At 44.4% G+C, this 144,179-nt stretch overlaps 2 protein-coding genes across 2 annotated transcripts; both read right to left on the minus strand.

The window, feature by feature from the left end:
• Positions 1-31,272: 31,272 nt before the first annotated feature.
• On the minus strand, positions 31,273-89,410 carry LOC121349668 (potassium voltage-gated channel subfamily A member 6-like). Its single transcript, XM_041460345.1, has 8 exons — positions 88,528-89,410; positions 82,940-88,175; positions 82,545-82,631; positions 80,841-81,010; positions 45,777-45,852; positions 33,673-33,771; positions 32,958-32,999; positions 31,273-31,400 (listed from the first exon to the last, which is right to left on the minus strand). The coding sequence occupies exons 1-2, from the start codon at positions 89,407-89,409 to the stop codon at positions 87,510-87,512; spliced, it is 1,548 nt and encodes a 515-aa protein (XP_041316279.1). The 5' UTR covers position 89,410; the 3' UTR covers positions 31,273-31,400; positions 32,958-32,999; positions 33,673-33,771; positions 45,777-45,852; positions 80,841-81,010; positions 82,545-82,631; positions 82,940-87,509.
• A 30,950-nt stretch (positions 89,411-120,360) lies between these two features.
• On the minus strand, positions 120,361-132,648 carry NDUFA9 (NADH:ubiquinone oxidoreductase subunit A9). The gene is made up of 11 exons (XM_041460332.1): positions 132,474-132,648; positions 130,170-130,340; positions 129,331-129,428; positions 129,056-129,147; positions 126,554-126,695; positions 126,113-126,215; positions 125,579-125,646; positions 125,368-125,444; positions 123,836-123,931; positions 121,997-122,063; positions 120,361-120,632 (listed from the first exon to the last, which is right to left on the minus strand). Exons 1-11 carry the CDS (start codon positions 132,631-132,633, stop codon positions 120,465-120,467), a joined length of 1,242 nt encoding a protein of 413 aa, XP_041316266.1. The 5' UTR covers positions 132,634-132,648; the 3' UTR covers positions 120,361-120,464.
• Positions 132,649-144,179: the final 11,531 nt, after the last annotated feature.

Below are 144,179 nucleotides of genomic sequence, written 5' to 3' on the forward strand. Positions count from 1 at the left end.
AGGGGAGGCACGGGCAGCCCGGACAGGTGCGCCAAGCAGCCGCTTCCCGACGCGGCGAGGGACGGCGGGACAGCGCTCGGTCCCCCCGCAGCAGCTGCGGCGGAGCGGGGCCGCACATCCCGCACGGACTCCGGCCGCGGCCCCGGAGGGCGGCGGCTGCGCCCCCAGTGCCCGGAGCCCCCTGGCCCCGACCCCCGGCCCGCCTCGGCACCGACGGGGGCTGCGCAACCGGAGCCTCCTGGACATACTGGTGGAGGCTAAATCCTGAGCGGTGTGGATGGAATTGGGAGGGTTAATCGTCAGGCAGGGACAGTGCCCTTTCATGCTGCTTTATCCCACCGAATTCGTTTAATTGATGAATCACACAACTTCGAGATGGAAAAGACCCATTATGTCATCAGCTGGCCTCCCCTGCCAGCATAGGATTGTTCCCCACAGTATATGATCACTTACGTTATATAAAAGCCTGCTGCTCACTTTGTCAGGGCGGGAGCAGTGATCAAATACAACCCGTGCCTGTGTAATTTGAAGCACTCCAGAGCTAAATAACACCAAGTCTGTGTTTAACAGACCTGGTCTCATTAGCTTTCCACTGCATAATACATTATCTTCACTTAAGATCACCACCTTGGCAGTCCAAAAATACTTAACCACCTGACCTTCCTGGTGGTTTCTGTCTCTTCTTCCCTTCGCCTTATTTATGCCCATGTTTTGTTGTTTGGGGTGAGGTTTTTTGATGATGTTGTGGTTTATTTTAAATTTTTTTACTAGAGCAAAAACCATTCTAAAGTCCTCTACCCCTGGCAGTGCTGCAGTCACAGCTAGTTAGCATGCTGCATTCACCAGCCCTGTGGAAACACATATGCAAAGAAACAGATTTCCTGTCCAGCCTGGTACAACGGTGGGTTTGCTGTTGTTTGGTTTGTTTTGGCTTTTTTTCCAGTATCACATCTGCTGAAAGTTTTGTGAGAAACTTCTGGTGAAGTTGTGAGCAAGAGAAACATCTGTTTCTGCCACTCCTGGGTAAATAAATAAAACTAAATAAAAAGAGTCTTCTTCCATGAAAAATAAAGCACAATTCTGTCTGAAGTTCAGCAGCTCAGCATCAACACCCAGCCCTGGACCCTGCAGGCCTGGACCCTGTAAAAACTAAACCCTCCCAAAAAAAAGAAAGGCTGTCCCATCACCTAAACTAAGCAGCTTTTTCAACCCCTCGAGAAACTCAGTGGCAGCCTTTGAGTCAACATCATCTTATGGCAGTGAATTCCATACCTCGGTGGCACGGCTGGCTGCAGAGAACTCTGGGAGCTCTGCATTCAGTGCACTTGGAGCTGCTGAGCAGAAGGAGCTCTATGAGTGAGCGCTCCCCCACCTCTGGTGCAGTGCTTTGTTCCCCTGTCCCAGCCCAAAGGATGCTCAGGAGTGGGCTGAAAATTCAGCTTTAACAAGCAGAGGCCCAAGCTCTTTGTGCTGCTCTGCCCTTGGCTTTCTGTGGGATTGCAGACAAGGCTATACATTCTACTTTTGCATCTGGAAAACAGGACTTAAAAGTGCTTCCTTGGCCTGTCACAGCTCCTTAGGCTGCTGGTTTCTGAGAGCTGTCTTAGCACAACAGAACCCAAATCCTCATTGGGAGCTATGTGCACACCAGGCACAGAAATAAAAAAAGAGGGGTGATAGCAGCCTTAGTTTTTCCATTACAGCTAAAGAACAAACTGGGATATTGCTCTCCCCCATCCTTATTTTGAATAGCTTTGAACTGTGGGATTTCTCTTTGCAATCTAACTACCATTACTAACAAGCAGTCATGCTGGAAGGGAGGGATCTTTCTAAGTGGGCTATTAGCCACAGGGTCAATAAAATCTTGTTAAAGTACACAGACTAATGAGCAGTGTAACTAGGGTTTGCAAGAAGGTTGCATGTTACACATTATAGTGCTAAGTAGCTTCAATTAAATGTTGAGGAATGGAAGAAGAATCCAACTTGCTGCCAGATTCAAAGTCAGGCTGCTGCTATTTCCTACCTTACATTACAGAAAATGGCCAGCAGCAGCTGAACTGGTCATCCCCCCAAAGAGCCACACTAAGAAGTTCTCATCAGGAACAAAATTTTTTTGAAGGGAAACTAAAAATTGCAAAAAAACTTTGCAGCTTTTTCTGGTGGGAAGTCTGGTGGTACTGTTGTAATGAGAAAGAAGAGCATTTTCCTCTTTTTTTTTTTTATTTTTTTAAAGAAAGAGTTTTAGAAAGAAAGAGTTGAGATGTTGATTAAAAGTCCTTGTGTATTGTGAGGATTACAATAATAATTGTATTGAATGAATGTGAATCTGAAACAGGATTAAAAAATGAACATTGGCTTTACACAGTGAAACAGGCTTTAAACACTGTCACCAGGGAACCTGGAAAATCCTGATTGAAATCAATGGATACAGAAGCACAGTGGATTTCTGAGCATGGCCTCATTCCTATGAGTTTCTTGAGTGGCCCACACAATTTCTTCACCTGAAAGTGACATTTTGTGTGATAAAAACCATTGTGAAATCTAATGGCAAAGGATGTCCTGGTTGCTTGAACACTATGAATCCTCACAGGCACTGTAATCCCAATCTATCTAAACCTGGAAACCAATCTGGAAACATTATAGCTCCATTTTGAGCTGCCTAAAGCCACCAATGAGTTGTGCAGGTGTCACCACACACCTCATTTAATGGCCTTGGGAGGCAGAGGATAAAGTGAGATGTTCTGGCCCCAGTTTGCTGTGCAGAGGGTCTGTCAATTGTTCTGGTTCATGACATGGAAAGAGTCAACAGATTGAACCAAAGGTGAGCTTGTGGTGTTGACAGTTGGGTTTTCTTCCTTGAGGGCAACAAAGAATCCTTTAAAAGCTTTTAATCTTTTAACACTGATTTATGAGCCTTGCTAATATCCTTCAGTATTGTTATGCATTTTTTGTGACCAGCATAATCAAATCTCATGCTTCAAAGAATATTGATAGCTGATGGGAGATGACAATTACTTTGGTTCCCTCTTGTTATATAATTTCATTTTTTGTCCTGTTCCCTTTTAAAGCCTTAAATATGGGCCCTCTGGGATCAAAAAAACCAAGGAGTGGAACCAGTCCTGTTGCTACACAGAGGGAAGAGGAGAACTTGGGAATTATTCCCATGAAGAAGGAAGCAGAAACTGCCCTTACTCATATGATAGTTGTGCCATTAGGACCAGCCCGGAGAGAAAGGAAGTCCCTGCCTTGCCTTTACATCCCACATCACTGGCTTGGAAAGGTGCAAAGTGTGGCAATAGGAGAATGGCTGGGCAGGGAAGAACAGAAAATGTTCTGTATTAGGTTGGTGTTGAGCTTTCTTCTGTCCTCCTCTAAAGCAGTTATATAATCAGAAATGGAAACAAAGTGCCAATCCACCCCTGAACATATTCAGGTTTTTAACACACATTTTTTCTCAATGGAAGCCACTTTTGGCTCCACTCTTGGCTTCCCATAATTGGATGACTTAGTACAAGATTTTATAAAAGAACCACAGCAAGAATATGTTTATCAAGAGTGTTGCTGGCCACCAAGTGCAGAGAGCAGAAAGTGACCTTGCCCCGTGTCATGAGGGGTGAGCACCACAAAAAGCACCACTGTCAGAGAAGGGAACACCTGAGGAGGACAGAGCACCACCAGAGCAAGCACGTTCATGTAAAATCCCAGAACCAGTCCTTGCAGTGGGTCCTTGTAATACACGATCAAGAAGTCAGTTTTGGGAAGTCTGAGTTTGCTCCTGTGTGAGTTCATTTGCAGGATGATTCTACCCTATAAAAAATATTCTGACACATATTTAAACAAAGCCTCACCTCATATGGCATTGAGCTGACCAGGAGTGAATCAGAAAGCGGTGGTGTTTTTGAAACTAAAAGCTTTGTTAGGAAGTCCGAAGTTGAGGCTGAGTGGTGATGAGTGATAGAATCCCATAATCATAGAATGGTTTGGGTTGGAAGGGACCTTGAAGATCATCTCATTCCAGTGTCCCTGCCATGGGCAGGGACAACTTCCACTAGCCCAGGTTGCTCAGAGCCCCATCCAGCCTGGCCTTGGACACTTCCAGGCTGGGGCAGCCACAGTTGCTCTGGCCAACCTGTGCCAAGGCCTCACCATCCTCACAGAGAAGAATTTCTTCCCAATATCCAATCTAAACCTGCTCTCTGTCAGTGTGAAGCCATTCTCCCTTGCCCTGTCACCCCAGACCCTTGTCAAGAGTCTCTCTCCATCTTTTTTGGAGGCTCCCTTCAGGCACTGGAAGGCCCCAAGGAGGTCACCCCAAAGCCTTCTCTTCTCCAGGCTGAACAAACACACCAAAGTGTGCCTTAGGAACTCAAGGCATAACAGGATTCTCCCAGTGCTCAATTAATCTACCAGTCTTGCCATAGCAATAATCACAGCTACCCTATAAAATCAGAGCTGGGTTTAGCCCTAGCTGGGCTGCAAGGTCACCTGCAGCAGAACTCTGGGAACGCTCATTGACAGCAACCTTAGACTGCAGCAATGGGGACTTAGTGTTTATAGCAAGGATATTTTAAGGCCATTGGACAGTTGCAATCTCTTGATGAGCTGCCATGAAATATGGCACATTATCACTTGGTCTTGTGATAAAGGACACTGAGAATCCACTCACATCCATCACTGAGCAAGCCATGTGGAGGGAGAAGTCCTCATGGGCTTCATTTAACCTTCCCAAAAAGTGTTGCCTTATTGCTTAAGCAGGCTGGTGCCTGTTTCAAAAGCTGACTGCAGACCTGAAATTCAGGTTACAAAAACATGGCAGTCTGTTGGCACTCTCAGTGTTACTGAGGGAAAATTCCTGAAAAGGAAAGATGTAAAGGAGAGAGGTGAAGAGACCTACAGAGAAAGGAGCAGACTATACATCAGTGGCAGTAAGAAAGAAAAACAAGAGGTAGCTGCATAAAATGGGAATCTACGCTAATGCCAAACCAGGGTTTACAGGATTGAAGTCACCAGTCTTCAGCAGTAATAGAAGTGAGGCTCAATTAGGTGTATCAAATTCAAAACTGTTCAGTGTTTCTTAGGAGTCAGGGCAGCATCTTACGCTGGGTTCATGATTGTCTTTATTATAATTGACAGAATGTAATGCTGGAATCATGATCATGTGTGCTCCAGCAGAAACTAAGACATGCAGTGGAGGGATTCCCAGGTACCAAGGCAGTGGCTGAGGGCAGCTTCCACTGGAACTGGACGTGTTGAAGAAGAAGGAGCCCCAGCCATAATTCCAGACCCTCAGAACAGTATATTAGACGGAATGCAGATAAGCTGAAGCTTTCAGAGAGCAGTGACATCTATGAACTCTTCAGTGTTTCCAATTGTATCTCAAAAACCTTAGAGCCATGAAGGAAATGTCCAGAGCAAAAGCGGTGAAGGATTTCTAGTGGTTCGTAGAGAAGATAAACTACTAGATTCTTCTTTTTGTCCTCCTGCCTCTCAGGACACAAGTATTATTGAGAAATTATCGCACAGAGACAAGATTTGGCAGCAGTCAGGGCCCCATGTGATAGGGTAAAGGCAATCCAGTGCAGGGCATCACTCCCAAATCGCTATAAACCCCTGGAACAGACAGAGCCACAGAAAGCTTGGACCTTGCTGCAAAGTCAGCACCTGAAGAACTTCCTGGTGGAATGAGGTGCTGCTGCTCCTGCACAGGCGGTGGGATAATCCCAGTGTGTCACTTTGGGGCACATCAGAAAGATGCAGCATGAGCTCCAGCACAAGGAGAGCATGCTGAGGAAGTGCTGAGTGCTCCTGGAAGCTGTCTGGGTGCGATGATAAAGGCATGGAAACACTTTGTGAATGGAGTGTGAAGCTCTGCTGGGAGGAAGACGGAGCACAGGCACCGCCCCTCTCGTTACTAGGCAAAGAATTGAGTGTTTGTGTCTGTGTGTGTGTGTGCACATGTGCAAGATGGGGTTTTATTTAAAGCAGGACAAGCAGTAATCCCTGAGGATATAAGAGCTGCCATCAGGAAATGAATAACTTCATACCTAGGGATAGAGGGTGCTTTATTGGAGCTACTCCACTGGCCAGGCACCAATGTGCACTGCAGAGCTTGGTCAGGGTAAACACTGATCAGCTGAGATCTTCCTGCCATTCCAAGTCACCTTTGCAGATGATCATTTTATATGGCAGGAGATGGATGGTTGGCTTTCTGGGAGCTGGCTCTGGAGGAAGCTCTGACAAGAGCTGATTAGGAGAGGAGCAGTGCCTTCCCACTGTCTGACAGGCCTGGCATGCCCTGTTCTGACACGGCCTGTAGCACTCTGCAGCAGAATTTGTGCCATTCAGCACTTCACAGGCCAGATTTGAGCACCAGATGTCTTGCTATGGGTATCAAAAATGAAGAGGAGTGAGAGCAAAGCAAGTTAGCAGCATAAACAGTGCAGGGAGTGATAGTCAAAACAAGGCAGTCAGGAAAGTGATCCTTACCTGAGTAAGTTGGGATCCAGCAAAGCTTTTTCCCTAAGACTAAACAGGGAATGTCCAATGCATCTACTGAAGGACATGTGTAGAGGAGGGTGGATTGCAGTCCAGAAGCCAGGCTTTAGAAGCAGTTACACTAAACAAGAAACTCATAATGAAATGGAGAAAACAGAAGGTCATTTGCATCTGCTGTTCAGAGTGGAGAAGATATAAAGACAGAGAGCAGCAATACAGGTAAGGCCAAAGGAAAGCAGCTGCAGCCTGGCAGGGATCATAGGCAGCAGCTACAGTGGCAGGAGAGTGCAAAAGGAAGGCCAGAGGTAGCTGTAGAGCTGGGAGAAATGTCACGATGCAGCCTGAGCAAAGACCAAACCAGAAAACATCAGCACCAAGGTGTTTGCACAGCAGAGCTGCACTAGTAGGAAATGGGGTAATGTAAAAGATGTGAGGGCAACAAAAGCCTGCCATAAGGGGGTCCTTATCTCTTGGAGGGAGTCAGGATCTTCAGCCCCAGCTCTAAGCCTGTAGAAAGCCTGAAAGAATCACACAAGGAAAGGAAATGCTAAGCAGATAGTTCAAGTGTCTATGGCAGAGGGTTGGAAATGCTCCCTGCTACATTTGTCCTTCCCTGATGAGAATTCCCAGTGCAGGCTGCTCTGCATAGCTGCTTTGGCAGCAGAGCTTCCTCTTGCTTTATTTTCAGCATGCAGGGGAGGCAAAAATGCTTAACAGGGTGTGTTTCAAACATATACTTGCCTTAGAGCCCAAATTTAGATTTACAATTGCATGTCCTCTTTCAGGATCAGGGTTCTTGCTGACCTGCCTGCCTAGAATTCTTCTTGCCTGCTGGAGAGACAGCTCAAGTGAAGCAGAAGCAATTATTTACAGTAAAAGAAAGAACTTGAGTAAACAAAAACACTAGCGGCTACTGTATATTAAAGTGAAAGATCCAGATGCTTTGAAGCCTTGTCCCCAGGTGATTTTATGTGCTCCAGAATAATTCTAAGTCTTACCTAAAATGAAGGCAGCGAGGCACCCCTCAGACACTACCAGGTCATCAATGTCTCATCTTTCCTGTGCCTTGGGCATTGCTGTTGTTCCAGCTTCTCAGTCTTGTTTTTTTGTGTCTTGTTCTACTTTGTATCTGGCCAGGGTCTGTTCTGGACTCAAGAAGTTGATGACCTATTCCCTTTCTGGAGCTTCTTCTGTGCTGGCTGTGGCAGGAGTGTATGGTCCGCTTCCTGTTGTTTGCATTCCTTAAGCACTTTGTTAGATCATAGCTCTTGAGTTTTGAGCACCTTTTTTGATGATTTATTTTCACTTGAAGTCTCAAAATCAAGTCTCATGGTGTTTAAAATGCCGCTGAGTGCTTTGTGAGAACATCGCAGTAGGGCCATTACACTTCAGACAAATCTCTCCCTCCCTATGTGGCACCTTGCTGAGTTATTTACAAATCACTTGCCTTTAGAATTTCTAAAGCTTTTGTCCTGTTATGTCCCACTTTTCAAATCTTTGTGCATTATGTAGGAAAAGAGAAAGGACATCCATCACACACCTCCTGTCTGTGTCCAATTGCCTCAAGGCAGCAGTCAGCAAGTTAATATTCAATAGTTACAGCAGTATTTTCTGACTTCAGTGTCTGAGGACCGATCCCAGGATAATGATCCTATTGTACTGTGTAGCAGAGAAATACATTGATAGTGTGAGGCATGCCAGGAAGAGCCTTTCAACAAGGGACAGGCAGCAGTGAGCAAGGCAAGATGGATTTGCAGGGCAAAAATAACAGCACAGGGCAAAAGGCCTTGCCAGCAGCTACTTCCAAATGTTCTGCTAATAACAGTGCATGTGAGAGGTGAAGACATGCACTGGGATGCTCCAATTCTGAGCCAGAATATCAGACCACTGTTCTCACTCCATCTTACCAAATATCTGTTTTTCCTACATCCTGATATGCGCTTTGGAACAGGTAATCACTGCCAAAACCACATCCCCAAAGCAACAGAACCCTTGGCAGAGATCTCTGGGATGTGTGGCAGGAGCCAGCAAAACCCTCTCGTGGAAGGAACTTTGCTGTCTGCCTGAAACCTCAAGGTGATCCATGTTTGATCATTTGGATTCAGAGCCTGTCCTAATCATAATCTGTGATTTCCCTCATGCTTACTGATACAGTTTAAAAACCTAAACTGGTTGTTGTTCTTAAAAATATAAACTCTTTTACAGTTTAAAAACAAGAGGTGCTTGCCTCTGTCCTCACAAGCCAACATTTTACCTATGGAAATTGCCATGGCCTGGGTGAAGTGAAAGGAATCCTCACCTAGCTGCAAGGACAGGTAATACCCAACCATCCAGGCCTCCAGTGTCCTAGCATGTTTTACATATTGCAAGTCCATCCCTTTTCTCCTGTGAATGAATATGGATTTATTTAGAGTTGCCAAACTATGGATGGATTTCAGGCTCCCTTTGGAAAATTTTACCTAGACCTGCCTGAGGTCACTGTGTTCAATGAAGCCAACTTCCTGCAACAGCAAAGCAGTAGAAAAGTAATTATGACATTTTGTTTGATTGATAAAAAGAGATAGAAATATAATCATTAAGAAGTAATATCAAATGACATCTTCATCTGTAACACTATTTCTGTGTTTGAGTGTCTTGTATTGTGGGGAAAAGGCAGAGATTGAAAATGCATTAAATATAGCCGCTAAAGATGGTGAATGGCATAGGAAAAAAAAAAGAAAATGTGTGGAAATAATGTATTTCAACATAAACCAAATCCTTCTTTAATTGGTCTCTGAAATTTATTAAATTTATCACAAATCATGAGTAGTTTCAGGTTATCCCCAGCTGTGGACTTTTAGAGTTCATCTTGTAAAAAGATTCGATCACCCTTCTAACTCACAGGCATCTGTGACTGTGCAAATCTCATTGGATTGCTACCAGCTGGAAAATCAGAGAGTGGAGCAGAACTCTGACCTTTGTGCTGCAAAATCCAAGGAAACAATCAACTGAAGGAGATAAAGGAGAATCCTCCCCATTAAGGAGGAAATGGTACAGAAATCAAATTCACTTGTGCAAAGATTCACTTTGCCAGCCTGCCCACCGAGGCAAAGAGCTCCACCTACTCAGCCAGCCGCAGGGAGGATCTGGGAATTTTAACTTGGAGCATTAAATTAATCAGAGCACTGTTAGGAGTTAGAACAGGGGTTGCAGGGTCCATTTGCTGTGGAACCCTGTTTGTGGAAGAGCTGTAGGAGCAGACCAGGCTGCTCTTTCATTCTAGCCAGGGAAACAACAAAGACATCCAGGGACATTAGCTCTGAATAACCACAGAACAATCAAAGGACTTATTTCCTCACATAATATGAAAGTCACCACTGTATTGAGGACAAGCACAAGTCATATGTTCCCCTTAAGTCCTACTTAATCCCTGCTTTGAGGATTTAAAGAACGTTCAAGTGATTCATAAACCCTGTGTGTGTTGTCTGCACAAGAATGATTTTTACCCACCACAGAGACAGCTGAGCCATGGGAAATTCTGTTGTGGGTCTCATCAATGGAATAGTGCTGTTGTATTCAGGAAGGTGTGGCTGAGGCTCTATCTCACTTGCAGCTGTAGCTTTAACATCTGACATTCTGATAATCCGAATTTATGGTTTATGGTGGGCTTTGATTCCCCACAGGATCCTGAAAGTAATGTATGTGTCTTACTGGCATCATTACATATCTGGCTGGGAAAGTAAGTCAAGGAGAAGCTTTGCATCAAGAACAAGCCAGGAATAAAGGCAGGAGGTCTCTTCTGACTGACAGTTTATTGTTCTGAGCCAGCATGACCAACTTCCTGTTTTCTTAAAAAAAAAAAAAAAAAAAAGGATAGAAAAATATCTGCTTGTTTTCAGAGGATATGTCCAGCTGGAAAATGGGCTAAAATCAGGAAGATGGTGCCTAAATGTTGCTGCTTTTGAAGGTAATAATCAAACTGTGAAAGATGGTTTCAGATACCTTTTGCACAGTGTGTGGGAATTTATTTTTGCTTGCGTTTTTGGTTTATGCCTTGTTGTGGTGATCTGTTCTTGTTCCTCTTGCATATTTTTTCTGCAGGTTCCTTGGCAGTGGCTCCTGCATCTATCACAGCTCTGTTCTGCAGCACACAGCAGAAAGGAGATTATTCAGATCTATAGTTCAGTCAAATGACACTCCTTAAGATATTGTGTAAGCTTAAAAAGGTGAATTTATGCTCTGGCTTTCATACCTCTTTGTGCCCGAGACACTTTGATGTATAAAAATCTTTCAATAAAAGCAAATAAACACATACACCCACCACTAGCTGGGGCCATGAGCTCTGAGAGTTATTTTGTAGGGGGATTGATACCTTCATACCTCCTTTCTTAAAAGGAAAAAGAAAATTTAGAGACACTATTTACAAGGGCCTGAAGTGACAGGATGAAAGGGGATGGCTTCGCACTGACACAGAGTAGAGTTAGACTGGATATGAGGAAAAAATTCTGTGAGGGTGGTGAGGCCCTGGCACAGGTTGGCCAGAGGAGCTGAGGTTGCCCCATCACTAGAAGTGTTCCAGGCCAGGTTGGATGGGGTTGTGAGCAACCTGGGATAGTGGAGGGTGTCCCTGCCTATGACAGGGTTTGGAACTGGATGATCTTTAAGATCCCTTCCAAGCCCAGTCATTCTATGAGTCCCTGAAATTCAACCATGTTGCAAAAAGCAGAGAAAAACTGGTACTGAAAAGATACTGGAGACAAACTCTGGTTAAAGGGTAATCTTTTTTTCATCCACAGAATAAATCTTAAAACCTAGATAAAGTTGTAGATGCTGGATTCTAGTCCCAGAACCCTGGTTCTCATTTGTGACGTGTAGGAATGCGCCCCCTAATGACAGAGTGGCAAAACTAATCTTTGTCCCCCCAAAAAAGGAAAGAATACCAGAAGCTTCTTTCAACTCTCAGGTGAAAAGCCACCTTATAGGGCCTCAGGGACTTCACCAAACACTAGAGAACATCTAATTGGATAGAAGCCAAAAAAGTCCCGCCTGATCAATCAAGTAGAAAAGAACAGAACAAAAGAGAAGAGGGGCTTTTGTGTGAAGTGTTTCTACCAGGGGCAGACCTCTGTACCTGGCTCGAGTTTTTCTATTTGTTATTTTACCTTTTATTAAACCTTTTTTGTTTCTAACACAAGAAGCCATCCTGCTTATTTTATGCCCCCAAAGTAGTAGCTGAGCTATCCTTGGGTGTATTAAGTGTTTTTCTAGGGCTTATGATAACTGGTCTGGGACAAACAACTTAATAGTAACCCTCAGCAGCAGCAGCGTTAGTTTGGTCCACACATTTTTCTTCCCCTTCCCATCTTTGATCTTGCCTTTCCTATGCAGACTGTAGTCTCTGAGGAGCAAGAGTTTGCATGTCCATGTGATATGTAATTCAGGTGGCCCTGATCCTGTGCTAGTAGAAAAATATAAAAATCTCCAGTTTGACGCTCAGCAACACAGCTGGGAAGTTGGAGAGGGAGCAACAGTACTGTTTGTTCCCAATGGAGCATGACCTCTGGCTCTGTCCAGCTTTGATCACTAAAGAAAAGAAAGCTTTCCTGGGTCCTTTCATACTGCTTCTCCTGCTGTGCTGCTCTTTTTTGCTCCTAGAGAGTTCCCCAGCTGCAGCAGGAACTCCCAGCTCTCTGTCTCTGCTGGGGGGAAATGGTGCTCCCTGCCAGCAGGGTGCCTTGGAAACAATTATAAACCAGAGGGATCTCCTGTGGCATGAGGAATATTGCATTTACTCTGGATATTTAGCAAGAACTGGTGATCCAAAAAATTCTGCTTCCACTGCAGCCCTCCTTTCCTTCAAAAGCTCTCACAAGCTCTCCCCTAGAGCTCCATCTTCCATGCTGGAACACCTTTGGCTTTGCAGCAGATGGCAATGCAGCACTGCCCGCTGCCAAGATGAGCCAGTTCATTTTTCCATCGTCTGCATCTTACTCTGAAGCAGCAGAAAAAGAGGGAAAAAAACCCCACTTGGCAGCTGATCTGTGGCAGGTTATCTCCTGTTGTGGGGCTCTCAGCAATATGAGCACAGTGATTCAAATAACTCAGGAATAAGCAAATGGAGAAGTCCAGAGACAGCTGGCCCTTACTGACATGGTGGACCTGAAGAAAATCTACAGAGCCAGATACAATTCCAACCTCAGATTCCTAAACAGCTCAGATTTTCCTGGTGCTTTTCCCACCCCTTGCTGCAGCATTGAAATGGAACATTTTCTTGGCATTGTCCTTTCCTATCTGCTCTCTCCACCCACTTTCATCACGATGTGCCTCAGCATTAGCCTGGCTTTTGGGCACATGATGCTGTGGAATTAAAAGCTTGAGTTTATAGCAAATTAGTCCAATCAACTTTCAGTTGTGACAAAAACAAAAGCAACCTTCAAATGGGGAGCCAGGTATCACAGCAAGGAATGCACAAGATATCCGTAGGTAGATTTAGTTCAATTAAAAATATCCATTTTATTTCTCATTCCCTCTATGTGCTTTTAATAATTTCAGTAAAGGCAAATCAAGAGCTTTCAACTTGCTCAGGCCCACAGTGAGTTAAAACATGCCTTTTATGAAGGAAGAAGTTTCCAATTTTCTATTTTTTGGAGCTAAGTAGCATTTTCCATGGGTCACTGAATATCTTCAAAATAACACCCTAAGCTTTGTAAATACAAGCACAACCTTCCTTTCCCTCTGAAACTCTGAATCTCTCTTAGAAAATAAACAGGTATGGACACTTCAAGATGATGGTTCCTGTTCCAAGACCTGAAGAATTTTACAGAAATCCCTCTTCCTGCTCTTCTGCCTTGGGGCTGTGGCAGAAGGGAGCTGTGGAGCCAGATTCAAGCTCTTGGTGCACTGCAAAGCCACAGCTTCTGATGAATTTGCTCCTCACTGAGGATGCCAGAACAGTGAAGAAAAGGGTCAGGAAGTTCAGATACAGCCTCAAGGAGCAGCCTCCAGCAGCAGGTAAGTGAGTAGTACTAAAAGATAGAGAGCATCATCATTTTCCAGGGAGCTTAACAAAGTTTTCGAATAAAACAGCATTTCTGATACCACGTAGAGTAAATGCAATGCTCTGTTTTAAATCAAATTAGGCAAGGGATGCCAACATTTCAACATCCCCCCTGCAAAAAAATGTTTATACATTCAAAACAAATGAACAACAGGAAAAAAGAAAGGGATATGAAAACATCATATCTAAAATGTGCCTTTCATCTTCTTGTGTCAGGTTCTGAATTATTACAGATCAGCAGTGTGCTATCCTGCTGCATACTTGTGAAACATCCATAAGAAATTTTTGGTTTTATTTCAAAACAAAACAAAACAAAAAACTCCCTGCAAACTATTTCAGCTAAGTCCAAGGGATCATTTTGTATTTCTAAATGCACAGAAAACTCAAGTCACTTGCAGTTAAAATTACGTTTCCCAACCCAGTGTCATTCATTTAGGCTCTGCAGTGTTTTTGCTGAGCTGTGCTGGAGTTTTAACTCCTGTAAATCAGGAATTTCATGCCCATGCTTATCTGTGCAACAGAAATAACAGGCAGTAGTGTGTACCTAGAAAAAACTGATCTAGTTGAGAAGTTTAAGTTGATTATCTTGGAGCACAAACCTGAGAAGTTAAGGAAAGAGAGGGTTTTCCTGTGCTGCTTTTACTATGGGTGAAGCAAGAGCAGAAATTCAGGTGGACAGATGGAGGTGCATTTCAAAGCACAGCAGTTAAACTCTCCAAAGCTTCCAGAGTTCAACAGTATTTTATTTTCCTGAGCTGCAAGAACCTGCTGGACACAGAAGTCCCTGGATGAGTGAACACAAGCATTGGCCATCTGAATATAGTTAAAAAGACAGTGCAAATTACAGGAAGATATGCTTCAGTAACGGTGTCTTAGATAAGACTCAGTGAAACAGCAAAGTGTGGACAGAAATCTGATGGTTAATCCTAAAGATTTATTTACTTAGTGCATCAAGGATTGACACAGTTCAGACACCTCCTAGATCCTTAGAGACAGGTATTTTCCTAAATATTTATTGGTTTTCAGACACTGAACTTCTGTCTTCAGCTACCATTGTGCAGTTGTGGGGTTTTTCCCCTTAATCTTAAATCTGTTATCCCAGAGGTGCTACCACTATCCCTGATGGGCTCAGCCATGGCCAGTGGCAGGTCCATCCTTCAGCCATCTGGAACTGGCTCTGTTGGACATTGGGGGAGCTTGTCACCCCTGCTACCAAAACTGTGCCCTGCGAACACAATGCACCCCAAAATGAAAATAACCACAGTGAAAAGTTGGATATTTTTCTCAAACCTCCTCTGTGTATTTTCCAAGCTTAAATGAAGCTGATTTTAGAATATTACCTGTTCAAGGTAAAGCTAGGAATAGCTTCCCTGCCAGAAGCAATTCGTGCTAAGTGCGTTCTTTCAATGCAGGGCTGGCCTTTAGGGAACTTCTTGTGTAACGCAAATGTGCAAAGATGGATGTGGAAATAAGAAAAATCCTTTCACACAGGCTCTTCATTTGAGCTTTCTCATCCATAGAGAGCAAGGGTGCAAAGTTCAGTGGCCTAAACTTAAATTGTAGCTTGGAGTATTTTGCTGTGTTAATATTTTCTTTCTGTGACTTTCCCAAGTAGATGTTATATGTCAAAATATGATCCCAAACAGGCTTATTTGCTTCAAAGTGTTACATTTTGCTAGCCAGGATTTCTTCATAATTTTCAATCTAAACCTACTCTTGGTCAATGAGAAGGCAATGAAAGTTGTGCCAGGGCATCCTACTGTAGAGAAGATTACAAAATATGTAATGTAATGTTTATCCAGCCACAGCCAAAATAACACACTTTAATTCACAGGGCAACTCACAGCACCACTGTGGGATGACACAAAAGTGGTGAAGATGGTAACTGTAGAAAATTCAATTCCTACTGGTTTACTAGGAGAGGGAACATGAAGAGGGATTATTTACCAGGACCTGGAGTGACAGGACAAGGGGGAATGGCTTCACACTGGCAGAGAGCAGGTTTAGGTAGGATATTGGAAAGAAATTCTTCCCTGTGAGGGTGCTGAGGCACTGGCACAGGTTGCCCAGAGCAGCTGTGGCTGCCCCATCCCTGGCAGTGTCCAAGGCCAGGTTGGTTGGGGCTCTGAGCAAGGGGTTGGAACTGGATGATATTTAAAGTTAATTCCAACCAGTCTGTGATTCTGAGAAAGTGGTTCCAGGTGGTAGAACTACATCTGCCCACCACCCCCTCAGGCCATAATTTGAATGAAACAACACAGGTCAAACATTGCTTTAGCCTTTTGCTCTTTGGATAATACTACCAGCTCTCCCAGACTTGAGTGTAAGGAGCTTAGCTCTGCAGCATTATTGTGACTAATCTCATCAGAGACTGCTGTGGCAGCCAGGCTCCCCTGAGACAGAAGATGGGGAGGATCTCAGAATAAGGGAAAGGCAGATGGGGAAGCCCCGCATAAATAATAAAGAATATGAAATAAACATTCAAGAGCTCAATGAAAATCCCAGATTAAAAATAAAACAAAAAACCCATGTCTAGTCTCAGGCCGCTTTGCACCTAAAAATATCAAAATCTTCATAGACTGAGGGAATGTAGATCTGTATCAGAAGAATCTAATGTGGGCATGAACCTATATGGCACAATTCCTGCTATACTTTCCATGAGTTTAAAATCTTTTTTACACTTCAGAAATGCTATATTAGTAGTGGCAAATTCACCAAATAATGTGACTCCATCATCCTGAAAATTAGTTTATCCTCAACCTCAAGGCAGCAAAGTACCTTAAGAAAAGATTAATTAGAACAAGGCTTTCTTTTTATTTTCTATCTCTCAGGGAAAAAAAAAAAAAAATCACCTGGCTGGAAATAATAGAATGATTAGAGATGATGTCTGGCTTAGACTGTGAGGAAGACCCATAAAGCTAGGACATTTCAGGTTTTCCTGTGGCTTTCAACAGAGACCAAGAAAGAAACTTGTACCCTGGAAAGGGCCAAAAGGATAGATCTGGCCCAGTGGAATAGATGGGAAGAGACCCTGGGCAAGGTTATGAACTTCCAACAGAGAAAAGTGTATTGCTGGGAATCTGCTGTATGTGTTCTGTGGCTACAAGCTTCCAGAGTCATGTAAAATGTGCTTTCTTCAGTGACTTTGATTTGTATGCTAGGAACTCTCCTGTTAAGGCAGCATTTTCTTAGCAAAAAAAAAAAAAAAAAAAAAAAAAAAAAAAAAAAAAAAAAAAAAAAGAAAAGACAATCTCATGGAAAACTTGGGTTTCTGGAAGTATGTAAGCACTGAAAAATGATAGTCATGAAGCCTGGACAAAATTACATCATGATCTCAATCCAGAGATTAGCCTGTGTCAGATCTGTTGCAAGGCATGTCAGAAGAACAGGGAGAGCTGGCTGGGAAAACATAAAGTTGCCTGAAAGAATACATATTTTCCACTCATATCTCCCCACCCGTCCATTCATTGATCTTGTGCACACCCTAACAAGATGTGCTTCCAGCTTCCTTTCTTTCCCCCTCACACATCAATCCAGGCAGTTACTGGACATGATAATTGTAGTAAGCTCTTAAATCCCAATAAATACTACCAAGCTGGCTACTCAGAGGCTTCCGTGCCATCGACTTTTTAATACAGTAATGATGATTAGACTGTATTGCATCTGAGTACTTTTAGAGGTCTACCTCTTGATTAGACTTAGGGAGAGGGAGGAAATACTGTCAGAAATGGGAAGGAGACATTTCAGCCTGGAAAGAGGTTATGTTTTCAAATTCTGACTTTCAGTACAGTGGCAGACTAATAAACATGTAGAGGCTCCTGGTTTTAGGCTCTGGTGTTCTTTCAGTGACAGAGAAGTGATGCCTCTGCTGCTGTGAGGTCTCTGGAACATCCAGTGCTGTGGAAACTTGGTTTGTCACTGACTAACCCATGTCCTGCAACACAAGCTCAATTTCTTAGGCTGTACTTGCAAAAGGGCCAAAAGCTTGGCTTGCTGCTCAGGTTGCGCCCAAATTCCATCGCCCAGCATTGCCAGTGGAAATGCCAAAGGTTTTCATTACCACGAACAAAATCAGAACGAGGGTGGGCGGCAGTGGAAACAAAACCAGGGATGTAGCACCTCTACCCGCTTGTTGGCCAGGCATTGCCTTAGTTATATGCCCCCTCTCTCCATCCCACCTGGGCTAGAAAAATCATGCAGCTCCCTGCACAGGTCACCATAAAGTTTAGGAAACACAAACTAGTTCCTCTTCTGGCCTAAACTCACAGAGCTCAAACAGCTCTGGGAAATGCCTTCCGAATCTCAAATTTCTCATGATTGAGAACGTACTCAGAGCCCTTCTTTCCAGCACATCTCACAAAAGGCACCATTTAGTTTTGCTGCCTCAAGAACTTTCTATTCTACAGCAGCAGCAGCAGAATGGGACCAGGATGAGGAGGTAAACACACAAGAAAAGTGAACATTTGGCAGTCCAAATGGCTGAAAGGTGAGGAAGGGATCCTGGCACATGGTGAGTCAAGAAAAAAGAAAGTCAATAGCCAAGAAAAAAATCCGGGAAGGGTTGATACAACTGCACATGAGAGGAGTATGCTCTGGGTGGAGAAGGGTTGCAGGGGACCAGCAGCATTGCAGAGGCTATGAAATCTCTAGAGGACTATGGGTGAGTGGAGTGAAACAAGGCTCATCAGATCCTTCTCCTGAATCCAGTAAGTGACTCTTACAGAATCTGGATATCAACAAATACATCACAACCAGGTGATTTACTCCATTTTGGTTGCTGTAAGTGCTGTGAAGTTCTGTATACAGCAAACAATGATTCACAAAGGATGAGTAAGGCCCAACAGTCTGTGGCAAGAGCAGTGGAAACCTGCCAAGGCCATGGCAGTCCATGTGTTCTGTGTGTCACAGGATGGAGTGACATGCCAATCCCTTTTCCTGCTTATTTTCCATTGAAGTTTGTCCAGACTCCTGGCCAGAATCAAGGCCCATTGGATGCCCAGGTCATTTTGTACCAAGACACAGCTTCTGGTTCTGGGCAGAATTGCTTCTGAAGGGCAAAAATAAAAAATATCGTCAGTACTGTAGCTCTTGGTACGAACTGAGGCTCTGTTCTGTATGACACTGAGGAGGGCACAATAAGACTTTAGACAACAACCAATGTTCCTGACTAGGAACAGCAAATGTATATGAGAGGGGACAAATGAAAGAGGCCAAAGATATGTCAGCTGAAGAGGAAATCAGTTGAAGGGAGCAGTCTTAGTGTCCTCTGCAAACTGCAATTCAAAGGCTTTATCAGTGAGGATATAAAAAGGTAGATTTTGATACTGAGGCTATTCCATATGCCTGCTGACTCATTTATAAAAAGAATGTTTATGTTTCTAGTGCTTTGAAATGTTTTATACCTTCCAGGCCATGTTTATTTGTTGCTTGGTATCCCTACTCACTTCCACTGACACTAAATACACACAGAAAAATAGCTATCTTTATAAATTCCAGCTTCTCCCTCTGTGGAAAACTCCCAGAGCAGGATATGGCAGCTGTTTAGCAGCCCACAACACCCCTGTGCACCACTTCAGGGTGCATATCCCCATATCCCATTGCCATTGCAAGATGAAAGCATAGATGCTTAGGCTATAATTTACCACACTGAAGTTGAGCAGTAAGCTAAGATTAATTGCCCTACAACACTTGAGAAAAGTGTAATTGATCTCTTAGAGAGCATGAGTGATTAGGAGACGGGTTTGTGTCACCAGGAAGGTAGTGCTGTCAACACCACAGTGTCCTCTAACAATGCTCACAGGGCACCCCTTCACCCAGCCTAGTGAAATGGATCTGCTTCCCACATTTGCTAGCACCTTATAAAAATGGACCTAGGCTGATTCCATTGCCTTTTGTGTTGGTCACAACCAGAGGAACTGCTCAAATAGGGATTCATACATCTCAAAATAATCCATTTCCTGCTCCTCCCAAAGTCAGGTAATGCCGCTGTCCCCATTTCATTACACCCGAGTCAGAGCTGCAGTAAATTGCCTCAAACACCAGGAACTGCCATGGTGCTGCATCCAAGGTGATGAAGCCTGAACCACTAAGGATATGGCAAACTGAGATCAAAGAGTCACAGAATCATAGAATGGTTTGGGTTGGAAAGGGATCTTAAAGATCATCCAGTTCCATGCCCCTGCCATGAGGAGGGACAACTTCCACTAGCCCAGGTTGCTCACAGACCCATCCAACCTGGCCTTGAACACTGCCATGGATGGGGCAGTCACAGCTGCTCTGCCCAACCTGTGCCAGGGCATCACCATCCTCACAGGGAAGAATTTCTTCCCAATATCCAATCTAAACCTGCTCTCTGTCAGTGCGAAGCCATTCTCCCTTGTCCTGTCACTCCAGACCCTTGTCAAGAGTCTCTCTCCATCTTTTTTGGAGGCTCCCTTCAGGCACTGGAAGGCCACAAGGAGGTCACCCCAAAGCCTTCTCTTCTCCAGGCTGAGCACTCCCACTTCCCTCAGCTTTACCTCCCAGCAGAGCTGCTCCATCCCTCTGATCCCCTTGGTGTCTCTGCTCTGGCCTGGCTCCAGCTGCTCCCTGTCCTTCCTGTGCTGGCCCCAGGGCTGGATGCAGCTCTGCAGGTGGGGTCTCTGTTAATGTGAACTTACAGACTTGCTCTAGTTCCACGATGGGAATCCAGCATGGGAGAATTCCCCTCTGGAAGTGAGAGGGAACGAACAATAAAAATTTTTTGTCTTATTAGATTCACCAGATTTGTCTTCCAAAAAAATTTCTGGGTAAGAACTTTTCAACTGCAAACTTTTCCTTCCCAGCAAAACCAAACATAACAAAATAAAGTCAATAAAACAAACCAAAAAGTATTTGATTTTTATTCATTACCTTGTCTTCCGCATCATACAAACTGACTAAAACAGCGAATGATCTTTCTAATTGCATGCCCTTTGTTAATGCAGATGTGAACCTAAACTGCTTTCTCAACAATTGGTTGTCTTTCTACTTGAGCTTTTCACAGTAGAACAGAAATAGATCTTATCTGACTCCAAAGGGATTGTTAGCAATGAGCAGATTAGAAGGAAGACAGATGATGGGGCAAACGAGATGTATTTCCGCTCATATTTTTAATCAGATCTAGATGTTGTCCCCAAGTTAAGAAACACTGCAGCCAGGGTGGACCTACCCAGGGCTGAGTATGAGTCTAAACTGCTTCTGAAGAGAGGTGTCACATCCAACAGGCAGAAGCTTTGAGCCATTCAAGTGCACAGAAGATATAACCCTGTTAAGGACAGTCTTTCCTCAACATCTTTCATCCTGCTGCCCTTGGATTTTGAGAAACTTTTGAAAAGGATGTAACTTTCAGCAGGCAAACCCCTTTTTTCTCTGGTGTCGCATGCACACCTGAATATCTTTATTAGAAAGGTGAATAATTGACATTCCTAAGTTTTTCTAAGAACAGAAATTAAATTTTGTGGCCAAAATGAAGGCAGCTGCATCACAGCCTCCATCTGCCCATGCTGTCAGAAATTCCTCTGAAGTCCCCAGTGTAATACCCCAGAGTGGTTCACAATGTGAAGAATGCACACTCAGAGCCCAGTGAGCTGCAGTTGGGAAGGATTTTGGCCCCCTCGTATCTGTCTCCTCCTTCCCACTGCTGAGCTAAAGCACCAGGCATTAAGGTGCTGAGCCAAAATGTAGCATTTCCTGCAGAGCTCTGGTTTAGAGGCATTTGACATATGACAGTGCAGACTAAAACTCACGTTTTCTTGATGACAAAGAGAGGAGGAGGAAAAAAATTATTATCAAGGACACAGTATTTCTTGGGTCATCCAGTCAGCAGCAGAAAATTATTAACAGAACAATGAACACAAAATATACCAATATTTGGGTATCCCTGGATATTTGTGCGTGGTGTTTTCACTTTTAAGCCTTAAAGAAAGCTCATGACCTTGCAGTGGCACATCCCTATGGCAGAGAATACTGCCCACTAAGTCTTGCAATAAGCCTGCATCTTGCCTCAAGAACAACTCACATTAAATGGCAGGACAGGGACTAGAAAGGTGCAGGTTAGTGTTTTGCCAATTTAGCAATAGTTGAACCTAAGTTTAATCCTGGGTATGCCAACCCATATAATTCTGGGCTGGGAAATGTTCAGTTTAATACGTTTTTCCATTGTTTTCCCACCAGCACTTGAAACTTTACTAATCCAGCATTTGCTTTTTTTACAGTTCATTTCTCTGCTACAAATATCTTTAAAAACAGGCAGTTAAGCAGTGTAAGACCACAGACAGACCCCACTAATCTTCATAAAAATGAGACGAAGCCCCTTGTTTTCCATCAGTGCTGCATCCATATCAAATGTGTGTCTGAACAGGCCAGCACAAGGGTATACACTGCCCATGTTCCCAGCATTAGTGCTCAAATTTCCTTCACCAGCCCACTGGAAAGAGGAGAGGGGAATTTGCCATCTTCTCTGGATGACAACTGCAATTCTGAACTTTCACATCTAGAGCTGAGAGCTTGATTTTGAGGAGAACCACAATAATGAACGAGGCAAACACTGCAATGGTGAAAAGGGAAGTTCTGGCCAGCACAAAACACTCTGTCTAATCTGGTGTGACGTGAAACACCTTTTGTCCTTATGGCACTTTAATTATTTACTGATTTAATTTCAGTTTGAAAAAAGCTTTTTGAGATGACACCTCAGGGCAGGGTAGCTTCAGGATAGTTAACTTTGCTATTATGTCAGTTAACATTAAGATAGGAAAAAAAATAGCTTTTTAAATGAAAATATAAGTCTTATCCAGCAAAGCAAGCAGCTGTTCAGGCTTGGCTTCTTTCTTGACATATATTTAGTCAAATGCACTGAGCCTGCAAGGGACCAAAAATGAAATAACTGTAGTATGGCTTTCTGTACCTCCCCATCCCCAAAATCCCAGCAGCTCACAGATATACAAAACCAGCCTAAAATCTGAGCAGCAGGGTCTCCACTAGAATATACTTGCCTAGCTCAGCAGCTGGACTTTTATTTAACAAAAGCCAATAACCAAAACCTGGAGAAAGCTGCCACAATGCACTCTGTGCTCTGCTATCCCCACCAGTGTTCTCAGATGGCCACAATTCTTAGTATTTAATCATGCCAAAACTCACTTATCCCTTGAAATCAGACAAGATGAAGCTTATGAAGTGTGGGAAGCTCCTCCAGCATTCACTCAGTGGCAATTTACTGTAACTCCAGTAATGAGTTCCTCCCATGAGGCACTTGCATATCTGAAGCACTATTTCGTGAGGCTGTCATGTCATTAATTTCCAGTGTTTATAGGCCAGTGTAGCTCCTGGATTTGCTGTGTGTGAAGGCTGGGAGATTCTAATGCATCTGCTGCAGTGCAGAGCATGGGTACCAAGCCCCCAGCACAACTTCTTCAGAGGGAGGAGTTCAAAATAGAGGAAACCCCTAGAATTGGAAATACAAGTATGGTGAAGACATTTGCTTTCAAATTATCCTTTAAGCCCAAAACTAAACACTTGCTCATCAAAATTAGGTTTTTAACTTGGATTTTCAAACCCCCTCTAAGACAAATCAGATGGAGGAAATTTTCTTATATTCTCCCTACCTGAGTTCAAAATTTTCATTGTGAACCATTTCAGTCGGAGTAACTCCGAAAGAAACACTGCTATTGTTGCTGTAATGAAACATTTTCTTCCAGATTGGAGCAATCTCTCTCTTTTTTTTCTCTCTTCCTTTTTTATTTTTTTTTTTCATTTAAAGTAACTTTTTCAGACTGAGTAGATTCTTTTATTTTACCTACCAAATTTTTTTAATCAACTAAGTAAACAAAGAATGTAGTACTCCATCACCTCTTCTACGAGGAACTACAAAGGGATTTTAAGTCATCAGCAATGTGCCTGTAAAACTATGGGTTTTGACCAGAGAAGGGAAGATGCTGAAGGCAAGGCAGAAGGTTAAACAGTAGAGTAAGCAGCATATCAGGAAATGCAGAGAAAAGCGTCATTTATATTTATCCAGAAGCTTTTTCGCTTGACAGAACTGAAGAACCCCATTTTATAGGAGGTACCCATAGGACTTGCAGACTTAAAGTAATTCCTCTAAATTTGAAGTCAGAAAAACCAGTATTTTCATTTAGGTGTGTGTGTCTGGTGGAGGTAGGGCACCCGTGGGGGTGGTCCTTCCTTGGCAGAAGGGTTGGACTGGATGATCTCCACAGGCCCCTGCCAGTCCAAACAGTTCTGTGATTCTGTGACCATAAATCATGCTATAGGATTTGGATCACAGCAGGAATTTATAACCAGAAAATTACTCAAGAAGTCTAAGAAGTCCTCAGGGAGCATGTGATGATGTAATTGCTGTTTGATAGCTTTCTTATTGTTCTTCCCTGTATTCCCGCCTTTGTGAATCACTTTTTTAGTTCATGAAAGTAATATTTTTTATTTTAGAGTTCTCTTTGAAATAATTACCTTTTTTCCTCTCACAAAAAGTAAAAAATTATGATTTATAGCTACATCTCCTCTAAGGCAGTTTTGACTTTACAAGCTTTGAATATTTGTGCCTTTCCACAAAGTTAAGGAAGCAGATCATTTATCTGTTGATTCCTAACAATGCTGTAAGGTAGTGAACTTTTAATATATTGGTTTGTGGTAGCAACCAGGCAGTCCACATGAGTCCCTGCCTAAACATCCTACAGTCCAAGAATGTAGAGTGGATGTTTTATGGGAAAAAGAGATATGGATTGATCACACATAACATGGGATACACACCTGAATGCTGGACACATCAGCTTGTCTCTGCCTTGAGAGCAACACAACAGCTGTGGTAAAAGTGAAATTTGACCCTGTCTTCCTTACACACATGCAAAAAGAAGTTCCAATGCTAGGATCCTGCAACTCTTTTAAAATAACTGTCCAAATTAAAAAATAAAAAATAGAAAATAGGCAGTGGTGTCTGGAAAAAAACTGGAAAAACACAGAATGTTTGTGGAATAGAATTTTAAACAAAATATGACTTCCCTTATACCTGCAGCTCTCCTCTCAGCCTCTTCAGTCCTCTGGGTCTTAGTCTGCTTTTCAGGGAGATTGGACAATGCACAGCTTCTAGGTGTACCTTTTGCTATCTTCCCCAGGCACTGTGCCAGACAAATTAAAGTCATTAGCCTCCTTTCCAGTCGAGCTCACTTGGAGGCTGAGCTCAACCACTCACCTACTCCCCAGTCCTTGTCAGCTGGTGATTTTTCACCTCTTCTCTCATCATCCTGCCATTCCCAACATGCCATTAAACCCTGCATGTGTGTCTGCTGCCTTGCCTTCACCCAAGAAAGTTCATCACTGCAAGCCCTGACAAGTGAATTTAACCTTCAGCATGAATATCAAGTCTCACATGACTCAGGCACACAATTAAGCTTTGCAAGATAAGGGGCTAATTAATTTAATTGCCAAACAGAAAGAGGGAACTCCTACTCAGGTTTGCCTGAAATCATGTTGTTAATTAATAATTTATTTATTTGCCATTTTACTTTGAAACCAGAAGGTAATGGAAATGTGAACAATAGTTCCCTGTTCCTCCTTTTAAATTTTGATTTTCCAGGTCAAATGGAAGCTCTCTTTTAGTATATGTGGGAGGGGAAAAAAAAAAAAAACAACAACAAAAAAAAAAAAAAAAAAGACTTTCTGATGTTTCAGATAGAATTTTAAAGGCTCTACTTTTACTTTAATGAAGAAGTAGTGAGATTAAACAACAATTAATACATTATTCTCGATCATGAGACCTTTGCACTAAATGTGATAGTGATAACAAATAGTTCTGTGGAAAAATGTTCTGAAATCAGGGGGAGTTGGCTAACCCCACTGGAGACATGTTTATTAGTGACTGACTCAGGATTCTGATAGTCAGGAGGATTTAGAACATACCTGATTTTAAGTAGAGCAGTTCAATGAATATATGTAATATCTGCTCAAACAGTGAAGGTTAAAAAATTGCGTAATGTGCATTTGAATAAACCACAAATCTAAATCTGGTTCTCAGAAGAAATGTTTCTATTTTTTTTCTCCATTTTTCCCGAGGAATTTATTCAGGCTTTTTGCAAAATTTCTGTGTTGGAATAAATAGTATTTTTCCCTGTGAAATGGCCTGAGTTGACCAGAAGTTCTCCAAAAGTAAGTGGAAGAAAAAATTTAATTATTTCTCCAGAATACATTTTTCCCAGCTTTACTTTAAATCCATTCTCTTGACACTGAAGATAATCTTTAATGTACAAATACCTTTTTTATCATGAAACTCAGTGTAGAAATGGTCCAGCACTAATTCACTACTTCTGTCCTGGAGCAGTGAAAAACCATACTTAATAACATATTTGCTGTCTATCTAGTAACAGTTTCTGCAGCATCTTCTGGGATGCTAACACCCAGAGCAGCAGGAAAACAATCAGCTGAGCCAATCATTCCAACTCTGTAGATTCACTGCAGTCTCACCAGCTGTTATGCAACATGAAATGCATGAGCAAATGTGCCTGTCCTCGAAACTCCTCTGAGGAATTTTAAAGCTTTCCAGCAATGATCACAGAATCACAAATGGTTAAAGATCAGCCAGTTCCAAACCCCTGCTATGGGCAAGGACACCTTCCACTGGACCAGGTTGTTTGGAGCTTCAGCTATCCTGGAACTTTTCCAGGGCCAACCACAGCTTCTCTGGGCAACCTGTGCCAAGGCCTCACCATCCTCACAGGGAAGAATTTCTTCCCAATATCCAATCTAAACCTGCTCTCTGACACTGTGAAGCCATTCCCCCTTGTCCTGTCACTCCAGACCCTTGTCAAGAGTCTCTCTCCATCTTTTTTGGGCTCCCTTCAGGCACTGGAAGGCCACAAGGAGGTCACCCCAAAGCCTTCTCTTCTCCAGGCTGAACAATCCCAATTCCCTCAGCCTTTCCTCCCAGCAGAGCTGCTCCATCCCTCTGATCCCCTTGGTGTCCCTGCTCTGGCCTGGCTCCAGCAGCTCCCTGTGCTTCCTGTGCTGGGATCCCAGGGCTGGAGGCAGCCCTGCAGGGGAGGCTGAGCAGAGAGGGGCAGAATCCCCTCCCTCACAGGGTAGAGAATGGTGGAGAAGAGCAGGCCAGCAGGCAGTGCTCCTCCTCAGCTGGATTTCCCCAGTAAGGGAATCTGTGGTCTCCCCTTCTCTGGGAAATGCCCAAACGCTGTCCCAGGATGAGAAAGGAGAGATTGGACACACTCCTGGGCACTTTGTTTCTGTGGAAGATAGAGCAGCAGTCAAGGTTCTGAGGGGCAATTTGGAACAAGGCTCTGCAGCAGGATACAGGACAGGGATAAGTTAGTCATGAGCACAGATGAAGAGTAATCCTGCATTAGTCACACCACAGATAATAAGAGCTGGAAAATGATGACATGTGAGCCTCATGTTAAACCCACTTATGCTTAATTCTCTGTGCTGAATATAAATTGTTCTAAAGAACAACGCATTCCTCTACAGAACAATTCTTCACATCATGCCACTAACATCTCTGTCATCTTGATTTAGGCCATTTAAATGTCAGTAAGACAAGTTAACACTGCCTAAGGCAGCTCCGTCCCATGCACCAGAAATCTTTTTCTGTCATATTCCACTTTCCTGCAGTGCCTCATGAAAAGATGTAACCTTTACACGCAGGGGTAGATTTGTAGTGGGGTTACAGGGGAGAGGGATAATGAATTCCCTTTCTCCCCCCATATTCCTCTCCAGTGCAGTATGAAATATGAAGAATTAAGATCTAATATGACTTGGTGTATCTCTGCCACTACCCTGGCCATGCTGTAGCCAGCCTGCTACAAATGTTTCCCTTCCACTCATTCCAGCCCTGAGTGCCTCGATTCTCCAAAGGTGTGTTGTTATGTCCCAAAAAAAAAACCCAAATGAAAAGCCATGGATGATGAGGGAGCCCAAGTCAAGTTTTCCATATGAATACAAGGAGCCCATCTGCCTTGCAACCTCTTTGAATGCCAAAAGATCCACAATTTCTACCATCAGACAGGATTATTAGGCATTAAAAACACAGAAAATATCATAAGCCACAGAATCACAGAATCAATTAGGTGGAAAAGACTTACAAGGTCATTGAGTCCAACCTTTATCTAGTGCAACCTTTGACCATGCTGGTCAGAGAGAAACTGGATTGTGAAGGGCAGAATATTCCACAGGGAAAGGGGAGCTACTGTGTTGCTTTCTGAGGATGCAAGTTCAACATAAAAAGCCATAATTAATTTTTCTTTTGGCAAAAGTGGGTGTAGAGCCTGACAGCATTAAAACCTCCGAGGTGAAATTGAATTTTTGTTAGCAGATTATTAGCAGTGTATAAAAAAAAATGTGCAGAAAACTGCAGTGCTGAATTAATGAAGTGCTGCCCTCTCAACCCTTACAGCCTGTTTGAAGAGAGTCTCTGAAGCTCCTGCCACAAGGTCCCCCCACCTGAAGCCATGGGGGTTTTATGGTGCAGACCACACCCAATCAGGTGCCTCCTACCTGCTGAGCTTCCAGGTTTGTCCCATCTGCAGGAGAATTTCAGAGCAGGGGCTCAAAGGCACCTTTGAGTTAAAACTAATTTTATAAACAAAAAACCTCTGGGTCCTGGGAGAGCTGTACCTACTCCTGCAGCTTTCTCTAAAGGTAACATGTAGCCTGAGACTCACAGGAAATGTATTTTACCCACCCTTCTGGAGACTGAACTTCTGAAACACTGTCACAGCATTTTTTCCCAATGACTTTGTGTATTTGTTCTTGAAGAAAAACAACGACTTTGGGGGTGGGGAGGAGAAGAGAAAAAATGTTCTCTGAAAATGCTGTTTGTGGAGGTTACTTTTAGTAAGCCTGGAGTCTGCTGCCACTAAAATCAGCAAGAATGTTATCACTGGCACCAGTGGGAGCAAGAGCACGTGCAGCAGTTTTACATTAAGAGGCTGGGTTAGGAAGACTTTTGTTCTTGCTTCTGGTTTACATGTCTTGTTTACACAGAGCAGTTAATGCCAATAAAAGAACTAACCACCACTAACAAGCAGCTGTAACAGATAACCCAGTGAGTACGAGATGGATTGTGTTACAGCAGGGAAGGGGGGCTTTGTAGTTCTGTGTTATACTAGGATGCTGCTTCCCCACACAGGGAGCATATTCTCCAGTGGTTAAATTGAACCAGGGATCTAATTTATTTGTGCTGAATCACTCCTCCTGTACCCACCCCTGAATACCCTCTCCCTGGGAACAAGGCAGCCTGAAGGTATTCATCTCCTAGCACCAATGCCTACCTGGTGAATATGCCAAGCACCTTAGCAGGAGGTTTCAACGGCATTTCCCTACAGCAGGGAAATGATGGATCTCCTATCTCTTAGGATTTTTACACTCTCATGGAAATAAAAGTGCTGTGACTGACACAGTAGTATCCACCCCATCCCTGCAACCCCCCCTGCCCCACATTCTTCAACATTGCCATCTTTCCTTTGCACACCCTGGATTTATCTTTGTGGTCTTTCTCTGGGTCCCAGGCTCTTCATTTAACCATACAAAGAGAGGCTCTGCATGCTCCCTCTCTTATCTGCTCCCTTCTCTCTCAATCTGTTTTCAACCTCAGCCCTTCCCTTCCACTTCATAGTGTTTTTATTTACCCAAATTCACTTTCCTCCATACCCCATCCTGCTGCAGACCCTCCTCCACTGTCTTCTGGCTCCCCCTTTGTGTTTCCATCAGCTTGGTTTGCACTCTCAGCATCCCTTCCTTCCTCCTTCTCAGAGTTATATCACGTATCCAACAGGTGCCCTCTCCTGCCATCTCCAGGCATGTCAAATATCAGGCTGTGCAAAGCATTACTTTGAGGGCTTTGAATCTCCAAGCAGGAAACCCAAGGCAGTGTTGTATGAACTGAGTTGTCTCCAAGGGCATGTCTGGTGCCTGCTCCTATAAAGAGTGGAGACTCCAGCCTGGAGTAGAGGGCAATCTTGCCCTCAGAGAAGCACCCTCAAGCTTTGCAATCAACCCATAACAAGGGTAATCCTGCATTTTTCTTGCAGTGTCTGCTTGGTGCCAACAGGGTCTCCACGATTCGCAGTGAGGAGTCCAGGTGTGGGATCCATCTGAGACATGGCCAAAATATTGGAACACGCTCTGTGCTGCTGCCGAAGTGGGTTTAACTTTCACTGTCTTCTATGGGAAAAGCTATAAAAGAGTTACTCTCTTTGCTAAAAGGTTTCTTTCTTTTCTGTCATCCCTCTGTGTTAGTAGTGTGTATTTCACTAATATCTTCTTTCACTAATACATCCTTTTAATTTCCTCACTTCCCTTTCTTCCTCCCAGACAATTTACAATGGCAATGGCAGAGCTGTATGGGAATAGCTTCACACTGACAGAGAGCACGTTTACATTGGATATGAGGAAGAAATTCTTCCCTGTGAGGGTGGTGAAGCCCTCGCACAGGTTGCCCAGAGAAGCTATGGCTGCCCAGCTTGGATGGGGCTCTGAGAAAGCTGGGATAGTGGAAGGGATCCCTGCTCTGGCAGGGGGGTTGAAGCAGGCTGATCTTTAAGGTTCCTTCCAACCCAAACCATTCCATGACTCTCTGAAGGGGTCAGAGAAGCAGCATCCAGCTTTGCAAATGAGGTCATTACAAGCAAAGGTGGAAATTTAACCCAGTCCCTGATAGAATTGGGCTGACTCCCAGTGGGTTTGTTTTTCAGGAGACACCCAGTCTGGGTTTGGTAACTCTGTCTGCAAACACAGCTTTAGCTCTTAAGCCCTGATCTTCTTCCCAGCACAGATATGAAATCCAGCAGATAAAAACTGGGATCCTCTCCCTGCACCTTCCCCGATAAAGGAAGTATTTCTATTCCCTGCAGAAGGTTTGTGCAGAAGGTGGTTGTCTGTGTGTGCTGCTTGCTGTTTAGTTAACCAGTGTGCCAGGCTACAGTAAGCCCCAGTTTGTGTTGTTTGTTAAGGAATTTTCAGCAAAATTTCTGCTATAAAATATCACCATGGCAAAAAGAAACCTTTCTTGGCAATGTTTTCATTCAGTGAAAACTCTGGGGATGCAGAATCCTGGGTCCAGGAGGAAAAAACCTTGATAAAAAGCAGCGTGAAAGAGTCTATTTTCCTTGTGTATAACACGTAGGTTTACCTCTAAACACCTGGATTAGGCAGGGAACTTCATCCTGAGTCTCCTGTCCCTCCTTTGCTCCAGCAAAGGCACATCCAAAGGGATCTTTCTAGCCCAGGGCAAGTGTTTCACAGTTTTCCCTGCTGGAGTGTATCTAACCTGCATAAATACTTAAACACTTGCTGAGAGAGGAGAGCGTTTTGCAAGAGATTGATTTGACAGTGCCGTTGTTCAGGCGTTCACACAGGATGTGGGAAACTGAGGTTCAGGTCCCTGCCTCAATGAATATTGAATTATTTATGGAAAGAGGAGCAGCTGCAGTAGGGAGGAGTAATGCCTCTGGAGTTGGGGCACTTATGGGCATGTTGGAGAGGGCAGAGCAAGATCCCATCCCCAACTATCCCACATTCCTGGTGATTGTCCCAGCCATGGCTGGCTTACTTGCTCTGTTACTTCAGAGGAAACCTTCAGAACTTGCCCCTGTCCCACTGCAAAAGTTGTAAAACCTCTGTGTAGTACAAATTACTCCAGTTCTGGCATTTTTCAGCCTTTCAGACCTCTGTTTTTCAGTGTAAATATTCTTTTACTCTGTACAAATATTTAAAATGCAAATTAAAAGATTTCTATCTTCTCTGTGACCTCTCAAGGAAGCAGTCTGAATGGTCTGCTGTATTTTCAGCCTGGATTCCAGGGCCTACTGGTCTGGGCTTCTGAGTACTCCTGTGGCTGAGGAAAAAAAAATTTAAAAAAATAAAATTAATGGGGTTTATATTTGGTTTGGACAGTCATAAGGCTTGAGGTCAGGCTTACAGGAGCAATTTCCATAGACTAACAATCCCAAGCTCTGTCTTATAAAGTTCTTAAGGATCGGGAAAGGATTTTGTAAAAATAAAACACCCACTGTAAAGAAACATGAATATTATGTTCTCAGGCCTCACAACAGAGGTCTTGGCTTATCAACTACAGGCACTCTTCAAGGAGTCCAGGAGCTTGGGCTCACTGTTCCACAAGAAGTCCACATGCAGAGGTAGGAGTGGACATTATGTGGCAGATGGGGTGAACTTTTGAGTTTCATGGTGTCTCTGGACTTTCTTCCCAATCCTTTACTCTCCTTCAGTTTGTCACCCCCTTTTTATGCTTGCTGTTTGCTCCAGGTCAGAGAATTTATGATGTGAAATCTCAAAGCTTCATTCTTGCTTATGTTCACATAGCCATCCCAGGTAGTTTTTGCTTGGCCACTGTAGTCCTCAGTGTGACTTCAAGCCTGTCAGATCTCACTTTTCTGCTCGTTCCCACAAATACAGGTGTCCCTGGCTGCTGGCTTCAGTAAACACTGGTTCTCTTCAAAGCTTCCACCAGCTAAATGCCTTCAAAACCACAAAATTCTTAGAGCAAACGGGTTGTGCATATTCCTATCACTGCTTCCTCATCTGCCAGCTTGCTGAAATCATCTTTAACTTAGCAAGGAATGTAAAACTGAAGTGTTGCTATCCATCAGGCAGGGATGGATCTCTTGGCAGAAAGGGATAGCTCTGCTTCAAGGCAGGGAAGGGACATGGGTGACATGAGCACCCAAACTTCCCACCTGATCAGTGTCTGGGGCTCTGTGCTCAAAGGAGCTAAAGAAGGGCCCAGATCTGATAGACTGCTCCTAAACAGGAGATGACTGCCTGCAGACTGGAGTTAGGACTAGTTAGGAAAGGTCAGTTCCATGCCAGTTCTTTCCTAGCACAGGCAGTGACATTCCAGCTCCCAGGGATGCTCCCAGACACACACAAGTTTAACGTAACAGACACAGCCTGGTTGCCAAAACTGGCAGGATGGAGGGCCTCGCTTTTATCTTACTGAATTGAGAAAACCTCCAGCTTGTGGGGAAGGGTAAGATATGTCCTATTTTGTTGCTTTGTGAAAGACCATTTAGCAATAAACATGTAGCAGAGGAGGTAAAATTTGTTGCACAGTCCATCACCCTGACCTTTGCAGGAAATAAAGCTCTGCTTTGGAGCTCATCAACAACAACTCATGGCATGATTTACTGCTGGGGCTCCCTAATTTTATGCTAATGCAACTCTATTGATTTCTGCAGATTTGCAGTGGTATTACATGGGAGGAACATGAAAATAAACTGAGCACTCAGTGTGATGAAGGGACTTGTGTGTGACAGAGAGCTTGCCTGTGTTTTACAATTTTATCATCTGGCCTAATGAAAGCCACTACTTCTCCATGCATTCCTCAATGTCATCAGTCCAAGCATGGTGTTAGTTTAAAACAGTGATAAATTACCTTATCTTACTGCTGCCTGGATCTAAAGCTATTTGTGAATTACTGCCAGTAGGTAAAGAGAAAAAAGAAAAAGAAGTTAAAATCAATTCAGCAAATGCCCCTAAGTTGTACAAACAAAGGAAAATTTGTAAATGACCTGTGCTCAGCATATCTGTCACCAACAGGGATGACAATGTTTGGCAGTATTTTTCCAGCTGATTTGTAACCACTCTGGAGAGTAGTGAAAGTTGGCTGAAATTCTTGAGCTGCCACTTATTTTTCTATTTGTTTGTTGAGGTATTTTGTCTCTGCACTGAGCACAACTGTTCTCCTTTGGGCTGCTTCTCTGACTTTTGGTTTGTGCTGCAGAAGGAAAAACACAAATCCCTTCACAGCTGCTATTCTGGCTTATCAAAGACTTGCTTAAAACACATTAAAGTCAAAGAAAGGCTGCTGTGCAGCAGACACAGGATAACAGGGTGAAAAGATGATGTAAAAACAACTCCTTTGCAAAGCGAAGTTTAGAAAGAACAGTTTAATGTAAAGCAGAAAAAGACATACACATTAATTTAACTATATGACTGGGAATAAAGAGCACGAAGATTCTTCTTACTAGGGAAAAGTAAATCCATGGGACCTCCTCAGGTGGAAGAGTATATTCATTACATTTCTGGTAGTGGATTCTCAGTAGGATAGAGAAAGGGTGTCTAATTTTTTAAGAGAACAAACTTTGTACCTCACACTTTGTTCAGAATCTTTCTTTGGTCTCAGTGTCTGGCTGCTTGGATTCTTTTCCACCACAAGCTCCTGTGTACACTTTCTTTCAGGATGATGCCTGTCAAAACAAAATCATGAATTCAACCACTGGCACTTCCCTCTCTCCATCGTCTTACCCCTAATGCAAACTAGAAATTAAAAAAAGAAATTAAAGCTGTGCTTTTTTTTTTTAATAGGAAGTTTCTGGATTTTGGCAGAATATGGAATAGGGAATATGGCTAGGGCAAAATGATTACCCAAAGAGCAGAAAGAGGAGTTAGTTTAATGCTATAGGGAGAGAATAAAAGTACTACTAAATTTCTAGGAAATAATAGGAAAACAGTAAAACCATTTCCATGCAAGCTCAGAAGACCAAACAGGAAAATGAACTCGAGTTACTGAATTTCATTGACCAAGGCCAACATCTGAGATTCCAACAGGAGGAAGTTCATTCAGGGTGGCAAGGAATTGACCCACAGTTCCAGAAGCTGTTTGGATTCAGCTGACAGCAGCTCATTCATTCATTATCGGGTACAAAAAGGAATATTTTCCTTTCCCTGCATCCCTCAGCTCAGCCTCAAACAGCTGCCAAAGACTGATGAGGTACAGGCATGACTACCTAAAATCAGGGAAGAATTCAGGACACAAGGGAGAAGAGCTTTACTTAGGTTCCCATCCTAGCTCCCAGTTAGCCTTAGAACCTGCTGCAAAGGACCTTGTCTCTTGCCTTTCACCCAAGGTGCTGCCTGTGGAATATTTAGTCCCACAGCTGGGTTGGTCCTCTAGTACACGCACACGCTCTTGGTGCACTTCCAAAGGTTTTCTGGTCTGCTAGAGCATGAGGGGGAAGTAAATAGCACACACAAACTGCCTTCTCATTGCAAGAAGAGAAGATCAGACTCTCAGACCACAACAGCAGAGTGTGGCCAGTCCCCTGAAACCAAACATCGCCTCAGTCAATCTGGGCTCATTGCTTGCTGCTCTCCAGCATTATCAGGGAATATTATCACTCATATCAGCCCCAAATCCTTCAAATTCCACTGCAAGATGTGGCAGATTTGGCACCCAACAAAGTAAAATGAACCCCAAATCTCTGCTGCTGGGGGCTGTAACAGGAGTAGGGGTGTGGAACTGCCCTTTTTCTCTGGCTGGAAGGGAAGGAGTGATGAGCACAGGGGAGCAGCTGCAGGAATCCCAAGCTGTGCTTCCCATTTCTTATTCTGCTTGGGAAACTGGGAGATGCTCAGGAGTGAGTCTGAGGGGTGGGGGAGCAAAAGGATTAGGAACAGGAGACCTCTGGTGTAGGTGTGGGAAGCCCAGGCACTGTGCAGCTGTGAATCCAGGGCTGACATCAGGCACAGGACTGTCACGTTTCCACTCTGCCTGGAATTACCTCACTACCAGCAACTCTTCCACAAAACCTCTTTCACACCTTCTACCAATGTGTAAAAGTAAACAAACTCCCACTATGGGTAAAAAAGCTCTGCCAGTGTAAGAAACCTCTAGCAGGTTTTTTTTTTAAGCTGAGGAAAAAATCCACAAAGATTGTGCTGGCTTGTTAAGCTGTATGGGCATGAGGATTTTGTGACCAGCTCTCACTTTTCACAGGATTTATCCTGACTTCCCATAGGTTTGCACAGGTATATTGCAAAATATCCCTTTATTCCCTTCAAAGAGAAACATTTTTTCGTCACCAGTATTTGCTCTACAGTGGGTTGAGCTCATCTTTTGTGTCCCTGCAAAACTGAATGGAGAATTACATGGGATCACATTTGGGTATCTGTGAGATTTGGTGGGTACAGAGGCATATCCATAGGGTGAACCAAATTCCATTGTTTCTTTGATTCATTTCCAACCACCAAGGGTAAGGCAGTTAAACATGTAAACTCGACTGGGATTTTAATCCAAGTTTTCCACAGAAAATTTCCATGGCTTAAAATCATGTATTTCTTCAAACAGTAACATAATAATAAAGTACAATACATGCCCCCACCACAAAGGAAAACCAAAATCTACAAAACCCTAAGTGTTTTCAACAATTCAAATGCTGGGAGCCCTTGGATCCAAAGCAAGCAGGATGTACTTTGATTTGCCTCCTGTTCTTCAGGGCATTTCTGTCTAGTGTAAGAGCTCAGTGGGAATAAGAACATGAAATGACCTGAGAGAAAGCTGAGTGCATCAAGGTCTACATATATTTCAAAAAGTGGTAGAGAAACTGTTGCCATAAAAAAGTTAATCAGCCTTGCAGCTGGAGAAGAAAACAAGGGATAAAGATTTTCTCATAACTCCAAGGTCCTTCGCTACACAGACAGCTCAGGCTGATGCTGAACAGGGCTAAAGGGCTTGGCGAAGGCATGCACAGGGACACCACCTGCACCACATGATTGTTGTATCACTGCTACTCTGCACTTCAGAAAATCATAAAATCACAGAATTATTTGGACTGGAAGCGATCTTAAAGTTCATCCAGTTCCATGCCCCTGCCATGGGACAACTTCCACTAGCCCAGGTTGCTCAGAACCTCATTCAACCTGGTCTTGGACACTGCCAGGGATGGGGCAGCCACAGCTGCTCTGGCCAACCTGTGCCAGGGCCTCAGCACCCTCACAGGGAAGAATTTCTTCCCAACATCCAATCTAAACCTGCTCTCTGTCACTGTGAAGCCATTGCCCCTTATCCTGTCACTCCAGACCCTTGTCAAGAGAGAGCTCCATCTTTTTTGGAGGTTCCCTTCAGGCACTGGAAGGCCACAAGGAAACTGTTTAAGAAAATACCTTTCTTGCATTTCAGGACACTGGAGAACACTGGAGCTGTGACAGTGTTTCAGGTCTTGAAGCGCGGGTGTAAGGAAAAGAAAGAAAAGTTTGCTTCATCTAGATGTGGAGTGGAGAATGATTACTTGTCCCCTCTGCCTTCCTATGTCACACAGATGCAGGCAGTGGGAAGAGTTTTGCTGAGGGAACTCTCAGTGCCGCCGTGTTTGCCTCAGAGAAGATGTGTGCAGGTGTTTTAGAACTGTGCCTGTCTGAAGGGGATAAACAACTGAGCTGTTTCAACTGGTTTAAGAGCAGGCAAATTTCATAACTTGCACCCTGCAAACAAAGATATGAGACCAAATGGAAGAAGTTCCAGTTCCGTTAACAGAGGATGCACCACGCATTCACGCTTTACAGTTCCCTCTGTCTCTGCTGACTTGGAAAAAACAGTAGCTAGGCAAAGTGTGGCTTCACCTGGAGACACTGCTCCATGGTCCTTTCCATCCTGTGGATTAAATTTCCTTGTGAAGCCATCAGAGGATTGCACAGGCCTTTGCTAGGACTGCAGCATTCGCGTGTGAACTGAGGAAGATATCATCACTGAAACAATTATAATGGTCATTTTTGTATCCTCAGGGAGAGACAAGGCATGTTTAATATGGCACCTGGCTGTGCCTTGGCAGCCTGCAGGTACATCCCTGTCCAGGGGGCACCAGGCCCAGCATGGCCAGCCCGGCCCGGAGTGGGAATTGTCCCACTCTGCTCTGGGCTGGGGCAGCTTTGGGTGCCACAATAGTAGGAAGATCTAAAGCAATTACAGAGCTAGGTCGGGGGAGGTTTAGGCTGGATTTCAGAAAGAGATTCTTCCCCCAGAGGGTGGCTGGGCACTGAACAGGCTCCCCCAGGCAGTGGTCACAGCACAAAGCCAGACAGAGCTCAAGAAGTGTTTGGACAGCACTCTCAGGGCACATGGTAATTCTTGGGCTGTCCTGTGCAGAGCCAGGAGTTGGACTGGATGATCCTTGTGGTTCCTTTTCAGTTCAGGACATTCTATGATTCTATGAAACTTCTCACAGTAAATCTTCAGCAAGTTACAACACATAATCAGTCCTCCATTTCCATTTATAGCCTAATTCCCTTGATCTTTCTAGCACTAAGTGGTTACCACTGTGTCATGCAGGCCCAGGTGACAGCAGTTCTTCCAGGCAAGAGAAAGGTGTTGTCAGAAGAGGAAGAAGACTTTGGTTTCTCCAAAGGCTACAATGAGTTAAGCAGGTGCAGCATTCCCATTTCCACACACAGATGGGAAGATGGAGCCAATTCCATGCAGATGGTAAGTTGTGTAAACAAGAAATTCCTGTTCTGCATCAGCCTGCTGATGTGCCTCCTGCCAGAGGGCATCTGCAGCCTGAGTGCTGCCAGTTTCCATCCCGGGCACTTCCCCGCTTCCACCAGCACTGCTTGTACAAACAGGGAGAAGGCACCGCATCCCACCATCCCTCCTCTGCTCCTTCAGGCCCAGGAAAGCAGGAAATCTACACATTTATCACGCAGAAAAGAACTTTGGTGACAGTGGAAAATATTACACACAGCCATAAAAATAGTCGTGTCTCCTACCCAACAACAGCATTATTTCAATGTGATGGATGGCTTAAACCAAATAAAGTCAGTTTCAGAGGCAAGCCTTGACCTTCAGGACTCTGTATTAGATATGTAAAGCTTCATCCACCAGGGCTCTCAAGCAGTTGTTTAAACATGCAGAATCTTAATGAAGTCAGCAATGCTCCTGATGTGTTTCAAGCACTCTTTGCTGGATCCATGCCCATAAAACAGCTCTGCTGCCCTTAACTGTGGAGATGTTTAATGGTGCAGGTGCCACACAGTGGAAGTGGTCACCATTCCTGTCAGCCAGAGGGAGATGAGGGCATGTTTTAGGCCAGGTTCAAATAGTACTGGTTTTTCATCAGTTTCAGCAGGGCTACTTCCATTCCAAATAAGACCAGCATCAAAGTTGTGCCTCCTCCCAAAAGCTGAGTTATTGTTGGTGTATTATTTACATATTTAGCCAAGAGAAATTCACAGTGCAGAGTCTATTTTAGCACTAGTCTTGGAAGGGGTCTGCTATAGCTGGCATTATTATATATGTGAAATTCCAGGTGGACATCTGACCAAAGTACCAACAAGTATTTTCAATCTCCATGGAATGTCTACTAGTGGTCTTCCAAAACATCTTCCTCAGACTGCCTGTGTAGCTCATTCTTCCTTCTATTCATTCTTCCAATCTCTGACCAGTGAAAACATGGACACCATTATATTTACCCAAGCTCATTTGCCATCTCAGCTGGGGAGAGGCTGAGATGCCAATCAGGCCTGTGACAGTGCCTATATTGCAGGCAGGCTGTATGGGTTGGGTCTGCAGAACAGGAAATCCAGGCAGTGCTGGCTCCTGCAGCCCAGTGACACAGCTGATCGCCAGCCAATGCTGCTTCAGACAAGGAGATCTCTCTTGCCTCCGTTGGCGATCATTGGGATCTCCATGATTCAGAGCAGTTGCTTAATCATGGACATCTGATGCCATGTGAGGCTGACAAGGATGTTCCTGCTCTGACTTTCAGTTCCTACTGCAGAAGAGTGCCACACTCCATGCTGTAATTCCCCAAGTACCTCTGGGATACCCTAGGAAGCTGACTGCTTATTTATTTCAGACCTTGTTGCTCTAGAAGAGCTGGTGGTATCAAGGACCAGAGGTTTTTGCTCTGTCCTCTCAAGAGAGAGGGACCCAGTGGGACACATTTACCACTGACATTGACACATGTAAGAGTTGTGTTTGTTTTGAAACCAAAAATCCTGTACAAAGAGCCCCATTGCTTATGAGAGTTATTAGTCAAGGTAGTTTTAAACCTTGTGAATTAAATACTCTGTTATAAAAAATAAAGCCTAGTGGTCAGAGAGTTGAAAGAAGCAGAATATTCAGTTATTCAAAACAACCAAAGGAAGTCCATTTTAAAGGTATTGATGAGACTATTTCTCCCAGACCACCAAGCATCTGAGACATTCAGATATCCAGAATAGAATACACTGCAATTGATTTACCTGATCTATGCAGGCTAACATAACTGGAGTTTTAAGTAATAATTTATTGATAGACACCTATTTGTGTGCACTATATAATCCTGTGAGATTGTGGCATATTTCTTCAGACACAAGGGGTCAGACAGTTAAGAAAATCTGAGAGCAGAGAGGATGCAAACACAACGATTTTTTCATGTGATTTTTGCAAAGCAATATAGAAAACACCAAAATAACAAGATCATTGCTTTTGTACAACAGAACAGTGCAGTCACTATTCCTGGGTGTAGGACTGACCTCTGCAAAGAATTTTCGATTTGCTGTTTCTCTAGTGGAAAATGGCTACTCTGCTGCCATAAGCAAGAAGTGCTGTGTGAATTCAGCTGCTGATGTGTTGTCTCTGAATCTGTTCACAGCTAGTGAGGGTTGGCAGAGCAGACTTCTGTGGGTCAGGCAGGCATTCTCTTTTCCACACAGCGCTGGAATGCTGCTGTGCAGAGGTGGCTGCGTGGGTTGACAATTGTGGTGCTGTTGACTCTGATCTGTCCACGATGGCATCTTTGTACACAGCTGTGAAGAGAGCCCTTGTCAGGCTCATTACCATCTGGGCAGAGTCATTCGCAGAGCAGAGCCAGCCTGGCTGAATGGACAGACTGCAGGAGGAGATGATGGGGAGCAGTTCTGTGGAAAGAGACCTGGGGGTCCTGGTTGATGGCCAGTTGGACATGGGCCAGCAGTGCCCTGGAGCCAGGAGGGACAGCCCTGTCCTGGGGCACCAGGCCCAGCATCACCGGCCAGGCCAGGGAGGGGATTGTCCCACTCTGCTCTGGGCTGGGGCAGCCTCACCTCCAGTCCTGGGGGCAGTTTTGGGTGCCAAAACATAAGAAAGATCTAGAACTGATAGAGAGTGTCCAAAGGAGGACCACCAGGATGGGGAAGGACCTGGAGGGGAAGTCACATGAAAAGCAGCTGAGGGCATTTGTTCTGTTCAGCTGGAGAAGAGCAGACTGAGGTCAGAGCTCGCAGCAGTTCTGCAGCTTCCTCATGAGGGCAAGGGGAGGGGCAGGCCGTGATCTCTGCTCTCTGTGACCAGGGACTGGACCCGAGGGAATGGCTGGAGCTGTGTCAGGGGAGGGTTAGGTTGGATATCAGGGAAAGGTTCTTTCCCAGAGGGTGGTGGGGCACTGAACAGGCTCCCCAGGAATGGTCATGGTCTCAAGGCTGCCAGAGCTCCAGGAGCATTTGGACAATGCTCTCAGGCACAGGGTGGGATTGTTGAGGTGTCTGTGCAGGGTCAGGAGTTGGACTCAATGATCCTTGTGGGTCCTTTCCAACTCAGGATATCCTGTGATTCCGTGGCCATGTCAACTGCAGGGAACACTAACTGAGAACAAGCTGATTTTATGACAATGTAGCACAAATGGGTGGGTGACAAATTGCAGGAGAAGGGGGCTGATCATATATCCCAAAAAGCTAATGATACGCAAGGAGATAGCCAGCCATCCCACAGCCTGGTCAAGGTGAAGACAGGTAGGAAGGTGGGTGCCTTCTTACTTGAAACTAAAACCCAGGCAAAACTGATCTCTGCTTAGGTTTGATTACCAGCACGAATCTCAGGTTGGGTTCATCAAAGTTCCAGGATGGGATCTGAGTATTGAGTGAAATCAGCACTCAGATTTCCAGCAGGTCCAAGTCATGCTTAGACTCAAGCTCACCTCTCAGGCTGGGGATCTACAGTTGCAGAAAGGAAGGTGATGAACCTAAGTGGTTTTAGCTGGAAACCACTCCAAACTAAGATCTGGAAAAGTGCTGTTTTCTATTATCTGGTTATATGAAGAATAAAATGGTGTAAAAAAAAAAAAAAATGTAATAGACCAGCTTAAAAGTGGGGTCCTGCACAATTTTCCTCTGCCTCTCCTCAGATTTTGGATCCTTGTTCAAGCTGGAAACTGGAGGGAAATTTGATTTGATTTGTTTTGTGGGTATTGTCATGTTGGCATTTTTTTGGCTTGTGTCTGCTTTCCAAATTGGGACATTACATCAACATTTGCATTTTTATTCTTATTTTAACGCATTCTCAGGCTCACTTTCAAGACAAGGACTTGAAACCCCATGTGTATTTCAAACTTTTTTTTTCTTCACTAGAGTTGATTTCAGTTTTTATTTTCTCTGACTGAAAGAGGACAAATAGAACAGGTATCATTTTGTCAAACTCTTCTGAACCACATGTACTTAGACAGATAAGGGCACAGAAAGGACCACGTAGGTCTGGTTTTATCAGGATTAAAGCCTCCAGGAGGGCAAACATAGAAGGCAGTGTGCCAGGGGTGACCTCAATCTCCTCTTCTCCAGCTGAACAGACCAAGTGCCATCAGCTGCTTGTCATTGCTCATTACCCTGTTTATAGGTGTGCGTCAGATCTGATGTTGATATCTGTGTCTCTAGGAACTGAAATCATAAATTGAGTCAAGAGTACTCCCCTAGAGAGATCAGCATGCATCCCACCTCTTCCCCGTGTCCTGCTGCATGACATGGTATTATCAACATAACAGGGATGTTTATTTGTGTCCAGGTACTGCTGCTCCCTTTTCCTCTTTCCCCTGGGGTCAATTTCTACAGCCAGCCTCACCAGGACTTTAAGGGCTTTAAAATATCCTACAAACTCTGCAGGACTGCGCTTGGTGTGAACAATAGAGAATGTTTCTGCTCTGGACCTCATCTGGACCTCCACCAACAAGCCAATGCTCAGGTTGCTGTTGCTGTGCTTCCCATCTCATGTAGTTTAAAAACACTTTCCTGTTCTCCCAGAGCTCCCAGGCACCTTCCTGCTCCCTTCCTGTCTGCTTGGTGGGCCTGCTGCTTTGCCAGCACTGTGTTCTCTGTGCCTGCAAGCCTACTTCTGTACACACCAGACCAAGAAAGTTCTCTAGTGCCACACCTGGATGGACAGAGCCTCCCATCTGCCCCACTCTAACCCACTCTGCAGATTTGGGCTGGTGCTTCCCACCAGCAGAAGGCAAACTGCGGCACAGGAGAACACCTGAATCACAGAATCATTCTAGTTGGAAAAGACCTCTGAGATCATGAAGTCCAACCTGTGACCAAACATCAGACCATGATACCCAGTGCCACGTCCAGTCTTTCCTTAAACACTTCTGAGGATGGGGACTCCATTATGACCCTGGACAGCCCCTTGCAATATTTAATCACCCTTTCAGTAAAGAAATTCTTCCTAATGTCCAATCTGAACCTCCCCTGGTGCAGCCTGAGGCTGTTTCCTCTCATCCTTTCCCTTGTTCCCTGGGAACACCTGGCTGTCCCCTCCTGTCAGGGAGGTGTGCAGAGCCAGAACATCCCCCCTGAGCCTCCTTTTTTCCAGGCTGACACCCTTTCCCAGCTCCTTCATCTGCTCCTCATAGGACTTGTGTTCCAGACCCTTCCCCAGTTCCGTTCCCTTCTCTGGACACACTCCAGCCCCTCAATGTCCATCTTACAGTGACAGGTGCAGAACTGGGCACAAGATTTGAGGTGTGGCCTCACCAGTGCCCAGTACAGGGGGACAATCACTGCTCTGATCCTGCTGGCCACATCACTGCTGATCCCAGCTGGGTGCCATTGGCCTTCTTGCCCACATGTTGCTTCACATTCAGCCACTGTCGCCAGCACCTCCAGGCCCTTTCCCTTTCCAACCATTCTTCCCCAGACTGGAGGACTGCAGGAAGCTGTTGGGGCAAAGTGTAGGATCCAGAACTTGGCCTGGTTGAACCTCAAGTTCTCCCCAGTGACCACAGCAGTCTAATTGTCTCCTATCTTTGAGACCTTTGCCTCCTGAAAACAGTTGATAAGAAAAATCCCTTGCTAAGGCAACACCTCTGGCAGTACAGGGAACTATGTCTGAGTGTCCATCATCTGTGAGGACAGCCAGCACTGCTCTGGAAGGCACTGCAAAAGGCTGTGTCCTCTGGGAACAGAGTGCCCCCACTGAGACCATCCCCAGCCAGTCAGTTTTGTGTTATCCTCATCTGGCATCCCTTGCCATGCAAGCTAGGGGCTTTCCCTCCCTGCCCCCAAATCCAGGGCTGTTTTAGGTTACAGTGTAAGATGTAACCAAAAGTATGTATTCTGACACCATCTTCAGAAGCTATTAAAGGAGGTGGGGCAATGTTCCTTATCTCCTTCATGACTCATCCCTGATAACTCCAGGGGTTTTCTTCTGTTAATGGGCCATCGAGTCTCACTGCATGACTGATAAAACTACATCATCCCATTGTGAGATACTCTGCCCAGGGGGAGGAGCCAAGCATTCCTACCTGGATGTAATCTGAGGCTTGGAATGGCACAGGCAGACTGATCCACTGCATTCCCAGAGGACAAGAGCTATATAACCTCCACCGGACCTTCAGAGGAAGACCCAACCCTTCTACAGGATCACTGCTTCAGCAGAACCACATCTATCACTTCAAGAGGACTGCAGACACCATTAAATGGGACTGCTACTGCCACCCTGACCAACAGGCTTTCAGTTCTGACTTGGGATCTCTCATTGGTTTGTTTTCAAGCTAGCACAAGGTCTGGCTGTAATTCATGCAATGCTGTTTCAATTTCTTTCCCTAATTCCAGTTTTCCCTAGGGGTTGCTCCCTGTAAATAGGCTTCCTTCAGCAATAATAGCACAAGGTGTACATTTCTCACCTTCTTTACGAGCCCCTTCTGCCTTCCCATATTTTTATGGTGTTCTGATCTTTCTGTACTTAATTAGGTAATACCTTTTCAGAACCCATCCCCCTCCAACTCTAAATTGCTTCCCCTTTCCTTGTGCTTCCCCTTTTGCACTTAATTTTTTGTCTTTCCTAATTAATCTCTTGCAATGCTGAGATGCTAATAAAATCAGAGGGAGAAAGGATTTTTATGGGACCCAGAGCTTGTTTGAAAACTAATAACCTTGCTAAAGTAGATTTAAGAGATGCTAGGTGCAGTCTTGCTCTCAGTGCAAACCTTGACTCAGCACATATGCAAACAGGCTCCAAAAATAGCTTGCACTTTTCCAATTCACATGTGATGCATGTGCCATAATTCTGCACTGTGCTTTCCAAATATAGCACTCACACACCATTGGCTGGTCTAAATCCGTGGACATTTAGCTTTTTCAATCCAGGCATCAAAGCACGTGGCTGCACAGCTTTTTCATAGAGGGATTTTTCTCCTGGGCACCTCCCCCTCTATTCACAAAAATAAAGAGATTTATCCCCTCCCCTGTGCAATTGCTTAAGATCCCCGTGGCAACTGCAGAAACCCCTCGTGAGGAGAAGTGACATTAGGTGTTGGCTCAGAGGTATTTTTAGCTTCTTGCCATTCTTTAGCTTCTAGCAGCTGGAAGCAAAGCGGTAACCTGTCACCTTGAAGCCAGCCAATTCCCCTGGAACAGCAGCAAGGGCTCCGCAGACCAGCAACTCAGAAACCACAGCCTGACAAGCAGGGCTTGTCTGCACGTGGATCTGAGCAAGGAGCTCGATTAGAGACTGAATGAAAGCCTGCTCTCCTGTATTTCAGGGATGGAGACTGAATGAAAGGCTTTTCTCCTGTATTTCAGGGACAGACACTGAATGAAGGGCTTCTCTCCTGTGTTTCAGGGATAGACACTGAATGAAGGGTTTCTCTCCTATATTTCAGGGGAGCAGGTGAATTTCTGGGAAAGGACTGAAAAGGCAGAGCACTGATCTGATCACTGGGATCAAAGATGGGGCTCTGAGCAATCTGGGCTAGTGGGAGGTGTCTCTGTCCATGGAGGGGGGTGGAACGAGGTGAACTTTAAAGCCTTTCGACCCAGACCATTCTATGATTCTGTGATGACCATTTCTTTGGAATAAAGCAGCTAGGGAGTTGGGGAGCTATGTTTGCATAGTCCAGCACAACTCCAGGGCACTACAGGTCCAGCGATGCCTCACAAGTTTCCACCTACACTTCAGATCATGGTTACACACCCATTGTGGTACAGGCACAGGAATAGGACACAGCAAGAGTCTACACCCCATGAAGGGACACTGCAAATTCTTTTGAGGACTTCTGTTGCCAAAGCAAATATGACACAGACATAGAGCAAAAGCACATAGTGTCCATTCAAATGCAGCCCCAAATGTACAAGAATAACTCTGTCCCACCAGGCTTTATTTCAGAGCAGGTGCTGTTCTTCCTGCAGCTGTGGTGAGCAGCTCCCACATCTGCTATCAACAGTGCAGTAGAAATGTGAGGAACATCCATACCTTCTTTCCAGTGGTCCTGCTGGATGATTCAACACTGCTTTAATCCCATATTGGTGGTCATTAATTGTGCAACAGCCTGAAGGGAGAAGACACGTGATACATGAGTCTTATCACTTAGCAGATAAGGTCTTCAAGTGCCTGTAGTGGTAAGAACATATCTGAAGCAAAGGACAGCATACCTTCTTGGGGCTGTGCTGTGCAGGGCTAAGGGCTGGCCTTGGTGAGCCTTGTGGGTCCCCTCCAGCTCAGGAGGTTCTACAATTCTATATTCTGTGATCTCTCAGGCTGATAACACTGATATGTCCTCCAAGCTTGAGGAAAGGAATTTAACCTGCAGAAAATCCAGGGACTGAGAGACAGCCTGGGCCAAACTTATTTGGGATCAATACCGCAAGGTCCCAAGTACTTACCGACAGCACACTACACCTCCTTTCCCTTATCTAAATACCCTGCTACTACCACTACCTTGCTTATCAAGTCCTGCTTTACACTTACTGAACTCCAGCAGCTTTGCTCCTAAAATATACCGGCACACAAATATGCTGGCATGACTCAGAGGTGGTAACATCAGTGGGGATTTTTTGCATAGCAGCAATGTTTAAAGATGAAAATTAATGCAGCTACTCTAGGGGCAGAGGGAGAAGTCAAGGAACTGGCAGCTCAAATCCCATTACCTGTGGGTATCTTTGCAAGCACTCACAGACTCTGACCAAGGGCCTTTCACATCTGCTTCAGCTCATGGTGCAGATGCTTAACTCTTAAAAACAGGCACTGAAGGGGAAACCTCTTGAGGGTTTGCAGCTTTCCTTCTATTCAGCCATCTTCACTGCAACACCAGCATCTAACACTTCATTATTCCCGAGGAAAATAGAGGGAATTTTTGCCAGAAGGGACTTGGGGATGCTGGTGGGTGAGAACTGGCCCTGTCCCAGCTCTGTGTGCTGGGACCCAGGACCACCCTGTGCTGGGCTGAACCCCCAGTGTGGGCAGGAGGGGAGGGGAGGGGGGGATTCTGCCCCTCTGCCTCGCTCAGGTGAGACCCCACCTTCAGCACTGCATCCAGCCCTGGCCCCAGCACAGGAAAGACAGGGAGCTTCTGGAGCCAGGCCAGAGCAGGGACACCAAGGGGATCAGAGGGATGGAGCAGCTCTGCTGGGAGGAAAGGTTGAGGGAATTGGGAGTGCTCTGCCTGGAGAAGAGAAGGCTTTGGGGTGACCTCAGTGTGGCCTTCCAGTGCCTGAAGGGAGCCTGCAGGAAAGATGGAGAGAGACTCTTTACAAGGCCTGGAGTGACAGAGCAGGGGGAATGACTTCAAAATGAGAGAGGATAGGTTTAGATTAGACAGTAAGAAAAAATTGTTCCCTGTGAAGGTGGTGAGGCCCTGGCACAGGTTGCCCGGAGAAGCTGTGGCTGCCCCATCCCTGGAAGTGTCGAAGGCCAAGGTGGATGGGGCTCTGGTCTAGTGGAAAGTGTCCCTGCACAAGGTAGGCGATTTAGAAATGGATGATCTCTAAGGTCCCTTCCCACCCAGCCATTCTATAATTTTATGATTCCTAGCCCTCCTGTCCCAATCCTTCAACTCCCATCAGATTTTCAGATTTGTACAAGCCACTCCTTGGGGACAGCAGGGCTCCAAACTGCTGATACCCAGTTTGCAGTGGAAGTACAGCAGTGACCTGGAGCTGCTGACTGGGCGCGGGTCACAAAGGGTGTCTGAAAGGATGTCCCCAAGATGGAAGCTCTGCTCCATTCCCCCATGAACAGAGTGGGTTCAGCTCTTGCTGGACCACCTCTGCTGCTCGGAGATGCAGACGGAGCCCACAGCCCGGCTGAGCTGCCACAGACTTTGGGCTAGAGCAGTGCCGAGGAACTGGTGTGTGACAGACAGGCTGTCTCCTCCACTCCTGGGTCACCATGCAGCTCCTGGATGTCACTGTGCCGCTGTGGGGGGGATGTGAGCATGCTCTTGGCTGCCATTCTGTTCGAGGGAAGGCAGCCTCATTTATGCAGAGTTCTGAATAAATTCCCTGCTAACCTCCCAGCCATCTGCCATGGCAGTTGTACCTTCAGAGGCAGCCAACCAGCTCAGCTGCCAGCAGCACGAAGCAGAACTGGTGCCTTCTCAGAGCATGGGGGCTGCTACCAACAGAACTTGAAGTCAGGCAGTTTTCCTGGGGGTTTCCAAATGGTTGCTCTTTGTCCAGTGGCATGAAATGTAAGAAGAGTGTGAGGCACCTGCAATGAAATGCAAGCCTAAGCAAAACTCCTTTGGTTTGGTTACAAATGTGAGTCTCAGGTTAGATTCACAAAAGTTCAAAGGTCTCCTGGTGAACTTGAGATGGGCCTTTTGAGAACCAGAACTGGATGCTGGGAAATTTAGAGCCCTGAGCACCCCTTTGAGATCAAGACATGAGTGAGAAGGCACCAAACAAGGGGGCAGGTTCATCTGACAGGCAGTGACTCTGGGAGGGCTCAGTCAGCAGCTCCAGGTCACTGCTGTACTTCCACTGCAAACTGGGTATCAGCAGTTTGGAGCCCTGCTGTCCCCAAGGAGTGGCTTGTACGAATTTGAAAATCTGATGGGAGTTGAAGGGCTGGGACAGGAGGGATAGGAATCATGAAATCACAGAATGGCTGGGTGGGAAGGGACCTTAGAGATCATCCATTTCCAAATCCCTTGCCATGGGCAGGGACACCTTCCACTATCCCAGGTTGCTCAGAGCCCCATCCAACCTGGCCTTGGACTCCTTGCTGCAGGATACTGTGAATGGTAGCTGTTTACAAGCGTTCAGCTGGTCAAACTCATGGAAGAGAAATCCCTTGGAGGTTTGTATCTGAAATAAATTCCACCAATTTGTGAAGCTTCTGGACATTTCCTGGGTTCAGGGAATGGACTCAGAGCAAGAACAGCACAAAGAGTCATTCCTGTATACTGCATTATTTCCTTGACCAGCACTCAGGGTTCAAAGGTGCAAAAGTATTTACAATCTCAAGTTTTACTGAAACAAGGGAGTTTAAGTTTCTATACCTTTGTGATTCTGCAGAAGGGTGGCTCACCACCTCCCACAGAGACTTTTGCTCAGTCTTGCCATGACATTCACACAAGTGGCTGATGGAGGAGGTGCTCCACATGTGTCCATGGTCTGTAAAATCAATGTTCAAAGGCACAGCTGACCTAGTACAGGCCAAGGAACAAATCCATGTGGTTGAAGGGCAGGAATTGTCCTCTTGGGCAGTGTTGTCTACAGTAGGAAGTATAAAAGAGACATTGGCTTAAGCATCCATGAAAAGATTAAATTCAGACATCATCCCTCACATTTGTGAGGGGATCAGAGCATGACATGGGCAAATACTACATTCAACTGATGTGTGATCATCCTCTGAGGGTGGAGAGGCCCTGGCACAGGTTGCCCAGGGAAGCTGTGGCTGTCCCATCCCTGGCAGTGCTCCAGACCAGGCTGGATGGGGCTCTGAGCAACCTGGGATGTGGATGGGCCCATGGCAGGGGGTTTGAGCCACATGATCCTGGATGTCCCTTCCAAGCCAGGCCATTCTGTGATTTCTATGGAGCCACCAGAGCTCAGTGATAAATCTTGCTTTCCTTGCAGACAAATGTTCCCCCACATCAACTACTTTGACTGACATGAGTGGAGCAGTGCCAGCTTACACCAGCAGTACATCTGCTCCCACATCTTTACATAACTGCTCCTGAACTTTTCCTTTTTTTTTTTTTTTCCTCTCCCCAAAGGTAAAAAGAAGCTGTGATTATGCTGGATTCATTAGAGAAATTCCACCAAAATTGATGCCACCATGATGATTATTAACAATATTTGCTGCTGTTCATATTTTAAGCCCTTTAAACTTTTCCCCATGTTTCTTTCAGAGCTGGGCTGTTAAATTTATTCCCAATATAATGGCAAGGGGAAAAAAAAAAAAAACTTTGTAAAAACATTAGACATGCTGCAAGACTTGGGCCAAACCTGATTTACAGACACTCTAGATGATCTAATAATGTACAGAACATTATCACTGTTCATGCAGCAGTGAGCAATTTGATGGTCAGACCATCAGTGTTTCAGAAAAGGGGAAAGCCACAATGCAAGCAAAAGGATGCTCTGTGGAAATGAAACACTTCACAGTGGGGCTCTGCTTGCAAAAGCATTTTTCACCCTCAACATTAATGTTTATCTGTTCTAAAGCATCACCTATGGTAAATGCCAGGCACGTTTACTATAGGCACTGTGTTAACATCACCCTAGAGAGAATAACAGTGGTTTGGCAGCCTGCAAAGTCTTTTTAAAAATAGACTGTGAAGCCCCTGAGAAAACGACAGGCTCTAAAAATAGGACTAGAGCTGAGGAAGGCCAAAAAAACCACCAAAAATAAAAACAACCAAGCTTTCCTGATGCGAAAGCTCAGGGTCAGCTCCAAAATCTGAGGTTCCTTCAAGGACACATAATGAATGCAGTGTAGTGCTCTGCAATGAATGAAAGCTCCTTCTCTGAGGTGTTTCTGTGCCGCACTGGTCTCTCAATAAGGGGGGAAGAGGGAAAAGGCACAATTTTAGCAAATCCAAGTAGGTACAACCTAGGGTTTCCCCTTCTTCCTACCCCTGATGAGCCCTTGATAAAAATGACTCCTAGAAGTGGTGTGGATCTCCCTTTGCTTCTCCCTCCACACACACCCCTGCCTCTGTTCTCCAGTGACAGTGCTCCTTCTCATACAAACAGATTTTGTGAGCACATTTTTGCTGCACTGGCACAGAGACAGACCTCAGGAGGCTGAGAAAATCATTGTAATAACCCAAATAATTGCAAGCAAGTGTCCCAGATTCTTGGTTATTAATGATGAAGCAAGCTGGACATCCCATTTTCAACTTTCATGCCCAAGTATCAGGATAAGGCATGAGGCCTCTGCAGGAGTTCAGACCCTCCTTTTGGCCCACGGCACTGGTAATTTTTAGTATCATTCTCTCGTAGAATGAGAAAATATGAAATATTTTATGAAATAAAACCAGAGCCCTCCAGTGGCCAGAAGCACACCAGTAACCTTGCTGGAGGCTAACCAGAGACAGACTCCAAGTTAGCTGCCCTACTTTAACTTTAACCAGCCAACAACTGGTTTGGGAAGGGCTGGACAGCTGCAGTCAGTGGGATATACTGGGACAGACACATGTGGGGACTGTGGGATCCCATGGGTTAAAATCCTGGCATCACTAGTGGAGAAGACACTAATGAAAACAGGGAGCCACTTAAAATGGCCATGGTCACCTGTTGGGAATAACTTGACTTCCCTTAAAAAGTGGCAGGGAAGGAAGAGGTTAGCCTGAGTTTTTGACAGGAGTGCAACGGAAAGGCAAGCCATGGGCACAGCCACGAGTCAGGCACCCCAGAAATGCCATTCTACCACCTTAGAGGACAGCTGTGAACCTCCAAGGAATTCTCTCCCTGTAAGGTAGGCACCAAATTCAGGCAAAGGAAGTTGTGCCTGTGCTATAGGCAGCTGCCTTACAAACAACTGCTTAGCATAGGTGTTTTGTTTCCTTGGTCAGTTGCCTAAATGCACCTCTTCTTTCTCCAGTTCTGTGTTATTTACCAAGGATTGGATTCAGCAGAAGCTGAGCCTTGTGTGTGTGTGTCATTCAGAGTCTCAGGATCTCCTAATGGTGGATCCTGGAGGTGTCACAGCATTTCCTTTTTGGGATTATCCTATTCCTGTGATCCTCCTTGTCAGGTGCTCTCTGTTGCAAAAGAAAACAGGTTTTCTTATCTACGGTTTCCTTCCTTTAACTTTTACCACCCCAATTTTGTGGTTTTTTTTTTTTTTTTTTTTTTTTTTTTTTTTTTTTTTTTTTTTTTTTTTTTTTTTTTTTTTTTTTTTTCCCAAAAACACCAAGGAAATTGAGTTACTTCTGGAGTCATGGAAGTGCCATGCAGTCTCCTGATTGTCAGTGCCCTCCTCACAGGGTAGGTACACTCAGCAGCAAATCCAGGCTGCTCTGGGTTTCTCCAGCTGAGGAATGCCATGGCAGAGTCTTCCCTCACAGGCTGCGTAAACCTCAATCCTGCCCCAGCTCTCTTTGCTCCTGGGACAAACCCTCCAGAGGAACAGGAAACTTTACCAAGCATGAAGCAGATTTTCCCCACAAGGTTCCAGTCCCATTTCCCTGCCCACTCCTAAATGCTGACAGTGTAGGAGTGCTCCATTCCACAGAGTTTCCAGATACCAGGATGATATTCCCAGCTGGCACAGTGGGCTGGCACTTTTTGATGCCAGGGAGTAGATCAACCTTTCAGCCCATATTAAATATTCTCTCATGGACCTTCAAAATCAATACATCTCTGAATACAGAGAGGCCATTTAAAAAAACAACCCAGGACATAAGAAGAATGAGCTGACTTATTCTCCAGAAACCTCAATATACTTTCAATGGGGGAAACAATGGAAAATAATGGGAAAACGTCTAGAAATGCAGTTTTGCAGAGTCATGAGCCTGGTATGGCTTTCTACAGATGAAAACTCAAGAGCCAGAAGAAGACTAGTAGAAAATTTATCCATTCTTTTTCTTCTTTCCCACCAAGGTATCTCAATCCTCAGACATCAGTGAGCAAAAGTAAGGATTTTTTTTTCCCCCAGCAGCCCTATCAAAAAATGGTTTTAAAATTATCACTTATATTTTTTTTTTTTTTTTTTTTGTGGCATCCCTCCCAGAATAGAATTTTCACTCTGCCACAATTCATCAACAGAATGAAAGGGGTGTCTGCATTTGGAAGAACTCAAGGAAACATTTGGCAGGGTTCATAAGACAAAAGGAGAAGATCAAACAGGTGAAACAAAGAAAGAACTGTGGAAGAAATTTTGAAAGATTACAGAGGTACAGCTGGAGAAACTTCCTATGGGTGAAAAAGCACCCCAATGGCCTAGAAAAAAAAATGTTCAGGTGTGTTATATACTGCTTTGAGATCAAGATGACAGGGAGGAGATATGACCAGAATTTAACCAAAAGTGCAATAAAGTGTCTTTAAATACCTTAAAACAAACTGTCTCCATGCAAACTGGAGATACTTTGGTTTTATACAGAAGAATTTATTGCAATCGAGACAATAAATCAGTGTTTTACAGCTTGTTTACCATGCATGGAGCCAGTCAGTCCAGCTTAATCACTTGTAGGACATGAGCTCTAGAGATTTCTGTCTGCATTATTCAACACTGATATACAGCCCTCAGAAGACTAGAAACAGGTCCTCATGCCAGCAGCATACAGATGATATCCAGGTGGGCAGGTACAACAACACTGAGAAACAGACAGTCAGGAAATCCTTGTCACCAGGACCAAGGGAAAAACTGAGAGTCTGTCTGACCTTGGTTAGCAAGGAGGATCACGTTAATTTATAATCACAGAATCATAGAATGGTTTGGGTTGGAAAAGGATCTTAAAGATCATCCAGTTCCATGCCCCTGCCATGGGAAGGGACAACTTCCACTAGCCCAGGTTGCTTGGAGCCTCATCCAACCTGGTCTTGGACACTGCCAGGGATGGGGCAGCCACAGCTGCTCTGGCCAACCTGTGCCAGGGCCTCAGCACCCTCACAGGGAAGAATTTCTTCCCAACATCCAATCTAAACCTGCTCTCTGTCAGTGCGAAGCCATTCCCCCTTGTCCTGTCACTCCAGACCCTTGTCAAGAGTCTCTCTCCATCTTTTTTGGAGGCTCCCTTCAGGCACTGCAAGGCCACACTGAGGTCACCCCAAAGCCTTCTCTTCTCCAGGTTGAACAATCCCAATTGCCTCAGCCTTTCCTCCCAGCAGAGCTGCTCCATCCCTCTGATCCCCTTGGTGTCTCTGCTCTTGACTGGTTGCAGCAGCTCCATCCCAGAGCACAGCCTTTTGGCCTGGGATCCTTTTGCTGCATTCCTGACCACCCCACGTGAAAAAAAGTTATCTCCAGACTCTGGATGGAATTGTTTGGAGACATTTTTTCCTGGTATGTATCCCATTCTCACTACTGCAGCCTTTAAAAGGAAGACACAGACTGGAAAGACAGGCCCCGAATGTGTCCTGGACATTAGTTCTGCATGTGTTGGATGGGAATCCTGGAAAATGACTTTACCATGACAGAGCTCTGCCATGGGTCTTAAGAGGAGTACAAATTCTTTGATTAGCAGCAAAGAAGTCTGTGTTGCTCTAATTGCCAGATTAAACACCTTTGTCAGCTTAACCATCCCCAAAAGATGCAAATCAGACTGTAACAGGATAATCATCCCCATCACAGTCCTCCACAACTGAGGCCCTGCTGAGCAGGGAATGTTACTAGAGGTCAGAGAGGAATTTTTTCCCTGCATCCACCCCAATAGGAGGATTTGTGGTGACACTGTCAGACTCAGTAGCAGACTGCTGGTGTGTTTGATGCAGCCAAGCTTGGCCAGGGTAAGAAAATGCTTTAAGCCCTGCTTGGCCTGACTTTTGGAGTCAGAAAGTAGAGGTTTCTTGTTAGTTCCTTGAGAAGCTCATCACAGCATTGGGCTCTGCCCTGTCTGAAATGGTTTGATTTTTTTGGAGGAGTTAAACCACACCTGGATCCCTACATAAGACTCCCATTGCCATTCACCTCAGAAATGAGTCCTGCAGTGAATGTTGAGTGCTCTGCTCCCTCTGACTGTGCAATGTTAACTGGAATCAAGACCACATCTCTGGCTTGCACCAGATCCCAGCTATCCAACCAGAACAAAATGTTCCACCAGCACCTTCTCTAAGCCTCTCTATATGTCCTTCTCTCTCCCACACCAGCTTTTCCAGCCTCTCTCAAAACAGCATGTGGCTGCTCCATCAGTTCTACCTCCTAGGAACCAGCCACTTTCTGATGCAGAGAAAGCTGCAGCTTTGACATACAGGCAGCTCATCAGCTCTGTTTGCTGTCACTCACTGCTTCAATTTTTGTGCACGTGATTCTATTCACTGAACTCCCACCTAAAAGAAAGATTTTAGATGTACCTAAACATCTACTCCCTTTACTCCTCTCAAAGACATTTCCTTCTCCTAGCAATTGATTTCCAGAAAAGCAGAGATTAAGGAGCTGTTTCTTACAAGCTGGCAGCAGTTTGAGTATCCTCTACTGGCACGAAATGGGATTTCAGTCACTAAACCTTGGATGATCTCCCACTCTTCCCATGCCAGCAAATATCCTCCCTCCCCTGAATCTGCTTTGCTGTGCTCCCTAGCATCCCCCACAATCCCAAATTCGGGATAACTTCAGCTGTGGTAGCCAAAAGAAAAAAAAGAGCCTTTTGACATCAGGTGTGTTAAGACACAAAAACTCTCTGCTCTCTTGCTCTATAGAAGCCTCAGCCACACTTTTGTTTGAGACTTTTAATAAGAATGTTTGTGTTCAAACAGCTATGTGAGCATGGGATCAAAGACTTGTCTCACACCATAACAAAGGCATTTGCTGCTGCTGCCACTGCCCCGGGGAAAAAAGACAGCTCCACCGTGGCACCAGTGTCACAGCATGGCTTCGGTCATAGATTTAGAGAATCACAGAATCAGCCAAGTTAGAAAAGACCTTGGAGATCATCATCTCCAACCTATGACCTAACACCACTTTATCAACTAAACCATGCCACAAGTGCCACATCCAGCCTTTTTTAAACACCTGGTCCATGGAGTCATCCCATCCTTCACTGATAGGAGGAGCAAAGACTTTGGCGAAAAGAAGCAGAAAAGCACCTGCTGCCAAATCTCTAAGCTACACACTTGTCTGTAAGATGGCATTCATACCTAATAATGAAAAAGAGTTGACAGTATAACAGTACTGTCATTATTTTATTGTATTTTAATACATACCACCAAGATTAACAGTAATTTTAAAATTCTTTGATGTCATGTGATAGAATACTTCCAGTTTGAAAAAAAAAAAAAAAAAGGATTTTTTAGTTTCCTTTCAGTAAACTTTAAATGGCACTGCTCTGCCATGAGAAGCTTGGTGACAAATCATGGCGGAACAGCTCTTGGCCCTCTGCAGTTCTGTGCACTTCACACATGGGGAACATTCCTCTATTTCCTTGTCCACAGAGAGCTTTCAGTCATCCAAAAGCATCTGATTTAGTGTTGGCAAAGTCAGCTCTGTAATAACCCAGGTTCCAGAGGCTGAGTGGAAAAGGAGAACCTTTCTTTAGCTCTTTTTTTTTTTTTTTTTTTTTTTGGTGTCATCCTGTAACCTTTAAATTGGAGCAGCACCTCTGCTATTGAATTCAACAGATTTCATACAGTTTTTTTTTATGAGACTCATTATCTGGGGAGTACATCTACCATCAATTTTAAAGCCAGAAAAGATTGCTATGATCATGTATTGTACTTAGAAAAGGGAGCAGTGGAATCTCAACCTACTGGCAGAGCAGCTGTGCAAGGCAGCTGGCACTTCTCCCAGCCTTGCACCTTCCCTGTCCTCTAAACATGCAAGTTAGTATCCGCAAGTTAGTATCCACAAGTTAAAATCCACTCTTCACTGTGTCAAAACTGGCTGGATGGCCAGGCCCAGGCAATGGTGCTGAATGGAGCTATATCCATTTTGTGGACAGTATATCCAGAGGTGTTCCCAGGGCTCAGTGTTGGGGCCAGTTCTCTTTAAATGACAACCTGAACAAGGGGATTGAGTGCACCCTCGGTCATTTCTCAGATTACACCCAGCTGGGTGGGAATGTGGATCTGCTGGAGGGATCTGGACAGGCTGGATCCATGGGCCCAGGCCAGTGGTCTGAGATTCCACAAGGCCAAGGGCCCGGTCCTGCCTTGGGTCACACCAGCCCCCTGCAGCTCCAGGCTGGGGCAGAGGGGCTGGAAAGCTGGGAAAGGCCCTGGGGGTGCTGGGGACAGCACTGGACAGGAGCCCAGGGGTGCCCAGGGGGGCAGGAGGCCAATGGCACCTGGGCTGTGCCAGCCCTGGTGTGGCAGCAGGGCCAGGGCAGTGACTGTCCCCTGGGCTGGCACTGCTGGGGCCACACCTCAGATCCTGGGGCACTTCTGGGAACCTCAGGACAGGAAACACATTCAGGGGCTGGAGCGTGTCCAGAGAAGGGAACGGAGCTGGGGAAGGGGCTGGAGCACCAGGAGGGGCTGAGGGAGCTGGGGGGGCTCAGCCTGGAGAAAAGGAGGCTCAGGGGGGACCTTCTGGCTCTGCACAACTCCCTGACAGGAGGGGACAGCTGGGGGGGATTGGGCTCTGCTCCCAGGGAACAAGGGACGGGATGAGAGGAAATGGCCTCAAGCTGTGCCAGGGGAGGGTCAGGTTGGACATTGGGTAGTGTGGAAGACAGAGAGGAGGAGCAGAATAAGGCTCCATAATGCAAGGGGAAATAGTCAGTGACTGCTATACCACTGAGACACACCCAAGTCTACAGGGCCAGAAGGGATCCACCCAAGGGGACTGAGGGAGCTGGAGGAAGTGCTCACTGAGCCACCTTCCACCATTTGGAGGTCCTGGACAACTCGAGTTAGCTAATGTGACACTCAGTCACAAGAAGGGCCAGAAGGAGGATCTGGGGAACTACAGGCCTGTCAGTCTGGCCTCATGCCAGAGAAGGTCATGGAACAGACCATCTTGGATATGATCACAAGGCCTGTGCACAACACCCAAAGGATCAGGCCCATCAGGCACGGATTTAGGTCTTGGTTGACCCACCCACCTCCTTCTGTGACACAGTGACCCCCTCAGCGGATGAAGGAAAGGCTGTGGATGTGTTTCCCTGGACTTTAGAAAGCCTTTGACACTGTCTCCCTCACATTCTCCTGGAGTCACCGGCTGCTCATGGCCTGGGTGGGCCCTGCTTCACTGGGTATAAAACTGGGCTGGTGGGGAATGGAGCCATATCCAGGTGGGACCAGCACCAGTAGGGTCCCCAGGGTTCAGCACTGGGGCCAGTCCTTTAATGTCTTCATTGATGATCTGGACAAGGGGATCGAGGCCACACCCAGTCAGTTCATGGACAGCACCCAGCTAGGTGGGAGTGTGGATCTGCTGGAGGGCAGGAAGGCTCTGCAGAGGGATCTGGACAGGCTGGATCCATGGGCCCAGGCCAGTGGTCTGAGATTCCACAAGGCCAAGGGCCCGGTCCTGCCTTGGGTCACACCAGCCCCCTGCAGCTCCAGGCTGGGGCAGAGGGGCTGGAAAGCTGGGAAAGGCCCTGGGGGTGCTGGGGACAGCACTGGACAGGAGCCCAGGGGTGCCCAGGGGGGCAGGAGGCCAATGGCACCTGGGCTGTGCCAGCCCTGGTGTGGCAGCAGGGCCAGGGCAGTGACTGTCCCCTGGGCTGGCACTGCTGGGGCCACACCTCAGATCCTGGGGCACTTCTGGGAACCTCAGGACAGGAAACACATTCAGGGGCTGGAGCGTGTCCAGAGAAGGGAACGGAGCTGGGGAAGGGGCTGGAGCACCAGGAGGGGCTGAGGGAGCTGGGGGGGCTCAGCTTGGAGAAAAGGAGGCTCAGGGGGGACCTTCTGGCTCTGCACAACTCCCTGACAGGAGGGGACAGCTGAGGAGGAATCAGGCTCTGCTCCCGGGAACAAGAGATGGGATGAGAGGAAATGGCCTCAAGTTGTGCCAGGGGAGGGTCAGGTTTGACATATGGAGGAATTTTGTCATGGAAAGGGTGCTCAGGCACTGGAATGGGCTGCCCAGGGAGGACAGGGAGTCTCCATCCTTGGAGGTGTTCAAGAAATGACTGGACATGGCACTCAGTGCTCTGGGCTGGGTGACAAGGTGGTGTTTGGTCACAGGTTGGACTTGATGATCCTAAAGGTCTTTTCCAACCTGAATTATTCTGTTATTCAATGATTCTATGATTCTAAGGTACCCTAATGGAATAACCTTGGCAGGCAAACACCCCACACTTCCGTCAGCAAAGGAAGAGAGAAAAATCTAGACTCTGTGCTAGAGGCAGAGTGTGTAGGGCAAGTATTCACACAGCGCTGCAGAAGAAAAGAAAAAAAAAAAAAAAAAAAAAAAAAAAGGGTTAACCGCATTGGAACAGCTTATTCCTGAATGGATCCCGCGCCCTCTGCTGGAGCGCTGTCCTCATCCCAGCCCAGCCAGGGAGAAGGGAACAGAATACAGGTGCGCCATGGCAAGGTCAGAGCTGAGAACAGGCAGGGGCCAGTTAGAAGGGAGAAAGCTCAAAGGATATAATGCAATATAAAGACTATTCATGAGGGGGAAAGGAAGCACTACACAATAGGTGATGAGAGGAGGAACTTGCTCCCTACAGGGTACCCAGAGGGGGATGGAAGGACGAAGGAATTTGGGGCTGTCTCAGCCCACTTCACAGCAAAGACCAGACCCCAAAATTTGGACACTACAGCAGAGGGGACTTTGGAATGTCAGGTTTACTGAAACATCATCAGAAGTCTCAGGCATGCATGAGAACAACGCCAATGTTTTCTGCAAGCACAGGTGAAATCAGTGATATGGATGAAGGTCACTGCCTGCAAAGCCTCTAGGGAGGGCTCCACCTCCACCTGTGCTGCTCAACTCACTGCAGCCACTTTCCCAGGAAGTCCCATGATGTCCTTTGATGTCCCAACAACAATACTGTGCAGCAGACGTAAGGCAAGCTATCCTTGCAAACTTCTCCAGACCTCTGGCTTCACGGATACTCAGAGGAGGGGCAGATCAGTAGATGCTGGAATGGCCACTTCTGAGAATGCACAGGACAAAGGCATCACTGAGACTCAGCCCTTTACAGCACAGTGTATTTGTACCTCTGACACCTGGGGCTGCCTCCAGTCTGGAACTGCAGCTTGGTCAGGAATGTGGGCGGATGAAAAGCCCTGGGAGCTTTCTTCCCTCTTTCTGTGATGCCCAGGTTTGATTCCTATGTGGACATTTAAAGGAATGGCAGGCCTGTGTGGGGTGTGCAGAGCAATCAGAAGTCACAAAGTGAGCAACTGCAGGAGGCAAACAGCAGCTGGTTGATTTGGAAGGAGCTATAGCTACACATCGCTATATAACAAGTTTAGGATGGGAAGTGACTTCCTGAAACACAGTATCAAAACCTACTGGAAAGGGTGATTTTTTCCAGTAATAAACAAGGAAATGATTCCTCTATGAGTATGCAAATTGCTACTCAGCAAATGGCCTGGGCTACAGGGAGCTGTTAATGTGCACAAAATCGATACTCAGACAGTTTGTCTGCTCCACTCAAAGGCAAAGACAGCAGCCACACTGGCTTGGATTTGTCTGGGGTATGGAATATAATTTCCCCCTTTGGAAAGAGAGAGTGCTGTGCAGACCTGATGGTTTCACCGAGAACCTCAACACTTCACACAGATTTGACCAGCTCACAAAGAGAAACAGACACAGGGTTGTCACATTTCTCTGCTGAGAACATGACCTCTTCCTTATTCATGAGCTTCAGACTCTCACTCTTTGTGACTACTTGCTCCTTTTCCAGGAGTGGATGTCTGCTGCCTGCAATAAATTTGAAAATTAGGGATGAACTCTACACAGTGCAGCCGATGTCCATTGAGTTATAGTTCAAGACTCTTTAAGGGTCTGTGGACAAGTTTTAAGGAGCCCGTAAAGGTCACAAAGAAAAAATAATGGGTTGTCAGCAAGCTGGTATTTACTGTACCGCTATTCTCATCCCCAGCAACAATATTTAGAGTATCTGCAAATAAAAGACTGGGAAACAGTTATTTTACTCCATCAGAGCTTGGGAAAAGTCAGATCTAGATCTCTCCAAAGGGTCAAAGCTATATAACACCAGTTAATACCATTAAACTGTAGAAGTTGAACTGACTTTGATCTAGACATAAGTTTCCTGTTTCTGCCAAACTTCTGCATTAATATTAAAGTCTGAGGAATGGCAACAAGAAGACCACCTAAACCTAGAAGCTCACTGTTTCCCATTTTTAACCATTCCAGGATCTTCTCTTTTGATCCCATGACTGGACATTTCACTCTAAAACCTTCTGACCTAAACAAGGATACTCACCATTACCACTGTGCTTGTTTATCTCTCCAAAGAAATCAGTGTCCTAAAGCAAAACCTTCCATAACAGAAATTATGGTGACTTTTATGAAGGACATTTTTTGTATTTATCAGGCATTCATTGATTCAATTCCTTGTTATATAATTAATTGTCCTCCTACAGAAGTTAAATTTACCAGACTGCAATACCTAAGGAAAATGTTTTAAAGAAAGTCACCACCACCTTTGTTATTCTGCAGACTGCAGGCAACAATGGAGGATTAAGTGAATGAAGGGCTGTACGTAATCCCACAATTTCCCTTGAAAGTCATGAGTGAATATCACTCAGTTCTGATAAACTGTCAGCATTCAATCTGTCTGCAACACAGTTTCTGCCACAGTTATTCAACAGAAGAGATGCTACTCTGTCTTTGATTTCATTTCTTCTAATTCAATGACTCCCCAAATTGTATTATCTACTGGGATCACTAATTCACTTCTAGGAAAATAATTTTAACAGACCAATTATGACAGCAAATACAAATGCTGAACTTAAAATTAATAAATTTATACTCCTCCTTGCTGCTCCTTCCTGACATTTCCTTTATACCTGTATTGACACGAATGCAGTTTAATGCTCTGTGGGCCCTTATGGCAGATGCAGCTGAACTGGTCAGCCTTGCACAGTTTATGCCTTCATAATTAACCCTCTAAAAACCTTCTCCCAAACTTACCCTAAGCCGAAATGGTTTAAAAAACCCTCTTTTTCTTATCTGCAGTAAGTCAAACTGAAGAGGGTGTCACAAAATTTAACACCATGCAAGGGACTGAAAAAATGTAGGACGACAGATTCCTGGGGCTCACAGACACAGCCCTGGAGTGGCCTCACCTTTTGATGGGGCTCCCTAAATCCCAGATTTCAGAAGGAAGCTATGAAATTAGTATTTACAAGAGTGGAGGTCAGGGCTGTGCTTGCAGCCTGACCAGAAATGCTTTCATCTCCATCACCCATTCACAGTTCTGATGAGTGACCCCTGCAGCAGCCTGAGGCAGGTGAGATGACCACTCCTCCCTTCAGATCTTTGCTACCTGCTAGATAAAAAAGACATTTTCATAGGAAAAAAAATTAATAGAAGCATTTTAAGTTTTACTTAATAAATACAAAAGGGGGAGAAGTGGTGGTGATAGGGAGATAAAGGGGTTTGCATCATTGTAACCCAAATCTGATTCATTTTTTGGCATGAAAAGATGATTTATGTGATATTGCCTGGACATTATACATCTACCTGTAGTTGAGAGCAATCTCAATTCTACACATGTCACTGCAGGTTTGGAGCACTGCTGGTGCAGGCTGGCAGTGATGGGGTCTGTAATGATGGGATCCAAAACACAGCTCCTCAGCAGCATTTGTGCCACTCACTTTAGTGCAGTGGGGTTTGGGACAGCAACTTCCCTCCAGAGGGGAGAGAAGAATCATCTGGGCTGGATGAAGAAGGGAAAGAGATGAAGTAAGCAAGTGTAGTTTGAAATGTGGCAGCTGAGAGAACAAAAGACTTTGTAAAACAAGCAAAATACGTGAATTAACTCAAATGTGCAAATGTGTCCAAAGCAGTGAGGGCTTTGGGTGAGGGACAGGGAGCAGACAAGCACATGTACTCACCAGTAACAATGCTGCCACAGTGGTGAGGGAGAAGAAAAAAGAAAACAAAACTGTGTGGGAACCATTGCCCTTCAGCAAGACACAGACTCCTTCATGCAATGGGAAAACAAGGTTTTTTCCTTGACTGTTGTCTCCTTGCTCTCTTCCAGCATGACTGTGAGGCAGACACATGGATAAATACCACGTACGTGGGCTTACCTTTGTGGCTCCTGAGTCCAGAAGCAAGCAAAAGCTGAGTGAAGAATAATTTGGAGATTGCCACTGAGCATTCCCACAAACAGTGCCCATTATGGAGCAGGACAGATCTCGTGGAAGGTGGTAACACACTGCAGAGTGCCCAAGCTGGCTCTGTTTAGTCTTGGTATCCAACCAGACACAGAATGCGGGAGATGCAAAAGCATCTTCACCAACTTCATCTTTCCTTGAGCAAGGGCTGGAATGGAGTCAGACACGTCCCTCACCAGCACTACACTGATCTCCAGCCAGGAGATCACTCCAACCTGATGGCAGGCAGAGCTGTCACAGCATGGAAGGACCACCCCTGCAGGACCAGCAGGGGGACTTGGCAAATTATCTTCACATCTTTCCGTGCAGCAGGAGTTCAGTGCAGCACTGCAGCACCCACCTCTGAGGAAGGTGAAATTCTGCAAGGGGACATGGACTGTCCTAAAAAAGCTGCACACCCCTATTAACTCCACATCAAACATTTAATATGAACACAGTAAAGTCCAAGAGGGCAACCAGCCTTTTTGACATAAAAAACCCCACACAACACTTTAAAAAATACTGATTTTATTCATGTCTAGCCTATTCAACAGTGGATCACACCAGCAGGAACAACCACAAATATCGCATTACAAGGTTTCATCAGGTTCTCACCTGTGCATTGCTGGATTTGAGTCAAGCACATATTATGGCACCACCACTAATACGATGATTGCTGTTCAAAGCTCACTTGAGTCCCATCTCCCTGGTGCACTTCCAAGCCCAATAACCTCGTTTCCCACTGTGTGTGGGATTGTCTGCAGAGAATTTGTGTTCTCAAAGCCTGAATGCAGCAAACACCCTGAAGCACATACTCCAGCTAAAAATTCCCTATACCTCATTTGCTCTTTATTTTTGAAAGGGTTCGAGTTTTCAGTGAAACAAACAAAAAAGAACCCACCACCAACAATTTCTCAGCAATATTGGACCTGACCTGTATAAATCAGGTCCAGTAAGGGAGCTGGAATTACTTATCTCACCACATGACCTGGCCTGCTAATTCCAGCTGTTTTCCTCAGAATGATGCATCAGAGCAAGGTTTCACACCAAAAGCAAAGCACCCCTGTCAATATCATGCCTGCTGATGGTGTGGTGCACACAGTATGGCCCAAGGTTTCTGCCCCATGGATTTCCCCAGTATATTCACACTTTTCCAAAGGTAGCCTGCACCTATGCTGACTCTGAAGACAACTGCCCTTGCAAGAAGGGTTCATGGCAGCTCTGGTCACTCATGGTCAGTCACATGGCCTTGACACACAGATCAGGATAAAGGGACTTGGAGGATTCCCACACCTGGCCTGCACTGAGAGATAGAGCAAGTCCCTTGGGACTGTGAAGAGCATTTTGCCTCCCAAGGACTGCAGGCTGACATCCACACCCAGGACTAGTCAGAAGAGCTGCACCAGGAGCAGCCTTCATCTGGCAGCTCAGGGTTTCTCTAAGCCCAGTCCTACAAGCCTGTGGGAGCCACAGGTAGTCTGGAAGCTCCTCAGAGATCCAGACCCTCAGCCAGCAGCACAAAGATGCATTGAAGTCCCAGAGCTGCCAAATCAGAGAGAGCTGCCTCCCACCTCTTTTCCTTCACACACTGATGCTGAAAAGTGCCAGACAGGCTAAAAGTCACTCAGAGAGATACAGAGGGTGTTACTGATAAAGAGTTCTAGGGAAGCTGGATGCCCAGATTTCCATCAAACTATCTTCTGGAAATCCCAGCTGTCACATTTAACTCCACTCTTCCCCTCAGGCTTTCCCCTTCCGGAATCAATTCTTCCTATCCCCTCCCACTTCCCTGTGCAGGGAGCTGGCAACGCAAACAAGCTGGATCCACACATGGTCATGGAAATTTGGCTGCATGGCTGACCTTTGCTGCTGCCAAAGGGAGGGAATTCCAGGCCCGAGCACCCCTCTCTGCCCTTCACTTTTCAGAGCTAATTGGTTTTTCTATCACTTTCAGCATGCCACAGCATGGACTCATGGAGCTTAAAAAGCAGCAGAGGTTTTTATCACCATGGTGCAATGGGAGAAGACTTCAGAGCATTTTCTGGGAACACCACATACAGTTATATTACAATTGCAGAATTGTCTGGCTATTGTGTCTCCTAAGTCACACAATGGACTACAAACAGTGCTATTTCAGTGAAACTCTCTACAACCACTGAAAATAAGTCACTAACTCCATTAGAGCAGGCAATGGACTCACATGTTCACAAAAAGTGACTATAGATGCTAAAGCCAGGTGCTTTGTAGGTAACTGAGAAACACGTCTGGTTTGGGCCCATCCCTCAGGCAGCAGATATTTTGCATGAACAGGATGATTACTGCTTGTAGAGCTATATGAAACATCTACCTTTTTATCCAAGTTGTGAAAGCACAGCTTTGAAAAGCACAGTAATCCAAGGCCAAAAAGACAGGCAGACAAATGGACAGACTTTGGCCACTCATTTGGTTTTCTTAGAGAGAGTTCTTTGCTCTTTTAAGGGCTGACCTCATGCATTTGCCAGATCTGGATGCTCCACTTGAAAAAAAGGTTTAAAGGAATTTTCAACAGCAGACTCTTCTGGAGGTGTCCTGTGTCAATCTCCAGCTTCCCACAGGACTCGGTGCATGTCTGGGTGTTTTGAGGAACAGCTGCTATTTAGCCACTGGCAGTTGAATCCTGCTTTATTTAGTTTTCCCAGAAATAAGACACACTGGAATCTTGTAGGGGATTCTCCCTGCTTCCTTCCTCCAGTCCCTGCTCACATTTAGTTTCAGTTTCCTGGAACTGTGTTGACCCCTTTAAAAGCAGCAGCAGCAAGAAAACCACAGAGCAAGGAAAACAGTTTCCTGGCCATAAAGATTGTACCCCCTACATAGAGAGAAACTCCACCAACTTTACAGGAAGAAGATGCAACAACATCTTTTGCAACGTCCTGACATGACAGCCTTGCAGCATACAGAATCCAGCCTAGCAAGGAAAAATAAAAAAGGTGTTGTGTTAAAAAAAATGCACAAGAAAAAGGCGTTATTTTACAGGGATCACAGTAAAGCCACAACAACCTAAAGGTTCATTTCTTCATGAGAATGTTTGAAGGGGGTGAATTTGAAATCTGTTGTCAACTGCACCTGGCTAAAATGGAAAGTCCTACATTTCTTTGCTTACCTTGATGCCTACTGGGATTGGCTTTAGAGCCAATTTTTCCTTGCAGCTCCTGGGAATTACACACCCGTCTTCTTACATGAGACAAAATATATTTAATAGAAGGCTGCAAAATTTGTTAGGATGCATTGCAGTGCTGTGCTCTTCAAGGACAGAGGCACAAGATCTGATTCTTACTCTAACGGGGACTTTGGGAATTCCCAGAGCCATTTTCATGGCATCTAATTTTAGGTCCTTTTAAGATAGATGTGTAATGACAATTTGGCTGCTAGCCCCTCCCTTTGTGCAAGGCCGAAAAGTCTATCAAAGCAAATAAGGGAATTTAATTTTTTTTTTAATTAGATCTGAAACAATTTATGAGACAGCAGAACAAAAAAAGTTGGGTCTGCAAGAACTTTTCTTCCTTTAGGGACTTCTCCATTGTCACACTTTTCTGCAGTCCATTTCAGCTGCATCTGTGCTGGTGACTCATAAAACCTAAAGGGCTATTAACAAATTATTAAAAGTATCAGCAGTCTTCCACAACAAAAGAAGGAGAAAGAAAAAAAATGACTGGAATAAATGAAGGACTGCACCCTGTGGAAGTGATCCACACTGAAGCAGATCATGAAGAACTGCAGCCCATGGGAAAGTTCCTGGAGGATTTGCTTCCATGGGAGGGACCCCCCTCTGGATCATAGGAAGAGTGTGGGGAGTCTGTGATGATATTTTCTCTCCCCTGTAGAGCTGAGGATGGAGAGTGACAGAGTGGCTTTGGGGGGCACCTGGCATCCAGCCAGGGTTAACCCACCACAGCTTCATGGATAGGATATGATCTTAAATTCACCATTTTAGGACTCCAGAGTGGTAAACAAAACTCTGAGGTCCAGACTTAATTGTGTGAGCAGGACTATTAATGAGCTTAAAGAAGTTCAGCTTGTGCCTGACAAAATGCTGAGCAGCTCAAGCCTTGCACTGCAAAGAGTTTGTACCATTTATGTTTTTACACACCATTTTCCACCACAATTCCCATTCCCACTCAGTGCAGGGGTTTGAAAGCAGCTTATTCCACGATGAAAACCATACACTTTCCAGTCTCAAGCTCCCACAGCTCTTGCTACTGCTTGGCAATGACTCAAGTAGCCAGAAAAAGAAAAAGAACAGGCTGTAAAAAGTGTGGCAGTGAGAAAGCTCTGGGCCAGAAGGTTGTTTGTCACATTGCCAAAGCCCAAAGGAGGAGAAAGAAGTGGGAGAAACATCAGAGATGGGAGAAACCTACAAAGTGAACAAGATTCGTAAGGAGTTCTGCCTAGGTCTGAAAGGAGAAAATGTCAACAGCACAAAAAATATATAAATATGCATCCTTATGTAAACATAAATATACACCAAGACATTAACATCTGGTCTTCAAAAAGTTTTCTAAGACAAAGAAAAACCAGGTCTACCAACAAAATGCACAACTTGCTTGCTTTGAGTTCACCATAGTTGTGAGCAATCTCTGCTTTCCAGGCTAAATATGTGCTGATCTTCAAAGCAAAATTCCCTCAGCAAGTTTTCTTTCACGTCAGTTTTTTCCCTGTGAATTTATATGTTGGAGAAGAGAGTTTTCACTCCAGGGATTACAGAAGATGAAAAAATTGAGATGCTGAGGCTAGCTCACAGTTTTCAAGAGATTCAGAGCAGCAATAATTGAATCCAAGTGATTGTTTGGAGTTTGGTAAAGCAGAGACCAAATCAGACAATCCAGAGGCAGAAAGATATGTCTGCAGGAGCTGTGTAAATTGAATCTCTGACAAATGCCTGGACTTCCCAGCACTGTGAACAATCACAGTGGTGGTTTGGTCTGATTCTTGTTCTAGTTTCACACTTACATGAAGGACATGGATCTTCCCCAAAGGTAGTAGAGATGTTCCACTGGGAAAGAGGAGAGGATGAGTCTCTAAATAGTCAATATTTGATGCCTAGGATCTCCTTTTATTCATTGTGCATATTAAAAATAAAAAAATGCTCAGAAATTGTAAAATATACTCTCTTACTCTTGCAGGGAGATGATTCCTCCTCCTTTATGGTTTGCAAATTCATTTAGGAAAACCCTCTGGCAGCAAACCTGACTCCTCTTGAACTGGTAGTGCTGCATGTTTAATGAGTGTAATGTTACCTCCCTGTTCAAAGCAAGGGTTGTGCAAAAGAATCATTGTCCCAGTAAATAAAAAGGTAATGAATTTTATAAACAGGTTTTTGAGTTTAGTATGAAAAATATTCTTGAATTACCTGTAAATCTAAAAGCCAGAGTCTAAATTTTTCTGGCCAACCTTTCATTGGATGTTCTAGAAACAAAGCATCTGCAGGGATGAAACACTGCAGCCTTAAGCAGATCTCTGCAAACAGCTTAGAAAGGATAACTGACCTGTTTTATTCAGTTACAGCAGAACAAACAATTGTTCAATACTGCAAATATTGGGAAAAAACCAACCAGTTATGGCCGGCAAACCTCACATTCTAAATCTGTCCACTAAGCCAGGGTTTAGCTAGCACAGCACAGCAGAGACTGGCATGAAATCATCCTATATCCAAATTTATGACAGTGTTGGAAAACACCATCCAAATAATGATTACTTTCACTCAGACAGAGAAAGCAACAGGAAAGGTTTTGACTGGGCCAGAAGAGTGGTAGGTGGACCACAGAAGATTTTTCTTTCTCTGTAACTCTATAAATACGAAAGTAACAAAGCACCCAAAAGGAATGGACATGAAGGCAAATGTGAAGCATAAGAGAAACAAAATACCAAAGTACTCCTTGCCTATGACTTACTCATTACTCAGTTATTGCTTTGTTACGTTTAAATACTATTTAAAGTACAAAACTAAACCAAGAATTTCCCATGTGGTGAATGACATTAGATGCTCAGCTTGAAGTCTAAAGGGGCTGAGTTCCAGCAAGCAGAATGCAGGTATTGTACACAAAAAAAAACCTGCTAAACTGCTGTTGTTTTTTACAAGGTGGACCTCATTTATGTGTAGAGGGTTGCAGGGCGTTAACTTTGGGCACCTATTTCTCTATCCTTTATTGTCCTAAATTTTGAGAGCCTGATACTGATGCCTCAATTCATAATAAATAACTTAATTCAGTGAAGTTTTCTGAGACCAGAGATGTGAAAAATTGGACTATGCTCTGGAATGGGACCTAAACTCACCTGGGCAACTTTTCAACCCCATTTCAGACACCTTCTACATTTATGAATTGAAAACATGGAATAACACTCATGTTTAAAACCAAACTGCTGCCTCCTGCTACCATGCAAGGTCTTGGAATCCCCCTCAGTGGTGAGAGATGCAATCCCATTCAGACTGTACATTCAGCAAGTAAGAAGATCTACAGTCAGAAGCAACTTTTAGTGAGTTAACCGAGAATAATTTCAGGCTTTGAATGTCCCTGGGTACGGCAAAAATGTGGGGAAAGTTACTTCAAGTGGATGTAAGTCCAGTAAAGAAAATTTTACTCACTTTCATTAGGACAGACCCCTGTGGCAGCCAGGCTATCCCACTGTGTAGAGATAAGGGAGAGGTGATTAAACAGACCAGATCTAATGTATTTATAGTGCCCATCTCAAAGCAGAGAAGCAGAAAAGAGCAGCAGGATTGTGAAGTAAGCAGCTCTGTTCCTAACGAGAGGATGAACTCTTTCCAGTGTTTCTCTGTTGCAAAGGACACATCAAATCAGCTGCCATAACTAAGTGGAAAGATCCAGCACAGCCTCATGTGAGATTGGTTATTTAACTTGACTGAGCAAATCAAAATATTCAAGGAAATTCCAAACACTGCACCATCCTTCCTCAAATTAAACCCCCAGTTTAACCCCACACAGTGCTGGCCTTATGCAGCTCACATTTCTTTTCCTGGGAACCATCTGGGACTCCCTTGAGGAATCCTGACTTTCCAGAACATGTTGTGTTTAATTCTGACATTAAAAGGACATTGTTTGGTTTAGTGACATTGTACAAAGACTACACTGACTTGTTCCAGAAAATGCACCATGTGGCAAGTCCCACATCCATTCCCTAAATCTGACCCAAGCCTAAGTGCTTGCCCTCAGCTGCCACCAAAGCATCTCCTTCAAAGCTAACTTTGGAGACAAAAAACACAGAAAATCTTGAATTTCTCTACATAAAAGGAAATGGATTAATAAATGCTGAGGCAGACAGTGCTGCTCATACGAGCGGAGCCTTCATGGCTGAGCTGGTTTTGGCTGGGGTACAGTTAATTTCCTTCCCAGGGGCTATGTTTTGGGTTTGTACTGGGGTTGATAATACAGGGATAGTTTTGGTTGTGCAGATCCAACTGGTTTTCCTACTGCCACGCTGGCAAGGGGGCTGGGGGTGTGTGGCAGGAGACACAGCTGGGACAGGTGACCCCAAGTGACATTCCAGACCTTATGGCATCATCATCATCAGTGTATAACATGGGGGAAGAAGATGGAAAGGAATGGATGTTTCAGGGTGATGGCATTTGTCTTCCCATGTCACCCTTATGTGTGATGGGGCCCTGCTCTCCTGGGGATGGCCGAGCACCTGCCTGCCCATGGCAAGCAGGAAATTAATTCCTTGCTTTGCTTGCGTGCACTGCTCTTCCTTTCCCTATAAAACTGCCGTTATCCCAGCCCAGGGGTTTTCCAAGTTTTACCCTTGCCATTCTCTCCCGTATCCTGCTGGTGGGGAGTGAGGGAGCACCGACTGGGCACCCGTGCAGGTGTTCCTTGTCCCATACCTCCCTGGCCCACAGGATGGCACTGCGACACTCCACAAACTCCTCCCGGGCTCTCAGGGACGCTTCCTGACAGCAACAGTCAGTATTTTTCCCAAAGTCAGACTTTTTCCCACTGCAATTCAAATTTCCTTTGAATTTTCAGGCTTTTCAGAATTCAGTAGAATTCCACAGAATCTCTTATGCCTTTGCCCAGAAAGATCACCTCTCTTTCTGTGGGCATTTTGCTGGAATAAACATCAGTGATCTTCCCCCCAGAAAAGGCTCCATTGGAAGCTACACACCAACCCTCCAGACAAACTAGGTTTTTTTGCTGCTGAGAAACTGTATTCAGTAAACCCTGAGATTAATTAATAGCAAGGAAGGGTCTGGAGAGCCAGTCCTGTGAGGAGCACCTGAAGGAGCTGGAGGGGCTCAGCCTGGAGAAAAGGAGGTTCGGGGTGGGGACGACCTTCTGGCTCTGCACAACTCCCTGGCAGGAGGGGACAGCCGGGGAGGATCAGGCTTTACGCTTGCTCTCAGGGAACAAGCGACAAGATGAGAAGAAATGGCCTCAAGCTGTGCCAGGGGAGGTTGAGGTTGGACACAGTAAATTTCTTCATGGAAGGGGTGGTCAGGCATTGGAAGGGGCTGTCCAGCGGGGGAGTAGAGTCTCCATCCCTGGAGGTGTCCAGGGAACGAGTGGACGTGACACTCAGTGCCATGGTCTGGGGACAAAGTGGGGATCAGACAGCTGGACTTGGTGATCTTGAGGGTCTTTCCCAACCTCGATTACTCTCTGATTCTATGACCAGCTACTGCTTCCAACACACTTCAAAGTACTGTACAAAACCAAATTCACTTTGCAATCTTGCTATTTACCACACCACCATTTGCATTTTACTTCAGATCACTGCAAAAACCTTGCAGTATGGGGAGCCTACAGCTTTCCAGCACTGACGTCTACCACACCTTCACAAGCACGGACACACCTGGCACATGAGCTCCTGTTCAATTAGTACAGCACTCACACATTTTCCCAGTCCTTTCCCATTTACGGATCAAAGATGCAGCCAAACAACAGACATTAGAATTTATGCTTTGAAATTTATGATTTCAAAGTCTGTTTGTCAGTGCTGGAGGAGACTATAACACAGGGCTTAGATTTTTCCCTTGGCTCACAAAGTATCCCTTCAAGAGCAATATTCTGGGACAATTGCAGAGTTAATGACTTTAAATTAAAAATCAACAAGATACACTTGCCCTTATTACAATTTTTGGAAAGGACCACAAAGGTCAATGTTTTCAGCTTAAAGTGGCTGAGAAGATGAAGCAACCAACTTGAATCCAACCTTCCTTATCAGCTTTAACCTCACTGCTAGCCCTCATTAAATCCTCATCTCTCTTCTCTTCACTGCTATTTTAAATGCCTTTTAGAAATATCCCAAGGAAACCAACACACAAAATACCACCAAAACAAATTCTGAACATACATTTCTCTTCCTTCTTCTTCCCCAACTTTATATACTCAGCCACAAGGTCTGGAATATCCCTCTGCAGCAGAGGCAAAGACAGCATTGCTAAGGACAACAGCCTGCTGGGGACAGCAAAATAGCCATGGTCCTGCTGCCAGTCCAGCCCTCAGAGGACAGGATGGCAGCTGCAGCTGAGAAATGCGAGAAAGGGGCTTAGGGGCAAGGAAATTCCTGCCATGATTGTGGCAGTGGCCACAGTTATCTCCACTCCTTATCTCTCACCTCATCCCAAGGGTCTCCAGGGTTCCCCTATGATCAAAGCCAGCAACAGGAATACAAGCAGCAAGTTCATGTCCCCTTTGTAGGAGACTCAGTCTGCCCAGGGAAGAAGTTCTGCCTCCTGTCCAGGTGGAGCCTCCTGGGATCAGTCCCTGCCCGTTCCTCTGGTGCCATCGCTGGGCCCCCGGAGCAGAGCCTGGGCCCTGCTCGGAGCCCTCCCTGCACACAGGGACACCCAGGGCTGAGGGCCCCTCTCAGCTGGGGCTCCTCTGGAGGCTGGAACGCCCCAGCTCCCTCAGCCTTTCCCTGCCAGAGATGCTCCAGGCCCTAAATCATCTCTGCAGCCTCCGCTGGCCCTGCTCCAGGAGCTCCATGTCCCTGCTGTCCTGAGGAGCCCAGAGGTGGACACAGCTCTCCAGATGTGCCTCACAGGGCTGGGCAGAGGGACAGGATTACTCCTGACCTGCTGCTTGGAGCAAGAGGCAGGATTTTCAAATGCACTTGCTATTGTTCAATTCTGTTTCACTAAAGTCACTAAAAAAAAAATTCACAATGGCTGTGGTGTGTTTAGGCATTTTTTTAAATGCCACCTTCTATCAAAGTTCCGGAAGTGTGAATTTATGGTATCTCCTGAGTGCCTGGCTGCTTAGTTAAGTATTTATACTCCCACTATAATTACCTGAAGACACAGTAGTGAGGTTTCCAATTATTGACCAAAAGCATGGAAAGGGATGTAGGGGCACAGGGAAATAGTCAGAGAATCACAAAATGGCCTGCATTGGGAGGGATCCTAAAGATCATTTGATTCCAAACCCTGCCATGGGCAGGGACACCTTCCACTATTCCAGGTTACTCAGACCCCCATCTAACCTGGCCTTGGGCACTACCAGGGATGGGGCAGCCACAGCTGCTCTGAGCAACCTTGTGCCAAGGCCTCACCACCCTCACAGGGAATAATTTCTTCCTAAAATAAAATTATCAATGGCAGCAACATTACTGAAACATGCAAAGAGGGTCAACATCCCATTTATCCTGTTTCCAGCTGTGAAAACAACAACACCCTTTACAGAATTTACAACCATGTGAAATCAGGAACAGATCAGAGAAGCTCCTTGAAGATCTCAGAGTAAGCAGCTGCCCCAGCTGCACATCTACGTTCAATCCCCATCCCTGGAAATTTCCAAGGCCAGGCGGGATGGGGCTCTGAACATACTGGTCTAGTGGAAGGTGTCCCTGCCCATGGCAGGGGCACTGCAATGAGATCATCTTTAAGGTCCCTTCCAATCCAAGCCACTCTGTAATTCTGTGACTCTAATTTACCAGGCCTGTCTTGCACCATCTGCTTGTGGTTCCCTGTAGGAAAAAAAAATATGGCCATTTGCATTTGGCATCTGAAGACAAATGAGTGTACCTAGAACTTTACCACTGATTTTTACCCAACTGCAGGCTGAGAAGAGAAAAATGTTATTACACTTCCAGAGTCAGAGGAATTGAGGTATGGGAAAAATGAAATGTTAGATCCATCCCAGATCCTGACCCAGAATGTGCCTGTGAGCATCACTCTGTCCACAGACTCTCATGGTGCTGTGGCACATCTGAGAGTCAGAATTCAAAAAAACATTCAAATGGGGATTTTAGTTACACTTCAAAACATTGAATTTTCAAGATAAACAGGTATTGCTTCCCAGTAATACAGTAAATAGACCCCAAAGCCTCCTAAATGATAAAAAAGGCTCCTAAGGCACCCTGTACCATGCTGCCTAGTTGGCATCAGAAGAAAAATGTGCTGATGTATGAACACCAGCTGAGAATTTGGCTCCATTTGCCTGAAACTAAGTCTCTGTATCAGCAGGGCTGTTAAAACATTTCAGCCATCAAAAAAAAAAAATTCTTCATGCATCATGGTGGGCACGAAGACATGGCATGACTCTCTCTCCAAAAACATACGGTTTTTGTAAGACTCATGCATTCCTTGTAAGTCTCCAGCACCTAAATGTGCTATAGGACAGAAAGAAATTTCCAAGAGGATTCATCTGGGCCTTTTTACATATGCTTGTTTCTGAATCACCAATATATGACTAAATATAAACCATGAAGAGCTGTAATTGCTATTCTACATATCCTCATATCCCTCTGAAATACCATAAAGGGAAAAAAAAACTACAAAATCATTTAGGAGGATTAGTTCCTAACAATGCCAGTGAATATCTGCAAAAAAACCCCAATCTTGCCAGATTCAAAGTGCAGATTTGACTGCTCAGTGCCAGTCCTTCATGCTTGGAGAGTTGACACAAATCTCTGAAAGAGATAGTGAACTCCTTCCACCTCCACCATATTCTTCTTCTGCTGTTTTAACACCTCGGTCCCTGAGGGAAACTCAGGGAGTAGAAGAGAAGAACTTGTTTCAATTCCCTTCTTCTGAACTAGCTGTGAAAAGTGATGTCAGCCTCTTATCTCCATGGAGCCAGCATTCCAGGAGCTTTCAATTTACCTTGCAGTTAAGTCAGCTCTGGGCTTTGTCAGACAGAAATATTTTTGCACACTTTTAATTATCAGGCAGCCTGCAAGGAAAGGGACAGTCACAAATGAGGGGCCTGCTCTGAGTGTTTTGTGCCTGAGCCTGGAAAACAGGGATCAGATCAGCCAAGCCCAACACAGAGCCAGTAACAGCAGGACTTGTCAGCATTTGGGTATTCCATGAGTCCTGTGCACAGGAACAAACATTTTTCTGTGTTTTTTTTCATCCTCACTGCCCATCTGTTTGTCACTGCTGTTGTGACAGCAGCACAACACAGTGTCCTGAGGGAGGAAAGGTCCCCACCTGTGCCTGACATTATCCAGGTGTCACAGAGGAGATGAAGAATACTCAGAAAGATCTCCCTGTCTAAAAGGCTTAGGGAAGAGAAGGAAATCAATGGCTTTATACTGTCCCATCTTATTGCTGAGGCACTGAGATGTGAGGGACATCCAAAGGCCACGTGACAGAACTGGGGACTCTCCCCTTGACTCCAAGCCCAGCATTTAAATCACCTTCCATCCTAAGCAATATCTTAACTATCAAAAAACCCACACAACCTTTTGGTGCAATTATAACAAGCAGAAATGCCAGGGCCAGAAGTACCAGTGGGTGGTTTTTCTACACAGTTCCCATGATTGGGGATGGAGGATGGAGAGAAAAGCTGCATCAGCCTCCAGAATCCCTCTCAGCTACAGCTGGCTCGATCAATATGTATTCAGACATTTTCTATGGGGATGCTGATTAGTGGTTACTGTGCAAGGAACTCCCAACTCATCTCCTCTGAAATCCCCTTAGCTAAGTGTTAGTGGCAGCTCACAAATCTGCACAGGTTTGATTTTTAAAGAGCCAAGATAAAAGTAAGGGAGCAGCCACAGTCCTCTGCAGATAGCACCTTTTCCTTCCATTCTCAATTCACCCAGAAAATTTTAATAATAAGCTTTTGTAGTTTTAATTTTTTTTTTCTTATCACATAATCTCGGAGTAAAAAGATCCTATAAGCTGACCAGCTGAGTGGGAACAGGAGGAGCTCACAATTCAGAATGACATGTTCCAGCAAGTCAGACAGCCCTGGAAAAGCAGTTTGGTCTCATCAAAAAAACTTTTTCAACTGGGCAGGTGTTGCAGCTGCAGAAAAGAGCAACTGGCTTGGCTCCGCCATAGCCAAAGCACTGGAACATCCCTTCTGTCACTGGGAGTACATGCTGTAATTACCAATGAGCTTTGGGCTGTCATTCCATCTCTTCTGGAGCATTTGAGTATTACATAGATGAATTAAAGGAAGTATTGGAGCTGACACTGGAGCTACACTGGTAATGAAGAGGAACAACCAATGCCTACCACTACACTGCTTAAAAAAAAGAGTTTTTTAAAAATAAACTCCCCTAAACCAAGGATAATCCCCTCCCTCCCAAAAGACAAAAAAAAAAAAACCAACATAAACCCCAAATGCGTGTTATATATTTCATTCTAGATCAAAGTTAGAAAAAAAACAAACAAAAAACCCCAAACAAATTAAGAAAAATCCCAAAACCAAACCAAACAAACAAAAACCAACCAAGAAAAACCAAAACAGGGCCAAATTTTGTATTTGGCCTTGTTTACATCCATTTTCTTAAAAAAAAAAAAAAAAAAGGCAAAAAATATATAGAATATTAAGCAAGAGATCACGCATGTAACAAAATTTTTTAAACATGCCTTTTGTAAAGGGTACCAAAATAAACTGAAATTATACTTCTCACACAAATATTGCTGATTTTGAGGAAGGGGCACCTTTTGAAAGAGAACATTTCTCATCCAAGAGAAATGTTTGCAGTCCACTGATGAAAACTAGAAGATCATCAAATACCAGAATAATGCGGCAGTGAATACTATTCGAAACATTTCTGAAAGTCATTTCCAAGGACAGGCTACAAAGATCAATTGCTTTGTCATAAGCATGAAAGGCCATAGTCTACAGTTCTCAAAGGAATGTGCCAGACAGTGCTATTTCTGACACACTAAAATATGAGAATAATTCAGAGCCTGATTACTACACACTGCTAAGGGTTCCTTCCAGCTTGGGCTATTCCATAATTCTGTGAGTAAACTGAGATCAGAAATAATTGCACAACTGTTCATGGTTCAAATCAAACTCCTTGGCTTACTCTGTATTTCTTACAACTCCTTTCTAATGTGTCTTGTTGCCATGACTCAAATTATGCCAAGTGCTTGGGACAGGTTCTTATGATATCTTAAGGACCATCAGATTTGTGTGCACCATCCTGCCAGTGCCACAGATAGAGCACAAGTTGTGTCCACATTCACAGGCTTTTGTGATGTGCATGGATATTCATAACATTTCCATTGCCTGGCTTTCTTTTTTTCCTCATTGAATCACAGAATCATAGAACAGCCTGAGTTGGAAGGGACCTACAAGGATCATCAAGTCCATCTCCTGGTCCTGCCCAGGACACCCAACAATCCCACCCCGTGCCTGGAGCTCTGGCAGCCTTGGGGCCATGACTGTTCCCTGGGGAGCCTGTTCAGTGCTTCAGCACCCTCTGGGGGAAGAAAATTTCCTAAACAACCTAACCCTTCTCTGATACAGCTCCAGCTGTTCCCTGGGTCCTGTCCCTGGTCACACAGAGCAGAGATCACGGCCTGCCCCTCCCCTTGCCCTCATGAGGAAGCTGCAGAACTGCTGCGAGCTCTGACCTCAGTCTGCTCTTCTCCAGCTGAACAGACCAAGTGCCCTCAGCTGCTTCTCATGTGGCTTCCCATCCAGGCCCTTCACCATCTTACTACTCACAGGAGAAAAGCTAAAAAGCAGAACTGGTTGGCCAAAATAGAGATGGAAATCACAAGACAATGGTTTCCTCACTGAAGTGAACAAAGAGCATCAACAAGCAGGAAAGCTCAAGGACAAAGTCTAAGGACAGCTCCTTCCTGGTACTTCTGTGACACAGAGCTGGCTGAACAGATGAAGCTCCTGCCTCAGTCAATATTTTGTCTGCCTCCTGAGCTTAAGAGGATCTTCACCTCCGCAAGGGGAAACAATTCTGGGCCCCTCAGTCTGGGAAGGACATTGAGACACTTGTGCGCATTCAGAGGAGGGCAAGGAGGCTGGTGAGGGGCTTGGAACACAAGCCCTATGAGGAACGACTGAGGGAGCTGGGGGTGTTTAGCCTGGAGAAAGGGAGACTCAGGGTGACCTTATCAATCTCTACAGCCACCTGAAAGGTGGGTGTAGTCAGGTGGGGGTCAGTCTCTTTCTCCAGGCAGCAACTGACAGAACCAGAGGACACAGTCTTAGGCTGTGCCAAGGGAAATATAGGTTGGATATTAGGAAAAAGTTTTTCATGGAAAGAGTCATAAAGTTCTGGAATGGCCACCCGGGGAGGTAATGGAGTCACCATTCCTGGATGTGTTTGAAAAAAGACTGGATGTGGCACTCGGTGTCATGGTTTACTTGAGATGTTAGGGCATGGGTTGAACTCAATGATCTTTAAGGTCTCTTCCAACCTAGTGATTCTATGAATTCTGTGATTTGAGAGAGGTGAGAGAGGTAAGAGTAGAAACATGAAATTTTGTTCTGTGGCAGAACAGTACGTGCAATAGGAAATTATTCTGCTCATCTCTTCAGGCCAGAGTGGCCATTGGGATCAACTGCTCTGACCAGCTACCCAACAATGCTGCTTGCCATAACTCCCTGACAGGAGGGTGTGGCCAGGTGGGGGTCAGCCTCTTCTCCAGGGGAACAAGGGACAGGACTGGACTAGGAAAAAAATTTTTACTGAAAGAGCAGTTAATCATTAGAACAGACTGCCCAAAGAAGTGCTGGAGTCACCAGCCCTGGAACTATTCAAAGCATGAGTGGACATAGCACTTCATTATATAGTTTTCTGGGCATTATGATATTCCAGTGAAGGCTAGACTTGATGATCTTAGAGGTATTTTCCAACCTTAATGATTCTGTGAGCATGGTCTTCTGTGAGCATGGTCCTCTGTTGAAGACCATGCATCACTGCTTATTTCTGCAACAAACCACAGATTCACAGACTGATTTGGGTTGGAAATGACCTTAAAGGTCACCTCATTCCAACACTCGTGCCAGAGGGGCCGAAACACCTTTCACTAGGGCAGGTTGCTCAAATCAGATAATCTAACTGAGCTGCAGCAGACATGTTCAAGATTCATTCATTGCATTCATTAGATGCAATGCACCATTCCAATGATTCCAGGGAGCTCATGGGAGTGAGGAATGACCACAGATTCCAGGAAGAAGGAAGGTCAGCAAAAAGCTGGAGAGCTCTGGATAGGGAGAAAGGACTGGATATGGTAAGCAGCCATTCCAGGCTGAGGGGAAGAGCAGTGAACAGAGTTTGGTGGGGTATCTTTAAAGGGTGTGAATTTGCTCTCTTGCCTCCAGACCAGGTCCTGGAGGGATATGGTATCCTCTGCGCCATTCTACCCCATTCTTGGACTTCTTTCTCTCTCCTCAGTCCCACTGAGAAAAAAAACTTCCCAAGACTCAGAGTTCCTCTCCTAGCTCTCCCTCCTACCCACAAAACCCAAGTATTTAGTAGTAAAATCACCAGGATTTGGTGTTCTGCAGGTAAACATGCAGTATGGCAAATGATCTGGAGACACAAGAAATGTGGGAAGATCTTACAATTTTCATCTTTTTCTTCTTTTTTGGTTATTTTGCCCCCAGTTCTTTCCTAACTACAGGTCTTGTCAGTCTTTTGCTGGCCTAGAAAAGTCGTACTCTTCCAGCTTCCACTAGCAAAGCACATTCCATCCACCTGATCATTCTTGCTGTTCTTCTGTGCATCCTGTCTTTAGGTCACCAACAATGCACACAGCATTGCAGATGAGGCCTTGCAGAATTAAGATTTTCCACGTGTTACTGAATTAAGATTTTCCAGGTGTTACTGAACATGCTTGTCCTGAGATTTTCCAAGACTTGCACCTTGATTTTTTTTTTTAAACTGAGCCACTATGGTGGCTCAGTTAGTGACACTGGCACTCTGGCTGAGTGAAGGACAGGGAGTTGCTGGAGCCAGGCCAGAGCAGGACCACCAAGGGGATCAGAGGGATGGAGCAGCTCTGCTGGGAGGAAAGGCTGAGGGAATTGGGAATTGTTCAGCCTGGAGAAGAGAAGGCTTTGGGGTGACCTCCTTGTGGCCTTCCAGTGCCTGAAGGGAACCCACAGGAAAAAGGGAGAGAGACTCTTGACAAGGGTCTGGAGTGACAGGACAAGGGGCAATGGCTTCACACTGACAGATGATATTTAGATTGGATATTGGGAAGAAATTGTTCCCTGTGAGGGTGGTGAAGCCTTGGAACAGATTTCCCAGAGCAGCTGTAGCTGCCCATCCCTGGAGATATTCAAGACCAGACTGGATAGGGCTCTGAGCAATCAAGGTGTCCGTGCCCCATGGCAGAGGGTTGGAACGAGATGGTCTTTAATATCCCTTCTAACCCTGGCCATTCCATGATTCCACAAGTATTCCTTCTACTCACCCTCATCTGTCCCATCTCCAGTGGTATTTTCCCTTACAGCAAACTGGTGATTTTACACAAAGCTTTCTGTCCAGTTTCAGGGAAGGCAGGACTGACATCAGAAGAGTTAGAGCAGGTAAGTCCCATTTTTTCCAACCTAGTACCCCCTGTAAATGGAGACTTTGAAACCAGCAGATGTAAAGCCAACCTACCAGGACTGCAATGATTTTCACACAGCCCTATCAGCAAAAAAAATGTAGGAGGCGCAGAGCTTGTCTCCACATCTACCTCTGCCACCCTTCTGTTGTTCTATTATTTAAGAATTGCAACTACATTTTTTCAGCTTAAAAAGCTCTGTCTCCTTGGGAAACATCTTCAGGCAAGAGGAAGCTAAGATGAAGAGTGGTCAGGAATCCAGAGCCAGAAAGTGCTACATTCAGCACCAGGAATTTGGTGGCCATGCATGCCCCAGGCCAGCCTGGCTCCTGCTCCAGCCAGGCACATGAGTGGGGGTGTCAAGGACACAAAATGCCAAGCACAGCACAGCAGACAGGCACTCGCCCTCACCTTATGTTGTGGCAGTGGCACACCTTCCCCAGAGCTCCAGAGCAGAGAGGCAGACAAAGAGACTGTGGTCCAATTCTGCTTTTGCCGGGGATAAATTTGGAGTCACTTCACTGACGTCAGTGGAGTTATTCCAGAATTGCACCAGTGTAAAAGAGGGCAGCATCTGTTTTCTGAAAATGGATGCCATCAAGCTAATTGAAAACAACAGATGCATCAAGGAGCAGCAAGAAGGGATGGTAATGTTCCAGATTTCTTGTAAAATACCATTTCATTTCCCTCCAGGGAATGTAAGAGAATAAAGCAATATGTACTCTAACAGCTAGAACTTTTTTTGGTGTAAAATTGTATACAACCTTTTAGGTGAATGGACCAATGTGCACCTACAGCACCCTAAAGAGATCCAGCCTAGTCATGGGCACTTACAGCCCTCTTCTTTGAGCCTGATTCTTCTCTCACACTCATTTAAATCAGGAGTCATACCATCCACAATCCTATGGAAACCTTTATCTAACCTTGGGTAGACAGCAGAATCGAGGGCCCTCATTTTGTTAAACAGACAATGGCTAGATTAGGTAATTAAATTGATAAATTTGTGACTTATGCCACTTTCTGACTAAGGGTGTTCCAAAATTTTATACCACTGAATAAATATCTTTATATTAATTTAGTGAAAATGAAGCCAAAGAAGGGCTTGCTGAATTTTCTTTGTGTGAAGACAAAAGTTTCCCCTAATTCTCATCTGCAAAAAGTAGTCAACACAGCTTCAGTATTTATGGTGACCACAGAAACAGATGAGCACTTTCCCTCCTGCAAATCCTTTCTTTCCTTTCACTAAGAAGGAGTTTTACACAGCAAAGCTCAATTATTTCTTGGGCCCCCTCTTATTAATTGGCACTACAGACAACCTGGATATGTCCAGTGGTGAAGGTTCATCAGTGAATGCTGTAGGACAGTAAAACCCACACTGACCTCCGCTATGAGTTTCCCAAAATGTAAAGCCACGTTATGACATTCAAACTCCTTGTGCCAGCCAACAAGCCCCAGACAGACTTCCCTGGAGCAAGGGAATACCCACTCAAAAGAGGGAAAAGCACGTGGAATTAACATGTACTAACAGCTGCACTGTTAATGCTGCACTGTTAATTAGCACAGTCCCTGTCTGCCTTCCCCAAAAACATTTTTCTGGATTTATCTTCCTGGGAAGGGTCTTGTAGGACCCCAGCCTGAACAAGAAGAGTTCCTTGAAACTGGCAGGCAGTTTCCTCAGGCACTGTCTTTGGTGGCAGCTAAGGACACGCAGCATCCCCTGGTTCCTTTCAACAGGGGATTAAGTCTTTTCATCCTGCCAACACCTGCTCCCCTCCTTATGCCTACAGCAGGTGCCTGCAGTTTAGGCATTCTCCTGTGAACCTGCTGATAACATGGCTGCAAATCTCTTCAGAAGGGATCTGCCTCTAGTGCAAGCTTCAAAGAGCAATGATGAAGGGCTCAAGGCTGTGCTCTTGGTTACAGCAGCACCAACAGAGATATCTTGTGCTCACAGGGCTGCCAAGGAGGGCAGTATGTTCCAATTCCCCTTGAATCTGTCCACATCTTTCCACCAGTGAGGAAAAAAAATTCATAAAATGCTGCTACTCTTAATTTCTGTCAATATAAAGTTAAAGTTAATTTTAACTTAGCTCTGCCAAGTTTGGTAGGACTTACTTGGACTTGAGTCAGGTGAGAGCTTTTGGGAAAGCTGTGGTTGACTCCTGCTGTAATCTGCAGATCTTTCCCTGATGTAAACAGGACCTCAAGAAAAGAACAAACAAAAAGAAGCAGTTTAACAAACAGTACATGTGCTTGGATTTGATGCAGAAGATTGAAGCTGAAGCCCAATATAATCCAAGGCAGTTGTACTAAAAGGAGTTTTGCAAGCTTGAATCAGCAGATGGTGAGGATCTGGCTCATACTACATTTCTGTAGTTTATAATTATCTTTCTTTCTTCACCTAGAACCAGATTCTCCCTTTAGGCTGCAAATCTTAATTAGGAAATCCTTCCTCATTAATTTCAAGAAACTCTTGGTTGTTAATTTCCCAGAACAGAAAGAAACCTTACCTATTTTTGCAATAGCAGCAGATGATGGATCTGCTTGTTCCTTTGCTTTTAGGGTTGATGCTGCTCTTGCCATCACCGTGTGGAAGACACTTCAATCCTTACCCTGTCTCTTGCTGCCCTGAATTTTCTTGACACTCACTCTTCTTTATCCCATAGGGACTCTGAATGAGAGGACCCAGGAGAGAAGACCAAGTTCAGTCACCTTCACCTCCACACCTGCTGTAGCAGTGAATTTTTATCCACAAAAGCTGGATCAAAAGGCCCAAACAAAAAATTACTCAAAAATCCCAAATTCCAATGTTTTCCAATAAGGAGCAGAACAGGAATTTCATCTTGGAGTTAAGAGCAAGAGTCCAACAGTAAAACACCACAGAACAGGTCTTCATGCCTTCCGAGCTTCCAGACCTTTGTGTGGATAAAAAAATGGTGTCCTCAGTAAAATTCTTCCTTTTCTTCCTTTCTTGCCTACCTCCAAAGAGACAATTTCTGCCCTGTCCTGCTTTGGTGAAAAATATCCTGTGGGAAAATGATCAGGGGAACCAACTATAACAAACCAGCCAGGGGATCTGGAAGGAGCAATAGTCTCTTCCACTGTAAAACTATTTCCTAGTGAGATTGCTGCAAGAGGAATTTCTGGATCTTTAAAGTAATGCTTTAGCCTGTATTCCTTGTCACCAGGCACCCAGATGACTCTACATCAGACCAGTAGCCCCTCAGCTCCCTGGCTGACTGCTCAGATTGTATTTCACACACTCTTCAACTCTGTGTGGATGGACAAATAAAATCTCTTTCCATCTCCAGGTTTGCTCTCCCTGCTTTCGAAGGCTGGAAACTGCCCACCTGAAGTTGGACAGGGCAGCTGTACATGATATAAGGTGATGGGATCAGCTCCAGTAGGCAAAGAAAACATCTGTAAAGATAAGGTGCTGATATCTGAACACAAAATATCCAACGAGTGCTTTTGCTTGTAGCCACAATCACAGCACAGAGAGAGAAAAACAGTCCGGGAGGTTGTTATGGAAACAAGTCCCTGGAGGTGCCTACTTGGCTTCACAGGGATGTGCTCTACCTTCAGAAGGAAACTGACTTGCATTTTGAGCAGCTGGGGGGAGTGCTAAGCGCTGAGAACTTGAGATAAGGTTTTTGAAACCATCTCTGTGATTCGGTGGCATGAGACCTCTGATAAAGTTAATGGGTGCCACTGTGTCATTTCAGTCACGTGAAAAAAAAATCTGAAGGCTCCTTTAAAAAGGTCAGATTCCACAAGTTCTGTAACGTATAGCATTACTGATGACTCTGGGACTTCACTGCTTTTCAGGAGGTGCTTTGAGAAGGATTTACATGTCCCAGATGAGTCCCAAGGTTACAGTTTCCATGCTTCTGTTGGTGGTCTGTATTTCCCTTAGAGCCAACAAGGAAAACCCAGGGAGCAAACAACACTCCTGCTTTACACATTTTCATGTGCCCTTTTCTTTTCAGAACTGACAAAAGTGGCTCACAAAAACTGCACAGAGCTGCCTTGCTCACCACAAAATACCTTTACACCTTGGGTGCGATCTGTGGGTGGGAGAATCCAATACCCACTGGAAACTCACTGCTGGATTCCACCCAAGGGCAGAACACCTCTTTCCAAGAGGATCTGTGTAAGACATGCTGGGATTGTGCTACCAGTGATCGTTTTTTCTTGCTAGAGTCTCCATGTCCAGCTGTCTGTCATGCTGGTCAGCAGAACAACCTGTTCCGGGCAGGGAGGGCTCCTGCCTGGCAGGGCCAACAGGGCCAGGCCCAGGGGGAGAAACGAGCCCAGGAATTTTCTGACGTAGGCTCAGCGTGTCTCATGACTCCTCCTGAACTTGTGTTCAACCTGAGTTTTTTATATCTTACTTTGGGGGAGCTTTTATCAGCTGATAGACTCAGGCATAAAATATCCCCAAACATGGGCATTCGGCTGGGAGAGGGCAGCAGCCTCAAAACATCCCTCTTAAATAGCAGCTTCTTTTGCTAGTTTCAAGCAATAGAAAATTTGAAGAACAGACCCTCTCTTCACCTCACAGTAAAGATTTCATTAAGGTGACCCCAAAACACAACTAAGAACACCACCAAGACTAAGACACACTAAGAACTGGACAACTTTTACACAAAATCAACAGAGGTGGCACCATGCCCCTCAGTCCCACTTATTCACCAGGACAATTTACCCACCAGCTGATTACAGGTGTCAAGGGATGCAGAGTGGTCCCCAAGGCTCAGACCTTCACGAACCTTTGCCTCAGTCACATGAAGCAAAGATAAATTAGGCTTTATTCAGGCAAACCCCTCTGAGCTATGAGTCCTCACCACATCCAACTTGTGTCTCCCAGACTGAGAGAAGTGGCATTTTCCTACTGATTTCAGCAAGAGAGAGAGAGAGAGCAAAGGTTTTAATATAATGGTTGTGTGCTGACCCCAAGGGAGATCCCTGCACACTAAAAACATTTGAGAAGGCAAGAGGACTCTGGAGAAATGGAGTAGTTAGGATTTGCACAAACAACTTCTACCATATGAGCAGGGCCAGGATGGAGAGAGGCCACAATAAAAGCACTCTAGCATGGAGCAATATCTCAAGACAACTGAAAACAGGTAGAGTAATGAAGATGCAAACAGATCCCACCTCACAACCAGTTCTATAGCCAGTTTTGACTATATTAAAGGATAGTGCTCTGAGCAACCTGGTCTAGTGGAAGGTGTCCTTCTTTGGAAAGAGATGATCTTTAAGGTCCCTTCCAACCCAGGTCATTCTATGGTTCTATGATACGCCTTTAGCATTCTTAGCCTTATGGCTGGAAAGCACAATATATATACAAAATATATTCTCTGTATTTTTGCACCTTGGCATTATGTTTGGTTTATGTATTACACGTGCCCCATGCAATATGTAGTACATTCCAATATGCATTTCATACAGTGGGATGCAAGGCATTAATGGGTGCCTTTGCTTTTGTACACATGCAGACATGTGAATGCAGAACAAACACTTAGAATTCAAACAAGAAGGACTTTTCCTTGCAGGAAAATCTGCCAGTGGAATCTGAAAGCATACATTTTTCTTTCTCACCTGCTGGCAGAGCTTGAAACATTTTTAACGTTAGGTGTAAGGCAGAGCTGACTGAAACTAATGAAATTATCTGGGAAGCAAAACATGTATTTGAAGATAGAAATCTCTGGTCCCTTGACAAACCCGGCACTGCAGGCCAAGCTATGCATATTTTGCATGGCTGGCACAAACTGCTCTCATAAAATCAAGTACAAAAACACTGCTGTCATTCCTATCCATGAAATACCAGGAACTGGCTAGGCCAGCAATACAGCAAGAGCATCTCTTCAGGGCTTGCTGTTTCTCCTCTCATTCAAAGGGTCTGGAGGATGCTACTGGCTTTGTGCAAACAGCTTAGGGAAGTTTGTATCTGTGCCAGTCTCAGTTTCAAATGTTGACACACTTGCCCTGAAGCATTTTATGCCTCTGACTTGCTAAACCAGCAAGATCCTCACACAGCACAGGTGCACAGCTCTTTGTGGTTGGGATTTTCCTGCCACATCAACAAAATGCCAACATGCAAACTTCCCTCAGCTACACAATGCTCAATTAAAAAAAGCAGCGGAGTCAACTGCTCTCCCATGCCTGAATATAGAGCTGGGTATCTGAAGCACAAAGCACATCTCATTAAACGCTATTGTGTGAAGATGAACTCTGCAGATAACAAATGAATTTACTCAAACATGCCTTGCATCAGAAGGCACTTACCACTATGAAGATTAAGTTAGTACTATAAAAGCCAATTAACATCAGGGCACTGGCATAAATAAGGCTGAGATAAGCTCAAAACACAGAGAATCTTCACCAAGCCTGTTGACTGCTTTAAGCTTGTTTTTGATACATGATGTATGGTCACAAATAGCAAAGAGCTTTTAGATTTATGCACTTTTTTTTTTTTTTTTTGAAACACAAACCAGGAGGATCTTTTAGCATGCCAAGGGTTGCAAAGAAGGCAGGTATCTGCTTGCCGGCTTTCCCCTACAGCTGCAGAGCTCCCTGTGATCCTGGCTGCAGCGTTTCCATTATTCAAAGGCAATGGCATGGCAGGCGTGACTGATTCCACAGCCAAGGGCACTGCGCTGGCACAGGGACTGAGAGCATGGCTCGAGCCAGATGTTTGTAGCTGCTTTAACTGTTTACTCTGCTGAATGCTTCTGCTGAAGTAGTGGCAAGGACTTCTCTGCTAGTGGAGTTACAAGACTTGGTTTCGGAGCAAATGTTGGATTAAAGCAGTCATCAAAAGCAGAGAAAGAAATGCACAAGGGAGTGGGGATGACAGCTAGCACTCCACGGAATAAAGCAAGAACATTTCTGGCTGCACACAGTAATGAGAAACAGCAAATCAGGCCAGAAGAGCCCATTATCACAATCATTCTGTTTACGGTATCACAATCCACAATCTGGCATGTAAATGCTGAATAGATCCAGCTGCTTGTAGGAAGACAACTGTAACAGCAGCTTGCAGCTCTGTGTCTGGACCCAGGACAACAAAACCCATCACACCTCTGTCAGCATTTTCTTCTCTTTATATCCCTGGTTATTGGGAGGAATGAAGTTGGAATATTTCATGGACTCCAGGTCTTCTGCTTCCAGGAATTCAGATTTGCTGAGGGACTGATTACTGTCCCCCTTCTTGGGCTCAGAGAAGGGTGACTGTTGCTGGCCACAGGTGACGTGGGTGTACTGGCACTGCTCTTCATGGTCAGTCTCTCGGTGGTAGAAGTAGTTGAAGTTGGACACGATGACAGGGACAGGGAGGGCAATGGTGAGCACACCCGCGATGGCACACAAGGAGCCCACAATCTTGCCACCAATGGTCATGGGATACATGTCCCCATAGCCCACAGTGGTCATGGACACCACTGCCCACCAGAAAGCATCAGGGATGCTGGTGAACAGTGAGTCAGGATCATCAGTCTCTGCAAAGTAGACAGCGCTGGAGAAGAGGATCACCCCAATGAAGAGAAAGAAGATGAGGAGGCCCAGCTCCCTCATGCTGGCCTGGAGAGTCTTCCCTAAGATCTGCAGCCCCTTGGAGTGCCTGGAGAGCTTGAAGATCCTGAAGACTCTGACCAGGCGGATGACTCTGAGGATGGCCAGGGACATGGCTTGCTGCTGGCCCCCATTGCTGCTGCTCCCGGGCTGCTGCTTCTGCTGCTGCTGCTGGGCCAGCTCGGTGCCCAGGGTGATGAAGTAGGGGATGATGGCCACGATGTCGATGATGTTCATGATGTTGCGGGAGAACTCAGGCTTGCTGGGGCAGGCGAAGAAGCGCACAAGGAGCTCAAAGGAGAACCAGATGATGCACAAGAAAGAAGATGAGGAGGCCCAGCTCCCTCATGCTGGCCTGGAGAGTCTTCCCTAAGATCTGCAGCCCCTTGGAGTGCCTGGAGAGCTTGAAGATCCTGAAGACTCTGACCAGGCGGCTGACTCTGAGGATGGCCAGGGACATGGCTTGCTGCTGGCCCCCATTGCTGCTGCTCCCGGGCTGCTGCTTCTGCTGCTGCTGCTGGGCCAGCTCGGTGCCCAGGGTGATGAAGTAGGGGATGATGGCCACGATGTCGATGATGTTCATGATGTTGCGGGAGAACTCGGGCTTGCTGGGGCAGGCGAAGAAGCGCACAAGGAGCTCAAAGGAGAACCAGATGATGCACAGGGTCTCGATGAGGAAGAAGGGGTCTGTGAAGAACGGGCCGGAGCCGGTGGTGGGGTGCAGGGGCGGAGGGGTCCCGCTCGGCGGTGGCAGCGGCGGCAGCAGCAGTGCCTCATCCCCGAGAGGAACAGCCTCCCCGAAGCCAGGCTGGGGTCCCTTGGGCTCCTGGCGGAATTCGGGCAGGGTCTCCAGGCAGAAGATGACGATGGAGATGAGGATGACCAGCACGGAGACGATGGCGATGGCCCGGGCTGGCCCGGAGCTCTCAGGGTACTCAAAGAGCAGCCAGACCTGGCGTTGGAAGTGGTGCTGGGGCAGGGGCTTCTCCTCCTCTGGGATGAAGCCCTCGTCCTCCCGGAATGTCTCGATAGCCTCCTGGCCCAGCTGGTAGAAGCGGATCTCCTCCAGGAAGATGTCGAGGGGCACATGGACCGGCCGGCGGAGCCGCCCCCCGGACTGGTAGTAGTAGAGGATGGCGTCGAAGCTGGGCCGGTTGCGGTCGAAGAAGTACTCGTTGCGGAGCGGGTCGAAGTAGCGCACCCGGCGGCTGGGGTCGCCCAGCAGCGTGTCGGGGAAGATGGAGAGGGTCCGCAGCTGCGTCTCGAAGCGCAGCCCCGAGATGTTGATCACCAGGCGCTCGCTGCTGCAGCAGCTGCTGCCGCTCCGCTCCTCGCCCGGCGCCTCCGCCTCCGCCTCGCCGTCCGCCCGCGGGGCCGCCAGCGCCAGCGGCTCCTCCGCCCGCATCCCGCCCGCTCTGCCCGGCGCTGCCCTTCCTCGCCTACCCTTCCCTGCCCCTCCGCCTCGCCCCGCTCGCCTTCAGCGCCCGCCGCCGGCAGCCATCCGCCTGTTGCGCCTCGGTGCGGCCGCGCTCGCCCGGCGGCTCCGCGGGGCTCCCGGCGCGGCTCCTCCTCCGGCCGCGGGGCTCGGGGCACCGCGCCGCTGCTGCTGCTGCCGCTGCTGCCGCGCCCGGCTCCGCGCTGCTCTCCCCGCGCACACACAGGGACACACAGACACGGAGACACGCGGGAGAGAGAGCGGGAGAGGGAGGTGTGCGAGCACACACGCACGGTGTCACACACGGGGAGAGGGGCACACGCAGACACACGCAGGCACCCGCACGGAGACAGACACAGACAGGCACGCCGCGCCAGCGCCGACACGCTCAGCTACAGACGGATGCGCGCACCCGCCAACGGGGGATGCTCGCCCCACCTCTCCCCCCGCCGCGGAGGACGCGGCAGCCACAGCCTAGGGGCTCCGGCTTTTCGGGGGAGACCCCCGAGGGGAAGCCGCTGGGGGATCAGCCCTCTGGCCAGGAGCTTCGCAACAGCTGGTCCAAAGGGCGGCACCGCCGCCGCCCTTCTTTCGCCCACCTCTCCCCACTGGAGTCCTGCCTTTGTCCCCTCAGGCAAACCCCTGCCGGGGGCTGTCCGCCACCGCCGGCTCCGGGCTGGGCTCAGAGCTCAGCCATGGGACCGGGCTGACCTCGGTGTTGTTCCTGTTCCCGCCGCAGGCTGGAGTTGACCTTGAGCCAGTCACTCCATGCCTGTGGCTCGTGGACCTCCATTTATAAATGTCATTGCCATGATGCAAGCACGACGGTAGCATCGGACCATCCACAGATGGAGACAGCCTGTCACGGTGAATAGTGCAACCGGGGAAAGATACAGGTAAATGCAGTTGCTCTCCTCATTTGGGGTGGATGGAGTTTGCCTCTTTTCCCACATACCAAACACGTGAGCTTTTTTTTTTTTTTTTTTTTTTTTTTTTTCCCCCCCCCCCCCACACAGCTAGCATTGTCTTCCCAAAATCAGAATCTGCATTTCACACGCAATCAGACTACCAGCTCTTTTTGTCTTTAGAAACCTGTGTTTTGCCCCGTCCCGGTCACGCTCGGCATTTGAAAGCACAGAGAAATTCACGACACTGTACTTTCTCCTGAAAGAGAGAAAATGGGCTAACAGGTGACTCTGGTTCCATCTTTCCCTCGACAAAAGTCTGTCTTTCCCTTGAAAGCCCTTTGTCAGTGCTAAATATTATTAACCAGGCTTTTATCATCGCAGCATCTGATGCCTGTGCTGGCTGCAAGCCATGTGCTTAGCCTACACCATCTCTTAGCAGCACGGATCTAGAGGAAAACATTCCCCTTTTTATGCCTCCCTTCTCCCAGTCCCTCCTAACTAGCTGGCAATTCCTGGTTCAGACTCTGGACATTTTGACCAGCTGACTGTGGCTGCTTTCTTTGTCTCTGTTCTCAGGAAGGAGGTGAATATGAATTAAATGTCACTTAATCCCCTTTCCTTTCTTGCTCATTAGCATTGAAGATGGTTGTTGCAAAAGAAAGCTTTTTTTTTTTTCATTTATAGGGCTGTCACACAAGGAAGTGTATTTTTGTTTCATGTTATACATAATTGGGGTATGGCAGCCAGATGAAAAAGACTTTGCTGGAGAATATACCTATTCTTTGAAAAAAAAAAAAAACATTGTTTGCCTTTGTAATAGTAAAATGCTTCTTGCTGAAATTTCTTTTTCAATTATTACAATGAATTATTAATTCCTAAGATTATTTGAATCATAACTTCATTTGCAGGGTTAACTGTTGAGAAATCCTTTCAAAACAGCTTTCGGGAGGGATGGGAAAGCTCCCGAGGTTTCTAAGAGGACACATAGGGCATGCATACATGATGGAGCTCACCCTGTGCTGGGTTTGAAGGAGCAAGCTTCAGTCAGCAGAGCAGAGTCAGCGTGGAGCTCCAGAACAGTTTGCAGGACCATTTTCTAGCCCATACAGACATTTCATGCTGCCACACCTCTGGGTTTCCCGATACCTGGGCGAGCAGTGCTCCAGCATCCCATCCCTTCCCACCCTCCTGCCACAGCCGAGCTCCGAGCAGGCACTCTGGCTGCTCTGCACCACCTGGGCTTGCTCTTGACAGCCCTTCAGAAGCCGCTGTTCCTCTGGTGCGCTCAGGCTCAGTGTTAAAGCCAGAAGCCCTTGCAGTAAGCCACACAACTCTTCTCAGCACGCAGCCTGCTCCCGAGCCATTCTGCACTGCGCCGCCTGTGCAGCCTCACCCCTCCCTCACTTCTATATTAAGAGGCAATACCCATTGCCACAATTCAGCCTCTGTGCAGATCCTGCTGGGCCAGCAACTCCCGGTGGCACAAAATTTGCAGAGCTGGAGGCAAGGGAGACCCGGAGATGTCAGGAGGGACAAGAACAGTGTCCCCAAAAGTCACACTGCTGTACCATAACGCTCCCTGGAGAGAGATTTGGGTGCTGGCTCTGAAGCCAACACCACGAGGCCAGTGCCACCTCAGGGTGCCATTAAGCTCCTCTTTGAGGCAGTAGCTGTGATCACATCTCCAACTCAGGTCTGGCACCTGGCTGTGGTTCAAGAGTTTATGATGGCCACATCCTCCTGCAGGCTGTATTGGTCACTAATGCCAAGGTGCACAAAAATCCCTTCAGAGATTCACAGGGAAAAGCATTCTGACTTGCACAGGACACCCAGTTCTGGGCTCTCATCCTGCTCCAAAAACGGGAGGGACATTATTCTTCCAGGCCTGGTCCATACAGGCACTGTCAATCTGCAGCACAGGAGTTCAGTTTCCACCATTCCTTTGGATACACTCCCAAACGTGGCTCAGCATTTTGGGTAACACTGTCACCCTTTGGATTTCCTTTAGCTCCCTTCTGCAGGATTTGATATGATCAGCACTGCAACTGCCAAAAAATTATCTGTGTAGCATTTTCTCAGGAAAGCCAAACCCAGAGACCCTCACTCCAAAACTAATTTATCCCAAGTGGGAATCCAGGTTTGAGGCTAGGGCATGCAAAACTTCTTAGCCACTTCCTTGTCTTCCTGCATTTCCCAGTCAGCCCATTGTCTCCTGACCTTTCCAATTCCCTCCTTCATGGCTCCTGTGCTACCCCTATCTTCTGCTTCCCACATTCAGGTACTTTTCCCAGTTATGGAACTTCTCATCCCTATAATCCTACTGCAGTTTCTTCACTTGCTTGCAGCAAAATACTTTTCACATCCCTTTTCCAAAACTCCTTTTGGCTGAAGGCTGCTCAGTACGTGCTGGGGATGCTGGCTGCCCACTGGACCTTCAGCAGAACAGCTTGACATGCTTTGCTCATGTGACATCTTGAAACTCTCACCCCCATCAAATGGAGACACAAGAACACCTTCCATGCCTGCAGTATATTTTGGTGATCAATCTAAAATCATCCATTGGCACCCTAATACACAGGCTGGGAGGCACAACAGAACCTCCCACAGGCTGGAGGCTCTGGGGTAGGATTCATTTCCCAGGAGCCAAAATATTCCACACATCAAACAAATCCCCACAGTCTAAAAAGAGCAATAGACAGGGAAAATGAAGAAAAAAAAAATGCTATAGCTGGCAGAGCATCCCCATTTGAAATGGTAATTTACACTTATACACAGTACCAATTACAGCCAACTTCATACTTCCCTTCTTACTCAGAGCCATAAATCTATAAATGAGAGTGCTGAACAGGGGAGGGAAGCAGAATTAGCTTGAGCCCTGGAGCTGTTAGGCACACCACTCGGAAACAGGAGTTCTCCTGGTTTGTTCTCTCACCAGAAAGCAGGAGAAACCTGAAGGATGTTTATTAATGTCCTTCCAGGCATCACCTGCTGCGGCATAAAATGTTCATGATCAGATCCCTGAGTGCCTTCAGCCTCCTTATTCTAGTCCAAGTGAAGGCCTGGCTTTGAAACATTGCATCTCACAGAATGCCAGACTCACTTAGGGTATGAAAGAACAGTGATTTCACTGCATATGGGCAATGAAACCTTGGCTTTCCTATTTCTTTTACACTTCTAGAGAGAAGAAAATACTCAAAGAGTTCTCAATTCGTGTAACTGCAGATCTCAAAGAACCAGACAAGGTGAGGAGGGCTGGGGCATCTAACAATACCCACGTATCAATCATGATTTCATGCATCACCACAATGAGCAGGGATTAAAAAAAATCCCAATCTTCTCAAAAGACAAGTAACCCTGAATATTCTCTGATGGGAAACCCTCCATCCCAGTCTTAGAATCATAGAATGGCCAGGATTGGCAGGGATCTTAAAGACCATCCTATTCCAAAGCCCTGCCATGGGCAGGAAGGACATCTTCCCCTAGCCCACTTTGCTCAGAGTCCCGTGCAGCCAGGCCTTGAGCAGTCTCTGTGCTGCCCTTTGAAAAGGGTGCTTGTGTCACTGCTCACTGATTGAGGAAGAATTGCACTTCCACGAAGTGAAGGTGACAGTCCTATTCCCTGGATCAACCCAGACTATTCCTGGAATGCTGTCCTTTCTGTTTGTTGAACAGGTCTTTGTACTGGAAAAAATATATAATGATATAACTAAAGATTTTGTCAAAATACTGGGATAAATGGGTGAGGGGAAGACAAAACAGGTTGTACCAGAAACTTTGACACAAATATTTTCTAGCTTTCAAGTACTTGTGTTAACATAAAGTGACTTTAATACTGTGTTTGTCTTGGGTTTCCCCCCAAAATTCTATCTATAGATGAGTAACTTTTAAACCTTTATTTTTAAATCCCTTAAGTATTTCCCATGTAAATATGTTGGGTTTTTTTCAGATGCCCTTTCCTAGAGAGACTCTGTGGATGTACTTCAGGGACTTCACGTTTGTGTTTATTACAGGAGGAAAAGCATTCTGGTCTGTCATAGTTTTTAGGTTTACAACACAACCCTGTGGTGTGTGAGCAAATGAATGAGTGTGACAGACAGTGACAGCAGCATGCAGACCCCTCACCAGGGAAAGATGGAGGGTTTCACAGTTCTTTTCTAGGCAGCTTAAAATTACTGAGGTGTACAAATACTGTGTCAGGTTTTGCAGCATCAGATGGATCAGAGTTGGACAACTCTGGTCATGCTTCAGCTGGACTTTATCTTCTTGTGGGTCTGTTCAACCCCTTTTGCTCCTGCACGCCAATATTCAATTTTCATTCTTTAATTTATTTCCATCCTAGAGGCCTTGAGGTGGTCTCAAGTGTTTATCCTTTTATTCTGTCCCTCAGCTCCTGTCCATGTCCCATCCTTCTTCCCATTTTCTATCTTCTCCCTGCCTTTTCAATTTGCTCTTCTATTCTTCCTCATTTCCCAGTTCCTTCTGCTCCAATCCTTTCATTTAACTTTGGCTCACATCAAAACCCCAAAATTTCAATGAGGCCCTGCTTCCATGCAAGAGAAAGGCATTATTTCCAAAATGACAAGAGATTCTTGAGAATTCTGCTGTGGCATTTAGTCGCTCTACATCTGGGTGCCCATCCACTGCTTCCAAAGGTACAGTGAGGAAAATTATGTTAGCCAAAGTCCAGAATGCCCTTGCAAGGAGTCTTGGCTAAGAGCAGATTGTACATGCTGACAGTGGCACCTCTGATGGTTTTAGCTGGTAGTTCAATGTTTTCTAAGTGATCCAGGAAATGATCAGTGGCTTATATCCTGTGTAAGGCTATGTGAAAGGAGAAAGCTTCTGCTTCTTTAAGGCATCCCAGTCAAGGACCCTTTCACTGCAAAGAGAGACTCTTGACAGGCCTGGAGGGACAGGACAAGGGGGAATGGTTTTCGTTGACAGAGAGTGGGTTTAGATGGAATATCAGGAAGAAATTAGAAATTCTTCCCTGTGAGGGTACTGAGGCCCTGGCACAGGTTGCCCAGAGAAGCTGTGGCTGCCCCATACCTGGAAATGTTCCAGGCCAGGTTGGATGGGGCTCCGAGCAACCTGGGCTAGTGGAAGGTGTCCCTGCCCATGGCAGGGGGTTGGAACAAAATGATCTTTAAGGTCCCTTCCAATCCAAACCATTCTGTGAATCTATGATTCTATGAAAAGTGATAATAAAGGGGAAAAGGAAAAAAAAAAAAAAAAAACAAAAAAAAACACCACACAGAGACACAAAGGGATAGCCAAGACATGACAAACACCAAAATTTTTCAGTCACTAATTTCAGTGGACGAGGGCAATGAGGAACAGGAGGAGCCGTGACAATTGAGGGGGGCCTGTGAAACTATGGAAAACTTGGGGAGAGTTTAGGATCTGCTGGCCACTTACAGCATCCCTTAACACCCATCCCTGAGAGCTTGGGATCACCCAGTAAAACTTCCACTGAGGTAATCTCTATAGTTACATGCACTTGCAGCCTGTTTAAACTTTATTTAAAAGATAAACAAAACCAAAACAGACAGACAAAACCCAAGAGAAAACCAACCAACAGTAGCAAAAGAACACCTCAGCTGTGGAAATTTGTTACATTTCAATTTGTTACTTTGTTAGAAGTTGTTAGTCCTTAATAAATTCTAACAGTCTGTTAGGTGTTGCCTGTATCATCACTAAACTCACTTTATTTTATGCTACCCTCTCTTTTATTAGGAAGGAACAGTAAAGAAAGATTTTACTGAGATTTGTATCACTCTGATGTGAAGGGAACTCTCTGTTGCAAGAGAAGCCCCCATCCCTTGTGTGTCATGCGTCCATCCTGCCCCCTCTGCCTGTCCAGAGTTCCCAGCCAAAAACGAGGAGGGAAAGAATTTGGCCTTTCTGTGATTTGACATTGCTCTTCACAGGGATTTCTGTTCACCCCTGGAATGGAAGTGATGAGACTTCCAGAGGTCATCTGGCTAAAAAATGTTTATGTCCCCACCTGTGAGGACACAGCTGGCAGCACTGTGTTCCTTCTCTCACCTCAGGCTGCCTCTCCCTTCATCCCATTCTGTGCCCTCCCACTTCCCAGTGTTCTGCCTGCATGCATGGAGAGCCCTGGAGACACAGCTCTCAGCCTGCCACTTGTTGTCCCATCCCTCCCTGCCAGGAGCAGCAGGTCTTGGCCAGCCAGAACAGTTCCCTGCTACTGATACGGGAAAATCTGGTCTTCCCAGAACTAAGAAATCCTCATGCATTTCCATAGTAAAGCTCTGACAAGTCTCTAATGAAATACATGTTTAAAAAAAATGCATTGAGAAAATTTCTTCAAGGATGGCAGAGAGCACCATGGCATCAGAATAGCCTCCCTGCCAAATTTTCTGGCTCTGCCCAAAAAGTAGGAGAGCTTTGTAGCAAAATGATTGTAATAACTTCTGACAGGCAGAGCAGAACATTTTCTACCAACTTTGTTTCAGAGACAGCCAAATATTTTTTTTTCCCCCCCCTGGTTTGCTTTAGCAGAAGCTTTCAAAATAAAAACAAACAAGAAAATTAGCTCAGAGGTAGACAAGCAACATGAAAAAGATCTCATTTTAGCAGTCTTAATATCAACAAGAAACCTTCCAGCTGGGACAGAGGGCTTTACCAGACTCCTCAAAATATAACAGTAGCATGATCATTGAACTTAGTATTTTGGTATTATTATTATTATTACTAAATATAAACCAAATAGGCACCAAATTCAATTACAGCTTAACCTGATGTACAAAACCCTGTACCAGACTAAATCCATTCACACAGTCTTCCCACCCTTCTTGGCTAAAAAGGGCAGAAATCACTTCCCCTCTTCTTGACCACTGGAACATGAAGCCAATCTTCAAATACCGAGCAATAAAAGCAGATGTAAGATTAGCTCTGTAACAAAAGCCATCTCTTCCCCTGCATGAAAATTGCTGGAAAGCAGTGGGGCATTGCAGAGAAGCTGAATAAAAAATGTAAGAGTCACAAATAAGGTGAGGATGAAAAATATCTGACAGAAATCGCCCATGCAAAAATCATCTGTGTCTGCTCCGGGACTTTCTGGAAACCACTGGAGAGCCACAAGTTCTGATTCTTTCAGTCTGAATCAGATTTCAGAGCAAGAGGAACTGGCTCCATAAATAAACAGGCAATAAAAAGGAAAGCTAATACATAAATTGCTCAGTGAGGTAGGGAAGGTAGAGAAAAAGGACAGGAGAAAGTCTGAGGTGCGCACTGCTTTTTGGGGTTTTTCTTTAGTTTTCCCAGCAATGTTGCCTCCCTTGTTTTACCAGGAATACAGTGTTGTCTCATCCTTAATGTCCATTATCTAGGAAGCAAAAGCCATTGCACTTCCCTGGCTATGTCCTGTGCTACAACTTAATGGAATCTGAGCAATGTGTTAAACTGCAATGGAAGAGAGCTATACTGCAAATTTGTCTGATATGAGACTTCCAATTTTAGGTTTCTTCAAGGTTTGGAGCTTGGCAGTCACAGTTTTAAGCACTAGATGCAGTTTAAAGCCCTCTGTGTTAATCTTGGAAACAGACCTGGGAGAACTTTGCTGTAAAACCTCTTTGAGACCAAAGGAAAGGGTGTTTTCTCCAAGCTCCAGCTGCTGCTTGCAGAACACATCTACAGCACCAATATATAATTATTTCACTGGGATCAACCTGAGGCATGCAGGAAAGGCTCCTCCAAAGGGGAACAAGAGTTTCAGGATCACCAGGAGCCAAGGAAAAAAGCTCTCTGTCCTAGTGTCAAGCTATAGACATGGAGCTGGCACTTAACACCAGATTAAACCAAGGATTTGAGCTCTATGCACAGCCCAAAACAGTGAATCATCCTCTTTCCATGACATCTCTCCTATTAGATCTGTCTTATCCACTTATATCCAACAGTTTCCTAATGCCTGCCAAGCCAGGCCTCAGCTCTTGGGAGGAGGAACAACAGCAGCACCACTTTCATTATTGTTTTTTTAAAAAAATCCACCCTGAATAGGCACAAGCTGCCTGTAAAACAAACCTTCCTAAACCACCCTTTGGAGTTTAATGAGAAATCCATAAAATTAACTTTTTATAGCATTGACCAGGTCAAGGCTTGCTGTGAAGATGTCAGCACCCAATGGACTGTGATTGTAAGGAACAAATAATACACAATCTTGGACCCAGGAGAAGCCTTTTATAGTGACTTAGGTACTGTTGGAGGTACAGGCATGGGAGCAGTTTTCCTTGGCTGGTGGAATCCCTCTGACTTCTTTTGGGAGCACTGGGAGGGAGCCTGGAATGTCAGTGGAGCCAGGCTCTAACACTGCTGAGGGCTTTTCTGATGAACACTTCTGTAAAATGCTGTTCCAGCACAAGGGTCAAACGAAATTCCTTAATTATAATGTTGATGCTCACTTCTTTAGAAAGAAAGGAGTAGGAAGATCTCCCTCAGTCTCAGTTCTCTCTCCCAAGACTGACAAAATTTTAACTTTTTACTCTAATAACCAGAACTATAAAAGCCTTTTTCCTCTCAAAATATCGAGCATCTCTTTAATAACACGTAATGAAGAGGATGTGGTTGAATAATGCAATTCTTTTGCCCCAGTTCTAATACTTTTTTTTTTTATAGTGCTCATCTAAGTCACTAAAAGGAATTAATATTTCATTGCTTTCTATGAAAAATACATAATGCCTTTCGCATAGCAAGGTTTCAAACTCCAGTTGCTTCTGTTTAGACTGGATTTTTTTTCTGATTTTGCTCTTACTGAAGTCAGTAATCCTCTGTGGGAAAATACCTTAATTATTTTTTAAAAGATGAAGAGGAGCCTTAAATTTATCATGGAAGCTGTTTTTGAATTTGAGCCATAAAGCTCCTATCATGTTTTAGTTCCACAGCCCTGAAAACCCATAAATTTCATTTCCTGTTCGTACACATCATCACATGCTAACCCTTTGTAGAACTCTGCTTTGAGTAGTCCCTGATTTTTAAGAAAAGCTTTCTTTACATATATCATCTCCTAATCTTTTCCTGTTATAAATCCCTGCCTTTGTGGTGGGCCATTCAAACCCTTGGAACCAAAACATTTGCAAACATGGCTTTGTCAGACTGTCAATTAAGCAAACAAAACTGAACTGATAGGTCTGTGGTATCAAAACTATTGCTGGCATCTCAGTGTTGAAGGAAAAATAAGGAACCTCAATTGAATTCAAGAAGAGCTTAAGCATCCCCAAAGCAGCTAGATTCACTGCTAGACATCTAAAAATAAATTAATTATTCTGGACTTTTAAAAAGCAAACAAAACTCCTCTTATTTCCCAGTAGGTTCTCAGGAGCAGCTTCTCTAGGATTTTTCCCAAGGGAACCATTTCACCTAAGGACAGTGATCCCAATCCTGCAGGTTTTTACCCTGCTGAGAAGTGCTCTTTCAGCCATTTTAGCATAAGTAGCACCTAGCTTAGGGAATGGATCAACTAAATGATCAGGAAATGTGGAATTCCGAACTTCGGATCATTTGTGGAGACATGGCTATTAATATTTAAGAATAATAATTTTAAAAAACCCCATAGATCAGCTCAGGACAGAAATAGCATTAACTGCACTTCATTTTGTGAGGCATTTTGAGCTGTCATCAGAGCCAGCAATTGGAATGGAGCCTTAAAGATCACATCTATTTTTGTTTGCCCAAAATGACCAATAATTCTGCAAATGCTGAGCTAATTCTGCAAATGCTGAGCTCTTTGCAGCACCTGATGCCCAGGCTGTGGAGATCATTGCAGCCCAGTGAAACACTCCCTGTGTGCTCCCAAACAATGTAGGAGGGAGGTTACACAACATGAATATTTCACAAGCCTTCAGAGGAAGGTTCTTGCACAGATTTCTTTCTCTGCAGCCAAGCAGTGCTCTCTCCCAAGCACATCTCCCAGGAACACTGGAAGGGTCAGGCTGCTTTCCACTCCAGTGGGCCCCTTTGGCAGACGTTTCTGCAAAGGTAATGCAAGAACGTGTTCTGAGAAAGGAGCTCCAGCCTCCTTGTAGGGGCAACACTGACCTGAGAGTCATTCCTCTGCTGTATTGTTAGAAGGACATCAGTGCTATTGAAAACCCACTTAATGGGTTTGCTTCCAGCATTCCTTCAATTACATGTAAGCCTATCCAGTTTGCAGTGACAGATTCAGAGGTTTCTGTGGCCATGCTGTTCCTGCTCTGAGATGTCTCATCTGCTGATTATCTCTGACTTATGGGGACATTGCAGCTGAATCCAGCTGAGCACTGTGGCACAAAGCAACATCAAACTGCTAAGCCCTCCAGTACCTGAAAGGAGGCTACAAAAAACATGTGGAGAGACTTTTTACAAGAAGATGTAGTGACAGGACAAAGGGGAATAGATTTAAACAGAGGAGGTTTAGATTGGGTATTAGGAAGAAATTCTTCCCTGTGAGGGTGCCGAGGCCCTGGCACAGGTTGCCCAGAGAAGCTGTGGCTGCCCCATCCCTGGAAATGTTCCAGGCCAGGTTGGATGGGGCTCTGAGCAGCCTGGGCTAGTGGAAGGTGTCCCTGCCCATGGCAAGGGAGTGGAACAAGAGGTCTCTTAAAGGTCTCTTCCAATCCAAACCACTCCTTCTATGTCCACTCCTGCCTCATGTCAGATGAATTCACCTGACCTCTGACAGCCAAGGAAATTATAACCTAAAGGAACACCATATGCCTGTCTTCCACTTTTTATCAGTTCACTGCACCAGAAATACTCCTGTGGAAATTCAGCGTGCTTGTCATCAAGGGTTTGGTGCCTTATCTATGCATTTCTTTCTTGCCCCATTTTCCCCGCCTGCTCCTAAGGAGAAAGAGGATGCAGCAGTGGCTGTTTGTAAGAACTTGTCCTGGGTTGACTATATGATGCTTTTATCCCCAATCGTCTTGTTCTGTTTATACTGAATAATAAGTTTTACACCTTTAAGACTCTTCCAGAGAGTGAAGAGAACTATAAGGCTGAGCAACAGCCTCTTGTGTCTTTCGGCTCTGCTCTTTCGCAGTACCTGGCTTCCAAGGATGCTGCTGAGTGGAACAAGCAGGAAGGTGGCTGCAGTTCATTCCCACCTGGCAGCTGCTCCTGAGTTTCCTCTGAGTAGAGAACCAAGGATCATTCCCTATATTCATCCTAGAGAGGGGGAAATAAAAAGCTTTCTTGAATTTAAATCTCAGCTGCTGTTGATGCCTAATAATATGCATTTTCCATCAGAGAACTGTCCTCATAGAAGATTCTCAGACAGCCTTGGTTAAAATGTAATTCCCAAATCTTTGCAAGTAAGGAAGAACTACCATCCTCACTGGTAAAAAAAAAAAAAAAAAAAAAAAAAAAGGAGGTTTTTGTGATCACCAATTTTTAATTCACAGGAAGACAAGTGGAAGAGCCTCCAGTCAACAATCATTGTTTCTGAGCCCAAAGTGTTATTGATTATCCCTGGGTAAACATGCAGACATTTGCTGGCAGCCATCAGGATTACATCAAGGTAACTGAGGTCTAAGGGACCCACAGGACACTGGGATCTCGCTTCCAGGATGGCAAATGTATGCAAAACTTTGTCCTGGATCAGAAGAGAATGAACGGACAAGGATCTTCTAACAGACAGAGGTTTAGATTTAAAATATAAACTTGATAGTTATTTAAGCTATAGAGTTGCTCCTTTAAAGGGTATTAAAACAGGTAGAATTTGTGGCAAGAGAAAAAAAACCCTAAATACTGCTGAGGGATGGAATTTGTGTGCTCCACAATCTTCTCAGTGGGCGAACTGCACATAAAGTCAGAGGCACAGACCAACATTGCAATTCAGATAATTGTGTGAGGAACAAAAAATAAGGGATCATCACAAAATGGATTTCTCTCTGCTATGCCCAAGTGATTGCCAATACTTGCACCAAAGAATTCCATAATGAGCTCCAAGCACTACACCATGCCAAATCATCTCATATTGATTTCTTAGGAAGCAAACCATTATCTCCACCACTTTTTTTTTTCCTTCTGTGCTTATTACAGAGGCACTACACTCGATCTCAAGTTCAAAATCTTATCCCAGACTCAAAGAATGTTGCTTCCAGAGAAACTTGAATTTATGTGTGAGCTCATTATTTCGTTTCCACAAGAAACTGCTATGTTTGTGTGGTTTTTGTCCATGTTGGAAAGAGGAAGTTAATTTTCGAAGCTAGTCAAGATCACACTCTCTGAGGTGCCTGACTATGGAGATTCAGTGTTAATGCACTTCTGAATCATTAATCCATTTTTCAAAGGAACGAGGTGCACAGCTCTTCCCCAACTAACAGACATGAAAAGGAAACGTTCTGCTGAGTACAAAGATCTTCAGATTGCATCATAAAGGAGGTAAAGCACTTCACCAGCAAAGTGACAGGAGGTGAATGCCTCAGGCTTCATGTAAAACAAAAGGTGCATTAAGCCTGAAGCTTTCAGATGAAAGAACCCTTTCATTCCAGGGTGGTTTGGGTACAAATTAAGTGAGTAGGCTCTTTCTTAGAACAGAACCATATTTTCTTTCTCTATCACATTCAGTGCTGAAAGTTTGGTGTCTGCAAGTCCCAACTTTTTAAGGGTCTTCTTCAACAGAATGATTCCATGTTTCAGTAGTGCCTTCCACCCAAACTTCTTGACTCACCCTTAGAATTTTTGTCAGATTCACCTTTACTCTTGCCAGAAATGTAGGTAGTTATTAAAGCCAAATAAATGCAAGCTTTGTATAAATCTTAAGGCATATTTGCATGCATGTTTGATTGCAGGGCTGTGCTTATTTACAGAATTATACCCTGGCTGTAGAAATACATGTGTCCTTGTAAATTCACACATGACAAAGCTATTGAATCTTTTAGGGAATTTTTGCATGATGCATCTGAAAATGCACATTAAAAACTGTTGCATTACCTTTTTTTTTCCTTCATGGATGACTTTCCTGCTTTAGTAATTTCAGATCTTGGAGAACAGATGACCAATGATCAGCAAGAACAGGAAAGGGGGTTTATCTTCAAGCAAACAGTTCAGAGGCAATGCAGAATAACATGAATTTAACATCTGCTTTTCACTGTGAAGTTTCAAATATTTATTTCAAGACAGTTCAGGACTGGATTGCTCCAGAGACCAAGGTAATTTTTTCTATAATTTACTTATAGAGAACAGCTCAGGGAGATTTAAATCAAGGCTTTAGAAGATGAGCAGCTTTGTTTTTGGTGCAGGGATGCTAAGCACCCTCCATTAATTGGCCCCATGGAACCTTCTCCACACAAACTACAAAACCCTAAATCTTACCCTTAAAAGGGTATGGCTGTGGAACAGGCTTAGTGGTGGGCCCTGTTTTGTAGATTGGGAAGAAGCACAAGCTGAGTGTCCAGTGGCAGGGCTGAAGTTATCTTGGAATTATCTCTGTTCAGAGCAGTGCTTTAACAAGCCGATATCCATGTGTGGCAATGTGCCATCCCTCTCTTGTCACACACAGCACATCTGAGGTGGTCATTCCTGGATACAGACAGAGGTTTATGTCTTCAAAGTGGACTTGTTTCAGAGGAAAACTTATCCCAAAAATACCCTATCACTGATCCTCCATGCTCTTTCTCTGCCCCAAGTGCCCTATTCTCTTCCTGAAGATCCCCAACTTGCATCTGGCTATCAGGAAGGGAGAATGGCAAAAAAATTATAAACCTACAAAAAAATCTTTCCCAGCTATTAATGCAAGCAGGGAAAGTGAAGAAATTAGCTATTAGATGCCAGGTTCTGCCTTGAGGGGGAGATGCAAGGCTTTTCCCATATCACAGAGGACTCCAGCTCAACATCAGGCAGGAGCAACCCACCTGCAGTGAGCAGAGCAAGTGCTGAACCCACTGAACACAGGATCAGAGCCTGAGGCTCTTTGGAGGACAAACACAACCCATCCCAAGGCTCAGCTCCCATTTCACCACAGCCAGATGGGAAAGAAAGCCAAGCTGAGTCTGCCACACTGCTCAGAGCTTCAGACACACTGGAGGGAGGGTGAGAGCGCCAAGGAGAGGTTTGTAATTGAATTTCTGTTTATTTTGGTCCAAGGTTGAGGTCAGTGCACAATGAGGAGGTTATCAGATGACTCATATTAGCCCGAGCACTGTGCTGGGATAAAGTTAGTACTGTGCCTACTGGGAAGATGTGAGGTTGTCACATAGCCAGGGTACAGCCTTATATAATTCATTTCTATTCCTGAAGTGGTTTCTTGACCAAGTCTGAGAAGAGAAGGAACATTATTTTGTAGTGGCACGAGACATTGGGAATCCAGGGTTTATTCATAATGTGCTCATCTGAATTGACAGGAAAACTCAACATTAACATACATTACTTGCACTTTTTAACATTTACCATGATAATAAGACATATGCAGTGATATCCAGGGTCTTTTCTTCCTGAAGAACCACAGAGGTACATTTCTAAGAAGCATTTTCTTTATGCTTTGCCTATTTAATGACACAAGCAGTAGAAGTAAGACAAAAACTAAAAGAACCCTTTTATTGTTTCATTCAAGTCCAAGGCAAAACCTCTGTATTTTCTCTGTGGCAAGATAAGACTTCTTGGGTGTCATGGGAGAGACACAAAATTAAAGAGATGACCCAGACAGGAAGTCAAGGGAACACAAAACAGAAGCTGTGTTCATATATTTGTGCACAGGCCTGTAGGAAAGCCAGTCCAAATGTTTTAACCAGGATTAGCCATCCTTGTGGATGAATCATAAACCACTTCTAAAGCATGAACAGCTATTTCAGCGAGTCTTTTAAAAGTAACCTGGAATGACTTTAGTGGAATGGCACCAAAGTTGTCCAGCCTTGAGAGTTTGTCCTGTGAAGAGACAAAGTCTCTCCTGTGAAGAGAGAAGCTGAGGCAATGGAGCTTGATTACACTGAAAATAAAACATTAAAGCCACCTTCCAAGCCCTGACAGGCTTTTGCCAAGGCCAAAGAGCAGGGATCTCACATGCCCAGCTCCAGAACAATGGATAAGGGTTCTGAATTGAGGCAAGAGGGGTTCTTACTGGACATAAGGGTGGGGAAAAAGGCACAGGAAAATATCAAAGCACAGGAACAGGTTGCCTAGAGATGTTGTGGTGATGGCCACTCTACAGCGCTAAAGGTTTTCAAGACCCAACCTGACACATTTCTGCACAACCTGACCTCACTTCAGATATAATGCTGCTTTGAGCAGCAGGCTGGGCTATGGACATCCAGAAACACTTGATTAAATTGAGTAATTCTGCCATTCTGCCCTGTGGCCCTGAATTATGCCATAAAATGGTAGTAGCTCAGAGGCCTGTGCAGCTCTGACTTGTTTTGTGCAAACACACAGAAACTAATAAAGAACAGGATGTGGCTCCTTGTCATCCAAGGCTTTCCCAAACCATCCCCTGTAAAGGCAGAAGATGGAGACCAAGGCCACAAGTTTCTTGAAACTGTGCATCCATAGTGGAGAGAGATTCTTGACAAGGCCCTGGGGTGACAGGACAAGAGGGAATGGCTTCACACTCACAGAGAGATGTTTAGGTTGGATATTGGTCAGAAACTGTTCCCTGTGAGGGTGCTGAGGCCCTGGCACAGGTTGGCCTGAGCAGCTGTGGCTGCCCCATCCCAGGCAGTGTTCCAGGCCAGGCTGGATGGGGCTCTGAGCAACCTGGGCTAGTGGAAGTTGTCTCTGCCCATGGCAGAACTGGGTGATCCTAAGGGTCCCTTCCAACACAAACCATTCTATAACTCTCTGATCCTATGAAAATCTCCTATTTTGGGAAAAACAGTTAAGCTTTAGAGCTTTTGAAAGGCAGGAAAAAATCTGAGCCATTCAGTTTCTGAATAATTAACTCCCCTAACCTATTCTGCATGTCCTGATCTCTAATTTGTAGCCTGATTATTCTCAGGATCAGTGGAACAAAAGCCTTTTAACTTTTTCTAGAAGTATAGATGCTAAATATAGAACCAGCTTAAACTATTAAAATATAATACACCAATTCATTTGAAAGGCAACAAACCAATTAATCTTTATTTCTGCAGCTGTGGGCACATTTTTTCCCCTTTAGCCACAGATGCAAAGCTTTTGTGGGGGATGAGTTAACACAAATGACAAGGTATCATTTTCAAGGGCTTCTCTGTCACAGAAACTTCATCAGCAAAAGCCATCAAGATTCAGACAGGCAAAGCCGTGACTGATGTGACCTGGTGGCAATTTGCCCTTGCAGGAGGATTCCCAGAGGTGCCCTCCAGCCAACACTTCCACAATTTTTCAAAAGCTCCTCAGAAGAACTCTGGCAACTCACTGGTCATACAGAAGTGCATATAAAAGTCATATTGAACAGACCTCTTAAAACTCTACAGCCACTCCACTTATCATCCTAATCACAAAGATCCTATTCTCTATCACGTGAATTTTCCAGCAGGAAGGTGAGGAATTAAATCTGCATGGAGAAGGATCAGCTCAGGAGTCAAAGGACTGATACCTTTTCATGTAGCCTCTGTTAAAGAGTCAGATAGAAAAATGGCTGTGCATCTCAGCTTGAAAAAACATCTCTTTTTTTTGGGCACAACTTTCTAGCCATCAATTAAAACCCAAAAATTTTTTTTAAGTTATTTGAAAAGTCTCCTGGATACACCTGTTTTATATAGATAATGCTTCTTTTTTATTAACTTCAGATCAAAGCTCTTCACTCTAAGTAGGGAAGCAAAGGGATCAGGTAAAGTAAATATCCTCTTCTCTGCAATTTCATATGCAAACACTGAGGTTTCAGGCTGAGAAGACATGATTTAGTAGTTTTACTACAAAAGAAAAACTGCATTTATACCCTGACAATCACATGGATGAGTTTGCTCTTTCTCAATATTTTTTTTAATGTGATGAGTATACCTAACTAGAGAGGTATGAATTAGTTCCTGGGTTCAATACAGGAAAAATTAGATAAAGTATCTCACCCATCATCATTAGACATGTTAGATGGACTATTCTATGCAAAATAAAGTGAATGGATACCTCGAGCCCCTGTTAAAACATTTCCCAAAGGCAACATCCAAGCTATATTATGCTGTACAAACACTGCCAGATAATCTTCCTGCCCCAGTCATTCACATTCAAATCCCACGCAGCTGAGCTCTGTCATACACTTATCTTGAAACTTGTCTGCTGATGAGAGGTGCACAACCAGTTTTGCTCCCATCTGTTGTATTATAAATAAAAGTTTGACCCTGAGGCCAGGCCAACATTTTTGTACCAGTTGCCAACCTTAAATGAACTTTAAGACCAAAACTCTATAATAAGAATTCATTATGAAATTTAACTCCACCAAGACCTGCAGCTTTTCTCACCTGGAAGTTCTATGCAAATGAATATTTGCACTCTTACACCATCATGAAGAGGTAAATCCAGGGAGCTGGATTTATTCCTGAGGGTGGGAGGTGGGGGGAAATAATAAATTTCAGACAGATTATCTGTTAGCCAAGTATCTATTCCTCAACTTTTTCCTATTTTAATAATAATCTGCTAAGGAGAGAGAAACTATTTACATGAGCATGTAGTGACAGAAGAAAAGGGAGTGGCTCCACACTGAAAGAAAATTTAGATTCGATATCAGGAAGAAATTCTTCCTTGTCAGGATGGTGAGGCCCTGGCACAGGTTGCCCAGAGAAACTGTGGCTGCCCAGTCCTTGTAAGTGTCCAAGGTCAGGTTGGATGGGACTCTGAGCAACCTGAGCTAGTGGAAGCTCAGGCAGGCCATGGCAGGCTTTGTTTATGTTAGTATAAACTGAATTTTACAATAATTGAGCCTGTTTATAGTAACATTTTTAGACCAATTTCCCAAACTGAATAGGAGTGTGTGTGAAATTACCCCTTGTCAAAGAATCTTGAGGCACCAACCACTGACAGCTGAGCTCCCACAACTTTTCCTACCTGTGAGATGAAAATGACTCCCCAGGAGCACTGATGCTCTCCTTGAGGACACAAATGTTCCTCTAAGCCACTGTCAGCAGCACCTGAATCAAATCAGTCTTAGAAACCCTCACTAGCTCATTCCCTGTCAGCTCACATACCAGCACATCTACAAGGAGGCCATAAAACCCAGCCTCGGAGCAGGACCTCTGCTGAAAGTGTCCAAGAACTGCTCTTTACTCAAGTGCCACCTGATTTCTCGCTGCCCAAGCAGCTGCCCTTGTCTCTCTAGTGTGCCACCACTGCCTGATTTCAACTAAAAGCACCAGAAAGCCATAAATCTCTGATATAGCAAGTTTCCACAGAGGAGAGAAAGCCTAGAAATTCCCCTTCCAAAGGAAAAAAAAACCCTCAACATTTGTTAACAGAGAAGAATCCTTCCACAATTCATCCCTGTGCAGGAAATAAGATGTGATCAGCTCCAGTTCTCAGGTGTCTCCTGATGTCTCCTGAGGAATGTGTGCCCTGGGTGTTTGTGCACACATTCCTCAGGACAATGTCAGGTTTGCAGTGGTTACACAAGGGCTGCTGAGCAGGGGCAGCAGCACAGAGCCTGCCTCTTGATCCGTGTCTGAGAAATTCAGTAAAGACTCTTCCTACGGGGTGGCCATGTTTTAAGCCTGCTGGGAACTTGTGTGAGTGCTCTGTTAACATTTTGGAAAGCGAGGACATCTGGGGCTAAATCCCTGCCTGCCTATCTCACTGCATGTTTCTGGCTTTCACCAGGGGAGGAATATAGACAGAAGTAGGAAGTGGGAAGAGATGCGGCTCAACTATTTAGAAAACAGAACTCTTCTCAAGATGAATTATGCAGCTCTTCTCCATCATTTTCAAAAAGTATTTACAAGGAACAAGTGGAGTTGCATTTCTTTAACTGCAAAGACCTAAGGATTTGGAAAGATGTTGTACCACAGGGAAAGAAGAGGCAAAATCCCCCCAAGACAGGCAGATATTGATTTCAAAGCTGTGGGAATAACTCCTGAAACACAGGATATCACTTGGAAATTTAATTTTTCTGTAGTAATAGGCTTAGTTTCTCATCTACAGGGTTGTTTAGAAGAGGAGAAAGGGGGAACTCTATTTTATTTTAAAATAGTTAAAATGAGATGTGGAAAAGTTTAACAAGAAAAAAAACCTACAAAACTTCATGAAAAATTGGGGGGGAAAGGGCACTTTTGCATGGAAAAAGTAAACAATGAAATGAGCTCTGCCATCAATGAATTCTGAAGCCCATGTGGAATTTCTTGATTGAGCATCTCTCCTCAGGGTCTACAGTAAGCCATTGTGCTGGAACTAAGGAGATTTGTCAGGAAGTTCAGCCAGGTGCCTTAAACCTCCTGGATGAAAAAGCACTTCACCACTGAGCAGTCCTAATTCGCAGCTCATCCCTCACGAATCTCAAGACAAGCAGCAGCCGAGGCAGAGCAGTCCCAGAGCAGTATAAAGTGATTAAAAAGAAACAAAAACAGCCACAGAGAAAAGAAAATCTCTCAAATTGAAGAGGATGGCTGATCAGCTCCTCCTCTCCATCAAATCTGGTTTTTCTTGGAGGGTGCTGGAGAGCTCTTTCAAAGTGCAGTGCTTGTCCTGGCTTCAGGATGAAGCCAGCAGGCACAGGAACTCCAGCTCCTGGGTGAAATTCAGCTCCCTGTATCCCAAAGGCAGGTCCCCAAAGCTGTCTAAATTGTGATCTAGAGACATCTTCAGGCTCTGTTTAGACTGGTAACAGCTTTGGGTGCACACCATCCACACACAGAGATGGAGAGGCCGCTGCTTGGTTCCCAGTGATCAGTCATAGTAACCACAGCTTGGACTAGATAATCTTTAATGTTCCCTTCCAAGCCAAGCCATTCTTGATATGATCCCATGAAAAATTACCTAGTTTTGAGACTTTCCAAGGATGAGGATTTCACTGTTTCTTGGAGCCTTACCAACAGTGAACAACTCTCATGATGAAAACCTTTTTCCTTGCATCACATCAGAGAAGATACAGGAGTCTTCACCACAGACCTGAAAATTGCAGGCTCAGAGCTTTTTACTTCTCACACAACTATATCTAGACTAGAGCTGTGCACAGCTGCAAGCCTGGACAGAAATCTAAAATTAGTAATATCTTCTCTAATTTCAAACCTACCTGGAGACAAATCTCGAGGTTAGGAAGGAATTTAGGTAATGCAAAACTACCAGAGAGACAAAGCAGCACGGCCTCTGTTTTCTGAATGTTTCCTAAAGTCTTGCAAATATTTCAGTGCTTGGCTTTGTGTTTACTTCACTTGCACTGGACTAACCTGGCTGAACCACTGCCTCACGTTCAGTTAAACTCAGAGTGACCTCCAAACTTGTGTCCCTTTTGGCAACTGGGGGACTCCCCCACTCGGCTGGTAAGAGTCCCCACTCTGGTAGCTCCACACTAAGGAATGTATTTACCTTCTTTTCCCATGTTCCACCCCTGAGAGCTGGCTTGAGGATGCTCATTGAGCTGTGCAGCATCCAACTGAGAGCAGCAGCTTCTCACACTGTCCTGAGCCTTACCCAGCTCCGAAGCACCTCATGTTCAAGAACAGCATAGGTTTTCCTCATCCAAAACCTCCCAGGGCTCCTGCCGTAAAGAAAGGAATCAGGAAACCCCCTGCCTTTCCTCTGGACAGTGTTTTCTCTAGACCCATGCTCTGCAGGAGCCAGAGGACTTCAAGCCTTGAGACTGGGTGGAAGCAAATTTTGCAAAAGTCATAATTCCTTCTAAAATTTTTCAGTCCTATTGACAATAAAATGAAATGTCCTTGCCTGTGGACTCCAAAGGCACTTCATGCAACCTTGAAACACTTGAAACACACTCTCCTTAAACTCAAAAATTGCTTCAGGTAGGTGCCAATTTGTACATTTCCTTAATCTTATTTTCAAAGCTGAGGACCACCCTATATTCCCAACTGAAACGGAGACAAAGTTTTTCCTGCCCTTTTTATTCTTTAAGCAGTTACATATTTTCAGGGTTTTTTTTTTTTTTGTTGTTGGTCCCCGCGCCACCCCCCCCCTCCCCCAGCAGTGTCTTGCATAAAACATTATTATTTAAGTGCAAAAGACAAGGAGATCTGGCTGTTTTGTGGTTTGCTTGGTTTCTCATTGCCAAAAATAGTTTATAGTTTCGACTCCAGATATCACTTCTAAAATGCTGCTTATATAGCCATGACAATGAAAAGTCATATCATTAGTTTGTTACATCAGGCTTTTCCAGAAAGGCTGGGAAATCAGTCAAAAAAAATGGGTGACCTAAAGGACTATAATTATAGAAATCACACGCAATAAACCAAGTAAATAGTGTCTATTTCTCCTCTGTTATGTGTTCAGACTGAAAAAGAATGAAGGCTCCATTTGTTGCTTGATTACAGGATGACTATGAGAGATCAATAGGACAAAACTACAAAGGCAGTTAAGAAAATCCTTTGAATGAAAAGAAACTAAGAAGAAAAAAAATGCTTACTTGTCTTACCTAAGAAAATGAAGTTGGAAATGAAATTGCCTAAGAAATTTACTGCTTCTTTGGTTTCCCAGGAGGGAAACATACAAAGGAGAGAAATTTCTAATCTAAAAGACAATCCTGGCTTAAGAAGAACATATGGACTTGTTCATCTCCACTCTCCGAGGAAAGACATGGGTTGAAAACTGGGGAGAAGTTTCTAAGGATCAGAACTATGAAGTTCTAGAACAGCCTTCCACGAGCAGGGGGAAAGGAGCCCTTTCTGACACAGAGCTTGAGTGGTTCTTCCATTGCAAGATTTATGGGCTGTGTGCACTGTGCTTGCATGAGAAATTACCCTAAACGGCATTATAGGAAGCTACTACAGATCAGAGATATGAAACACTTGCACAGGCTTTATTATTATTTCTATTTTTTGGTCAAAGTTTACTGAATCTTTCCTGCTCCTAGTAATCTTTTTGAGGTGATGGAAACACCAGAGTTAAAAAAGCCAAGACAGAGAAATATCCAACCTGCTGAGGAGAGTTTTAAACTAAGAATGATGGAGGAGGGAGAGAGTGTGACCAGCATTTTGGTGAAGAAATGGTGTATGGGGTTATCAAGCAAAGAGGGTGGGATGGTGTGAACAGAAGGGACCTTACTTGAAGCGAGAGGCCCAAAACTGGCCACAGCACTTGAGGTGTGGCCTCACCAGTGCCCTAATTAACAGCATAGGCTCCTAAATCCTGGCATTGCTCAGTGAAATGCACAATAACCAACTTCACAGTATCTTAGCAGGGTCTGTGCAAACGCAATCTGCCATAATTGCAGAAGCAAGATGTTGTGAAGGACTCCTCCCTTACAGAGGGAAATGTTGGCTTATGTTTCTGAACACTTAAAAGTGTGGAAAGCTTGACACAGTCCCTGAAATGCTGCACTGTTGCAGTGTCATGCTTAGGGAAACAGCCCATCTGTGAGGCTTTGAGCAGTCAGACACTTCTAAGTTTTCTGTCTTGAAAGGAAGAGGACGAACAGGATGAGAAATAAAATTTTTATGCCCTTTTTTCATCTCATTTCACGGAGAAGGATAGAAGGATTGCTCTGTGAAGAATCAAATGACATAATTATAGAATCATAAAATTGCTTGGGTTGAAAGGGTGAATGATCATCCAGTTCCAACTCCTCTGCCATTGCAGGGATACCTTCCACCATGTTGCTCAGAGCCCCATGGATACCTCCATTCCAAAACATTCTATTGTTTAAAATGAATAATGGTAAACTAAGGCTCTTTCCTATTTGCTGACACACACAAGCAGTGCTCATCACGGAGAGTTTTAAGGCAGATTAAACATGCATAAGGAAGATACATTGAAGAGAGATATTTTGCAGAATAACAAGTAAGAACATGTTTACCCCATGTGATGGTGATTCACCCCATGATATATCAACCTCATTGTGGCCTTCCAGGGTTGAAGGGAGCCTACAGAAAGATGCAGAGAGACTCCTGACAAGGGCCTGGAGTGACAGGACAAGGGGGAATGGCTTCACAGTGACAGAGTCAGGTTTAGATGGGATATTGGAAAGAAATTCCTCCCTGTGAGCATGGTGAGGCCCTGGCACGGGTTGCCCAGAGAAGTTGCCCCATCCCTGGCAGTGTTCCAGGCCAGGCTGGACGGGGCTCTGAGCAACCTGGGAAGTGGAAGGTGTCCCTGCCCATGGCAGGGGGGTTAGAACTGGATGATCTGTACGGTTCCTCCCAACCCAGGCCATCTGTGATGGTCATATAAGATCTCACAATCACAGGTCCCTCCGAACTCACGCACTGAAATTTTCTCTCCGTTTATCCCATAGCTCTAAGTGTGTTTGCCATCATCATCTTGTTCTTAGGGCTTTTCCCCGGCATGCCCAAAGGCCTATTTTAACTGGGGGGTGTTCACCACTGATATTTAATAAACAGTAATTACTTGAGCTTTAATCTGTTCTGCAGGTTCTTCTAAGAGGAACTCAAACCTTCAGGGCGAAAATCAACTGTTATGATGCTTTTCTGAGCTATAAGCAGATGAGGTTTTTTTTTCCCCTCCCTAAAAGAGCAGCAAGCCCTGTCACAGTGTGACACAGGTAGCAAACTGTGAATCTAATTAAGTGTATAATTATACAGCAGATTGCAGCACAATGTGCTATTACTTAAACCAACTGACTTGCAGGCCAGTCCCACAGACATGGAACTCGATGCAGACTGAGCTGAACACATTAGGTAGCATTTCTAGGGTGGGGTACAGAAGGAGCCAGCCTCAGTTCATCCACACTAATAGCACCTGCACCCTTTCAACAAAAAAAACAAAACCACAGCAGATACACAAATTCAAAGTCTAAATGAGGTGCAAAAACAAACTTGGGCAATGCTATGGAGTTGCACATAAAGTTTTGCAAATATTTGTTTCAGCCTTTTTTGGATGTGGCTGTCAGCGTAGAGCTCTAGCACAGCATCTTGAATTACACTAGTAATTGTACTAGTAGCACTACTCCTTGAATTAAAGCACACTGGTAATACCTCCTCAAACTGCCTATGTACAACAAGAATTTCCCCTTTACCAAACTCCCCACAGAAGAAGTAGCTGGAAGACATGCACCATTGCACCATGGAGCTCCCAGGTTTGAGTCCTGACACTTGCATAAATAACACTTCCATCGAGAATTCCTGTTATATAATCCACACAGAACTGACCTATATTTGCAAATCTCTTTTGAACCACTGCAAGAGGAATACAAATGGAATGAGAAGCCAGCACTGACTTCAGAGCTCTTTGTGCCCACCACAGCAGGGCTCAAGTAAGGTGTGGTTTCAGCTTCAAAGCTGCTGCCATTACCATTGATCCTTTAGGCACTTGGAAACAGATGGCACATTTCTGGGGAATTCTGCAGGCAAACACACACTGCCAGGTACTGTTTTGCCTTGTATGGGAGAACTAGTGACTCCAAGTAGATTCACAGTAAACGGATGGAAAAACATGCTCTGAAGTAACACTGAGTCTCCCGAAAATCAGAAAAAACACGGTTTGAAATCTAATCTGAGATTACAGTCATGACTGGTAACTGAAGACAGAATCTGGTCGTGGCAGGGAAGTATAAAACAATTTCTAAAATTACGTTTGCTACAGAAAGTTGAGCTGAATACCCAGGTACTGTCAGTGCTTGATTTCAAGCAGGGAGCTCCATGTAAAACTCTAGATTCCAGGCACAGAGGATATGACCCTGATCTGCCCTGTGGGATTGATGGACCCTCTGGGTCACTGGCAGTCTTTGGTCTTCCACAGTTTACTGAGGGCTTTTGGGTGGCTGACCATGAGCAGCTCTGCCCTTTAGCCCTCTGAGTGCTGGTAATTAATTGCCAAGCTGGTGGATGTCCTGTCCTCACCTCACCTGGATCTCAGCACAAGGGAAAAAGGCTCCCAGTCTGCTGAATATTTAAAAAATCCCTCAGTTTATGTACCAGAAAATTAATGCAAAATGCACTGCACTGGAAAATGGGTACAGGAAGAGAGATATACAGCAGGTTAAACAGCATCAACAAAGCCCAGGAACATCAACCAAATTTAAAAAAAAAAAAAAAAAAATTGAACCAGAGAATGAAGGGACCTACCTGTACTTGGTGTAGGAATGGAAAACTTGTGCCGTGATATGGACAGGAATAGAGACAAACAGGTGAAACCAATTGTAAATCATCTAACTTCCTGAAAACTACAATTCTTCTTCTCTTGCTTTTAACAAGAGACAGATGAAATTCAAATAACAATTTGGTTCAACGCTGCCCACTGGTCCTGACTGAAGCACACTTGATGCAAACAGGGCTCTATACCCCACTGATAACAAGCACACTTGATGTTTCAACAGGGCTGCAGTTTCACAAAGAAGGAAAATGAAAAGGTAAATCTAAATTTATCTCCTGACTTTAGAGAAGTCAAGCAAAAAAAAGATGTGAATGAAAGCAGTGTGGTTTTTTTAAAATTATCTTATTATTGATTATCACAGTTTCACCACACAAGGTTTGATCAGAACTAATCAAATCCCTCAGCAACAGATTAAATGATTCTGTCTGTTCTCTGATTTAGTTTCCCCTTAAAAATCTGGCAGCTAATAAGCCCTTAAATAGCTCCTGTCTCCAGACCAGCTCTTCTTTCCATCCCACCAGACACTACTGAATAAAACCTTTTCTTCCTTTTTAAATTCTTCCTCCCAAGATGGGTTCCTGCTACACACACAGTAAAGCCAAGCAAGCTTGAGCACACAGCCAAGGAGGGAAGCATTTCCTCTGCATTTCTGAATGTTCTTCTTTTCAGCAAGAATTTATTCACAGAAAAGGTTATCAAGCATTGGGATAAGCTGCCCAGGGACGAAGAGTCTGTGGTTCTAAAATTAAGTCAGTGGCCTGAGTAAGTCAGATTAGGAATTTCAAATAGACTTGAGCCAGTTTTTGAAGATTAGCATGAAAAATTTCAAATATTTCAAGTAAAAGTTGATTAATAGGGAAGGGGATTGTTCTTTAATTTATGCTGTATAACTAGATTTTTCTTGTTTCAAGAAGACACAAAGATGTGAGAGGTTATTCTTATTTTGTTATAGATTCATAAATGCACTGATGTTCAGGCTGGGAAAACTCTAAAGGCAACAAAAAGAAAGAAATAAGGTGATCTGGGGAGCAACAAACATGGAAAAATGAGTGGCTCTTTCTTTCCTACCCAAGCCCAACTTAAGGGTATAAAGCATGGGGTGTATGTGGGAGGAAAAGTTAAGAAAAATGCTGGCAAAACTGGAAACAGGCAAACATCTTTTGCTTTTATTTTCACTCGTGTTACTAAATTACTGCTCTGACACATTCTTGGGATGCAACCTCTACTTTGCCCAGGCTGCCCTCAGAGTTCAGAGGCTCGAAAAATGCAGTGGCAGCATCAGCTTTATTTTAATTAACAACAACATTAATTAGAGGTGAACTTCCTAAGGAAATTGTACCTACAGAATGCATATGTGCTCCTATTCTCCACCCTTCGCTCAGAAAGTCCTGTTGGCCAAAGGCAGGACAAATTTACAGAGAACAAAACCTGCACTTTACCCACTCATAGAAATACTAGAACATAAATTTAAGCCTTACACACCAGTTAATTCCATGGCAGAGAGACAACACAAACCCCTTAACAGGGACAAAATGAGGCACTGATGCCATTATAGCCCTGAGAAGCCAAGCACAAGACACAAGCCTAGAAGAAACAAGATGTCTCCAGGGGAGAATTCTTCAGCTGCTCACTGAGGCTTCAGCTTGCAAAACCATCCATTCTTGAATCCGTAAAGCCCACAACAAATAATTCAGATAACAAAAGGGCAAAAAAGTGACTTACCACAGGCACTGCTGGCTGAAGGGAAGCAGCAGCTCACCAGAGCTCCCACAACCACCACTGTCAGAGCCAAACTAACTCCTTACTATGCACCTACCTCCCCCATCTAGGGCTGCTTTAAGCAGTTTGTTGTCACTTTTGCCCCATTCTTCCCTCCAGCCACCCCTGAGCACGCTTGAAAGGCTCCTCAAGTGCAGGCAGTTGGACAAATCCCTTATAGAACCTGAGGTGCTCCTCTGGCAGAACCGAGATTCTGTTTCTTGGTACAGACTGCTTTGCCCAGGGACCAGAAACTGAGAGGCATCTCCTCCGTGTAGAGGAGGTTTGCAATAGTAAGGTTCAGGGATAATCTTGAGACAAGTGAACTCAATGGTTTTAAAGTAAGGAACATACACTTCAGTTGCCAGAATCACAGAATGGTTGGGGTTGAAAGGGTAAAGATCTTGTTCCAACCCCCTGCCATGGGCAGGCACACATCCCACTATCCCAGGTTGCTCAGAGCCCCATCCAGTCTGGTCTGGAACAGTTCCAGGGATGGGGCAGCCACAGCTTCTCTGTGGGCAACTTGTGCCAGGTCCCTCTGGATGGCGTCCTGTTCTTCAGGTGTGACAACTCTGCTTTAGCGTCATCTGTAAACTTCCTGAGGGTGCACTCGATTCCTTTGGCTACGTCATTAAAACAGGTATTAAATAACACAGGTCCCAGCATGAACTCCCGAGGGACAGCACTTGTCCCCGATATCCATCAGGACAGTGAGCTGTTGACCACTCCCCTTTGGATGTGTATACACAAGAAACTTTGGAGGGAGATATTTAATGGCTTTTTAATCAGCCCAGAGGAGGAACGCTGGGGAAGGAGGTTCCAGAAGAAAAACTGGGATCAGGATTTGCTAAGCAGCAGCTCCGACTACTGGCGATTCAGTGTAAGCCAGGTCTGTTGCTAGATCTGTTTTTCCAGCTGTGGATTCCATGTGCTGCTTCAAACCAGAATCTCGGTAACAAAATCCCTGTCATACCCTAGCGACAATGAGAAAGGCAATTTCCATTCTGTAGTTTGTAACATGCCCAACTGATGTTAAGCTTTTTCAAGAAGGAATGGTATTTAGGGAGTAAGATCCTGGAAAGAAACCCTATAGCAGCACACCATCACTGTTCTTAGTTCTGCCACCAGCTTCTCTTTATTTTTTTTTAAGCACACTTCACCTTCTGTTCCCCTACCTCGAAGACGCTGAAATAAGATTCTCATTAATTACTCAAAGTTTGGATTGCTTTAAATATATCAGTCCTCTGATCTCATTTCATAGAATTGTATCCACGTGCATTTCTTAGGGCAGAAGGAAAAGAAGTAACAGCAGAGAGAGAGAGAAGTAACTACAGAATGATTACTGCCAGCATGAATCTCCTCTCAGTCATTAAAATCTGCCCTCTAAGCAACTGGAGAAACCCTTAAGCATTTCTCAGCCTGAAGGAAAAAAGGCTCGGTGGGACCTTCTGGCTCTCAACAACACCCTGACAAGAGGGTGCAGCCAGGTGGGGGTCAGGCTCTGCTCCCAGTAAGAGACAGGACAATAGGAAACAGCCTCAAGCTGTTCCAAAGGAGGTTCGGGTTGGACATCAGCAGGAATTTCTTCATGGAAAGGGTGCTCAGGCATTGGAAGGGGCTGTCCAGGGGACACTGTAGAATCCCCATCCCTGGAGGTGTTCAAGAAATGACTGGATGTGGCACTCAGTGCTCTGGTCTAATTGTCAAGGTGGTAACCCAAGATTGGACTCAACAATCTTGGAGGTCTTTTCCAACCTTAGCAATTCTATGGATTACAGCAATTCTGTACTCAGGGCTGTATTACAAAATAAAGGAATTGCTTCAGAAAGGTAACTAAGGAGAAATCACAGCATAGTTTCTGCTGGGTGGGAAGGGGAAGTCCTGCCTAAGGCAAAGTATTGTGGTGTCATGCTCTACTTTACCCATATTCCTGATGTGGAACAGCTGCTTCAAGTAAATTTCTCATGGATATTCACCCCTTTCCCACTCTGTAATGGCTGAACTAAGATCCTGTAGGAGAGCTCAGCGGTGCAACTGCAAAAGCTGTGCTTTGAATGAGGGGGGCGGGAAAAATAAATCACTACACCATGGTAAACATTTCCAGAACTGGCACCTCACATTCCAACACTGCCTTTGGGAGCTTTTCCTGCAGCACTTTGCTATCTGAAAATGGAAACTGCTCGTTAGCTGTAGGGATGTGTGATAATTGCATCTCTCTGCACTCTTGTGAAGCAGCCCAGGAACATGAGTGCTTTCACAGCAGGATGTGAGCAATGTGCAATAAATCAAGATCAGGGCCACACTTAGCAAATGAGTGCTAATGAGACTATAGAGTTAGGGTCTGATAGCGAAAAGCTGGCAGTCAAAAATAATAGAAGTTTATGCTCAAATTACTAACAATATGCACTTCACCTTCCAGTTTACCCTAGCTTTTGAACTTACGTTATCAAAAGAAAAATAAACAATCCATGAGAGACAAATTTAATACTTCCTTCGAAGGCAAGATCAAAACACTCACAAGAGCCCACCTCTTTCTCACAGAGTAAACATTAGCAGCAGCAGTTTTGATGTGGAAGCTCTTGAAATCTGAGGATCACTTTGTCCAAGAGTTTCATTGTACTTTGGCAATATAGAAAGAGTGAGAGATTCTGTTCTCTGGCTACAGCAATCAGCTGAGGGAGCTGGGGATGTTTTAACCTGGAGAAAAGGAGGCTCAGTGACTTTGGCTCTCTGCAACTCCCTTAAAGGAGGCTGGCACTTTCTTTAAGAGCCATGTTCAGCACAGGAAACCAAGTACAGAAGAGTCAAACACTTAAAACCAGGGCTTTGTCTGAGATCTCGTAGTCTGAACAGGCAGCATACCCAGCAATTCTTACTGGAAAGGGCACATTCTGGATGACCTAGTCCCAAACTGCAACACTCCTGAAACTGTTTGAACACCTAAAGCTCAGTGACACATTTGCTTTGAGAGGCAAGGCAGAAAGGGACAAGTGCTATGGCATATTCCCTCTAGTCCCAACCTTCAAAACATTACAATGCTCACCAGTTAAGCAACCATGTTATTTCCTTCTGTGGCAGAGGGAAAATTCACATTGCAGTGACAATCCCCCTTAACTGAAAAGACAACACTGGTGAAATACAGTTTACATGATTAATACATTTTACTCAGTATGTACACAGTTCTCCAAAGAAGCCGGGTCATCCGAAGGCAGTTTAAGAAGCTTTAAGTATCCCCCTTGCCAGTTGTTACATGGGCTGTGTTTTTGGCTTTGCTTCCTCCAGCTCAGCGTCCAACCAGCGGAACCTGCGGTGACGGCGCAGGACTTCGATGGCTTTTTGTTCCAGGGAGGCTGGTTCAATCCCCAGCTCTTCAAAACCAGGAAGGTCAGGAAATGTCATGTCTGTTGTGTGAAACTTCAACAAGAATGGGGAGGGTAAGGAAAAAAAAAAAGATAATTCACTTGAAATGAACAGCTTTACACCCAATGCAATTATTCTCCTGCCAAAAGAAGTAGAGGAAGAAGAAAGATTCACACAGAACTGTGGCACAATTACAAGGTGTTGAGTACCAAGACCTTCAACAGGAGGTACAGGTATTCTGCACCCAGCAAGAAGTCCTTCAGACTTTAATTCAGGAATAAATACCAAGCACAAAGTGCCTTCCTTTATTCTCCATACATTATCAGGGAGGTTACTGCATCACAACGGCAAAATTAAGCAGAACTCCAAGGCTATAATTGAACTCAAATTATGGATATTCTGATTTGTCAAGAAAACGTTGTGTTGAATTATCACCTCTGGTAGATGGTTTTGCTGTGTTTATGGTTTAGAACATGGCTTGGTACAAATATTTGATTCCATTACCACAGTTAATTCTATTACCTACAGAATTACCATATATTATCTATATTCTATATAGGCAACCCACAGAAAACAGAGATTTCTCTTATGCTGGTGTTCCTTGAAAGGTCTTTTGAATCAAATACATCTAATACTGTACAGATTATTTAAGGAAGAACAGCTTGGAAAGAGGAACAATCAGACCCAGAAGTGACATGGAGAAACTCCCTCTTATACTACCTATGCTACAGCTGACTTGCAGCAGTTTTAGTGATTTGGTGCAGGCTTATTTTATGAAATATAATGGAAGAAACTACAAAGGCAGCTGAAGGTTTTTGGAGATGTTACAATTATATCCAGGGAGACAATCAGGTTAAGTAGGGTATTGATGTTGTGTTATAACAAAATATATTGAAATTCCAGCGCTGCAAAACAGGTGGGAGAGTCACTCCATAATTCAGAAAGCAGAAAGTTTAGGCAATGTACATGAATATCTTTGCTAGCCTACGCATATGCCAAATTTTGACACTAGCCCTTGCTAATTCCTACTTTTTCCTTGCTTGCAGTTGTTTTTTCGCAACTTATTTCTCCACCCCCAATCAAACACTCTGAGAAGTCAGGAATAAACTTGAAGTGGCAATGTTCTTCCAGGAAACACACTTGAATGTTAAGCGAGATTTTGGAATGTGTGCAGGGTGTCAGTTCAACTTCAGTTGTTAAAAACACCATTTCCTGGAAGATGGAAGTGATTTGAGTGCATCTAGAGGTACATAAACTCACTAAGAGTGGGGAGCACTTCCCCCCTCACTTTGCTCATCCAACCTCTTTGGCTGTTTTCAATTCCATGTGGTTCTGGAGAATGCAAAACTGCAAGTGGGAGTTACAAATGCACAATGAAACATTTCCCAAGAGGGATTTTTGGCTGGTCCCACACTTACCCGATCCACCTTGTCCCGTGTCAACCACGGTTCAAACGGATTCAACTCAAAGAATCTTGCAACTAAACTGTGAACAGAAGAAATAGTATAAAAGTGCAGTAATTTATCCAGATACATAGAAATCTGGTAAAAATTATTTCAGACTTAGTAGATGGTGAGCAAGAGGTTGTTCCAACAGCAAGAAGCTGTTCTTGCAAGCTCTGAGTTCATTAAAGCACTACATGTGCCAGCCACCAAGTTCTTGGTTGTGTTTCTGGTAATTAACTGTTCCTGAATTATTGGATCTTGTATTATTTTACTTTGGATGGAATGGAGAAGCAGATCTCTGGAAGTTAAAATGAGCATTAGGGGGTGGGGAAAGTAAATCCCCCATCCAATTCCCCACACACCAGAGGGCTGAGTCTTGCCCCTGCCTTTCATTCAAACTCTGTTCCCTGCCAGTGTAGGCAGCAATCCAATTAGTCACGATGTTGGATTCAATGCCTCCGGAAGAAAACACACTTGCTGACAACTAATCAGCAGAGTTATCAGCAACACAAACATGCTGGTGGAATCTGGAGCAATCTATAAAAAGGGCAAGGATTGGGGTATCTGCAGTTTTCAGAAATGAAGTTTTCCTTGAAAGAAATGAAATCTGACAGGGAAAACAAAATAATGCTACAGTTCTTGCTCAGTGTCTCAGGACCAACAGCAGAATCTCTCACTGAACAAGTAGGACCTCTTGCTGAAGTGCTCACCCGGCAGATTAGGGTGTTACTGAGCTACTGCACATGAACACAACCAGGCTCATCTGCCTTTTAGGTGCATTCTTTTCACAAAAATATGAACTATCACTTAGTTCAGCCCATAAATAAAAAAGCATAACATGGACTGCAGCAAATGTGAATGAAACTAAGAAGTATCCACATAGCACCTTTCTAACAAGCTGCTCTGTTGTCACCAGAGCCATGTGCCTGGTGCCTCTTGCAGCCAATACAGGAACAGCTAAAACAGTTTAGTATGTTCTAAGTGTTATCCATCAGCACTTCCATGGATCCAATGCTGAATCGTACTGGTAAGAGGGTTCTAACTCTGGTGACTGATTAAGCTTATTAATTTGCATTGCACTAAAAATGAGGAGGACTAGTATGCCAAACAATAACACAGCCCCATCGTGCTGAGGGCAACTTCTGAAATGGCATGTATTGTTTGAGGTAGCTCTTCAAAAAGATGTGATTATTCCCTAAAAATCAGGCCCAGCCTCATAGCAGGTCCTTAAGATTGTGCAAAAAAATCTGTCAGGGCCTGCAGTCAGCAATATACACACAGATTTTCCCTGTGGTATTGTTAAAAATCATTTGATTTGCTACTAATTTCATTGAATTAGGAACTTTTGCTACTTCTTGGCTAATCAAGTCGAACCTCTGCTGATCACCACCTTGTCAACCAGACAGACCACTGAGTGCCATGTCCAGTTGTTTCTTCAACATCTCCCTGGGCAGCCCATTCCAATGTTCAACCACCCTTTCTGTGAAGAAATTCTTCCCGATGTCCAACCTGAGCATTGCCTGGTGCAGCTTGAGGCTACGTCCTCTCATCCTGTCCCTAGATGTCAGGGGGAAATTACTCTGGAATGAACAGCTATGTTAAGCTCACTACAAGCATGCATTTCATGTACCAGCTCATCAAATGCAGGCCTGTCCCTGAGCTGAAGGCTCAAAACTGGCTAACAAGTACCTTAGGAAAGGCAACTTCTGCAGCCCCACCACTTTAGTAACAACTGGGCAGAGTAAATAACCATGCAACAGGTATTAATGCTTCTGTGCAGCCAAGAGCTTACTGAATTAGGGTCCCACTTACTGGTAGAGAGGCCGTGGCAGCGGGTAGGGAATGAAAGGGCGGTGGGCAATGGCATAGATGTACTCGACCATGTCGTACAGGAGGTACCGATGAGGGCTGGAAGGGAACGCAGCAAACATCACACCTCAGTCAGCTACACTGCAATATTAGCACCCAAGAAAAGCAACAATTTAAAACCCTCTACCCCCAAGGCTACAAAGAGCCTGTTTCTTCAATCCAAGTAATTTGCCAGCAGAGATTCCCCTGGGGAATCCTCCCCAGGGAGGAGGTTTATCCTGGAGGACTGCAGCCTGTGCAAGGGCCCATCCTGGAGCTGGGGAAAAGCACGGAAAAGATTCGGCAGAAAGGGACAGTGGGTATTTGGCTGCTTGCCAAGGCTAACCCACCACAACCACACTGGATGGAGTGTTTCTGTGTGCTTTGAAAGCACACCTGAATGCGCCTCCTTTTCCTGCTGACTCCAATTCTGAACTCAAAGACTTCCAGCACTGTGACAGCTTGTTCAAGCCCATTTGGAAGCCAGAAATCAAATGCAGAATTAAGGATGCTTTATTAACAAGACATCCCATCTTTGGTAGAAATGGCTGCAGGGAAATTGAGTCACTTGCCTTTACTTGACTAAGAGTATCTTGTTCTATTTAAAAGCAAGACAAATTGTCCAAAAAATGCATTTCCCCTCTCTCAAGACAGAGAGAATGAAGCAGTCAGTTGTCCATCCACTTGCCTAGGAGTAACACAAACCACTGGGAATTCCCATTCCTTTCTTGTTCAGATCGTGCCTTGGCATTTTAGGCTCTCTAGATGTGCTCAGCCCGAGCTGTCAGGTATCTCCCTTGGCTTTCCAGGCAATTTGCTGCCATTCCAAAACATTCTGAAAAGCTCCATGACACCACAAAAGCACACTGCTGAGCAGTTTGATAAACACAGGATTGCAGATGCCAAGGTCTAAGGTTACAAGCATGAAAACTGAGCCTTCAACTGACATGTTCTCCAAAAAAGTTCCAAGAGATCAGAGAACCATAAAATGGTTTGGGTTGAAAGGGACCTCAAAAACCATCTCATTCCAGCCCCACCTTCTACTATCCCACATTGCTCAGAGCTCTGTCTAACCTGGGCTTGAACACTTCCAGGGACGGGGCAGCCACAGTTTCTCTGGGCAACCTGTAAATCCAGTCTCTAACTGTAGATCCACTGCCTCTAAGAACTAATTCTAATTCCAGATGGTTTCCACACAGCTTTACCAGAATTCTCCCCAAATCCATGTTGTCTAGCATGTTTCCCAAGCTGCCTACTTCTTTGTGTGCACATACATCACATGAAATGTAGTGGAGCCCAAATTAGGATTTTCAGAGTACTCACAGTAAGAGTTTGCTTGAGCCATTTTTCCTCCCAAAAAGGAGGTGGAATTTATTGCACCTTGAACTGTGTGCATGGATGGAGAAATTAAATGTACTGTGAAGCATGCCAAAAAATGACACCATGACACCAAAAAGATGTACTACAGTTAATGAGAATCAGAGAAAGTGACTTACCCAGCCAAGGCATATGTTTTTCCTTTTGCATCAGGATTCTTAATTGCATTAATAATTGCCTTTGCTACATCAACCACCTGTGAGGAACAAATTCCAACAGTTACCAAGAGAAAACAGGAATACATGCACACACTCTTCTTTCAGAGGTGGTTTACAGACCAACACATCCACCCACTGAGGATTTGAGATTGGGATTTCATGGAAAACTTACGTAGACTGGTTGCTTCACTGTTTTTTTGCCCAGAGAAACAAGAGGGACACCACCAAACCAGCGCATGTCTGATGTAAAAAAAGAAGAAATCTGGGAATCCTTTCAGTACCAGAATAACCAAGACATTTGACACCACACTGAGTGTGGATCTCTTCTGAAAATTGAATTCTCTTTAAAAAAAAAATAGGATTGGGAAGAATTCCCAGCCAATTGCAGCAGCATTTTTTTTCAAGACACATTTAGTTTTCGTATTAACAGTAATGAGAGGGCTGCATTTGCTGTTTCCTTAGAGTGAGTCAGTACACACACCGCTCAAAATGAAATTATTACAAAAATAAAAACAAAGAGCAACATCTAACTAGACTGAGAAAGAATTCTGTCAAGAGGTGAGAATTTAGTATGCTGCTGTATATCCCACACATTGCTGATTAGAACACACCTGTCTGCTTTTCAGAAGCAAATCCCATTTTCTCTCTGTTCTCTACAGGCAGTTACATAAATCATACATGGATTTATTATTCCAAGAATACCTACTTGCATAATGATTGAGAAATCGGTCCTCTCTCCCAAACATCTCAGATGGCTTCAAAATTACAGCATCTGGAAATTCTTCCCTCACAGCCTCCTCTCCAACAGCCTATCAATTAAAACAAACACATTCATTACATCCATGCCGAACCAAGCAGATGTAAATGCCTTTCATACCAGAAGGCACCTTTGACTACAGAACTAAAAAAAATTATGCCATCAGTAGCACAAAAATTATTTATATCTAAGCCATTTGATCCTCAAGATGCTGATCTAAGATAAAGGTCTCACAAAAAGCCCAAACACTTCTCAGCTGCAGAAAACAGCCTGTAGAAAATTCATACACTGATTTCCTTCAAACAGCTACAGCTGGGGGAAAAAAACCAAACCCAAACCAAACACAAAGTTCGTTGTCAGGAAATATATTTAAGTGGATTCCAGACTTACTTTGTTCCTGAGGTATTTAGAGGGACTCTTCATGCTAGCATTCAGGTGAGAGATATGAATGAATTTTTCCACACCAGCTTCCTTACTTATCTGTGCAATACTTTGAGGAATATTTACAAATTCATCTTCAAATCTGAAGTTTCTAAAGCAAGGCAAGACCCAAATGTTACTTTAAGAGCAAGCAACAATGGCTGCCACTCAGCCAAAAAGCAATTATTACATATTACTTGAATGTATTATCAAAAACCTACACTGACACTCTTTGTTAGAAATAAAACTTCCCTTCATGATGGACTCTTCAGATGATAAAAATTAGAAGAAAGTGAAATTGCAACTGTAATCTTCAATTTTAGCTTCTCTGACCTTTCACCTGATAAGATTAAATCAGTATGAAAAATCCTCTTGCCCACTTGTCTGTGACAAATAGAAAAAAACTCCCAGCGAAAGTGGCAACAGGTTATTTTTATTAAAAGAAGCACTCCTGCATCTTGAACTCTGAGTAAGGCTATGTTTTTACAAATCCTGTTCAAAATTTGCCTTGATTTGACACACCTAATTACACTACAAAGAAGCTCAAAATTTCGGAGCAGCACAAATCAGGGCAGATGCTTGGCAGGGAGGAAGAAGATAAAAACAAACCAGAGAACACAGAGGTGCTCATGCAAATGGAAAAACAATTTGTCAGAGCATTTAGAACCATTTCAGAGCTGAAAGGGACTTCAGGAGAAGCAAGAAATCCTCCCCTCACTGTATGACATTCAAGGGGCCTAAATTAGAGGGTTACACTGTCAACCAGTTTGGTATCTCATCAAGAGCAATACAGAAGCTCTGCCTCCATGCAGAACTGCCAACAACTGCAAAATTGCAAGAAAGAGAACTGGCTTCTCATGTTGTTGTATTGTCCCCTGTAGGCACCCCTGCATCTAGACCATTTGCTTTGGGTAACACACATCTAATCCAAACACCTCCCTCTGTGTCCTTATATCCTCCCACAGCTCTTCAGATCCCATGGAGTCCAAAGAAAGCCTTAAAAATACAAAGTTATTTTTGAGCCTTCAATAACTAATCTGATCCTGGGAACCATCACTCCTTTTCTGCTCACCAAAACAGATTTAGAAACACACAAGAACAACATCCCTCCCGTAACCATGGAGTTTCAAACAACACAGTACACACAGAGGAGCCTGGACACAAGTACAAAGCAAGGAAGAAAATATTTCATGGTAGGCTTTGCTTTTTTGACTGATCTCTCCATCTAATCCTACTTTTCTTCCTACCCAAGTTTTTCACAGGCTCTGGGATGATTACAACAGTTACTCTGACCTCATGTTTAACAAAGCAGAGAACTTGATCTCAGGGTTTCAGCACCACCACTAATACATGCATAAAACATGTGATTAAAACATTTGTGCCACACAGTGGTTAAGTTCTGTAATGTCCAAAAGTTTCAAACACGGACCAAGACTTGTCTGTTTCAATCTATTGCAACTGCACAGAGAACAAGGTTTGGGGACTTTTAAAAAGAATGAAACTTTCTGTTGTTGTCCTCACACTTCTTTTTAATAATAAAATAAACTGTCTTTTCCATAAATCACACTTTCTAAACAAGACCAGAAATTTTGAACATCAAAGGGCTGGTCATAAAAAAAAGGCAACAAAGGTGTTAAGTTTATAAACAGAGATGAAACTGGTATCAATGTTTGTTTCTGTCTACTACCAGAGCAAAAATTATGCATCATACAAAGGCAAATCTCACCATTAAATTTTTGTCTCGCAGTTCTGCACAAGGCTTTAAATAAAATGGACATAATTGCATGAACACAAACACACACACACAGTGAAGGTGGCTGTTACAGGCATTTTTAAACTAAAATATGGGAATTTTTAAATTAATTTCAAAAAGAAACTATTCTTAAAAATTATTATCAAAGAATGCTTCTGTAGCTAATATTGTCTGTGCCAAAATTCTACCAAGGAATGATGTTATTAGTCATAATCTTAATGATCAACTTAATAATTAACTCTCCATCAGCTATTCCTGTTTGATCATGGCTTTTTCTAGCAGGCTACAACTCATCACTATGTCCAAGTGACAGGATGAAATCTTACTTCTGTGATAATGTAAATGTAATGTAAATATGAGTTAAATATAAAAAAGTGTCAATGTAAATATAAATATAAGAAATTGGTAAGGCTCTATCATCTACAGGAAGGCACTCAGGGAACACCCATTAGGTATGTGACAGTAGCACATTTGATTTTTCTGACAGAACAAAAGTTATACACTGGAAAATTGTGGAAAGAATGCACTTTTCCAAAGCAGATCACAACCAGGACTGGAGTTAACCTTTTAAAGAAATTTTATATGGAAAATTTTGGGGTTGTCTTTTCACAGAAGCCAAGAACAATGGGAACATCACTGCACACAAATGCTGTAAAACATGGCTACGATACCTGGTGCAAATCTATCACATATAAGAAAAGAAAGAAAAGGAAAATTACTTTGTTTCCCATTCCTTTCCAATAAGGTTAATAACCACATTGCTGTGTTCCACGGCTCTTCGGATGGAATCTTTGTCCCTACAGTCCCACTCCTGCAAGCAGAACATCAAATGGGGAAAATATGAGGTAAAGTGTAAATAAGCACCACCAAAGCAAGCTCTTTCACACCATTTCCATTTAGAGGCTAAACAACAGCTGGAGCTGTGTCTTTGGGAAGGATTGCATGGCTGCCTTGTACAGCCAGGGGTTTGTGCTTAATCTCAAGTCAGACTCACCATGAAGAGAAGCTGCCCCAGGTCACCCATGGGCCGCAGATACATCAGGTCATACTGATCACAGCGATAGGGGATGATGACTTGAGAGCCAATGCGACCTAAAGGGCCACAAAATCCCCAAAGTTTCAAACAAATACATCCCTTTAAGTACATGAATTTCTGAATAAACAAAGCTCTCTTTTCCCAAAGCACTAGAATTAGACATGAGTATCTTGAATGCATATTTGCAAAGCTAAAAGTAGAACAGAAGTAAGGTTCTTCTTGAACCTACATAACTCAAATTCTTAAACAGGATTTTTCCTTAATATTTAGGCTTGTAAGACAAAATGCCAAAGCTCATTAACAAACAACAACAGAAATGATGTGTCCTATAAACACAGCACAATACCTAAAAAATGGAACGTTTACAAGGATATTCCATTTTGTAAGCTGCATGAAAAGAAGGAGAGGAAAAAAGCAGCATGGGTTATTTTCCAAAATTTAAATTCAAAAGGGCAATTTTAAAGAATTCCAATCAAACTCCTCCAAACCTTTAGTAAAACGTCCCAGTAAGGCTAAAACCAGAAGAATCAAATACATGCTGTAACTCTCCTTAGACTTGCATTCCACAGAGGGGTAAGACTTCTTTTAATGACCTTAATCTTCCAAAGCTCCAAAATTTCCTTGATTAAAACACTTTTTACTATTTGTCACATGCTGGAACTTAAGGAGACTGCAAAACGCTTTTAAGATCCACAGTGCCAGAGACTTCTCCATCACCCTGCAACCTAGAGACTAACTGGTTTCGTTAAACATTTTTTTGGGTAGTTTCTTTAATCAGTACTCCTGGTAAGCATTACCTAAGCGGTTGACAACATATCGTCCCAGGAAACCTGTTGCTCCAAAGACAGTGGCCACAATGCCACTGACAGAGGATCTTCCACTTCTGCCATGAGGGATCACGGCGTGATGGACCTGCCGGTGCTGCTGCAACACCAACGGTGCTGCAGTCAGAACAGAAATTCCATGGCCTGCAACACAGAACAGGAGAGAGTTTGGGACATTAATCAGGATTCAGCACTGCTAGCTCACAGCTTATATTGGTCTTCTCATCACAGATCCTTCTTCTCTAATATCCCATGCCAAGACTCCTTATGGGCTGTTTCAGAGATATTTGGAGAGGTCAGAGGGGAGCAGGCCTGGGAAGTTGCTGGTAAAGTTAAGGACGAAACCAAGACAGGGAAGGAGCAAACAAAGAACATCAGTTCTTACAGAGCAAGTAAAGCTCACTGTGAGTTTAAGGTGAAGCAAGTAAAGAATACTCAGTAAAAACATAAAATATAGCAGAGGAAGCAATCCTCCTGTATCACAGCTCTGAAGCAAGGAGAGAAGGAGAGATGCAAAGAGCCAGATCCATGATACATGGCATACTGCCTCAAAGCTGTTCCTTTCCTCAAGGAGCTAGGAAAACTTGGGAGCCATGGAGGCAGGACATCATCAGGATACTGATATACAAGAGCATGTGGTGACAGGACAAGAGGGAATGGCCTCACACTGACAGAGAGGAGGTATAGGATAGGGTATCAGGAAGAAATTCTTCCCTATGAGGGTTCTTAGGCCCTGGCACAGGTTGCCCAGAGATGTGGCTGTGCCCAGCTGTGGCTGCCCCATCCCAAGGCCAGGCTGGATGGGACAGGGAGCAGCTTGACATGTGCACACTGAAGAAGGTTTTATCCCAATGTGGTTAGGAATTACTAGTTACACAGTGGCACTGACACTCCAGCCACAATGATCTTCACAGAGAAGATCAAAAGGATAGGGTGTGTTGAGGCATAAATGATATTCTGTTACCTCAGCTGGCAGAGCTCAAACCAGAAAGTCCAACCAGATTTCAGCACCTGAAGGAGGTCTTTCGCTACCCAAAAGTCTGTCTATCCCTGTTCTCTCCATATCCCATAAACTGGAAAAAGATATTGCATCTCCAATTTTGTCCTGAAAGACAGGTTGAGAGCCACTGAAAGTTAAAAAATCAATAATAATTTATAGCTTTCAACTACTCAGTGGCTTCCTTGCTGTTACTTCTTCAAAAATTATTGGTGGCAGGTTCTTCATAATGCCTCTTCACTATCATTCCAACAAATAATATCTAATTACTGTTTTGTATTCTCCCACTTTTGCCTATTCCCCTGCTGTGCTTACCTTATGCTATAAGGTGTTCAGTGATGAGCAACTTTCCTTGTTCCGTAACTCTGTGAGGTCTGGCTACCTTAATTTATCACCAGCTATGGTTATATGCCTATTCATTGCTCCAAACTGCATTTTCCAGAGCAGCTGTGGCTGCTCCATCTTTGGCAGTGTTCCAGGCCAGGTTGGATGGGGCTATGAGCAGCCTGGGATAGGGGAAGATGTCTCTGCCCATGGCAGAGGGATGGAACCAGATGGTCCTTAAGGTCCCTTCCAATCTAAATAATTCTGTCATTCTACGAATTAAAGCTCAAATATCTGCAGCAAACCCAAAACACCTTTTTCTCTACCCAAAAGTTTGTCTATCCCCATTCTCTCCCAACCCGATAAACTGGAAAAAGACACTACAAATGAGACATCTCTCATTTTGTCCTGGAAGGCAGTCTGACAGCCACTTAGGTAAATAAAGAACACACTGCTCCTATTTAAAGGATATTAAATTCCTCCCTGCCCTTTACTAACAAAACCAGTTTGCTATCTCCCATGTTACTCAATCTAAGACTGTTGGCAGAATCAGTTTAAACAGAATCAAAGACCCAAATAAACGCTTTAAATATAATATTGGTAGCTGAACTTTACCATAGTTCATGGCCCAAAGGTCACAGCCACCTAAGAAACCGCAAAAGGAATCCAAGCTTTTATCTATAGGGCAGTGACAGCCCCAGCGCGACACCCGCAGCTGCATCCCGAGCCCTTTGCGCTCCAACCCCCAGCTCCCGAAGGAGAAGGGATGCACAAACGTGATCATTTCCGCGTCCCCGGAAAAATTCTCGGCAGCTCCTTTCCAGCCGCTGCGGTGCGAGCTCCCCTCGCGCAGAGCCGGGAGCGGAGCTCTGTCCCGGGCCGGGTCAGAGCCGCACGGGCGGGCCGAGCTGGGTGAGGGCGGTGGGCATCAGGGGCCCGCCGGGGCTGACACTCACCTGCCCTTGGCAGCCGCAGCCCGCGCGTCGCCGCCGCCATCTTGTGTCTTCCTGGGGCGGGGCGGCGCGTGCGCGGGGCCGCGAGCGCAGCGCGGCTGCGCAGGGCGGGGCCGCGGGGCCCCTCAAGGGCTTCCGCGGTAATTAAAGTTACGGAGTTCATTAGCGTTGGAGTGGTTGTGGAGGTTGCTGAGGCGTATTTGTGACTCAGGATCGCCGTGTCAGCCGGGCTGTGGCACTGAGTGGTGCCTCTGGTGTTTCCTTCAACACTTCAGGGTGCAACAATTAACTCCCCCGCCAGCCTGGGCAGTCTACTCCAATGTCTAAGAAAAAGTTCTTCTTAAAGTGCAGGAGTTCTTCGTGGTGTCCAACCCGAGCCTCTCCTGGCACTGCTTGAGTCTTGTCCTGTGCCTTGTTCCTTGGGAGCAGAGCGCGGCCCCCACCCGGGCAGTTTCGGGTTAGCGGTGGGTGTGATGCCGTGCACAGCTCTGTGCTGTGCACAGAGAAGGAAAGTGCGAGTTGGCGGTGTGTTTGCCCTGTTAGCAGGCGGCAAGGGGAAGATGAAGGCCTGGCTTTTCCCTGGGCACTCTCAGCGCTCGTAAAACCGACCGTACGGTGGCGATGTGGGCTTGCAAAAGGAGGAAACGATCCTGGCCTTGCTCTAAACCACTCCAAGCGCAGAGCCAAGCTGAAAATGTCACTGCTCTCCAATCCACTGGGTCAGGACAAAAAGATTTCGCTGACTTTCCCTTTCCAAGTACAAACTCTGATTTGCACCACACTCAAACGGCAACACGAACTCCTCTGTTCTAATAAATATTTTCACTGGCAGAGTCTGGTTACAAACTTGAAACCATCCGGCAAAAACACAACTCACAAAAGTGCCAGCTGAGAAAGCTCTTGCTGCTTACAACTTCCATTGCACCCAAAGAACTGCCTGTACACACCTTACTATCTACACTTTCTTCTCAGCTCTATGAACCATAATAAGCCTTCAGTCTCACAGAGCCAGGATCCAAATGGAACTGCTCATACACTAAAGGTAGCAGTATAGAAAGCTCATCAACAGCTTGACTTTTGCATTCCCACCAGAACAGTTCAACAGCTCTCTCACTGACAGAGGTGCCTATTAGGAAAAGCCATTAAATTTCACCAAGATTACCCAATCTGCAGATCCAAAATTGGTTTGTTTGCCAAGAGAGGAACTATAAGCCCATCTCAAAAGAAACAGCATCCCCTCCTCTAGAATAAACAGCATCCAGGAAATGAGCCCCTACAAGGGTCCCAGAACACTCTTAACTGGGTATTACCTGCCCAGGGCACTCTTAGCGGCTGCACACCAATCCTGAGCACAGGACCTTGTCCAAAAATAAGGCCAAAATTTCTGAAGGCCACCTCTGAGAAGTGGAAATCACGTGCCAAATTGAGCAGTATGAGAAGCAGTTCTTTGGGTGCAGCTGAAGGTGTAAGGCAGCACCAGCATTCTCAGCTGACACTTTTCTGAGCTTTGTTTTTGCCAGATGGTTTCAAGTTTGTAGCCGATCTCTGCGAGAGTGAAAAAATGTATTAGCATAAAGGAGTTCATGTTGCTGTTTGAGTGTGGGGCAAATAAGAGTTTGTAGTCGGGAGAGCAGTGAAATTCTTTTGTCCTGACTGTTGATTTGAGCGTAGTGGCGATTTCAGCCTGGATCTGCACTTCAGGTACTTCACATAAGCGAGGCGCGTTTTCTTCTTTGGCAAGTCCACACCGCCATCGTGTGGTTCATTTTGTCAGTGCCCAGGAAAGAGCCGAGCGCTTTTCTGTCGCGGCACCATTCGTGTGAGAGCAAGCAGTGTAGGGGTTCTGTTGTGGATGCTCTAGTCCAGACTGAAAGCATGTGTTCCTGCATAGAAGGAAGGGACGTGTGATTTTGCATGTGAAGGAAGACGAATTGTCTCACTGTTGGCTATGCAGTTTTATAAGGCTGCAAAAGGAAAGTGAATTCCAGCACTGCCTCTCTCTTCTAGAATTTCTCCTGTGGGACCAGCTGCTGAATGTTCTTAGCTTTGTAACTGGACTCTGAGACTGATGGTGCATGAGGGTCCCAAGAGCTGAGCATGCATTCCTGAGTGTGCTGTACTTTAAAAGCTGCAAGGACAAAGAGAAGGCCAGCGCTTACTTTTTGTTCTAGGAGCTTTGGATTGGGAGCAATAGCTGGACAAGTTCTTAAGCTGGGCTCTGCAAGAGTGAAGGACTGTGATGGTCTATGAGCATAAGTCCACACAGTGTGTGTCGCTTTTTACAGGATGTGAGTTAAATGTGGAGACAACAATAGCTTCTTGAGCAGGCACATTTTGTGACCAATAGTTCCACTTGATACAGTTCAGGTTCAGGAACTCTGCATGATCAAAAGAAAGAATGGGGTGGTCCATTTAGTTTGAAAGGAAAACTTCTAGCCCCAGTTCACAGGGTGTGTTGACAGCCTTCAAAAGGAATGTGAAACTGAGCAACTGTTTTCTCCTCTTTTGATTACAGATTAAAATGATCCAGCTGGGCTCAGCGACAGAGCCAAAGTGTCAAGGTACGTGCAGCAGAAAAAAAAAAAAAAAAAAAAAAAAAAAAAAAAAAAAAAAAAAAGCAGCACAATACGAATGTGTGTTGTGGCATTTAAAGCTGGAAAAGGGATGCCCAGCACTGTCTCTTTTCTTTCAGGATCTTTTCTTTAAGGCAGCTGATGATCCTGAAAGTCTTTAGGCGAAAGTGAAAGGATAGGATTCCACATGCAGTTTAGAAGAAATTTAACCTTCCATTTGAAACCCTAATGAGACTCTTAATTAGTACGGCAATGAAGGGGCACTCTGACTTTGTGTGCCAGGGAAAGAAACAGTTGCTAGCCAACCCCTTCTTGTTGCAGCTTTCCAATGCACACATCAGTGTCGGTTTGCATGCGTTCCTTCTCAAGTTTCTTTCACTCTTTTCTAAAGCTTTCCTGAATTCTGTATAATAGTTTTCCCCAAAATATTTGCATTTCACCTCTACTCATTGATACTGGTGTCAAAGTCTTTCAGAATCTCTCAGGAGGTTGCAGATCTTAGTGACAACAGAGCTTTACCTTTAGTAAATTCTACTTTTCCTGTTTTCCTTTACAATAGCCCACAAGAACAGTCTTAGAATAGAACTAGAAGAAAGGCGAATAATTAACAGCATTCTTTTGGCTTTTCTTAGTCCTCCCTGCAGTGGAATAGAAAGATGTTAAGGCCATAACTCCCTTTGTTCCTGCTTTTGCTTACTTTGATATATGTATGTGACATGAAAAGAGAGATAAATAGGGACTTTGAAAACAGAATATCTAGATTTTTTGTTGTTGTTGTTGTTTTTGTTTTTGTTTCTGGTTGCGGCAACTGTGTTGCCTACTCATCTTTTCTGATCAGAAATGTCTTTTTAAAATTCCTAAATACCAGCTGGTTTCTGCTCCATCTCATATAGTGATGGTTTGTTCCATCTGGTTTCGTGTGGTGAAGAGGAACTTTCCCATTTGGCTAGTAAAAAAAAAAAAAAAAAAAAAAAAATCACTGTCTTTATTTAGGCAGATATTTAAGTCTTCAACTCTACCTGTCTGTAGTTATATGGAGAGACGGAATAAGCTCAATTCCTGGTGGCTTCACTAGGGTCTGGAACCTTTCCTACAGAGTGCTTTTCTTGACGGAAGACATTTTATGCCCTTTTTAAACTCCTATACTGCTGCTGCATAGCTGAGTGTGCTGATGGACTTTGCCTGGATTTTAAAAGGAACTTCAATGCGGTATTTACAACAATGAAAAAAGAAGCAATAGTATAAACTTGGCCAACATGCACCCAAAACCCCTGTGAATTTTGTGTGTCCTGTTAGAAGCAACATCGTTTCTAACTTAGCTTTTACAAAGACATTTCCAACATTGCTCTTCAGAATGCAAGGAAAAATTGTTGCTTGCTCTTGAGATTGTAATCTTGTTTGTAATAAATGTATCAAATTCATGCTCAAATAAATGTAGTAAATATATTCGTACTTAGGAAAAAAAATATATATCAAATCACGCTTTAGAATATGTTACAAAAAGCACCCAGGTTTTTAGAAATCTCACACAAGAGTTGGGAAACTGCTTACCTCACTAGATTGTAGCACACACAGGTGTTCACTGAATAAGAGTCCAAATTAGCAAGTGAAGGGAGTAGCTCCTACTGAAATTCTGAGCGACCTACGACCTACGACAGCTCTGGACTAGCATGTGAATGCCCAGTTCCTGTAACTCAACTAGCATGTGAATGCCTGGTTCCTGTAACTTGTATTTTACATGTATCATTTTCGGATGTGGTATTGTTTGTCCCAAGACAGCTTTGTCCAAGCAGGAGACAGGATTCCTCCAACACTGGATGGAGGACAGGGGACTACATGAATATTTGAATCCTTCCTCGGACACTTTTTCTGTCTACTCGAAGATAGAATTCTCCTAACATTGGACAGGGGATGAAGACCGTATGAATATTCAGAGAAAGAAACAAAAGAAACCTAGCTCCGTGCAAGAAAAACAGTATATAACCACGGCTCACCATAGGAGACTTTGTGAACTTCACAGATCTGACGCGAGAGGGGATCAGACCTGTGTTCACCCAGGGTCAAGTCCTGGGCTCGACGCTGTCCCTTTGATTGTAGCTGGCAGAGATTGTATTCCAATTTGCGAAATAAAATCTATTCCCTTTTTATTTTAATCTGACTTTCTCAAATTATTGATTTGGCCTGATCTGGTTGTTGCCTATAACAGTATGGATAATATAATTTCGTATTTCTCACCTAATAATAACTTTTGGCTTATGCTACATAAAAAACAAATATCCTTAATTTAAAGAATAGCCAAATCATTCTTTTAGGCCAAAAATGAATTTGCCCTAATTTTTTCACAATTTTAACTTTTCAAAATTATCAGTTAAAAATAAACTGACAAAATACTAACAGTACTTTGTGTTCCTAGACACAAGTAAAAGCTTCCAAAATATAAAAAGAATGTTTATGCAATGAATGAGGCATGGACATTTTAAAATTCCCCACATTGCCAGGAGCAACTGTGAAAATGAATCCAGGGGAGGAGACGCTGCATTCTGGCACAGATCTGATAATAACAGGACATCAGCAGCTCTGTGTGGGTGGATGTCTTTGCTCCCACAAGCTTCCCAATACTCTTCCCATTATGTTTTAATATTTCTGTACTGTATATTTCCAGGGATTCTGACTGATGCAATGGGAGCAGGGTTGCATGGCAGAAAATATCAGTGTAGTCAGCATATCAACCACATCTGAAGCTCCACTCTGCCGGAATTAAGATTTCCTTAGAATCTAACAAAAGATAGCTTTTAAAAATAAATTTTAAAGAACCAGAACTAAACCAAAAACAAACAAACAAACAAACAAAAACAAAACAGAAAACCTAAAAACTTAAAGAAATAAGAGGAGAGAAGAGGGGAAGGGAAGTTCCAGGAAGGGAGGTTCTGAGAAAGGAAGGGAAGTTCCGGGAAGGGAAGTTCCGGGAAGAGGAAGGGAAGGGAAGGGAAGGGAAGGGAAGGGAAGGGAAGAGCAAAAAAGAACAGCAAGCATTTGCTATTTTACTGTGCTCCTGAGGACACAGTTTTTAAAAGTTCCTCTGGTATCGTTACTGTCAGGTCATGTTTTCCAGTCAGGTGCAGTCTGCATTACGCAAAACTTTGAAGGCATTTGCCTTTGACAGTCTAGAAATGGTTTTATTTGGTGACTTTTCACAACCTTTTGGCTTTCTTTTTTGCTCAAAACTAGCTTTGTGCTGCTTCCTCTCAGAGATGCATCATAAAGGGAGGCAGAACTGAGGTGTGTTTTAAATTACCTTAGAACTGACAAAGGCCACAATAAAAGTAATTTTCCATATTCCTGACACAGATATTAGAAAATCAACAGCCTTTAAATAATGGCAATAACATTTATATTTTATTACTGTTTGACAATATATTTATACACAATTACACCATAAGATTTTGTTAAAAAATTTGCTTTTTAAACACTAATTTGATTTCTATTTTTTATTTCATTTTCTAATAGAAACAGCTTCAAGAACTTTATAAACATTGGGAAAAGAATTGCAATATCATCTAGCATTCTTACTTTATGCAGCTATGTACAGATCTGCAGTCTTCACACAAAAGTTAGAACAGTTTACACTACAGTTAGAACAGAGATAAGTGGCATAGCAACAAAACTGGAAACCAAGGATAACTGGAGTTGTGGCATTTCTACATCCCTTCCATGTACTGAAGAGTATTTATGTGAAATTGCTGATTTTTAGGAGCACATCATATGGCACTCACTGTATCTTTCTGATTCTTACAGTTGTAACAAAAAGTCAGAAGCTCTGAGTAGTCTGTGGATTATTTTTGAGGTTTTGATCCTTCATTTGGGTTATTTTGTGATTTTACCTTCTCTTAGTGTTAAATGGGGGAAGGGAAGATGCTGAGGCTGTAGGAGTTGTCTTATTTTTGGATTTGGGTTTTATTTAGGGCTTCGTAGGTCAGTGTGGCTACATTAATGTCTAGAATTTGCCAATCTGGATTTTTATCTCAAGATACATATTTTTTTATTAGAAAGATTATTAAAATTTCAAATATGAGAAACTGAAAACATATGTAAAAAATGCAGGAAAATAAAATCTCAGCTTTTTCTAAAGAAATAAGTGGCAGCAAAATGTTACAGGCCATGCTGCTGTGCAACGTGACTCCTCAAAAATAATTGCAAAAAATGTCTAAGCACTCCCTGTGCTTTTATTTCTAGTTGTGTTTCTCTTATACAGAGCAGCACGTCACATCTCCTGTAATCTGTTTTCCAAAAACTGAAAGCTTGGAAGTTTGCTTTACTGTATTAAATCTACTCATTAATGTTATAAGTAAAAAGTTATCTATTTTTTTTAGGGTCGCAGAGTTAAAACAAGTTGAACCAGTTGCTGTTAAGTTAGCTTCATGTTGCAGCCACCTATTGTTGAGAGTTCTTCTTCAATTACCTGTTAATGGTTGGTGATTAGCCATTGTCCCCCGGATGTTTGCCAGGGAGTGACACCAGACCCCTCAGGTAGCAGGGGAAGGGGAGTGACATCAGAGCTAGTATGCAGATGAGAATGCATTGCACCAAATTTTGCAATTTTCCAGGAAAAAACCCCTAAAAACAATGAGCCAACATAGAATTAAGAGACCTAAATGATGTCTAAAGGTGAGGAACTTAGTCCAGTATCTGCTAAGATCCTTTTTACTTCTCACCCTAACCACAAAAGATGTTAACTAGGGAGAGGACCTGAAATGTTAAACCGAAAAAGTGGAATCTGCTAATCTCCTATGAGGATGGAAGCCCCAGCTCTGCCTGCAGACCAGTGGACACAGCTGCATCATCATCATCCTCCTCCATGCCACTCCTGGGAGCAGTGGCGGCGTGGGCACGACCTGTCCATTTCTCCCCACCTGAGCTGATTCTTTTTAATAAAGGCATTAAAAAGGAGAAAGATCTCCTGCCCTATTTATTTCAATTAATGTTAGGGATATGGTAGAAATCCGTGCCAATGGATTATAGATATATGTATCAAACATGCTATTAAAGGGGGGACCAGGGTTTGATCCTAGAGTGACACCTCGGCTGGCTGACAATGGTGGAACTCGGCATTAACATCGGAAGGAAACTCGGCTGCACAGGAGATGGTCGTTCACGGTGGCAGGTACCCGAGGATGCCCAGTGATGATGGCCCATGAAGATACACGTCTGAGATAACCAGGGCTATCAACACCTTCCACCTGAACACAGGATTCCAGGAATCGGAGGAGGAACATTTGTCTCCTTCCAGACGAGGTTTTGTGCAGCTTTGAGGGAAGAAAGAAACCAACATGAATATGATGAACTTTGAAAGGAGACAAAGTGACTCTGCCGCGGGAAAGAAAAAGAGTATAAGAACTGTCCCTGCGAGGCAGCAAGTGTGGAAAAAGGGGGGTTCGGTGCGATAGAGGCCGGATCTGCATTCACCCAGCCTGTATCCCCGGGGTCTGTGCTGTCCTTTTTTTATTGGTGGCTGTCAGGACTGTAATATGGTCGCGAATAAATTTTTTTTGTTTTTTATTTTTATTACGATTGGGTCAATTTTTATTTTTACTTATAACAATCAAGATATAGAGACTGCACTCTGCAGAGACCTCTGTTCAGTTATTGAGTGAATTATTTATAATGCACTTAAAGGCAGTATTGCTGTAAAATATTTAAATGTAGTTTAGCCTCTGAATCAAAGTCAATATAAAACAGACTGGTTTTGTCAAGGGAATTCCATATTACACAGATTCCCTTTCTACACTAAATTTTTTTTGTTAGGATAATTTTTTAGTAGGACAATGTTTACCTCAGAAGAGTATTCAATACAAGAGTATTTTATTTTGAAAAAACGCCCACAGCTATGTTAATAAAAATGCAAACACAAACCCCAACAAAACCTCTTTACACCACGCAGCCTTTCACTTTTTCACAAACAAATTCCACAAAGCATTTTAATTTTTGTAGATTTATTTTAAATGGCCTATCTTCTAGCAAATTATGTTTCATATTTGAGGCTTTTTTGGAATAATGACTATGAACCTTATTATTATATATATGAAAGAAGAAAATGTCCTGAAGCGTAAAACTTTAAAATGTTTCATGGAAAATGTGTGTTTCTGTGCTCACCACTTTAATCACTTAAAGTACCAAATTATTTATGCAAATAGTGACAGCAAATTATTAGCAAAAGCAGTTTTTGGAAATGTTCACTTTCCTGATGGCGGCTATGAAGACTTCAAGGTTGAAACCCAAGGCCTGAGTAATTGAGGGTGACAGCAAAATGATCTTTAACCTATTTCATACATGTGAAAAGTTTAGTGTTTCTTTTCTTAATGAATTTAGAATCACCAACTAGACAGTAAATTTTGCTTGCAGGTGATTTTTCTAAACTCAGGCACTCAGATTGCTGAGTCCACCCTGAGACTGATCAAGCCCACCTCCCACCTTGTCACCCAGCCCTGAGCGCCACATCAGTCGTTCCTTGGACATCTCTAGGGCTGTAGGCTCCACTGCCTCCCTGGGCAGCCCCTTCCAGTGCCTGACAGCCCCTCTGCCCCAGGCTGGAGCTGCAGGGAGGTCGTGTGACCCAAGGGCAGGACCCAGCACTTGGCCCTATTGAACCTCAGACTAAATGTGTGACTTTGCACAACCATGCCTGGCTTAAAAGGCTAAAGGGAGAAGAGCTGGATTGGAGCAAGGACCACATATTCTGATGATGCCATTTCATGTCCATTGCTGCAAACACTCCTGTGTTTGTGCTGTGCTCACCACAGAGCCAAGTGGGATAGCCTTTCCTCAGGGGAAAGGCAATTTTTTTCCTGATATAAAACAAGAACCTGGAAGAGTTCCCAGTGAGTGGAAAACAATAGATACTTGGCCCCTCTCTTACAAGCCTTTCCCCAGTGCTCAGTATGCACATACTGAGCTAAATTGTACAGTTTGCAAATGATTAGCAAATGTACAAGACAGACTTGCTGATAATGTGCATAAACTCTCACCCAGAGGTGCACAAGGTTTGGCAGTGACATCACTGCTGATAAGAATGTAAGGAAGAAAGGAGACAAGTGAAACCCTGCCAAGTGAAAGTGAATGGCACACCATTTTAGCATGACCAGAGGGGCTTTGGATGCAGGGAATGGTGGTTGAGCAGGGACCACCAACTCTTCTTTGCCAGGCTCAAACTAAGAAGTGAGAACTGAGCACAAAACAGCTCCTGAGCTGATATATGTTTATTAATTTTAATTGTAGCTGGAGCTAATCATTGTGTGAACAAATGCAGTTTTAGAGCATAACATACAGTTCCTTCTTCCCATTTTCCTTCTGTTAGCATAGCTGACACCTAAGGTTTATCAGCATTTATCACAGCAAAATCCTCTGCACACAGAGGAGAAACACAGTGAGAAACTGCCAGAAATTTTCCTCCTGAGCTGTTAACCCTGCAGATGAACTTCAGACTTGCATCTTCTGTAGTGATAATGCCCTGGGAACGCCTGTGACAGGCCAAGAGGCAAGGAGTTACTGCTGAGAGTAGATATGCTTCAACAATGTTCATCCCAGCATACTACATTTGTTCAACATATTTACACAATTAGACACACTGTGTGTTTGCTTTTTTGGGTAGTTTACAGTCTTACATGAAAACAGCATGCTGAATTGAAATTCAAAGGGAGAGAGGTGTGCAGGAAATAGATGGAGACACCAGGATTTGCAGCTGTGAGAGAGAGAGGTGTCTATCATGCCCAGTCCAAATTCTTGCAGCTGCAAGAGATAAGCAATTGATTTTATAGAAAATCTGCATTTCCTCTTTGCAGAGAAAATTGTTTGAGAAGTTGACATCAATTTAAATATCTGGCACAAAGAGATAACATACTTACCTGATGCCTTTTGCCATAAAATATCTAATAAATATGCTTACAGTGAACCTCAACAGCTAGAACAGACAACTCTGATGCTTGCCAGCATTATTTTAGTGATGCAAAATATACCAAACATTTTCTATTTGGTGATATTAAACCAAGCCCAGAAATCTTGTGAAATGGTGTATGAATATTAACTTAGCAAATGGCAACATCCATAGCAATGGCCAAAGCCAACTGCTTATGGCTGCATTAAGTAAAACTCGTAACACTTAAGACTTCAGCAGTAGAAAACAATCCTGGTACTGGATACTCAAAAAAAAAAAAAAAAAAGCAAGTATAAGAGTTAAAAATATGCTCACATTACATAGAATTACTCATTTATATTTCAGAAAGCAGCAGGATGTATTCCTGAACAGGATGAAGTCAAATTAAAGCAGAGTAATTAGGGATAAACAGCTCCAAGTGATGGAGTGGAATCTCTTCAACAGGAAAAATTATATCATATGAGAGGCTGGTTGGCTGCCAGACACAATTGTCACCAGTTGCCATTTTTCTTTGTGGGCAATGCTGCAAGAATAATGAGTGAAAATTAGAAGCGGAATAAAGATGGGTGCTACAGCCCTGGAGTAAGAAAGCCCCATATGTGGAGGTGAACAACCTGGATACAGAGCTCACCTTGTTTAAGGCAGCCTCCATATTCCAGCCTGGGTGAGTCAGAAATATGTCAAAGGTTTTAGTAACAAAAACATCAACTCCAAATACTTAAATGTTTAAGCTATCCAGAGGAATAAAATTGAATTCTTACAGAATGCTGCTTGTTGGAGTCCAAATCTAGGCTTTGCAATATTAAAAGTCCTGGAAGACAAGACCTTCTGGAGATAAAGAAACTGCTTCTGGAAAAAGAAAGCAGGCTTTGCTTATGGGAAAGAAATAAATTCTGGAAAGGACTGAAAGCCTTTCTCTATTGACTCATGGGGTTTGCTTTAATTTCTTCAACAACTGACCAATGTAATCTGGTTATTTATGCTCCTAAACAAGGTGGAGGCTAGGTGAAGCATAGCACATTTAAAAGAAACAAAGGGGTATTTAAGCTGGCTCACATGAATGAAGTACAAACTAAATACACCATCTAGCCCCCAAGGCAGATGCTGGATTCACCATCCAGATGCTGGTAACTCATCCTGCTCAAATCCCTCTCCTGCATTTCACACTGCTGGAAGAAAGAAGATAATAGGGTCTGATTGCTGTATTGG

This window comes from Pyrgilauda ruficollis, unplaced genomic scaffold (genome assembly GCF_017590135.1).
Source record: "Pyrgilauda ruficollis isolate IOZ18807 unplaced genomic scaffold, ASM1759013v1 scaffold142, whole genome shotgun sequence".
NCBI lineage: Eukaryota > Metazoa > Chordata > Aves > Passeriformes > Passeridae > Pyrgilauda > Pyrgilauda ruficollis.

What these genes read in the sequence shown, in the direction of transcription:
- LOC121349668 (XM_041460345.1), bottom strand. Translation starts at nt 89,409, where the DNA reads ATGCGGGCGGAGGAGCCGCTGGCGCTGGCGGCCCCGCGGGCGGACGGC. An exon ending in TCACCCTGGGCACCGAGCTG is followed by an intron (nt 88,176 to 88,527) that starts GCCCAGCAGCAG and finishes GAGCTGGCCCAG; the next exon opens with CAGCAGCAGCAGAAGCAGCA.
- NDUFA9 (XM_041460332.1), bottom strand. Translation starts at nt 132,633, where the DNA reads ATGAACTCCGTAACTTTAATTACCGCGGAAGCCCTTGAGGGGCCCCGC. An exon ending in CTAAATACCTCAGGAACAAA is followed by an intron (nt 126,216 to 126,553) that starts GTAAGTCTGGAA and finishes TTTAATTGATAG; the next exon opens with GCTGTTGGAGAGGAGGCTGT. An exon ending in ATTTCTCAATCATTATGCAA is followed by an intron (nt 125,647 to 126,112) that starts GTAGGTATTCTT and finishes TTTTTACATCAG; the next exon opens with ACATGCGCTGGTTTGGTGGT.